General features: G+C 48.4%; 2 protein-coding genes across 3 annotated transcripts in view; one reads left to right on the forward strand and one right to left on the reverse strand.

Annotated features, from left to right (window-relative positions):
* Positions 1–10,798: 10,798 nt before the first annotated feature.
* Positions 10,799–98,031, forward strand: gypc (glycophorin C (Gerbich blood group)). Of its 2 annotated transcripts, none has more exons than XM_038790067.1 (4): positions 10,799–11,098; positions 30,712–30,870; positions 89,657–89,722; positions 97,416–98,031. In XM_038790067.1, the coding sequence occupies exons 2-4, from the start codon at positions 30,852–30,854 to the stop codon at positions 97,610–97,612; spliced, it is 282 nt and encodes a 93-aa protein (XP_038645995.1). In that variant the 5' UTR covers positions 10,799–11,098; positions 30,712–30,851; the 3' UTR covers positions 97,613–98,031. The 2 variants fall into 2 exon arrangements, with proteins under 2 accessions (XP_038645995.1, XP_038645994.1); XM_038790066.1 differs by having other exon boundaries at positions 10,802–11,098; positions 30,706–30,870.
* A 37,937-nt stretch (positions 98,032–135,968) lies between these two features.
* LOC119962143 (contactin-associated protein-like 5) overlaps positions 135,969–144,179 on the reverse strand; it is a 1,043,235-nt gene continuing 1,035,024 nt past the window's right edge. The window contains exons 23-24 of the mRNA XM_038790068.1: positions 140,748–140,819; positions 135,969–137,299 (exon numbers count right to left, since the gene is read on the reverse strand). Coding sequence (XP_038645996.1) covers positions 137,103–137,299; positions 140,748–140,819 — 269 coding nt within the window. The 3' untranslated portion in view covers positions 135,969–137,102. The remainder of the gene's footprint in view (positions 137,300–140,747; positions 140,820–144,179) is intronic.

Consider the following 144,179-nt stretch of genomic DNA (forward strand, 5'->3'; position numbering starts at 1 on the left):
ATTTATCGTACCATTCTGACCATTGAGACTGCACCGGCCCTTGGAAAGAGCACCCAACTTAAGCCCACGCCTCCACCGTATCCCCATAACCCAGTAACCCCACCTAACCTTTTGGATACTAAGGTGCAATTTAGCCAATCCACCTAACCTGCACATTTTCGGACTATGGGAGAAAATCGGAGCACCCGGAGGAAACCAACACAGATCCGTGGAGGAAGTGCAAACTCCACACAGCTGGTCACCCGAGGCCGGAATTGAACCCGGATCCCTGGAGCTGTGAGGCAGCAGTACTAACCATTATGCCACCATACCTTCAACATCTGCCGTGGTGAGATTTGAACTCATGTCCCCAGAGCATTACCCTTGCTGTCTGGAGTGATAGTCTAAAGACTATTGACAAGGCATATGGCTTTAGGCCCTGTAGTAGCTCAGTTATATTTCCGGCCACTACACCATTGACTACCCTGTGTTTTTGTTTCTTGCATATTCTTGGTGTAGGTGAAGTTTTCTGAGTCCAACATGCCTTGGTGATATGGCCCTCCCTGCTACACTACTTGAGTGTATTAGTTTTACTGCACCATTCCCCTGCTGAATGTATTATACCTGTGTATAATTGTGACAAGATTTCATCCTTGCTGCATTGTTCTTTATGGTATACGTTTTTTGGATCATCGCTACAGCCCTATTTGTGAAGCTTCCCTTGTTTCAAACTGCATGGATATAGCAACTTCCACAGTAGCCTTTAGAGTTAAATCACTTACAGTAAGAAGCTTCCTCTGAATAGTTTTATAGCGGAGTCCACAAACCAGCCTATCATGAAGAGTATCATCAAGTGTTGCACCAAATTCACAATATTTTTCTAACCTTCTTAAAATCACGGCGATCTGTACATTACTTTCACCTTCTTCCTAACTACAGAGGTGGAATTGAAACTTTTTTGCAAACAGTAATGGTCCAGGAGAGAAATGCCCTTCTAAGATTTTCATTAATTCAATGTCAGACTTATCTCCTGGTTTTGCAGGGTGAACTAGATTTGGTAGTTGCATAAACATTCTCTCCATGTCTGCGTGGGTCTCAATGCCATAATAATAATAATCGCTTATTGTCACAAGTAGGCTTCAATGAAGTTACTGTGAAAAGCCCCTAGTCGCCACATTCCGGCACCTGTTCGGGGAGGCCAGTACAGGAATTGAACCCGCGCTACTGGCATTGTTCTGCATTACAAGCCAGCTATTTAGCCCACTGTGCTGAACCAGCCCCTAACCCAAAGATGTGCAGGGTAGGTAGATTGGCCATGCTAAATTGCCCCTTAATTGGAAAAAATAAAGAAAAGTTTTATGCCCAACTGAGCTGAGAAATGTCTGATTTGCTATGAAAAATAATTGGAATAATTTCCCATATGAGATCTAAGTCTCACAGTCTTCATCAAACGCATTGATGGCACCTGCTTTTTATGCCATTTCAGATCCCGCTTTTCTTTTTTTAGAAATATAGTGTACCCAATAATTTTTTTTTCTAATTAAGGGGCAATTTAGTGTGGCCAATCCACCTAACCTGCACATCTTTGGGTTGTGGGGGTGAAATCCACGCAGACATGGGGAGAATGTGCAAACTCCACACGGACAGTGACCCAGGGCTGGGATTCAAACCGCTCCTTGTTATAATAATAATCTTTATTATCAAAAGTAGGCTCACATTGACACTGCAAAGAAGTTACTGTGATAATCCCCTAGTCACCACATTCCGGCGGCTGTTTGGGTACACAGAGGAAGAATTCAGAATGTCCAATTCACATAACACCCCACATCCCTTGAAACAATATAAAAGCAGTGCAGCTTCTAAAACATGGCCGTTTACAACAGATTCTATAAATTCTAAAGGTATTTGATAGGTTAAGCATTGGGACGATGTTTGTATGTCCAAAACTAGGGGTCATCCTTATAACATAATCACAAATAGATCCACTTGGTATTTCAAGGGAACCCTCTTTATACAGTGAGACTTTGGCAATCACATACTGACGATTACAATTGTCCACCAAGAAACTGTGTGTTACCGGCCATGGGTTCTGTGAGTCTTTGCCTGTCTGATGGACCCGATCCTAGAGCCGTATCTTCGACTGCACACTTGGCAGGTGTTTCCATGAGGTGGGATCGGTACCTGGAATCTAGATCTCTCATATTCCTTTCTCAGCTTCCTTTTCCAGGCCTCTTCTTGCCGTCGGGTGTCCTTGAACAATTCTGACCCTTCAATCGCAAGGTTCCTCCAAGTAGGTTCCTTCTGAGTAAAGGTCTCCCCGGAGTTGACATCTATGTGCCAGTTCTTGAGGTAAGCCTTCATGTTGTCTTTGAAGCGCTTCCTTTGTCCTCCTCTTATTCTGAAGCCTTCCGTGAGCTGGGCGAGGATGATTTGTTCTGGCCGTGGGGATGCTGACATCTGAGGCACATGGCTGGCTCAATGGAGTTGGTTCGGATGGTCATGGACTCGATGATTGGTGCTCTTGGCACCGTCAAGGACACCAATGTTAGAAGTCTACCCTTCCAGCTGATGCGGAGAATCCATCTCAGACAGCGTTGATGGTACCTCTACAGCACCTTGAGGTGTCATCTGTACATAGTACAAGTCTCTGAGCCATTTAGAAGAGCTGGGAGGACAACCGCCTTGTATACGAGGATCGTGCTGTCAACACGGATGTCAAGGTCATCAAAGACTCTCGCCCTTAGGTGTCCAAAGGAGGCGCTGGTAGATTGGATACGATGTTTGATCTCTGCATCGATGCCCGCCTTAGAGGAAAGGTGGCTCCTCGGGTATGGGTAATATTCCACGTTTGGTAGGGTTTCTCTGTTAATCTTGATGAAGGAAGATATAGTGAGTATTTAGAATGTGGAATTCATTACCACATGGAGAAGCTAAGATGAATAATGCCGGCACATCTAAAGGGAAGCTAAATAAATACATGAGAGTGAAAGGAGCGGGAGGAGATGCTGTTGGGCTCAATGAAGTAGGGTAGGAGGAGGTTTGTGTGGAACATAAACATGGATCAGCTGGGCTGAATGGCCTGTTTCTGTGCTATCATTTCCTTGACCAAATCCAAACCTCATTTAGCATTAATGACATCCTCGGAAGTAAGATCTAAGCAAGATGACATCAAAAATTTATCTTCCACTTTGAATTCAGTGGCAGGCTACAAGTGGCACTCTTAAAAATAGATTTCATATTGTTATGAAATGAAAATCGCTTATTGTTACAAGTAGGCTTCAAATGAAGTTACTGTGAAAAGCCCCTAGTCGCCACATTCCGGCGCCTGTTCGGGGAGGCTGGTACAGGAATTGAACCTGCGCTGCTGGCCTTGGTCTGCTTTACAAGCAAGCTATTTAGCCCACTGTGCTAAAATCCATTCTTGCTGGTTCTGCATCATGTGACGTCAGCAGAGTGTTTGCGCGGACTTTGGGCAGATCACCATTGTTGATTGTATTGAGCTACACCCCTTCATAAACATATCATTGTGCTTTACAAGAATCCAGAGTGTGGCCACCTCCAGACCCATTCTCTTTGCGGCAACAAATAAATGTGACTTTGGTGAAGCCAGGATTATGCTCCAAACTTTTAAGTACTGATGGATGAAATGCAACACAGAGTCACTATTCTTGAGCCTAATTCGTTCAAAGCAACTTAACTTTCAAGTCGTAAGCAAAATGCTGCGGATGCAGGAAATCTGAAATAAAAACAGAACGTGCCGGAAACACTCAACAGGCCAGGCAGCATCTGCAGAGAAACAAACAGAATTCACCTTTCGCATCCTAATGACTCTTCTTCAGAACAGCTGAGTATTTCCAGCACTTTCTGTTTTTATTATCCTTCAAGTCGTTCCTTTGCCGGAACAAGTGTTTGTCAACATCCGGAGACAAGTGGAACAGCAACAGGCCAGCAAAGTATCCTATTGCATGTACATGGCATTGTTTCCTTAAAGGGCCATACACACATGAGCCTGCAGGGCTGGACGTAGGCCAACGTGCTCTTTGGTCTTAACACCATGGAAACCTTTTCTAAACTACATCTTGTCTTCAACAAAGGAAAACATCTTAAGGCAGCTCACAACGTAATCAGTTGAAATTGGCACCATGCCAAAAGATGATACACAAGGAAGGCGGACTTCAGAACATGGTTAAGGAGGTAGTCAGTTTTAAGGAGAGTCAGAAAGGACAAAAGGGGGGTGGAGAGGCTGAGGGAATTCCAAAACTCAGGGGGCTGGCAGCTGGATTTTATTAAACCTCTGAAGAAGGACCGTGATGAGGCTTTCTGATAAATTGAAGCAGATGGGAGCCCACCCAAGGCCAGAGAAAATCATTATGGATGGGAACTGTGATGATATGCATCAATCAATTCTGTATATACTGTTGTATATAACCTCCGACCAGCAGGTGGCAATGTAACAGTGTAAGTCTACTATGCATACAAGATGATCAGAGGATTAGATAGGGTGGACATTGAGAGCCTTTTTCCTCAGATGGTGATGTCCAGCATGAGGGGACATAGCTTTAAATTGAGGGGAGATAGATATAGGACAGATGTCAGAGGTAGATTCTTTACTCAGAGAGTAGTAAGGGCGTGGAATGCCCTGCCTGCAACAGTAGTGGACTCGCCAACACTAAACGCATTTAAATGGTCATTGGATAGGCATATGGACGATAAGGGAATAGTGGAGATGGGCTTTAGAGTGGTTTTACAGGTCGGCGCAACATCGAGGGCCGAAGGGCCTGTACTGCGCTGTAATGTAGTATGTTCTATGTGGTTCTGTGCCTCCGGGCAGTTTGGAGTAAGTCGTGTTTGTGGATAGACATATTTTACAGTAGCTCTAAAAGAGTTAGTTAGTAGTTTGTTATTAATTTATTCCAGTTATCTTTACCACGCAGTTGTTTCACAATAAATTATTTAAACTAGATGTTCTGTGGTGCATCATTCATATCTACAGTACATGACAGGAACCTCGGTGGCTCGGCTATCTACTAGGTGGCTAACTAAGCTATGTAAGTGACCAATTAAGAGCCACCCCTGTCCCCTGTCAGCATTTTACTGGGTTTAGGAGGTGCTCCTGCATGCTGATAGCTCTGGGAGGTGGACCAATGTCCTGGCATTGGCTCTTCATTGGCTGCTGCTGGTAAAATGACACCCCAAGTCCTGCCACGCTTCCACACAGGATCAGATCCTGTTTTTGTTCCCAGAAATGGGACTAATTACTTATTGAGAAAATCCTGGGTCTAGATGTCTGAAAGAATTGCAGTTAGTGGTGGGGCCGGCGAGATGTGGGCGCACACAAGAGGGGGAATTGTCAAAGGGCTCGAGAACTGGAGAAAGTTACAAAGATAGTAAAGGGAGGGGTCGTGGGGGTAGTGAATATAAAATAGAGGTTTTAAACTTTGGAGAATTGGGGGAATCAACGTAGGTCAGCGAGGACAAGGTGATGATAGGAGCTGTGACAGGAGGAGGCACGGATAAGCATGGTGTTCGTAAGATGGTACAATAACTATTCTCTTAGATTGAACAAATCCATGATGCAGAAACTAGTTACAGACTTGTGAAAAAGTCAATCTTTCCCATGAAGATTTCAGATGTGGACATTGAAATAATCACTAACTACAAGTTTCTAGGTATCAAAATAGATGATAAGTGGAATTAGACGTGACGACTAATAAGGGGCATACACGATTATACTACCTCAGAAAATTAGATCCTTTTGCATAGATCCCACAATCACAAAACTCTTCTACATGATAGTAGTTGGGAGTTCTATCCTTTTTGGGTGTCTCTCCTGATCCAGGGAAGTAGGGGACGGGATTCTCCAATAACAGGGATATGTCAGCACGGTAGCATAGTGTTTAGCACAATTGTTTCACAGCTCCAGGGATCCAGGTTCGATTCCCGGCTTGGGTCACTGTCTGTGCGGAGTCTGCACATTTTGCCCATGTGTGCGTGGGTTTCCTCCGGGTGCTCCGGTTTCCTCCCACAGTCCAAAGATGTGCAGGTTAGGTGGATTGGTCATGCTAAAATTGCCCTTAGTGTCCAAAATTGCCCTTAGTGTTGGGTGGGGTTACTGGGTTATGGGGATAGAGAGGACGTGTAGGCTTGGGTAGGATGCTCTTTCCAAGAGCCGGTGCAGACCCGATGGGCCGAATAGCCTCCTTCTGCTTGTAAATTCTATGGTCTATGGTCTCCACGCCGGCGTGAGAAGCGGCGCCAACCACCCCAGCGTCACGTTCCCTGATAATGGGGAATGTTTCCTTTCCTAGGAGAAGAGGCCAGCGCTGGAGTGGTCCCGCAACTCCAGCCAGTGCGGAATGGACCCCGTGAGTTTGCGCATGCGCAGAACGGCCGACGGATTTCCGAGCATGCGCGCTACGGCCGGAGTGATGCCGCGCATGTGCGGGGGTTCCATTCTCCGTGCTGGCCTCAGGGCAATATGGCGGAGCCCTACAGGGGCCCGGCATGGAGTAAAATAGCCCCCCACAAAACCAGCCCGCTAGATCGGTAGACCCTGATTGCGGGCAAGGCCACCATGGGGGCACCCCTCGGGGTCAGATCCCCCCCCGCCCCTCCTCCAGGACGGCCCCCGCAGACTCAAGTTCCAGGTCCTGCTGTGTGGAACCTGAGTAACCCATGGCGGCGGGTCTCGGCCAAACTCGTCGACCACTCTGCACATCGGGCCCGAAGAAACGGCGGGGGGGGTGGGGGGCTGCTGTCACTGGCTCCCGACTGGCGCAGCAGGAATCCCACAGGTGTCCAAGTACCGGCAGGGAAGAATGGGGAAGCCGGCATCGGGGCGGCGGGGCGCGATTCTCGCTTCTCCCCGGGGATTCTCCGACCCCCGGGGGTGGACCGGAGAATACCAGCCTGGGTCTTTCAGGGTACAGTGATTTTGTAACAAGACAGGAAGGGTATTTGAAGAGCCGATCTTTCTTGACAAAATCTGTTCTCGAAGAATATCGACGAAGGGAAGAGTCTCAAGAACAATGAAAATCGTTCCTTGCCTCACTATTACCGCTGGTTACCGTCAAGGCAAGGGCAGCACGGTAGCATGGTAGCTAGCACAATTGCTTCACAGCTCCAGGGTCCCAGGTTAGATTCCCGGCTTGGGTCACTATCTGTGTGGGGTCTGCACGTTCTCCCCGTGTGTGCGTGGGTTTCCTCCGGGTGCTCCAGTTTCCACAGTCCAAAGATGTGCAGGTTAGGTGGATTGGCCATGCTAAATTGCCCTTAGTGTCCAAAATTGCCCTTAGTGTTGGGTGGGGTTACCGGGTTATGGGGATAGGGTGGAGATGTGAGCTTGGGTAGGGTGCTCTTTCAAAGAGCTGGTGCAGACCTGATGGGCCAAATGGCCTCCTTCTGCACTGTAAATTCTATGATTCTAAGGAGAAGGTTACAATCCCTTAGATGCAGGAAGAATTAGTTCCTGAACGTTTTCTGGAAGAGCTTTTAACGTGAGGTCGATGTAAAAATGAGAATATGTGCTGAAGATCGGACTCACTGACTGAGTATTTTAATATATCGGATGGGTTTTTTAATATATATTTTAATTGAGGTTAGGTCTCTGGGATAGAGTAATTATCTATTTTATTGAGATTATTCATTTATACTTTTTTTTAGCAAATGAGCAATGCTTTTCTGTATGGACAACAAAGTGAAATTAAATTGAATTGATTTGAAGCACGGACCCTTACACGGAGAACATGTAGAAGAGTCTACAGTTCCCTGCTCCCCTTCCATCGCTAACTTTTTGCCTCTAGGTGGCAGTATCAAGCACTCGAAGGTTAGAAGTCATACAACCAGATGCAGAATAAAACTTTAGCTGCCCTCCCCATGACAATATGCCTCAGCACCAACCTCAGATTCAGGAAGAATGTTCCTGATGGCAGTGAATTGCAGAACTAGGAGTCATACATTGACGATAAGGAATAAACCTTTCAGGACTGAGGTGAGGAGAAATTTCTTCACCCAGAGAGTGGTGAATCTGTGGAATTCGCTACCACAGAAAGTAGTTGAGGTCAAAATGTTATGCAATTTCAAGAAAGAATTAGATATAGCTCTTGGGGCTAAAGGAATCGGGGAGATGGGGGAAGGCAGGGTCAGGGTATTGAACTTGATGATCAGCCATGACATGATCATAATGACGAGGGAACAGGCTCAAAGGGTCGAATGGCCTCCTCCTGCTTTTAGTTTCTATGTATAGGATTGGATTTGTTTATTGTCACGTGTACTGAGGTACAGTGAAAAGTATTTTTCTGCGAGCAGCTCAACAGATCATTAAGTACATGGGAAGTAAAGGAAATAAAAGAAAATACATAATAGGGCAACACAAGATATACAATGTAACTACATAAGCACCGGCATCGGATGAAGCATACAGGGTGTAGGGGCAGCATGGTGGCGCAGTGGGTCAGCCCTGCAGCCTCACGGTGCCGAGGTCCCAGGTTCGATCCCGGCTCTGGGTCACTGTCTGTGTGGAGTTTGCACATTCTCCCCGTGTTTGCGTGGGTTTCGCCCCCACAACCCAAAGATGTGCAGGCTAGGTGGATTGAACACGCTAAATTGCCCCTTAATTGGAAAAAATGAATTGGATACTCTAAATTTAAAAAAAAGCATACAGGGTGTCGTGTTAATGAAGTTAGTCTATAAGAGGCTCATTTAGGACCCAATGATGGGTGAATGATCATCATCCATGCTGTGAATGTCTATGATTCTATTTCTATACATGTGTGGTTTAAAAGTGTAATTATCCATTTTTCCGTGAGGAACATAATTGACCATCAACCACAAAGTGTCAATGATGTTGGGACAGGGTAGGATGGTGGAGCAGGCTCAAGGCATTGCTTGGGCTGAATTCTCTAGCACCACCCCACCGTGGTGGGTTTCCCACGACAGGGGCATCCTGCCATTGGCTGCCACTGAGATCTTCAAGCCCCGCTGATGTCAATGGCGATTTGCATCCCTTATCTTTCCCCGTCGGCGTACGTCGACTTCAACAGCCTGGAAGATTGGCAGGTGGAAAGGGCTGGAGAATTCCACTCTCCCATGTCAGCATGATTCAGATGTCTGCCCAGTCTGAAGGTTGTGGGTTTAAGTCCCATTCCAGACACTTGAGCGCAAAAATCAAGGCGTGTGCTCCAAGTGCAGTACCGAGGGAATGCTGCATTCCCTGGCGTGCTGCCTTTCTGTTTGATGAGATGTTAGACTGGGGCCCCGGGTGTGGTTTTCCTGGCATGTTTTTCACGTGCTTGCCGGAGGTGGCCGGTGGCGGGATGGTCTCGTCTCCCCATGTCAATGGGGGTTTCCCATTTAATGCCCACGGTGGGGCTTCTCCATTGGCAGGACCGCAAGATCCGCCGCTGTGAAAGGCCGGAAAATTTCGGCCCCAGTCTCTCCTTTCAGGGTGATATGAAAGGTCGTTGGGGACTGCTCTGAAGAAGGGCAGGGGGGTTATCTTTGGTTTCCTGAACCAATATTTGTCACCCAATCAACATCATTAATTGTTAATGATCTGGTTGGCATCATGTTGCAGATTGTAGGATGTTGCTGTGCATAAACTGGTGGCTGTTCTTTCTCAATTATAACGGCGATTACGCTTCAAATCACTAGCTTTGGGATATCCTTTGGTCAGGAAAGGCGCTGTATAAACTCACGTCTCTATTTCTGTGGGAGACGACCCCAAATCCCACAGCCTACATTATTTAACTGCGCAGTGTGTACACTGCTTTCGTAAATTGGCATCTTACTTCACATTGCAAGAATTCAGCAATTCAGGCGTTAAGTTTATAATCGGCAATGCAACTTTTCTCTGTTTACAAGGCTACTGGTGGCCTGCTGAAGCTAATTGTAATACAGAGACCGAAGTTAACATCAGAAATGCCACGAGGCCAGAGACTGGATGATTGGGACCTTTGGTGAAAAGAAAATTCCGGATCTTTGTGATAAGAGGATGTCACATTAATGCGACTCTGTGTTGTGATCCAGAATAACTTATGTTTGTGGGGCTGGTTTAGCACAGTGGGCTAAACAGCTGGCTTGTAATGCAGAATGAGGACACCAGCGCAGGTTCAATTCCTGTACTGGCCTCCCCAAACAGGTGCTGGAATGTGGCGACTAGGCGCTTTTCACAGTAACTTAATTGAGCACAGTAAGAAGTCTTGATTCAAACACGAGCTTTCGGAGCGCGGCTCCTTCCTCAGGTGAATGGCCCTTCGCCTGAGGAAGGAGCCGTGCTCCGAAAGCTCGTGTTTGAATCAAATCTGTTGGACTTTAACCTGGTGTTGTAAGACTTCTTACTGTGCTTACCCCAGTCCAACGCCGGCATCTCCACATCACAACTTAATTGAAGCCTACTTGTGACAATAAGCTATTATTTTTATTATTGTATCCAAACGAAACCTAACAATGCTGGCCGGATACTTTTTAAATAAACCCTTTAAAATTGGGGGCTGCTGGCTCCAAAACCAGTATTTCCTGTATTTCAAGAGAGGGGATGAGTGACATATATCACATAAATAAAGATTTAGTTGCAGCATTTGTAAAGGTCATTGAGGGCCACTATTGTGGGCAGAACACTCACATGTAAAGGAGCTAAGCTGCAGACTGCACAATCTGACTTGTTTTTTAAATAGGGGGAGTGGGGGCAGGAATTGTGCCCTTACTTTAACCTTTCAGCTCCTAATCTGCCTGGAGCACGTTGGAACATTGCCAAGCTCCCAACCAAAAGCAAACTAGCCTCTTGTCACACAGCAGCCCCGGGGCAATCAGAAAGCAGCTGTTTCTAATTTGCATGGGAGGGGTTTGAGTCAACAGTTGGGCCTGGTCTCAAAAACCCACAGCAAATAGTGCAACAGGAACTCTCAAGTGGCAGAACGGAGGCCCTCCCAGCGTTTGAGCTCAGAGGAGCCGGCAGTCAGGTTCAAAGACAAGAGGGCTCCTTCCCTTCTCGCTCTTTGTAAGTAGGAAGGTCTCTTTAAAAGAAACTATTCACGGCGAAGGACAGCAAGTTGGCAGCTGTGAGATTTATTCTTTCTCCTTCAGGGGAAGGGACCGTACCCTCACGTGGCAGCACCCAGGGGTGAGTTTTTTAAGTGTCTTTTCTCAATTTCCCCACATCATTCTCATGGAACATGTTCCGCGCACAGTTAGCGTACGTTCAGCTTTCCACGGAGCAGATGGGCAGTTTCTTCAGCTCCCCCATCCCCCCCCCCCCCCCCCCCGGGACGAGACTCTTTACTTTATAAAATATTCACTGCAGCACCGAGCATTGGAGGTTGTGAGTTAACTTTTTGGTATGTTGTGTGTCAGGTTACAAACATAAATTGAGTTCTTCCTTGTACCGTCGGCAGCCTGTGTTAAACAAGTTAGACGAGGACACTTTTGTGTTAATCGATCGGCTAGCTGGGACTGTTGTGGCTTTTTTTTTTGTATTAAATGTACAGCCGGATAGTTGTCACATCTTTGCCATGGAGTTTTACGAGCTTTTGGCCTCTCCTAGCATAGTTTGGTTCCTTTCAATTCACGGCTGTTTACGGCTAAGAACTCTATTTCTCACAGTAGGCTATTAATATCATTCCTGTGCACCGGTTCCCTTGACCCCTTATCTATTTTCCTGCAACTGGCCCCACTCCTCACGAAAGGACAATCTTTGCAATAGCAGTTTCTGTTTGTATATCAGCTGACTTTTCCTTCCTATCCAGATTTGTGTTGAGTGGTTGTTTAATACTCTAGATTAATTTTTACCTTGTTTCAAATCATAAAATAGGACAGTACAAATGAGGCCATTCAGCCCTGAGTCTGAGGCGCTTCTTTTTGAAGAGGGATTTGCACCCTGGCTATTCACCCTCCACGAAACCCACCCGTCCCAATATTTATCCAATTTCCTTTCGAACTTTACCTTTTGACCCTGTTTTCAGTGCCATATCAGCCACAGCATCCCAACAATGTTGAGGACCGATTGTGTAAGCGCGCTTTCCCCCGTGCCGCCCCGCACGGGCCTTGCCTCATTTGGTTCTCAATGTGCACAGTTTCTCTTCTACCTACTCTGTCTGGACTCCTCATGATTTTAAAAACCTTACTTCCCTCATCCTTCTCTGCTCCAAGATGAAAAATCACAGCTTCTCTATCCATGCACCTTAATCCTTGAGTTTAAGTTTTCGTCTCCGTTAGGTCGAGTGTGGCCCCTTCCAGCAGTCGTTGTCGGATGGGGTCCGACGCAATCCCCGTTACGAATGCGTCACGCATGAGGAGATTGGAATATTCAGTGGCCGTAACGGCCTGACGGTCACAGTCCCGTACGAGTGGGATTAGAGCCCGTCAGACATCTTCGATAGACTCACCAGGGAGTTGAGCGTGAGTGGCGAGTACGTGCCTGGTGAAGAGCGTGTTTGCTTTCTGTGCGTAGTTCTCTTTTAGGAGTGCCATCGCTTCTGCGTAACTGTCTTGGATCAATGGGAACACATTGGAGCTCAACCTGGAGTATAAAACCTGAATCTTCTGAGCTTCCATCGGCGTGGGGGTCGTAGCGTTGATGTAGGCCTAAAAACAAGCTAACCAATGATTAAAGTCCTTTCTGGCATCGGGCGAGTGCGGATCCAGCTGCAGGCGATCTGGTTTGATTCTGATATCCATCTCTTAGTAAATCTGACTGTAATAAATTGATGCACGATCAATTGCACGAAAGACTCAGATTGGTACAACTGTGGCTTTAGTACAGTCAGATGCGTGGCCTCCTGCTGCAGCTGGTGAAATGGCTGATCAGAAGGAGGACCCTTGTGGGCGGAGCTAGCTGGCAGGGGCTACCAGTGAACCTGTAGTGCATCCCCTAATACAGGTGCACACAGTGGTTCACCACAATCCTCGGTACCATTCTCGCAAATTTCTTCTTTGCAGTCTCCAAAGCTTTCACAACCTTTCTAAAGCCCCTCCTCCACCTGGCATCAGTGTAGGTGTTTTACAAAGATTTAACATGATATATCCTGGCTTTTGAGTCCTCCTCCTTATGTAATAAACCCAAGAATACCAAAATTCCTGTTCATTCCTGATGGAATATTATTTGCAATGCTTTGATCTTGGCAAGTCTTTCATTTACATTGCAATTTCCAAGTCTTGGTGAGCAGGCCCAATTGAATGTGTTGGCGATTAAGGTGTAGACATTTGAATGGTGAGTGTAGAGACACCCCAAAATCTGTCTGCTTTCAAGTTGTTTTTGAGGGTACAAAGAGAAGGTAGTGGTGAGGGTTAGGAGTGACTTGGAGAGGTCTCACAAGCGGTGTCTGAAATGATTTAATGGGGGATGTGATGGAGGTGTCTGAAATTATTTAAGGGATTGTTTCCAGTGGTGAGTTGTAGGAATGGATTTGGGGGCCAAAAAAGATGAGTGGAGATTTTAACCCCACATTACCAGTAAGAATAAAACATGGATTTAAGGGTGGTTATGATGTGGGGCTTGGCCTAGTGGTTGCGGAGGGAGCGTGTTAACTATAAATAAATAGTGTGTGCAACTCCTAATCACATGTCATTTTTAGCAGACACACTTTGGCCAGCCTTAAGATCCTCAATCAGGTAAGTAACGGTCATAGTTGCTATTCAAATGACCAGTTCTGATCAAAAACAAAAGCTGTTTATCATCCATTGGAAAGTTTGTGATGTGTTAAGTGAGTTAGTTCAACTTTGACTGCAACTGGATGCAGTGAAACTAGAAACAGGCTTCCAACACAGGAGATGGTCCAACACTGTTTTATTGAATTTTCTGATTGCTGTACATAATCTGCTGTGGGTTGACACTCTATTAACCTAACTGATAACCTGCTACTGGCTTGACCAGACTAGCTCTCTACCACATGGTGATGATGCTCACTGGCTTGTGCACTGAGACTATCCCTCGCCGTGTCCTGTGAGAGAGGAAGAGCCTTAATGCCCTGTGGGCTTTATAGTGGTGGTGTCCTGTCTGGTGATTGGTTGTTCTGTGTCATGTGTGTTCATTGGTTATCTTGTGTGTCAATCATTGCCTGTCTGCATCTCATTACACACATGAGTGGATATTATGACAGTTTGTACCTGTTGTCATCAGGGAAACTCGGAGTTGATCCAGAATTAGACGATAAATAGAGTGTGAAGGCCAGGAAGAGTGCGAAGTCTTCTCTGCAAGCTGATCTGGACTACTTGTGTGCCACACTGCACACACTCGCTCCACACCCACCATAAATTACTTGATTGCCTGGAACCACCCAAGGCAAAAAACAGTGCAGAGCAATATTCTTATTGCCTCATTTACTGTGGGGCTTGTTTCCTTCTGGCCAGACTGAGGACCCCTTGGCTGGCTTCCTACTTCTCACTCACCTGATCTGTCTTTATTAGTATCGAGTTTGATTGAGAGCCAGGCCTGGTGTTCATATGTGATGTCTGGTGTTCACATAGCCCCATTCCATAATCAAAAACAACAACTAGCATTTAGCTATTGGTAAAATGTCCCAAGGCCCTTCATGGAAGTGTCCATCAAAGCTTGGCAGCAAGCTGAATCATAGAACCATAGAATTTACAATGCAGAAGGAGGCCATTCAGCCCATCGAGTCTGCACCGGCCCTTGGGAATAGCACCCTACTTAAGCCCCACGCCTCCACCCTATCCCCTTTATCCTGGTAACCCAGTAACCCCACCTAACCATGTTGGACACTAAGGGGAATTTAGAATGGCCAATCCACCTAACCCGCACATCTTTGGACTGTGGGAGGAAACCAGAGCACCCGGAGGAAACCCACGCACACACGGGGAGAACGTGCAGACTCCACACAAGACAGTAACCCAAGCCGGGAATTGAACCAGGAACCCTGGAGCTGTGAAGCACCTGTGCTAACCACTGTGCTACCGTGCTGCCCCAAATGAGGAGATATTCGGACACGCGAGTTGGGAGAACATACTAAAGATATGAGAGGTTTAAAAAGAGAATACCAGAGATTGTGGCCAAGAAAGCTGGTGGCAAGTCTGCCTGCCAATGGTTGGATGAGTTGAGAAGTTCCAGAATTGAACACTGAAAACTGAGAGCTGTAAGGCTGAAGGATGTTACATGGGTGGGGGGGGGAGGGGGGGGGGGCAGTGCCACACAGTCTGTTTGTACCTCACTCGTGTCTCATGCACATTGAAAATAGGGCTTCAGTGCTGGAGATTTAAGCCAGAGTCCTGGGGACTTTACTCCAACTGATGGCTGTTAAGTGCCTTATCAAAGGATGAAGTGCAGTTCCTTAAACTTAATGTTGAGGTTCAATTGAATAGTGTAGGAGCATGGTCAGAAAGGTTGAGGTTCAATTGAATAGTGTAGGAGCATGGTCAGAAAGGTTGAGGTTCAATTGAATAGTGTAGGAGCATGGTCAGAAAGGTAAGTGTAGAAGTGGAGCAGAGAACTAAAACAATAACTGGAAGCCTTGTGAGCTGAATGGAGATGTCCCACAATGTAGTCCTTTGGTCCTCTCAGTGTACAGAAGACCAGATCATGAGCAGTGAGTACAGGATACGTTTTAGGGTGTCACAGTGGTTAGCACTGCTGCCTCAGTGCCAGGGTCCCAGGTTCAATTCTGGCCTTGGGTCACTGTGTGTGTAGAATTTGCACTTTCTCCCCGTGTCTGCGTGGGTTTCCTCCAGATGCTCCGTTTCCTCCCACAGTCCAAAGATGTGCAGGCTAGATGAATTGGCCATGCTAAATTTGACCCTTGGGGCGCGGTTCTCTGCACCCCACGCCGGGTGGTAGAATCGTGGGAGGGCCAGGCGAATCACACCACGCCGCCCTGGCACCCCCCCCCCCCCCCCCCGCGATTCTCCCATCCCCCCCCCCCCAAAAATGACGTGTCGCATTTTTTGACCGGCCGCTCGGAGAATCGCCGCTCGCCGTTTCTCATGGCGACCGGCGATTCTCCGGCCCGGATGGGCCGAGCGGCCTGCCGAACCCAACCGGTTCACGCTGGCGCCAACCACACCTGGTTGCTGCCGGCCTGAACAACATGCGACAGGTGAGTGTGGGGCCTGTGGGGGGCGGAGGGAGGATCGAGCACCACGGGCGTGCTGAGAAGATGTCTGGCCCGCGATCGGTGCATTCCTTTCCCTCCGCCGCCCCGCAAGATCAAGCCGCCATGTCTTGCGGGGCAGCGGAGGGGAAGACAGCAACCGCGCATGTGCGGGTTGGAGCCGGCCAACCTGCGCATGCGCGGCTGACGTCACTTCGGCGCCGCCGGCTGCGTCATCCCCGGCGCGCCGCTTTGACGCCAGCGTCAAGGCCGGGCACTCGGGATTCACGCACCGCCGCTCCTAGCCCCCTGTGGGGGGAGGGGGAGAATAGGGGGCGAGGAGCGGCCTCCGACGCCCGAGTGAAACACTCCAGGTTTCACTCCGGCGTCGGCACTCAGTTTCCCTTTGGGAGAATCGCGCCCTTAGTGTGCAGATTAAGTGTGTTTTGGTGTTGCAGGGATAGCGTGGGAGCCTGGTTAGGGTGTTCTTTCAGCGGGCTGGTGCAGTCTCGATGGGTTGAATGGCCTCCTTCTGCACTGTAGGAATTATATGAACGATGTAGGCAGTTTTTTTTGTCGTGATGACTGTTTTCTGTAGTTAGTTTGGAGGCCATGAAGATTACTGGTGCCTTTTGTAGTATTGCACATTGTTTAGTGTTCGGAAGTTGTATCCTTGGTACTGTATTGTTGTTGTTTCTTGTTCATTGTCTGGGGCTTGTTTGCTGCAGCCGCTTTCGCTTTTCCTTCTGTGGAGAAGTGGGAGTTTTTTTTATTGTTGGTGGTTTTCTGTCTGGAAGCCCCATGTCTTTTAGCTGCAGCCCCTTTTTGTCGGTGATCTTGAATCCGGAAAGGGGTGTTCACTCGCTCTTCCGCCAGCCTCTGCGGCTGGGTCCTGCGGGAAGGGGAGAATGGGCGAGCTGGCTCGGATGCTGGTAGATTTGTTACAGTATTACCTTTTTATTGTTTGATGCCTGAAGGCCGTGTATTTGTTAGCAGTTGACCCCTTTTGTCTGAGGCGGGAGTCCGGAAAGGGGTGTTCACTTCTTCCGCCATGCCTTGCACTGGGCACTGCGGGAAGGGGGGAGTGGCCGAGTTGGCTCGGATGCTAGTAAATTTGTTATATTGCTAGCTGTTTCATGATAAATGTCCACAGGCCGTGTGTTTGTTAGCTGCAGCCCCTTTGTTTGGGCAAGATTCCGAAAAGGGGCCATCCCTCGTTCCTCCGCCATGCCCTGCAGCTGGGAGCTTCTGCTACGGAGAGAGCGGGAGTTGGCTCAGATGTTGGTAACTTCACTAAGCTGTTTCCTCTTTGGAGGCCATGTATTTGTCAGCCGCAGCCCCTTTTTGTCTGATGCGGCAGTCTGGAATGGGGTGTTCTCCCTCTCTACCGCCATGCTTTGCGTCAGTGTGACTTTCCGGCTAGTCTGCTGCTGGGAGTCATGATGTAGATGAGTATGATCTAACATTCCAATCAGGCTGTGAGGCCTGGTCACTTTGCCTCAACACCGGGGGCATTAGTACCACAGAGGCAGCGGCCAGCATCTGAACACACAGCAGCTGGCCCTCAGCACTGCCGAGGGGGAGAGGGGGAGGGAGCGGCGTGTTGATTCGGATGCTGGTACCTTTGTACAGTTCTTTTGTTCTTGTTTAAAGTGAATTTGTTTCTTCTTGTGTCATTACACTGTTGAGGTTTTGCATTTGTACTGGTGTTTTGTGATGCTTGGGTGCCTGTGTGTATCGCACAATAGCATTTCCTTGAACCTTTTACAGTTATTGTGATATGTGAACTGTTATTAAACTAAAATATACCAAAGTGAATTCCCCTGGGTAGACATGCCATGATGTAGACGAGTGTTACTGTCTAGCATTCCAATCAGGCTGTGAGGCCTGGTCACTTTGCCTAAACACCGGAGGCATCAATACCACAGAGGCAGCGACCAGCAGCACCCAGGAGCTGGCCATCAGTACCATCCCCGTGACTCGAGGGTGGGTGTATGGACCGGGGAGGGACCAGTGCCCAGCATCTGCAACCCTATCAGCAGGTGTCTGGGGTACAGAATCCAGAATCTGGTGTGCAGGGGCCATTGCTGCGGCTGGGGGTCCATGTGCTGGGCATGTTGTATGGCATCCTGAGGGATGGTAGGGAATGTGAGGGTGGGGGGGTTGGGTAGCTTGGGAGATCCGAGAGTGCAGGGGTGGAAGCCTTAACCGATTATCTGTGTCTCGCCTTGTCCAATTCCTTCCAGATATTACAATTTAGATGATATCTTGGACCCCGCGGAACTGCCCTCGCGGTGGCATTGGCCGGCCGTCCGACCAGGTGCCAGAGAAGGCAGTGCCAGCAGCTCGAGGGAGCTGCCCTGCCCCACATCCTGAGGACCCTGCCCATCGGGTCGGGGAGGGATCCAGAGTGGGGAGGCCAGTGATTGGTCCAGGCCAGTGATGTGTTCAGACGTTGCTGGTCCTTCAAACAGATGACCGACCGCATGTGCTGCAGGAGGCTCCACCTCAACAAGGAGACGGTGCAGCACCAGGTTGTGGAAGGCACAGCAGCGAGACAACATGCTGGACGTGGAAGAGAAGGAACACGTGGCCAGACCAGGAGGGGCTGGAAGATGAGCCAGGGAAGGACCCGGGGGATCAACTAGAGGATGGAGGACAGGCAGAGGCGCCCCAAATGCCCTGCTCTGCCCTCTCCGGTTTTGTGAGCCTGTGCACCGTCAGTGGGTCATCATACAAGGGTGATGATAACCCACTGAGCTGGTGCTCCTCAATTTATGCAATAGTCTGACTCCTGTCTGCTGAGTGCGCGCTCGTACCCATCACCTGCATGTGAATGTGGCGTGTCTTATTGGCCGGTGAAGGGGGGCGTGGAGTCTTGGAGCTGGAGGTCCCTGCCTGACTTGGCAGTGGCACATGCCCTGTCATCCCACTGTTCCGCACACTGACCCCACGACATGGTGTTGTCAGGGCAGCTGGACTCAGGAGAGCTGGTGACTGCTGTCATCACCCCATAGGGAGGCACCGGGTCGGCCTCCAGCACTCCCTCCTCAAATCGGTGCCCGGTGGACCTTCAGAACGGAAGGGCAACTGGATTGAGCACCAGATGGCCCTGCCGTGCTCTGGCAACTCGCCAATGTCTGCACCACGGTAACAATGTCCTCAGCGATGACCCTCTGGCCATGCTCTGAAGTGCCTCGCCAATGTCCACCTGCATCTGGGACATGGTCCTCAACGATCCCTGCGCAATACTGGGACAGTCTCCGCAGCGCCACGGAAAAGTCTACCTGGGTCAGGGACATGCACCCCAGCGACTGGGACATGCTGTCAAGGTGCTCAGCAATGGCTGTCACTGACCGAGCAACACATTGGACACCACCACTCATGGTGTGACATCGTGCTCCAGGCTCTCCACTGCAGTCGCCACCCTAGCAATGTTGGCCTCAGTGCCATGCATTGCTGGCACTATCCACCCTCTGTGGCCTTTGGGACTTGTCCAATCGGCTATGGACCCGCTAGTGTCACTGACATCCCCCTCTGAATTTCACGGCCGCACCCTATCGACTGCATCAGCTCCGGGACAGACTGGTCCAGAGGCTCAGCATCTGACTGGGACCTAGCTGGTTCCTGGGATCCAGCAGACATCTGACTGCTGTCTCCCCTGGACATTGCTGCCTCCATCTGATGTACAGCAGCAACCGTGTCCACCTGATTGTGCCCCAGAAGCCCACTGAGGTGTGTGTCACTGTGCTGTTGAAGGGTGGGGATGACAGCCACCATACATTGATCTGATGGCGATCATGCGGAGGAGTGGACATCATTCTGGCATGAACAACTCGCGTGTGACAAGTCATCTGGGTGGGGGCTGGCGGATGCTCACCCCTGCGACTCCAACCAAGCTCAACATCTGACCGATCTGTCATTGGCCATCCCTGCAATCTCCAGAGTCCATTCCTCGTAGAGAGTGGAGGTCTGGCACCCCGATGCCCTCTGCGGGCTAACTTCTCCTGCGAGCCACAGGGGGCATCATGAGCTGCACACTTCAAGCACTGGGGGTGGGGGCTATGGTGGGGAACAGGTGTGGGCACCACTGGGCATGGGTTGGATGTGCTGGTGAGTGCCAAGGTGTCCTGGAGAAAGCAATGGATCGATTGCAACAACAACCACATTTGCAACTCTGTGGTTTTGGCTTTGGACCCGAGTGAAAGAATCCTGTATGAAAGCACTGCTGCTCTACCTGGGCAGATGGGGAACTCTGTCAATGCATGACCAGATTAAAATGATGACTTCTATTTAACGACAATGCAGTTTACTTTATCACTTGTAGTGATCTGGAAGCAGGGCATGGAAACCTCCATTGAAGACCTCGAGGCACTTAGCCCGGCCATGTGATGTCCCTGAGGGCCACACTAATTTAAATGGAACACTGTCCATACACAATAACCCGTCTTTAGCAAAAGTACCTTAGTCAGTTTTGCTCCGCTGGTGATGTTCACCCTTCTGGGTCAGCTGGATGTGGGTTTTGCATGAACCAAGATTTGCGCTCCAGACAATGCACTGTCCCCTCAGTACTTTGAAGTGCTGTCAGCAACAACAACTGCTTGCACTCATCCAGTGTCGTAACTTAGAAATGTGTCCCAAGGTGCTTTTCTGTGATCTCACTTAAAAAGCCCAGAAACCATTCTGAGGTTTGTGTTGCTTCCAAGCTCTGTCAACACAATATCAATGTCATTGCTGGTGAAAATATATTCCTCCTCCCTCACCCCCTCCCCCCCCGACACACACCCTGATTTTCTGTTAATGCAACATTCACTGTGTAAATCAGGTAGCAGCAACTTCCAGCAAATATATACACACTGTTAAACATGGAAATCAGGAAATGGCTGTTCAGAGTTGTCCTGTGGCACATTTACATTGCTGTGGAGATGCCGGCGTTAGACTGGGGTGAGCACAATAAGTAGTCTTACAACACCAGGTTAAAGTCCAACAGGTTTGTTTTGAATCGCTAGCTTTCGGAGCACTGCTCCTCCCTTGGGTGAATGAAGAGATAGGTTCCAGGAACATATAGACAAAGATGCAAGACGATACTTTGAATGCGAGCACCTCACGGCTAACTCACTACACTGAGGGCTCTACATTGAAACACTTGGGAAGGAATGACCTTTACAACAGATAGATGCCTAATAAACTCACCAGAAAAAGTTAGGACTTGGGTCACTTCAGTGTAAGTAAATTTAAATGGTGGGATCGTGCATTTGCCTCCTCAAGCTTGCTTACCATTTAACAAGATCATGGTTGATATTTTTTTACCTCAACTCAAGTTTTTACAATATCCCAAAAAACATGAATATCTGCCTTGAACACGCTCCATGACTGAGGGTGAACGGCCTAATAATTCTGAACCTGAATATCTACAGCTGAGGTACAGAAATCCTAGATTAATCTCCCATTGAGCATGGACAAGGTTCATGTAAGGCTATTTGTGGCAATAATAAAGATTATTATTATGATTATTGATCCTTCATGCCAAATACTTTTCTACAGGTATGATGGGCCAAATAGGCTCTTCTCGACTCCACCTAATACACTTCCAACCCCACCACAGCTATTTGCAACCCTAAGTTTCCTCTAATTTTGCACCTGTCTGCGCAGCCAGTTTGTTGCACGTTTTGGTCCCTTAAAGTTTGCTGCACAGCCACGTATGTGCACATCTTAACAAAAACATTGTTTGTGTGCCAGTTTGCATTGTATAGTACATTCCGGAGCACCTGGCTAGCTCAGAAGGAACATTGGGCGGGATTCTCCAATCCCACGGCAGAGTGTCCACGCTGTCGTAAACACTGTTGCATTTTACGACGGCGTGAACAGGCCGCTCCCAGTACTAATTCTGGCCCCTACAGGGGGCCAGCAGAGCACTGGAGCGGTTTGCGCTGCTCCAGCTGCTGATCCCGGCACTAACTGTGCGCCGCGGGATCCGCGCATTCGCAGTTACGCCGGCGCCAACAAGGACACGCGCAGTGGCCCCCGCGCTAACGCGCGCATGCGCAGTGGCTTCCTTCAACGCGCTGGCCCCGATGCAACGTGGCGCAGGACTACAGGGGCCGGCGCGTAGGAAAGGAGGCCCCCAGCCACAGATGCCGGCCTACTGATCGGTGGACCCCAATCGGGGGCCAGACCACATTGGAGACCCCCCCACCCCACAGGCCGCCACCTGACCCTTCCACGCCGAGATCCCGCTGGCTCAGAGCGGCGCCGGTGGAACTCGGCTCTTTTCCTATGGCCGCTTGGCCCATCCAGGCAGGAGAATCAGCGAGCCAGCCGCGAAGAGCGGCCCGCGACCTGTGCCACGCCAACCATGCCAGTGCCAATGGCGCCGATTCTCCTCTCTGCACGTAATTGCGTGCCGGCGTCGGGGTGGCATGGCCCATTCGCGGGGATTCTCCGGCCCGGCCCAGGGCTCAGAGAATCCTGCCCATTATTTATAACTAAATAACTTTTACAACACGTTATGCAGACTTTATTTAGGCATCACCGATGGGGCCCACAAACACACCTGCAGCCGCGTGCTTCAATCACTCAGTGTAGCTTCAAAGTACAGTTCCCACTGCTTTTACGTACAGCATCGCTAATACACTCCGAAGGGCCAACTGCAGTGTCCTGGATTTTCTGTGGAAATCTAGTAGTTAAGGCTAATGTTGTGAAAGGTTTTTTTTTTGACTGCAAACACAACCTCTCCTGATGGGAATGCAGATTCAAGAGCTGGTCAGCACGTTTCAAGTGCACGTCCACAGAGCAAGACTTTGAGCCGCCCTGGAAGCAGAACCTTGCAAAGTTTAACCCGCACTGTTTGTTTTAGCGGCTTTTTCTGGTAAATTATTACACAATGTGTTGTTCAATCTACGAAAGGATCATAAAGAAATATTCTGGGTACAGGACGAGTTTTGTGCGGAATTCTCCGCTCCCCACGCCGGGTGGGAGAATCGCGGGAGGGCCGGGCGACTCACTACACGCCCCCCTGGCCCCCCCGCGATTCTCCCACCCCCCGCTCGGAAGAATCGCCGCTCGCCGTTTTTCACGGCGACCGACGATTCTCTGGCCCGAATGGGCCGAGCGGCCTGCCATTCGCGACCGGTTCACGATGGTGGCAACCACACCTGGTCGCTGCCGTCGTGACCATGGCGCCAAAAGCTGGTTTGAAGCTTGTGGGGGGGGGCGGAGAGGGGAGTGAGCACCACGGCCATGTTCGGGAGGGGACTGGCCCGCGATCGGTTCGGGCCGGCATCTCAAAGGGACGCACTCTTTCCCCTCCGCCACCCCGCAAGATCAAGCCGCCACGTCTTGCGGGGCAGCGGAGGGGAAGACGGCAATGGCGCATGTGCAGATTTGAGCCATCAGCCGTCGTGACATCAGCCGCGCATGCGTGGGTTGGAGCCGGCCAACCTGCGCATGCACGGCTGACGTCACTTGGGCGCGCCGGCCGCGTCATTCTCGGCGCGCCGTCCTGACGCAAGCGTCAAGGCCCGGCGGCCGAGAGTTACGGAGGGCTGCTTCTAGCCCCCCCGGGTGGGGGTGAATAAGGTGAGAGGAGTGGCCTCTGAGGCCGTCGTGAAACTCAGCCGAGTTCACGACGGCCTTCCCGATTTTTCGCGGGAGTGGAGAATTCCACCCATTGTGTGCCGTGGCGTGGCTAAACCCTGCATATTCAGTTTGGATGTATGCAGAACAGCTGTCATGGAGTGCAAGTATAAACATTTGAAAATGAAATAAAATGAAAATCGCTTATTGTCACAAGTAGGCTTCAAATGAAGTTGATTGGCCGAATGGCCTCCTGCTGCTCTGTAAATTTTATGATTCTAAATGGCCCCTGAATTGAAAAAAAAATAATTGTGTACTCTACATTTAAAAAAAAAATTGGATTACTCTGAATAAGATATACAGCAGAGAAATAGGCCACTCAAGCAACCCGTCTGGTGTTTGTCATAAAACCAAAGGAACAGGAGTAGGCCCTTTGGCCCCTCGAGCCTGCGCTGACATTCAATAGGATTATGATTGATTCATGTCCGCTTTCCTGCCCTTTTCCCCGTAATCCTTGATTCTCTTTCTAGTCAAGAATAAAGATAATGGGCGGGATTGTCCGCTCCTGGGACTAAGTGCCCACGCCGTCGTGAACGGCGTCACGTTTCAGGGCCTGGGCATGATCTATTCTGGCCCCCATGGGGCCAGTACGGCGCTGGAGCAGTTCACGCCACTCCAGCGTCCTTGCGCCGCGCCAACCCTCGCATGCGCAGTTGGGGCAGCCCAACCCTGCGCATGCGCAGTTGGGTCGCGCCATCATGCGCATGTGTGGGGAACTTCGTACGCGCGCCGGCCCCTCACCAACATGGCGCCGGTGTTCTCGGGCCACCCGCGCAAGGAGCTAGGCCTGGGGGGGGGGGGGAAGAGGCCGGCCCGTCGATCGGTGGGCCCCGATTGCGGGTCAGACCCCATCAGAGCCCCCCCCCCCGATGAAGGAGGCCTATCCGGCCCGGGTAATTGTCGCTCGCCGTTTGTGGTGGTTCTCTGAGCAGCCCGGCATGAATCGCGTGGCGCTGGTTTCGGGGTGGGTGGAAGAATCGCATGCGGGTATCGGGGCGACGTGGTGCAATTCACGCGGTGCCTAACCGATTCTCCAACCCGCCGTGGGGGTGGGGGGGGGGGGGGAAGAATCTCTCCCAAAGCCGCAATTGTCCCAGAAGACCATAGGCTGCTGCCCCCTTTTGAAGGGGAGAGCTGACTAGTGGTGATTCAATCTGAGGAACACCACACCTCGGGTGAGGGGTGAAGCTGAGAAGGCTGATCAAGAATATATCTTAACTCGACATTAATTACATGCCACAACTCTGTTTTTCTCCCCCCCCCCCCCCCCTCAGAACTGCAAGAGTTAATGAAATGTCTAGAGTAGCCACTAGAGGGAGCTACAGAGACAAGTATATAAGGCATTGATGCTAAGCCTTGTGGGGGAGAGAGCAGTCCAGGAGTTAGCTAGAGACGGACAGAAGTATTGATAGTGTGAGTACAGCAGATCATGGTGTATAACAGTATTTCTACAATCAATTGTGTATTATTTAGAAGTACGTGTTGAATCCAAATTAGTAGTGTTAATGAATTTATAACTTTGTCAACGGCCCCCGACTGGCGTGGCGGCGATCCCGCTGGCGCCCGAAAATCGGCGCCAGAGAATGTGGAAGACGGCGTCGGTGCGGCGGGCACGAATCTCGCGCCCCCCCTCCACCCCGGGGATTCTCCGAACCGCCGCTGGGTCGGAGAATCCAGGCCCTGATATCCAGGAGCGCTATGGAGAAATGAAGCTTGTATTTCTTAATTTTTTCACTAATTAATTTCTTTTCAAAATGCATTTTCAGTCCACATAATCTGAAACAAACTTTACTGCCTTTAATAATTGTGGGAGTTTCTGTGTATTATTTTCTTGTTTAAAAACATCTGACTAAATAAATTTGGCCTGTTATCCTTGGTTACTTATGTTTCCTGGACCTTCCAGGGAACACTAGAAAACAATATACACCCTGTATATCCCTGATCTCTGGTGAACTATTTACCACAATTACAGGCTGATTGGTGATCTTGAGTGTCCAATCATAATGGAGACCATCTGCAAATGGAACTATAGTTTTGTGGTGAAGTATTGTGAAGGAAATAACTTTGTCCAAAGCAATTTTATGATCCTGTTCGACTTGTCATGTGAGAGTACCTTTAAGAAATAAATGTTTAAGGAATGTACCTTTTAAGAAATGGAGCAGCTCATGTTACTGAAGTGATGTCAGAGAGTGGGGGGAGCTGAGCTGAGCTCACTTCTGTTTTTGGTTTCAGTTTTGAGAAAAAGAGATTGGGTGTGTCTGTATTTGCAGTGAGCTGGATTTGCTGTGATCTCTGCCATGAAAGACTATCTCTGAATCACTTGGGTGATTTAAACTCATAATAGTAATGTCTTTAACCTGATGCATTTCTGTTTAAAGGTGTTAAGTGTCTTGGATGTTTAAAGGAACAACTGAAGGATTATTTAGTGTTGTATTATTTTTGGGGTTATCTTTGAAGTAAGGGGTGTTGAGTGATCCAATGTTTATTTAAAAGGATAAGTTGAATTCATGGAATAACATTGTTTTGTGTTTAAAAACCCACGTGTCCATAATTGTAATACCACACCTGGAGAACAAGCCGTGTGCTTCAAAAGCAACAATCCATTAAAGGGAGAGGTTGGTTGAACTCCATGATACATTTTGAGGCTCTGAAAACGCCGCTCCCATAACAGACTGAAGTTCCGATCCTTAGAATTATGTGAACGGGATAAAGGGGAAACTTATCACATGTCTCGAAAGTATTTCAAAACACTTCACGCAATGATTTTTTAAAAAATGATCACTGCCATCATGCAAGAGAATGTGGCAAAGTGATTTTTGTGTAGTAAGATCCTACAATGCGATAAATAACCTGCGATGCAGTTGGTTGTAATTATTCTTAAATAAGTCATTATTTTATTTAAGGGACCACAATTAAAACCTTGCACGTCTCGGCAGTGTTAATTAAATTCAGGGAAGTGGCTTGTCTTAATTACACTACACTAAATTGTACACAATAATACACTGCATTGAACCTACAAAATAATTGCTTTGTGGCTCTTTAGCAATGTGTTCTGTAGATTTCTTATTCATTGAGACACTTTGGACGGGATTCTCTCATCATCCCGGGCCGGGTCAGAGAATCAGTGCGGAGAATTGGCACCGGCGTGGCCGGCGCAGCGCTGGTCGAGCCCCCCACACCCCCCCCCCCCCCGCCCACCCAGCCAATTCTCAGGCCGTAGCAAAAATCCCGAGTGCTGCCGGCGCCGTTCTAACCTGCTCTCAGCCGGTGGTACCTCGGCGTGGGGAAGGGTCGGGGGTGGCCTGTGCGGGTGGAGGGGTGTCCGACCCCGGGGAGGCCTTCGCTGTGTCCTGGCCTGTGATTGGGGCCCACCGATCGGCGGGCCGGACTCTCATACTGGGGGCCTCCTTTCATCCGCGCCTACCCCTGTAGCCCTACGCTATGTTGTGTCGGGGCTGGTACGGAAAAGCGAGCCACTGCGTATGCGCGCATTGGCGCCGGTGCCACTGTTGATGCCGGAATGAGCAGCTGGAGCGGCGTGGGTCACTCCAGTGCCATGTCGGCCCCCTGTAGGGGCCAGAATTGCTGATCCTGAGGCCATGTTGACGCCATTGGGAAACACAAGGATGACGGAGTCCCGCCCCTTGTTTTCCCTCTTGTCACGTGTCTTGACACAAACTCAAGTGGATTGTGATTCGATGGATACCCAACAAAGACTCCACTTCATGCACACACAAAGAAACAAAAATGAAAAATGAGCTGTTATGTCCTTTATTTAAAAGTCGCAATTTGTGAGCAAATGAGACGTGTACTTGATCAGTTAGCATAAAAGCAGTCCAACTATTCTCTTTACTGCATCTATCTCCAAGTGGATATGAGACAATTAATTGCATTTCCATGTTAATGTTTTTCAGAAACGTGTGGTGGCTTATGTCCACAATGCATTAGGAAACCCACTAGAAAATAAAATGTCAGTTATTTTCTTTGTTAGTTGTTGACTGAGAACTGAATAGTGATGGTCAGAACACTGGGCAAAATCCTAATACATTGACTTGGGATATTTTGTATGCCCATGTGCCTCAGTTTGACATTTCATGCAAAAGACAGCACCTCAAGAATTCAGGACAGAGCTGTTAGTGTGAACTTTGATTGGGTGCGTGGGTTCATTTGCACTTGAACCAACAATCTTCCAGCTGAATTAAATATTTATTCTCTCAACCAAACTGGGTCTTGAGGTTCAGCCTTGCTCACATGGCTCAAGGACATTATTGATATTGCTGTCAACGTTTGCAAGGGTAAGAAAGTATATCCAAATGGAATCTCCTTCACTCTTAACGCCAAACCACACCTCCCCATCCAATAAACATGGAATGAAGAATAATTACGATTTAGAAGGAAAGTTAACTGGATACAAATCCTCAATTCCAACCCAGCAAAGCCTTCAGTGATACAAGCCTTTAAAATATTTGAATGAGATTTAATGAGATCAGGATGTTGTATTGTGAGAAAAGAATATTGTTGGAGAAGTTGTCTTAATCCTTGATTTATGAGCTTAAAATGAGCTTAAAACGACCTATCACTTGCTATGGGAAAGTTAAATTAAGAAAAATATACATTTATAGTTTGGTCAACTGAAGAGATTAGTTGCATTTATATAGGGTACGATTCAGTGTTCCTGGTGTGGCGCCAGATGCAATGGTTAAATGGTGCATGAGCCTAAAATAGGTTCCACGACTCGCTCCTCCCGATTAGGGCAAGATCCAGATCAGAATATTTAAATCATGTAAATACTTGGACACCCCATTCACCCAGTGCCCGGGACAATGGCTGAGCCCATGAGACCTCACCAGAGCATCGTTTAGCGTTGGTCCGCACAAACATGGGCCAGGCATTACGGCACTGGTGGAGGGTCTCTTAGGCAATTGGAGACTCCCTGGTGGCTGGGGACAAGGCAGTGTGGCACTCTGGCATGCACCTGGTCAGTGCCCCCTGGCACCTGTCAGTGCTCCCTGGCACTGCCAGGGTTCCCAGGTGCCAGGTTGGCACTGACCAGGATTGGGCTTGAGGGGCCTTTGCCAGATAAAGAGCTGGTGAGGGGGGCTTCCCAGAGACCTCGCTGGGGTGGCAGAGGGTAAAAGGGGGGCCACAGAAATGTGGGGTGAGGCCTGAAAATGGGGGGGGGGGGGAGATCCGGCCAGCCAGTCAAAATTGGGCCCCGATCTGAGAGGAACCTTTTTCTGCTGAAATCCCTCTAAGTGTGGCCTTGGCGGAGAGAATCTCCCCGAGGCCATAATAAATGGCAAAGTACCATAAGTAGCAGGGTGTTTCTCTAAGCGGCAGGCCCCGAGAAACACCCTGCTGATCGATTCCATGGTGCTCTGGGAAAACCTCATGTTATAGGCAATGAAGTACTTTTAGTTGCAGGAAATGTGCAGGGGAATCTTGTAGCCGCATCAGGCCAGATGAAAAGCTAGTGAGAGACCCACTGTGAATTTTTATGAAGTAGGAAGGCATGGCAAACCATATGCCAATCGGGCAGTGGCGAGACCATCGGTGGATTTTCCTTCAGAATCCAGATCCTTGCAGTGGAAGTTTTGCCTACTGAGAGCTTCTGACCAGTGAAAGACGAGCAGTTCTCGTGCTCAGCAGCACCACCAGGTAGGCTGTGGCTGCTGCCAGTATGACGGGCACTGGAATGAGGATGCGGTACTTGCTTTCAGTAGGCACCCTCTTCCTGGGGTCCAGAGCATTGATTAGGCACAGTTTTACTTGTCATGCACGCTGCATGGTGACAGACCCACCTATAGCTGGGTTAATACCAGTGGTCATTAATTGGCCACTTAAGGGCCTCAATTGGTGGCTGGGCTGGAAAGAACTCTAGTCTATTGGAGGTGGAAAGGTCACACTGTTCAATGTGCCACTTTCTAAATAAATGCCCTTTCTGCCTCCTTTACATCAGTGGGAGCACAATTTTTTTTATTGTTCATGTGGGCGTCGTTGGCTGGGCCAGCAGTTATTGCCCATGTCTGAGGGGCAGTTAAGAGTCAACCACATTGCTGTGGATCTGGAGTCACATGTAGGCCAGACCAGGTAAGGATGACAGATTTTTCCTTCCCTAAAAGACAATGGTGAATTTGATGGGTTTTTATGACCATCAACAATGGTTTCATGATCATAATTAAACATTTAAATCCAGATTTTTATTGATTTCAAATTTCGCCACTTGTCATACATAGATAGATAGAATTTACAGTGCAGGAGGAGGCCACTCAGCCCATCGAGTCCGCACCGGCTCTTGGAAAGAGCATCCTACCCAAGGTCAACACCTCCACCCTATCCCCATAACCCAGTAACCCCACCCAACACTAAGGGCAATTTTGGACACTAAGGGCACTTTAACATGGCCAATCCACCTAACCTGCACATCTTTGGACTGTGGGAGGAAACCAGAGCACCCGGAGGAAACCCACGCACACACGGGGAGGATGTGCAGACTCCGCACAGACAGTGACCCAAGCCGGAATCGAACCTAGGACCCTGGAGCTGTGAAGCGATTGTGCTATCCGGGATTGAACCGGGTCCGCAAAGCATGATTCTGGGATTACTAGTCCGGCAACAGTACCACTACACCACTGCCTCCCCACTGACTATGGCAACCAGTTTACAAGCAGCATGTTCTGCCAACCAGTGATGTGATATTGACCAGGTAATCCGTTTGACTGATGTTGGGAGATGGATCACTGATGGCACGGGAAGAATTCTCCTTCTTCTCCTGGATACCCTTTTAAGAGGACAAGTGTAACCTGTTTTAATGTCCCATCCAAAATGGCGTCAATGTGACCATCCAAAATGGCTTCAATGCGACCATCCATTCACTGCTGAACTGGCCCAATAGTCTTTTTGATGTGCTCAAATCCCTGGGGTGGGATTGGATGCAGATGTGTTAGTGGGGCACAGGACAGGATTGTTAATTGGAAGAATTGATTTAATGCCCCATCACATGGCCAAGAAGTTGCTGAAGCAAAATTAATGACAATCTGCTGTTTCCTTCCAGTTGTAGAATGCTGCGGACCTGAAGGCACATTCATCAGCTTCCCCTCTCCAGCTACTTTTATCAGACCTCCTCGTTGACAGCGACAGCTACATTTACTCTGAGCTCAGCACTTCTCCAAGGAAGGCCAAATCTGCTCGAGTTGGATTATGGCTACCCCTCCTGCAGGTAACCATGCCGTCTTGTTAGAATTTCATTTCAAATATATTCAAATTTGAGGGGAACATGTTGTACTTCAGGAACAAAATTGATTGCTCTGTTTTCAAGTTGACTGGAGTTAAATTACTCTATTCATTGTCAATGTGTCTTCCTGCATTGTGGTAGCAATATCCCTTCTGGCACCAGGACAGTCTGCCTCCATGTCTAATATTGTCTCTATCCTCCCTCGGTTTGTTTTGCAGCTGAAGGTTTCACCCATGACTTTGTTACCTCGGTCGGTGCCCACCGATCCGCGGGCGGGCCTGTGCCGTGGGGGGCACTCTATTTTTCTGCACTGGAGGCAGTGGTCCTCTGCCATTCCCGGTGCAGAAGCGAATCCCTCTGCGTATGCGCGGGTATGAAGCCAGCACGCGCTGGCACTCCCGCGCATGTGCCGACTCGCGCCGGCTGGCAGAGGCCCTTCGGCGCCGGTTGGCGTGGTGCCAAGCCCCTTTCCCGCTGGCCGGCAGGGCGCCACCCCTCCGGGGCGGGCCTAACCCCTGAAGGTGCGGAGGATTCCACACCTTTGGGACGGCCCAACGCTGGAGTGGTTCACGCCGTTACGCCCCGCCCGGTAGGGGAGAATCCCGCCCCTGGTTTTTGGTCACCTTCTGACAGAAAATCCTGGAAATACTCAGCAGGGCATCTGCAGAGAGAAGAACAGCGCTAAGTGGCTTTCACGAAGGCGGTTGACCTGAAACGTTAACTCTGTCTCTCGCTCAGCTGCAGCCAGACCTGCTGAGCATTTTTAGCTATTTTTGTTTATTTTTCAGATTTCCGGGTTTCTCTGAGTCCCTGTGCCGCAATCGCGCTCGGGGCGGGGGCGGAGAATGGGGCGTGGACCCGTGATCAGGTCCAACAACGGGACACGAGTCTCCAGCGACCGGAGAATCGCTGCCAGGCGCGCACGTTCGGCCAATACGGTGCCAGTTGGGGGCCGTTGAAAGAGGCCCCCGCGGCGATTCTCCGCGGTCGACTGGTCGAGTTCCCACCAATTTCCTGCCGGCATGGTTCCCATATAGTTTCACCCAGCGGGTGCTCGATGCTGCGGTGGCCGTCCTGGTGTGGGGGGCGGAGGGATCAGACTCCGGGGGGGGGACTCCACGATGACCAGGCTCGTGATCAGGGGCTACCAATCGGCGGGTGCGCGCAATCCGGGGTGGCCTATCTTCTTCCACACCGGCCAGCTTTGTGGCTCCGCCATGTGCGGACCCACGGTTGGAGGTGCAGGGCCCACGTATCGGCAGCAGGAGCTGCGGGTGCGTATGCCGGGGCCCTGCTAACCCCCTTAACACTGGAGAATCATTCCGGACGTTTTGAAAAAATTCTGGAGTGATTCACGCCCGTTTTCCGACGGGCGGTGGTCACATAGCCCCATTTTCGGAGAATCCTGGCCCAGTATCTGCAGCATTTTATGCTTTGCATTAACATCGTCCCATGCCACATGGGAAGATGTTACCCAACGAAGAGTAAAGGAAACTCCAGTGATGGTTTGGTTCAAGTGTTAGGACGCAATTGGCAAAGCAGTTCATGATGCGCTGACATGGTCGACAGTTAACTTGGAGACACCTCAAAATAAGAATTGCTGTGATGAGAAATAAGATCGAAATGTTAGCAGCAGACCGGATAATTGCATGTCAAAGAAAATCATGTTTAATTATAAAAGTGTTTCCTTTTCGTTAAAAATTGTTTTGTTTCTGGAGGTAATGATCATTGTTCTACAAATTATTTAATCTGTGCTGAAAATTTCATCCTTTCCCAGTAAGCCTTTTGTTTAAAAAAAAAATATATTTTCTATATTTAAAAAAAAAACCTTTTCCACCTCCTTCCCTTTCCATTCCTCGTCTGAAGAAGCTGAATTTCCCTGCATTGGCGTACTCTACAATGGTCAGGTATCCCTGGATTGTCCAACATGCTATCCCTCTTCTACTAATGACACACAAGTTATTGTTCAACATTTTTGCCATTTCCTTATTTCGCTTTGATATCTCCATTGCCAGATTTCCAGGCTCCTGCATGGTCAATCTTCTTTTTCCTCTTGTAGCTGTGAATGTTTTCCGTGTTATTTTTGTTTTCCATGTTATCCTTTCTCCCTTTTGTTTTTTGCAGCTTTTTATCTGCCTCATCGCCTGTTTGCCATTGTGTTCTGGGTAACCAGGTCACCAGTAGTTTGCCTTCCACGGCTGTTTTTCTTGCCGTGCACAGAAGAGAAAAACAGTAAAATGAGGAAATAAGAGTACCAGACTGGTATGCGATAAATTGAAACAAAAGTAAAATGGGGAAATAAGAATACTGGTCCGAATTGTGTTTTTTTTTCTATCTGGCTTGCTGATTCTTTCAAATTCCTTTTTGGATGTTGCATTCCGCCCACTGATTATCTGCCATTTTCCCCATTAATAGATTTGTCAGAATTTGTTTTAACCCAGACTATTGCATCCTGTGATTTAAACGGGGTTTACATCTCTGTTTTATTTTGAAGGATTGGTAGCCCATGGTGAGGAATATAAAAGAACTTTGGGTTTAAACCTGTCATTGCCATCACAGCTACAATAGTCATTCTGCAACTCTAATTCTTCCAAGTTCTGATGTACATGTGATAGAAGTAAGCTAATGGGCGCGATATGGAACCATAATTTATAATGCTAAGACAATACAGTTTATGTTTCTAGTCTTCAATGTACAAACATATGAATTAGGAGCAGGGGGTAGGCCACTCGGCCCCTTGAGCCTGCTCCGCTATTCAATAGGATTGTGGCTGATCTGATTGTGGCCTCAACTCCACATTCCTGCCGACCCTCGATAGCCTTTCATCCCCTTGCTGATCAAACATCTATGCAGCTCAGTCTTAAATATGTACCCTACACTGTCCCTAACCATCCAGGGGTCCCCCGATGGCCCGGGAGACACACCCAAGTGCCGCTCCGCCTGGTTCATGTTTGTATGGACCAGTACTGAACGGCACCGAACTGAGGACTCCTAGGGAGGCCGTTAGATCCCCGGTCAGTATGCGTTAGTAGGTTTAAAACCTACTTAGGTGCATGTGGCGTGGGTCACGCCATTGTGGGCAGGATCCTGATTGTGTTCCCTTGCAAGGTCCGAGTAGATGTAGCGAAACATACTGGCTGCCATGAAGCTTCACCTGGTCATGTCACACTCCTTGTTGAACGCAATGCACTGGTAGATCGCGCCCAATATTTAAGTATTAGCTCAGTTGGCTGGACAGCTGGTTTATGATGCAGAGCAAGGCCAACAGCATGGGTGCAATCCCCGTACCGGCTGAGTTTATTTACCAAGGCCCCGCTTTCACAACCTTGTTCTTTACCTGAGGTGTGGTGATCCTCAGATTAAACCACCACCGGTTAACTCTTTCCCACCCTTCTCCCCCAAAGGCAGCACGGTAGTATTGTAGGGCAGCACAGTAGCATTGTGGATAGCACAATCGCTTCACAGCTCCAGGGTCCCAGGTTCGATTCCGGCTTGGGTCACTGTCTGTGCAGAGTCTGCACATCCTCCCCGTGTGTGCGTGGGTTTCCTCCGGGTGCTCCGGTTTCCTCCCACAGTCCAAAGATGTGCACGTTAGGTGGATTGGCCATGCTAAATTGCCCTTAGAGTCCAAAATTGCCCTTAGTGTTGGGTGGGGTTACTGGGTTATGGGGTTACTGGGTTATGGGGATAGGGTAGAGTTGTTGACCTTGGGTAGGGTGCTCGTTCCAAGAGCCGGTGCAGACTCGATGGGCTGAATGACCTCCTTCTGCACTGTAAATTCTATGAAAGCGGAAAGCAACCTGCATTCGTCTGGGACTGTGGCGACTTTTATGAGTATCCAAAGGTCCAGGGCAAGGCTTTGGGGATTAGGGTTTGAATTCCACCATGGCAGATGATGATCTGCTCCACTAATGTGGAAAGAGAACAAAGAAAAGAACAGCACAGGAACAGGTCCTTCAGCCCTCCAAGCCTGTACCGATCATGATGCCCGAACTCAAAACAAAACCTTCTGCCCTTACTCGGTCGGTACCCCTCTGAAGAACAAAGGAAAGTACTAAACTTGACACCCTTTACAGTTGGCTTACATGTGACTCCAGTTGCACAGCTTAACTTCCCTCCTCAAACAGCCCAACAAGACACTTCGTTCAACATCACCATTCATCATTTTAAAGATTAACTTCTACCACGGGCACAAGGTGCCAGATTGAGTACCATCTATAAGATGCATGGTAGCATGGTGGTTAGCATCAATGCTTCACAGCTCCAGGGTCCCAGGTTCGATTCCGGCTGGGTCACTGTCTGTGTGGAGTCTGCACGTCCTCCCTGTGTGTGCGTGGGTTTCCTCCGGGTGCTCCGGTTTCCTCCCACAGTCCAAAGATGTGCGGGTTAGGTGGATTGGCCATGCTAAATTGCCCGTAGTGTAAGGTTAATGGGGGGATTGTTGGGTTACGGGTATACGGGTTACGTGGGTTTAAGTAGGGTGATCATTGCTCGGCACAACATCGAGGGCCGAAGGGCCTGTTCTGTGCTGTACTGTTCTAAAAAGCTCTTTTTCACCAGTACCATCCAAACCCACAACCTTTCTCACCTAGAAGGCAAGGACATTAGGTGCATGGCAACATCATCCCTCCCAGCTGCTTATCATCCTGACTTAGAACAATATCACCCTTTCTGGTTCATTGCTGGCTAAAAATCCTGTAACCCCTCCCTGGCAGCACTTTGGGTGTACCTACACCAGATAGATTGCAGCAGTTCAAGAAGGCGACTTGCCACCACTTTCTTAAGGGCAATAAGGAATGGACAATAAATGCTGGCCCAGCCAGTGACATTCAAATCCCACGAACAAATTTAAACAAAATACAGTGTGCATTTGCGTACAGTTTATGTAAATCCAAGCTGTTGGGAGTGATCTAACTGAATTGCAACAGAGTCCCCGTGTCGAATGTTTTTGGGCGGGATTTCCTGGTGTTCACAGCTAGCTAACAGGACTCTGTTGCAATACAAGGTCTCAGTGGGTAATGCCCTGCCAAGGCCCCACATAATCCCGTTTCCAGCACTGAGGTACTCCGCTCACCGGAACTCCTCAGATCCCAGAGGTTTGGCGAGGCGGGGTAGATGCCAGAAGCGGGATTTCCGGGCTGGCTGTGCTTCCGTTTCCTCGAATGGGTGTGTGGTGCAGCCAGTAGACCGCACCTGTTAAAGTATCCTGAATGGTGTATCAGTGCTTCAAGATGACATGACTATTTTTAAAAGCAAATTATGTCACCAGCCATTGCATCACCAACCAAATGTTTCAGATATGATCTGTCCTTGTTTTGCATGTATGTTAAGTTACTGATTATATTCGACGGGGCCTGAGCAGCAGCTGTGGAGACTGGCTCCAATAAGCTTTCAGTTCAACAAAGTTTCATTGGTGGCTGTGTGAACAATGCTGTAACCATTCGTGGGGTTTGAGCTCAGCCAAGCATTCATTAGGGAATTCCATTGCACAGCTGTGTCAACAAAGACTCTAAAGCTGAATAAACTGAAGCCTTTAAAGCAGATTGACCAAATGGCTGCACTGTCAATGGAATAAGTCAGCCAAACAGGTTTTGACTCCATTGCCTGAATTTCTAGGATGGCAGGGGCCAAGTTCCAGAGAATTAGTGGGGAACACATCTCCGCCGACTCAGATATGCCCACTGCCATTTTGCATGCTAATAATTTTTTATTAGCAGCAGGCGTGAATTTTAACACCACTTTGATAGGGGGTCCTGCAAATCAGAACTCTCCATTCCCTCCAAGCGCAGTGCTGCAGTGGCCTAAAGAAATACTGCAGCAACATGCCTGAAACTGTCTCAGGGAATGGAGGCAAGGTATGAGGTCGGGGCCGTAGTGAGGGGAGGGTGGAGGAGTCCTGGGGGGCCACAAGAGGGTTGATTTGAGTATTGGGGCATAGGCCAGTGGAGTAGGAGGAATAGAGGTGGCCTGTCCTTGAGGGGAGGGCGACCCCAGTCAGAAACAGACTTCTGATGGAGGCACTCAACCTTCCACCTGAAACGTGGGATTTTTTCACAAACCCCACCCTGACCCCCGCTGGTGTATCCGGCATCAGCTGGCCTAAAAATTGAGGCCGGATGTAAAACATCCTAATTGGGACAGTGTCTTGCTTCTTGCCCACCCCAGTGTAAAATTGAATCCGATCTTAACGATGGGAGGCCAGGAGGGAGTCACGTCAATGCAATTTAATGCTCCCCCCCCCACCACATCATATCCTGTTTGGGGGGGGGGGGGTGTTGTAGTGTCAGACCCATGAAATTAATATGGGGTCTAAAATGTTCACTCCCATAATGGGGTAAGCAAGGTAGGTTTCTCAGTGCACGCTTGCAACCTCAAACCTGATCCGAGAGTGCTGTGTGCAGTTTTGGCCCCCTTATTTGGGGAGGGATGTTCAGAGGAGAGGCAGTTCAGAGGAGGTTCACTCGTGGGCAGCACTGTAGCATAGTGGTTAGCACAATTGCTTCACAGCTCCAGGGTCACAGGTTCGATTCCCAGCTTGGGTTACTATCTGTGCGGAGTCTGCATGTTCTCCCCGTGTGTGCGTGGGTTTCCTCCGGGTGCTCCAGTTTCCTCCCACAGTCCAAAGATGTGCAGGTTAGGTGGATTGGCCATGCTAAATTGCCCTTCGTGTCCAAAATTGCCCTTAGTGTTGGGTGATGTTACTGGGTTATGAGAATAGGATGGAGGTGTGGGCTTGGGTAGGGTGCTCTTTCCAAGAGCCGGTGCAGACTCGATGGGCCGAGTGGCCTCCTTCTGCACTGCAAATTCTATGATTTATTCCAGAGATGAGGGGGTTGTCTTGTGAAGAGAGATTGAGCAGTTTAGCCTATACTCTTCAGTGTTCAGAAGCATAAGAGGAGATCTAATTGAGGTACCTAAGATGATAAAAGGCATTGACAAGTAGACGTGGGGTGATCTGGAACGAGAGGACATAGTTTTAGGACAAGCGGCAGCGGATTTGAAACAGAGATGAGAATAAATTACTTCTCTCAAAGGGTCATGAACTTGTGGAATTCACTACCCCAGTGTGGTGGAAGCAGGGACACTGAGAAAATTTAAAGGGGAGATAGGCAGATAGTGGGTTGAAGGGTTATGGAGAACGGGCAGCAAAGTAGAGTTGAGGCCGAGAGGGGATCAGCCACAATCGTATTGAATGGGAGAGCAGGGTGGCTCGAGGGACTGCAATGACCTCTCCTGCTCCGAGTTCTTATGTTCTTATAATACCCCATGCCAGGAATGGAGTCTCACTTGCCATTTTTAAATCCCTGCCTTTGTTCCAATACTGAGTGAAGGCATGATAAATCCAGGCCATTGGCTTAAACCTTAATGTAAATGTACTGATCTGAACTGCATTAGGAAACTAATTTCTGCCAACAATTTCTCCTTCTCCGTAGCTTTGCACCAGTTTTAACTCAACCTACTGCTGAAACCAATATCTTCGTGCTTCTCGACTCAACAAGCCCAATGCAGTCCTGGCTCGTCTCATACATTTCACCCTTTGCAAACTTGAGATCATCCAAAACTCTGCTGCCTGTGTCTTGCCTCGCAGCAAGTCCCGTTGCCCCATCACTCTGCTCCACTGGGAGCCAATGTAGGCCAACATTTTCAAATTCTCACCCTTGTTGTCCAGTCCCTCCGTGGCCTTGTCCCCACCATATTTCCATAATCTCCTCTCACCCCACAAACCTGAGAGCTATGACACTCGTTTAATTCTGGCCTCTTCTGAAGCCTAATTGCTCCATCATTGGTGGCTCTGTCTGTTGTTCCCTAGTTCTTAAACTCTCCACCTCTGTCTTCCGCCTTTAAATCACTTCTTTGAACTATTCTTTCACTTGGTTATCTGACCCAATATTTCCTTATATGGCTCAGTGGCGGACTTTATTTATAATGCTCCTGTAAAGCATCTTGGACAGTTCATTACATTAATGGTACTGTGTGAATATAAGTTGGAAATTAGTTGGACTGATGAAATTTAACACACAGCCGGGGACTGGAGAATCCGAACCATAAAGTATTAAACTGAAGATTAGGTCGATTTTTTTTTTTTTTTTTAAGAGCTTTGTTCAACCTAATAACTTGGAAGCTCCGGTTGACTTGATCAATTTATTTAACCTTCTGTGGAAAATTCCCAAGATCCTATAGAAGAGAGTGATCTTCCTCAATAGTGTGAATATTGGGGAAATTAAAGCATACAAAAGACCGTTTTTTTCTTTCATAGTCTTTGGAAAACGCAACTGCCAATGTCAGCTCGAACCCCATGGAAGTGCCAATAAATTAACTTTCCTTCTTTATGTTCTCGATAGTCACTCTGTATTCAAATCCAATTTGCTGTTCAATGAGTCAGTCGTGATCTAATGTTCAGAGACACAGATGTGCCCGAATGCTTTGGAGAATTTGCCAGAGATACAATCAACAGGGCCTTTATCTTCCTTTCTTGCCATTCTCTTCATGTCCTGCCAACGCCTGCCAAGCTAATATTTCTTCTCGTCCATATCGTCTCTCTCTGTCTCTCTCTGTCCTCTCTCTGTCTCTGTGTCTGTGTCACTCTCTGTCTGCATGTGTGTCTGCCTCTCTCTCTCTGTCTGCCTCTTTCTCTCTCTCTCTGCACACTGGGCTAAATCGCTGGCTTTTAAAGCAGACCAAGGCAGGCCAACAGCACGGTTCAGTTCTCGTATCAGCCTCCCCGAACAGGCGCCGGAATGTGGCGACTGGGGGCTTTTCACAGTAATTTCATTTGAAGCCTACTTCAAAGTGACAATAAGCGATTTTTCATTTCATTTCTCTGTCTAGTCTGTCTCTCTCTCTGTCTCCCCCTCTCTCTGTCTGTCTGCCTTTCTCTCTCTCTCTCTCTCCCCGTGTCTGCCTCTCTGTCTCTCTCTCCCTCTCTGTTGTCTCTCTCTCTCTCTCTGTCTGCCTCTCTGTATCTCTCTCTCTGTCTGCCTCTCTGTATCTCTCTCTCTGTCTGCCTCTCTGTAACTCTCTCTCTCTCTCTGTCTGCCTCTCTGTGTCTCTCTGCCTCTCTCTCTGTCTGCCTCTCTGCCTCTCTCTCTCTGTCTGCCTCTCTGTGTGTGTCTCTCTCTCTCGCTCTCTACCTGCCTCTCTTGTGGTGTTCTTTATGTTGCTAATTCTAGGATTGTGGCATAGTCTTCACAAAAAACAAATAGCTGTTCTATTGAACAAAGCTATAGATTTATTAACACTACTCAATTGGATTCGACATTTACTCTTGTATAACATACAGTTGATAATAAACATATAATCTACACTCATCTACTACTATTTTCGACACTAATACAATAACTATTATCTGCTCTCACTCATTCTACCTTTCCTTCAGTCTGTACTCTCGCTTTCTCCTCAACCTATTGTCATGTGAGTGTACCATCAAGAAATGGGTCCTGTATCAGTGATGTCAGAGTGCGGGTGGAGCTGGGCTGTCCTGTCAGCTTTTTACTTTCGTTTAGGCTGTTTGCTGCAGGGGTGTGTTTTAGTTTTGTTTTCAGAGCTGGATAGCTGCAGTCACAGCCAGAAGGTGTCTGAGTCTCTCTCTCTCTGTAATCTAAAGAATGTAAGTCGATCCTTTGGTGATTTTAAAACTAATAACTGCTTTCAGTAGTGACTTTAACCTGATGTGCTTCTGTTAAAGGTTTTGTTTTTTAAGTCTTCTGGATGTTAAAAGGAAAGTTAAAGGATTACTTAGTGTTGTCGTCTTTGGGGGTTGCATTTGAATTAGTGGTTGCTAAGATGTTCACTATGTTTAAAAAGGTTAACTTGAGTTCATAGAATAAACATTGTTTTGTTTTAAAATATTTCTGCTGTATCACACCTGCAGAGTGGGCCGTGGACTCCCCATACCACAATCTAGTAAAAGTTGTGGGTCAGGTGAACACTTTGGGGTTCTCTAACCTGGCCCACAACAAATTGTAGGCTCAAGGGGGATAACAGTCCATCTATTGGATTGGCTTAGTGAATTTAAAGACAGTGAGGGTGGTTGCTTTTCAGGTGTGGTATTCTGGTTTAAGTAGGGAGTGTGTTGTGGACAATGGCTTTTTCAAGAGGCTCAGAAGTTTTTGGGGGTGGAGACGGTCACATGCAGTATCTTACGGACAGAGACTAAAAGCAGACTGTTAGATCTGGCAAAAAAATTGCAGTTAACATTACCTGACAAAATGCGAAAGATGAGGTATTTATAGCAGTGGCTGAGCATTTAAAGTTGCCTGAGATACAGTTTGACTCATTGGAAATGGCAAAAAATTCAGTTACAAATTAAAAGAATGGAACATGAGAAAGAATTAAAGCGGCTTGAATACGAAAGAGATAGAGAGGAGAAAAAAAAGAGGAAGGGAGATACAGATCAGGGAAAAAGATAAAGAGAGAGTTTGAACTACAGAAAATGGCCATGAACATGACAGTCAGTTAAAATTGGCAGGCGTAGAGGGAAACGTACAGTTGGATGATAGTGAGAAGAGCATCAAAATCGAAGGCTTGGTGGGAAACTATTTAAATATGTCCAAGCATTACCAAGGTTTGATGAGAAAGAGGTAGAAGCCTTTTCATTTCATTTGAGAAGGTAGCTAAATAAATGAAATGGCCACAGGGCATGTGGGTATTACTAATTCAAACAAATCTGGTAGGTAGGGCTAGTGAAGTGTTTGCATCACTATCAGAGGAGGTACCTGGGTCCTATGAGGAGGTGAAAAAATCCATCTTGGGTGCATATGAACTAGTGTCTGAAGCCTACAGACAAAAGTTTAGAAATTAAGGAAAGGACCTGGTCAACATACATGGAGTTTGAAAGGTCAACAAAGTCATTTTGATAGGTGGAGGATGAGGCGGATATTTTTAGTTCAGGAAAATTGGTGGAGTTACAACAGAAAGATGTAGAAGTAAACCGGATGTATCAGAACGCATACACAGAAGAGGAACCTGCGTGTATACCAGATTGTTATTACCGTAAAAGTGATGTCTTGATGAGAAAATGGAGGCCTTACATATGCAGGCAGATGAAAAGTGGGCAGAAGTCATCAAGTAGTATTGCCGGTAGGGTATAGAAAGGAGGTGTTGCAGGTTGCACATGTGGTACCAGTGGGAGGTCATTTGGGAATAAGGAAAACTCAAGCTAAAATCCAGAAACATTTTTATTGGCCTGGACTGCATAAAGATGTAGTTAAATTTCATCAATCATGTTGCACATGTCAAGTGATCAGGATATCTCAAGCAGTGATAAAAACCAGTGCCCTTAATAGCCATTCCAGCATTTGAAGAACCTTTTACAAGGGTCCTATTGATTGCGGAGGACCTCTTCCTCAAACGAAAAATGGGAATCAATATCTTTTGACTATAATGGATGTGTCTACTAAGTTTCCAGCGGCCATTCCAGTACGTAATATTACAGCTACAAAGATTGTGGAGGAATTACTTAAATTCTTTACTAGATATGGGGCAGGATTCTTTCGAAAACCGCGCGGCAGGCAACTCCGGCATGAAGATGTGGCGTGAACCACTCTGGCGTCGGGCTTCCCCGAAGGTGCGGAATCCTCCGCACCTTCAGGGGCTGGCCGGTGCCAGAGCTAGCCGGCGTAGAAGGGGCTTGACGCCGCGCCGGCCCGCGCGAAAGGGGCTTGCGCCACACCAACCGGCGCCGAGGGGCCCTCCACCAGCTGCCGCGATTGCCACATGCGCGGGAGCGCCAGCGTGTGCTGGCATCATCCCAGCGCATGCGTTGGGGGGTTCATCTCCGCATCAGCCATCGCGGACTGTTACCATCGGCCGACACGGAGGAATAGAGTGCCCCCACGGCACAGGCCCTCCCGCAGATCGTTGGCTCCAATCGCAGGATAGGCCACCATGGGGGCACCCACCTGGGCCAGATCCCCCCTAAGGACCCCGGAGGCCAACCGCGGAGCCAGGCCCTGCCGGTAAGTAGCTGTTGTAACATACGCCGGCAGGACCAGCTGAAAATGGGCGGCTACTAGGCCATCGCGCCGGAGTATCGCCGGCATTGGCCCCCGACTGGCATGGCGCGATTCCCACCCCCGCAAACTCCCTGGCGCCGGAGATTTTGGGCAGCCGACAGGGGCGGGATTCACGCCCCCCCCCCCCCGGCAATTCTCCGACCCAGCCGGGGGGGGGGGGGGGGGGGGGGGGGGGGGGGGGGGGGAGGGTGGTCGGAGAATCCCGCTCATGGGCTACCCACAGAAATGCAATTGGATCAAGGATTACATTTTTACTCTAGGTTATTCAAATAAGTTATGGATTGCTTAGGAATAAAACATTTAAATCAACTGCGTATCATCCATATCGCAGGAAGCATTAGAAAGGTGGCACAGACACTAAAGACGATGTTGAGGGCTTCTTGTCATTATTATCCAGAGGATTGGGAATAAAGGATTCCATTTGTACTGGTTGCAATTAGGGTTGCACCTAATGAGTCAACCAAATTCAGTCCTTTTGCACTAATTTTTGGTCATGAGGTAAGAGGACCACTTGAATTGATTAAGGAAAAGTTGGTGGGTGAGAAATCGGAAATTATATTATTGGATTATTTGTCAAATTTTAGGGAACGATCAAATAGAGCGTGCGAATTGGCAAGACAACATTTGAAAGTTGCACAAAATGTGATGAAACGGGTAGCGGACGAGAAATCGATAGTTCGTAGTTTTCCCATTGGAGATAACGTCTCCAATGTTACCAGTGGTAGGTGAATCTCTAAAAGCAAGGTTTTGTGGAATTGATCAGATTGAAAGTAAATTAAGTGAGGTGAATTATGTGGTAAAAACGCCAGATAGAAGGAATGCTTCTATGTTTGAAAGGGAAGAGGTTTTAATGATTCTAACTCAAAGTGACAAACCAAATCCAGATGACTGTAAATTTGACATACCTCAAATTAAATTATAAAACCAGGATGTTCTTAAAAAATTGGGATAAATTGTTGAGTTACCTTCCAGAGGAAAAACAAACTGACCTCAAAGAGTCATTGATATCACAGGGGCAAGTTTGTGGAGATAAATTGGGAAGTACTAAAATGGCTATACATGATGTAGATGTGGGAAATGCTGTTCCAATCAAACAACATCCATTTGGACTTAATCCTTTAAAATTGGCACAGGTTAACAAAGAGATTGAGAGTATGTTCAAAATCGCATAATTGAAGTGGGTTGCAGACAATGGAGCTCACTCACGGTGATGGTGCCAAAACCAGATGGTACCCAACAGTTGTGTGTGGACTATAGAAAGGTTAATGCAGTTACAAGAATGGTTACTGGCAGGTACCTTTCAACCAAAAGGGCAAAGGAGATTTCAGCTTTTGTGACTCCAGATGCTATATACCTATTCAAAGTTATGCCATTTGGCATGAAAAACGCCCTAGCCACATCTCAACGGTTAACTAACAAAGTCATTTTAGGGTTACCCAATTGTGCGATTATACATCGACGATCTGGTAATTTTCAACCAGAAATGGACAGAACATTTGAAACATCTGATGGAGTTATTCGATCGACTTCAGGAGGCGGGTTTGGTAATAAACCTCGCCAAAAGTGAATTTGGAAAAGCCCAAGTCACTTTCCTTGGCCATGCAATCGGACAGGGTCGAATGGTCACACGGGATGTGAAACCAACAGTTATTGAGGAATTTCCAATACCCTCAAGACGAAGGGAAATAATGCGATTTCTTGGCATGAGTGGATTTGATCGAACATTTGTGCAAACATTTTGTAGTGTGGTTGCTCCACTGATGGACTTGCTGAAGAAACGTCGAAAATTTCAGTGGACGCCGGAGTTTCAACATGCATTTGACTGCCTGAAAGCTGTGATGACTAATGCTCCTGTGTTGGAGAATTACAAGGGACTCTGTGATCAGATTGAACTAAAGTATCTGACTTTAAGAGACATGCCGAGACATAGAGAAATGGACGGATCATGCAAAGACCTTCTTGTTCAAAGAGACTGACAATCGAGAAGGATTCCAGTTGGAGGAAGAAGAACAAAAATGGACTATATAATTATCTCTGTTTGCGTGTGTTGTTTTTTTTAAACGAAAAAGTATATTTACTGTGTGCATTTCTTAAAGGATAGTGAAAAATGAAACCATCTTGAAGTTGATTTTTTTTTCCTTAGGGGAGGTGTCATGCGAGAATACCTTTAAGAAATGGATGTTTAAGAAATGGGTGTTTATCAGTGATGTCAGAGTGTGGGTGGAGCTGGGCTGTCTGTCAGCTTTTTACTTTTGTTTTAGGCTGTTTGCTGCAGGGTGTGTTTTAGTTTCATTTTCAGAGCCGGATAGCTGCAGTCACAGCCAGAAGATGTATGAGTCTCTCTCTGTAATCTAAAGAATGCAAATCGATCCTTTGGTGATTTAAAAATGAATAACTGCTCTCAGTTGTGATTTTAACCTGATGTGCTTTTGTTAAAGGTTTTGGTTTTTAAGTCTTATGGATGTTAAAAGGAAAGCTTGAAGGATTACTTAGTGTTGTAATCTTTGGGGGTTGTATTTGAATTAATGGTTGCTAAGATGTTCACTGTATGTTTTAAAGGGTTAATTTGAGTTCATGGAATAAACATTGTTTTGCTTTAAAAAATATTTTTCTGTTTCTGCTGTACCACACCTGTAGAGTGGACCGTGTGCTCCCCATACCACAATCTATTAAAAGTTGTGGGTCAGGTGAACTCCATGATACACTTGGGGTTCTCTAAACTCTGGCCCATAACACTATAACCCACAAGACTTAGCATCATGCCTTACATAGTTTTCCATCTAGCTCTATCTAGTGGTTGATTTGGACATAACATTAACCCTTACAGTTCTTTACATTTATGATAATGTCACGTCTCTCTCTCTCTGTCTTTGTCTCTCTCTCTCTCTGTCTTTGTCTCTCTCTCTCTGTCTTTGTCTCTCTCTCTCTGTCTTTGTCTCTCTCTCTCTGTCTTTGTCTCTCTCTCTGTCTTTGTCTCTCTCTCTGTCTTTGTCTCTCTCTCTCTTTGCCTCTGTCTCTCCTCGCTGCCTCTCTCTCTCTGCTGCCTCTCTCTCTCTTGCTGCCTCTCTCTCTCTTGCTGCCTCTCTCTCTCTCTCTCGCTGACCCTCTCTCTCTCTCTCTCGCTGCCTCTCTCTCTCTCTCGCTGCCTCTCTCTCTCTCTCTCGCTGCCTCTCTCTCTCTCTCTCGCTGCCTCTCTCTCTCTCTCTCTCTCTCGCTGCCTCTCTCTCTCTCTCGCTGCTCTCTCTCTCTCTCTCGCTGCTCTCTCTCTCTCTCTCGCTGCTCTCTCTCTCTCTCTCTCTCCCCCCTCCCTCTCCTCCCTCTCTCGCTGCCCTCTCTCTCTCTCTCGCTGCTCTCTCTCTCTCTCTCGCTGCTCTCTCTCTCTCTCTCGCTGCCTCTCTCTCTCTCTCCCTCTCTCTCTCTCTTCGCTGCTCTCTCTCTCTCTCTCTCTCCCTCGCTGCTCTCTCTCTCTCTCTCGCTGCCCTCTCTCTCTCTCTCTCCTCCTCTCGCTGCTCTCTCTCTCTCCTCTCCCTCTCTCCTCTCTCGCTGCCTCTCTCTCTCTCTCTCTCTCTCGCTCCTCTCTCCTCCTCCTCTCTCTCCCTCTCTCCTCTCTCCTCTCCTCTCTCCTCCCTCTCTCTCTCTCTCTCTGCCTCTCCTCTCTCTCCCTTCCTCCTCCCTCCTTCTCTCTCTCTCCTCTCTCCTCTCTCTCTCCCTCCTTTCTCTCTCCCTCGCTGCCTCTCTCTCTCTCTCCCTCCTCTCTCTCTCTCTCTTCTCTCGCTGCTCTCTCTCCCTCTCGCTGCCCCTCTCTCTCGCTCTCTCTCTCTCTCTCTCGCTCCTCTCTCTTTCTCTTCTTGCCCTCTCGCTCTCTCCTCTCTCTCCTCTCCTGCCCTCCTCTCTCTCTCTCTCTCTCTCTCTCCCTCCTCTCGCTGTCTCTCTCCTCTCCTCCCTCACGCCTCTCTCTCTCTCTGCTGCCTCTCTCTCACCTATCTCTCTCTCTCTCGCTGCCTCTCTCTCTCTCTCTCTCTCGCTGCCTCTCTCTCTCTTGCTGCCTATCTCTCTCTCTCTCGCTGCCTCTCTCTGTCTCTCTCCCTCGCTGCCTCTCTCTCTCTTGCTGCCTCTCTCTTTGCTGCCTCTCTCTCTCTCGCTGCCTATCTCTCTCTCTCTCTTTCTCTCGCTCTCGCTCTCTCTCTTTTTTTACTCTATGCACCTACTTCCCTCCCCAAAAAGAATCTCCTATTTTGTCTAGACTGTGGAGCATGACCTTCTCTAATCTAAGGCTCATGATAACCTTAAATGCCATGACACCGAGCGTTTTTTCATTTGGTTCCCCTCACCAGAGTTCTTAGACATGTGTTTTCAGCCAGAGTTTTCTGTTTTCTAAACAAGGGGCGATCACAGTTGAAAAGATTGAATGATAATGTTTTTGGACTGCGTTAAGTAGCTTTGGCTCAGGGCTAGTAAATGAAAAGTATCTTTAAAAGACTGAATCATTGTCTGAAAGAAATGTGCCAGAGATGGGTCCGTCTCTAATCTCTCGCTTGTGGAACCAGACAGACAAGGAGCGTTTCCTGTTTTATTTCGTATTTTATAGTCTGTGATACAAAGACTTTGCTGTCGTGTAGGCAGACATGCAGACTGAATGTTTTGGAAATGTGTTTACACAGAAAGCATTTACCTCACAAAATAATGCAAAACAATTATTTAAAAGAAGAATCAGTAATTAACTCCCATACTGCTTGTATGCTTCCTCTTGTCAGGGTCCTCCATAAAATATTTTAATATTTGGTCTCAGGGACTCGCCCTGTTGAATTGGGAAATATTGTAATCTGTGGGTGAGCTTCAGCTGTTGACGTTGATTCTGTCGAAGTGAATGATGTTTTTCAGATCATTAATAGGAATCTTGAACAGCTTGCTACATTGCAAGAATGGAGCAGATTTAAACAAAATAAATCTGTTTTCTTTTCATCAAATTGTGTAAAATATTGCTGACTTTTAATCTTGTCTCTTTCGCATATCTAGCAGTTCACTCCTATTGGTTGAGTTACCTGGTAACTCATCAGTTAGCACTCACAGCTCCAGGGTCCCAGGTTCAATTCCGGCCTCGGGTGACTGTGTGCAGTTTGCACGTTTCTCCCCGTGTCTGCGTGGGGTTTCCTGTGGGTGCTCCGGTTTCCTCACGCAAGTCCCGAAAGATGTGCTGTTAGATAATATGGACATTGTGAATTCTCCCCTCCGTGTACCCGACAGGTGCCGGAAAGTGGCAACTAGGGCTTTTCACAGTAACTTCATTGCAGTGTTAATGTAGGCCTACTTGTGATAATAATGAAGATTATTATTATTAATGGGCTGTTCACCAGAGGCACTGGAGCTCACACCAGCACTGCTTTGTCCTGTTGTGGATCTTTCCTTCCTTCCTTCCTTCCTTCCTTCCTTCTTTCCTTCTTTCTTTCTTTCTCGCACTGACTTCCAGAGGAGGCAGTGGGGGGGGGGGGGGGGGGGGTGCGTACCCTCACCAGCCGCTCGAGACCACCTGGCGGGTCGCGACCCTGAGTTTGAAAAGTACTGATCTAGAAAGCAATCAAGCTCCTCAACCATGACCGGACTTCCAAGATTCTCTTATCATCGAATCATAGAATTTGCAGTGCAGGAGGCCATGCAGCCCATCGAGTCTGCACCAGACCTTACAAAGAGCACCCTACTGAAGCCCACATATCTACCCTACCCTGCAACCCCCACTTAACCTTTTTGGAGACTAAGGGCAATTTAGCATAGCCAATCCACCTAACTCACACATCTTTGTACTGAGAGGAAGCCAGGGCACCCGGCGGAAACCCACACAGACACGGGGAGAATGTGCAGACTCCACACAGACAGTGACCCAGCCAGGAGTCGAACTTGGGACCCTGGAGCTTGTGAAGAAACTGTGCTAACCACTGTGCTACTGTGATGCCCTTTCTTCAAGTCTCTATCTAATCTTCTTCGTTATTGTACTTGCTGTGCATCTGCATTGATCTCCGTTCCATAGCACCATAGGATTCTACAGTGTAGAAGGAGGCCATTTGGCCCATCAAGTCTGCACGGCCCCACTGAAAGAGTACCCAACCTAGGCCCACTCCCTCGCTCTATCACGTAACCCCATCTAACCTAAACATCTTTGGACATTAAGGGGCAATTTAGCATGGCCAATCTACCGAACCTACACTTCTTTGGACTGTGGGAGGAAAGCAGAATACCTGAAGGCCCAGGCAGAAACGGGGGAAGAGTGCAAACTCCAAGTAGACTCGTGGCTGGAATTGAACCTGGGTAAGGGCACTGCGAGGCAGCAGTGCTAACAACTGTGCCACCATGCTGCCCCTGCACTCGGTGGTTGAAGGCTGATTCATCCTCCATATCTCTTCTCTCAAAACTTCTCAACACTAAATCCACTTCACATCTCATGGGGGTCCGGATTCTATGCTCCCAATCTGCCCCACTACCGCTGCTAGCGAGGACAAAGAATTTGGCGCTCTGCACATCTTCCATAGATGCAGCAGGACCAGTGATCGCACTGACATGAACGGACGAGAATCCTGCCTGTGATCTTTTACTAAAGAAAGTAAATACTTTTTGATCACGCCTTTTCACTCTTCCACCAGCACCTCTCTTTTTTTTTTAACCTGCTATGTTCACTCCACCTGTTAATGGTCAGCCATTACCCAGGCAGTTTCTGGATAAATAAAAGCAGAATAATACAAGACTGGAATCTGAGGCAAAACAGAAAATGCTGGGAAAACTCAGCAGGTCTGGCAGCATCTGTGGAGCGAGGAAAATAAGAGTTTTGGTTTTGAGTCTGTATGATTTGTGCATTCATATGACGCTGGTTGAAGAAAACATCTACATGGAAAGTAATTTTACCCATGGATATTTACACACGCTCCAGAACAACAGTCACAAATGCTCCCTTTAAACATGCTGCAAAATATGCTTCTCCTGTTTGTACAATATGTTGTGTGCGCAGTTTAACTTGTGGTGTGCAAACGTTTAATGAGTCATAGAAATACCTGACATACCTATTGATTATTTGGACCCACCACTGCTAAACAGGCTTCCCCTAAGCCTCAGTCAGTATGTTCAGGGCAGTGAGAGGAAAGAGCCATATTATTTTGTCGTCTCCATTATCCAAGGACTTTTATTTATTCATTGAAGTACCTTCTTTCCTTTCAGTGAGTAAGAATTGGGCTTTGCCAACTGGGCGAAGGGAATTCATAGAATCTTTTGTGACACACGAGGAAGACATTCAGCACAGTGGGTGGGATTATCCGACCCTGCGCCGGGTCGGAGAATCGCCGGGGGAGCGCGAATCATGAGACGCCGCTCCGATGCTGGTCGCCGATTCACTGGCAACCAAGTGCCCACCGAGTTAGGCCGTGATTACGCCGTTGTAAAACACTCCAGCGTTTACGATGGCGTCAACACTTAGCGCCTGGATCGGCGAATCCCGCCCAAATTGTGCCTGCACCAACTCTCCAAATGAAATAAATGAATGAAAATGAAAATCGCTTATTGTCACAAGTCGGCTTCAAGTTAGCAGAGCCCCGGCTGTGCCGCCACGCAGCTCCTGCTGCTGATACAGAGCCCTGCACCTCCGGCCGCAGGTCCGTGCATGCGGGCGGCCGGCCGAGGGTCCGCGCAAGCACGGCGGCCATTTACGCGGCGGCCCCCATGCAACATGGCGGAGCCACACAGCGGGCCGGTGCGGAAGAAGATAGGAATCCCATGTCTGGCACGCGCCTGCCCATCGATATCCCCCTCCATCACAGGCCTAGCCGTTGTGGAGCCCCCCCCCCCCCCCCCCCCCCCCCCCCCCCCCCCGGAATCTGGTCCCCAAATCCCCCACCCCCGTCCCCGTCCCCCGTCCCCCGCACCAGGACAGCCATCATGGCCGTGAGTCCCAGTTCCTGGCGAGTGAAATCGTACGGGAACCACGCTGGCGGAACTCGGCCATTCGACCGCGGAGAATTGCGCGCGGGCCTCTTTCAATGGCCCCGACCGGCGCGGCATCGACTGCGCGACTGCCGCTGATTCTCCGATCACCGGAGAATCGCATCCCGGCTCATAGCCGATTGCGCGTCTGAGACCCCATTCTTCGCCCCTGCGCTGAGTGCGATTTCGGCATGGAGGCTCAGATAATCCCGGCCAAGAATTCTCTTAAAAGTAGGAACTCGTGGTTGAGGTCTTTGTTCCTGAATTCTTGAAACATCTAACTGTTTGTGTTAAAGTGATTTCTTTATGCTTTATGCTTTTTGCCATCTAGGGGTCAGAATTGCGGCTCCTGAGGCCATGTTGACGCTGTTCAGAAACGCAACGGCGTTTACGATGGCGTCAACACTTAGCTTCAGGGTCAGCGAATCTCGCCCCATATTCCATTTGCCAGACCTTTGCCTGCTCACCTGTCCATCTGTGTCCCTTTGTTGCATTTTGTAAGGAGATAGTGGACCAAAAGCTTGGACAAAAGTGTTTGGAACATCTTTAAAGGACATGGCAAGATAGAGGCAGAAAGGATGCATGAGGCTACTCCGCAGCTTTGAGCCGAAGCAGCTGATGATGGTATAGGGACCAATGGTGGGGTGATCTTAAAAACTGGGAATGCTGCTGCTTTTGAAGTTCTCTGCCCAAAGTGATGTCTCACACATCGCACCACCACATGAGGTTGGAATAGGGGTTGAACCCTAAGCTGTTGGTGCCAATCTGATGCACGACAGCCAACTGAGCCAACCACCAAAGTAGTCTGTGCTGGGGATATTTAAGATGCCAGAAGTAGCTGAGTATCGATGTCTCTGAGAATTGAGAGGCTGAAGGGAGATTATGGAGTTTCAGTGGGGACAATACCACGGGCGGGATTCCCCAAAACCTGCTCCCCCCACGGCGTGTATTCCGGCAGCAGAGGTAGCCAGCCATTGGCCAGTGGTTAGTGTGTAGTGATCCTCACTTGTGTGTACAGAAGGAGCTGATGGGAAGAATGGAAACACCACTAGTGGGCAGCACGGGGACGTATAAGAGTGACGCCGAAAAGACCTCCCCCTCACTTTGGCTGAAGAGACAGTGAGGAGAACAGGGACGGAAGTTGAGCTCAGGGCTGCTAGTGTGGTCAGGCCTAGTTGCAGAGCATAGAGAAGTGTAACCTTTACAAGTGCAGTTCTGTAAGTAAGAGCTCACGCAATCATTTAAATTGTGTAGCACAATAAACCTTCCTTCAACTATTGGACGACTTCTAGCATTCTTTCCAGTAACAAAACAGTTAGATCTTCCTGTTCCACTGATGTTAGTCTATAGTGTTTAGTGGCGTTCCCTGGCCAGGCCGCCAGAGAGCCTGTCTTGGGGGGGGGGGGGGGGGGGGTTCACCATCGGCGGAACCTTCTGGCCCCGCCGGTAGGATGGGCCACAAAAATCAGGCCCACGGAACAATTTCAGAAGAAGGATGAGAATTTTAAAAGTCACAGTAAACTTTATTAAAGGAAATAGGATACAGGTAGGATTGGAAGTCATGAGGCAAAGGTGAGATGATCGGATATTCGGGCCCTTCTTGAAATGAAATGAAAATGAAAATCGCTTATTGTCACAAGCAAGGCTTCAATGAAGTTACTGTTGAAAGCCCCTAGTCGCCACATTCCGGCGCCTGTCCGGGGAGGCTGGTACGGGAATCAACCGTTGCTGCTGGTCCTGCCTTGGTCCTGCTTTCAAAGCCAGCGATTTAGCCCAGTGAGCTAAACCATCCCCTAACCTTAACCTTTGTTTGAGTTTCTGTCTCAACTGGATTGGATTCTGGTGGTCATTTGAAATTCAGTGTATAGTAAGGGCAAAAAATAAATCATTAAGTGGATTTCAGTTCCAAAAATGAGCGTAGTTTTCAGGGTTGCTCTTGTATGGAGGACACTGAATAGGGGACGCCTGCCTTTGCCACAGATTCCGAGCTGGTTTATGTGTGGGTGGGGGGTGGGGGGTGGGGGACGAGTTTGAATGGGCAAGGATCCTTGATGGAGCAAATAGGTAGAAGTTGATTCCATCGGCAGGAGGTTCGTTCTCCAAAGGACCCAGATTTTAAGATGTGCTGCAAAAGAATTGGGGGTATTAGGTGGGAGGAATGAGATGAGAAAATAACACAGTCAAAGTTATTCTGATTTGGAATCTGGAATAAGCTGCCTGAAAGAGCAATGGACTCGATAGTAACTTTTACCAGGGAACTTGACAGATATTGGAAAAGGAAACTTTTAAAGGGGCTATTGAGAAAAGCGAGGGAACTGATTTGCTTGCTCTTTGAAAATAGTCATGATGGGCTAAATGGTCTCCTTGTGCAAGTTCTCTCCCAGTTCTGTGAAATGAACCACTCTTATCCGTAAATATTGAAGAGAGCTGTGGAGGCATCAATTCCCCCTGGCTCATTGATTAACATATTTGTTAAATTTGTGTTTCTCCCACTGAAACCCATTGAAAATAAGTTGCCCAATGACCATGTTGGAACTTGAACTTGATGTGAACAGAAGGAAAAATGTGAATTGATAGAAATGGAGCACTTGAGGAGTTAGATCCCTCGATGTTTCTTATAAACGGGTGACTTATTTTACTTCGTCCCTTTCCGACAGGGAGGACATCTAACTCTGTTCTGGGCAAAACATGCATCAAAAGTGAGAATCCCTCTAGATTAAATCGCCAGTGCCCATAAACAATTGTTTCTTTCATAAAACACCAAACGTATTTATGGGGTTCATTTAAAGCCCATGCTCAATGTCGTCGACAAGGTAAAATTTTACGTCTGTGTGCTGAGGCCGTGTGCTGAGGTAGACTGTGTAAAGGGGCATTCTCCTGTCCCAGAGAGATAACAGGACATCCTAAGCGAACCTGATCTTAAACTATGTATAACCCCCATCTGGTTACCTAACTAATCAAATCCACTTCCAAGCACTAGACATTAATGCTGGCTGGAATAAAAGGACTACTTTATTTCCCCTGAAATTGTGTCTGGCTATTCATCTGCGTCATGTACTTCAAGCATTTCTCTCTTTAGGCATTTAAGGTATTTGGCAAGGAACATCGAGAATGTGATTTTCTGCGGCAAATTGTTAGGATATGGAATGTCCAGCCCAAAAGAGCAGTAAAAGCAGGTCCTTTAAATAATGTTTTGAAGGGAATTAGATAAATACTTGAAAGACGGGAATTTTGCAGAGTAATGTGTCGGAGAAAGAGGGAGGAGGACTGATTGGATCGCTCCCTGCATGATGGGCCGAATGGCGTCCTTTCAAGCCAGAAAATTCTTGCGATCTGATAACTTAATAACGTGAGGAATTCACAGAATAAGCTAGATGCAAAGCTAAACCTGACTTCTGCTGGCTTGTCGGAGGCGTAGAACTGGATTCCTTCCGAGTATGTGATTTCATGGCACATGTAAAAAATTAAATTTAATTTAGTTATGAATTAGGATGGTGCTCGGCAGATGTCGACAACAACCAATGTTCTATGCTTCAATTCGATGCAATAGCCTTCTCCTTGATTCACTCTGAGATCATTTGGCTGAATGTTAACATTATGGGTGTAACGTTTAGTGGCCTTTCTAAAAGAGGAAGCTGCAGTTACCGACTCTTGAATTGTAAAGGTGGGAATAAGAAGTATCAAAACATGAAAATGCTTTAATTCTGCTCAGCAGGTCCCTGTTTTAGGTGAGTTATGTGTTTACATTAAATGTTTTTTCTGACCAGGTTCACTGGAACACATTTGTATCAGTGGGCTGCACACACTTTGTTCATGTGCATAGGTTTTATTTACTGATTAACTCCACCACCAGCAGCTGGAAGGAATCCAGAGAGCGAAACTTTGTTTCAAACAAAGCACTTCCTCTCGTGGTTTCAGCTGTGCCTCTGTTGGCAATGCACTCCCCTCTTTGAGTCGAGAGTTCCCAGTCCCACTTCAGGGGCTTCAGTATGCAACCCCAAGGTTGACCCATCTGTGCAGTTGTGAGGGGGTGCTGCATTTCAGCAGGTGCAGTGTTACTGGTGAGATGTTAAACCGAGGCCCCCACTGGTAGATGTAACAACCCAGGGGCACTCTCTGAAGAAGGGGATTCTCCCCCAAGTGTCCTGGCCTTCATGCAACATCACTAAAACAGGATTGGCACATTGTGACATTGCTGTTTTTTGGAACGCTGGCGTATGCTATGTTTCCTACATTACCGTTCATGGACAAGATCTTTTTTGATGGTGGCGTTTCCTACCCGTCACCCAAAGGGCCGTCAGGGAATGCCTCCCTGTTAATACTGGCTGCCCTGCAGCGCACGGAACTTCGGCCCCTCTTTTGGGAGGAGGTCCTGCTTCAGAATCTGTTTGGCTGGCATCTCAAGCCGTCCTGGCAGTGCCAGAAGTGAAGTGGTCAGGACTGGAACTGGACACAGTCTCCAGATTCTAAGTCCTGGAGTCCAGGACCGAGTAACTTTAAAAAAATTCATTCATGGTACGTGGGCATCGCTAGCTCGGCCAGCATTTATTGCCCTTCCCTAATTGCTTTTGAGGGGGCAGTTAAGAGTCAACCATATTGCTGTGGGTCTGGAGTCGCATATAGGCCAGACCAGCTAAGCATGCCAGATTTCCTTCCCTGGAGGACATTGGTGAACTGCAGGTGGGCTCCCACTGGGGAGGGGAACGGAGGCCCAAGGGGTTGGCGGTCTTGATTGAGAAGATGGAAGCAAGGGACCTGGCAGGTGAGGGTGGTGCGCAGACCTTGTTTGAGGGAGGTGAGGGAATGCCCATTGTGGGAACGAGGCTGTCGAAGGAGGCACTGCAGCCTCTTCCTGCCCAAGAAGGGTGGCATTCCAGTCATCCATGTTAAGATACCGGACTAGACCCCTATTTTTGTCAGGATACTGGATGCGAAACCCCAAACAATTTGTAAGTCATAAAACTGAGAAAAGGATACTTCACCCCAGGTGTAATGACTCTGACCAATAGGTCTCTTTTATGTTAAAACAAACTTGAACTTAAACACAGAAATAACCACATTAACATCAAAGAAATAGCTTTATGTTTAACAACTCAAAGGAAAATCTTCACCTTACGCCCTGTACCTTCACTATATATATTCCAACCAAGCAACTCTATACAGTTCAAAGTTAGCAATCGGGGTGACTTGCTGTTCTCTGTGCAAACTTTTGGAGAGAGACCCTTTCAGGATCAACATAAAAATCCTTCTGTGAAAAACTGCAAAAAACTACAGACCGACCTGCCGCCTCCCATTAATTATGTAATCTGTATCTCCACCATACGATATGCTCCCATTTAAGATGTGATCTGCTTAGCTAGGACTAAACATCACTCTCTCAAATGCACCCCAGGGAACCTCCAAAAATGTAAACAATTAGCCATCTCGCTGTAAACAAGAAAATGGCCAAAATCAATGAAGACTTCACTTTTCTACTTAGAACATAGAATATAGAACAGTACAGCACAGAACAGGCCCTTCGGCCCTCGATGTTGTGCCGAGCCATGATCACCCTACTCAAACCCACGTATCCACCCTATACCCGTAACCCAACAACCCCCCCCGCCTTAACCTTACTTTTTAGGACACTACGGGCAATTTAGCATGGCCAATCCACCTAACCCGCACATCTTTGGACTGTGGGAGGAAACCGGGGCACCCGGAGGAAACCCACGCACACACGGGGGAGGACGTGCAGACTCCGCACAGACAGTGACCCAGCCGGGAATCGAACCTGGGACCCTGGAGCTGTGAAGCATTTATGCTAACCACCATGCTACCGTGCTGCCCAATCACAGTTTTAGCAGATATACTGCATGTGGATATATTGGAACCCAGGGGTTTTAATCACTACTACAAAATATAAAATATACAACAATACTTACTTTCATCACACCCGATGTTCCTGAACTCCTCCCACCAGCTTGGAAATTTGGACAAGGTGGAAAACTGCCCTTAAGTGGTCTTTATTGCCCAAATAAGGGTCTCCATTAGGATGCAGAGGGGGCGGCCTTGACCCCGCCCGTCCCATCGCAAAATTGTAGATAGGTCAGGGGTTGAGTGGGGGGGGGGGGTGCCTCCTTCAGTGGCTTCCTTTCCACTACCCTGGCTCCTCCATCAAGAACACCGAGCCATCGCTCTCAGACCTGCTCATGGGGATGGCAGTGGGAATTTAAGAGATTCCCTCCCCCGTCCCGTCCCCCGCCTCCAACTCTCCTCCCCATTTGCAAACTCGATGGTTGGGGCTAGTAAAATGTAGCTACATAAGTACTTCAAGGGCTGCAAAGCTCTTTGGGATTCTGGGTTGTGAAAGGCGCGAGAGATTAAAATCCTTTATTCTTTCCTTTGCAACGCGAGCTCTATTCCTTTCCTCTGCAACATAATCTCTATTCGTGCCATGCAATGTATTCACAAACCCCACTTCAACCATGTCTTTATATCCTACTGATGTTAACCTGCAGCGTGACATACTGCATACTCATGAAATAGTATCTTGTGCTAAATATTGACTCTCTTCTGGAGGAACATTGGTGGCACAGTGAGTAGCACTGCTGCCTCACAGTGCCAGGGTTCAATTCCAACCTTGGATGGCTCTTGTGTGTGAAGTTTGCACCTTCTTCTTGTGTAAGCGTGGATTTCCTCCGGGTGCTCCGTTTCCTCCCACAAGTTCCGAAAGACGTGCGGTTATCTGAATTGGACATTCTGAATTCTCCCTCGGTGTACCTGAACAGGCGCCGGAATGTGGCGGCTAGGGGCATTTCACAGTAACTTCATTGCAGTGTTAATGTAAGCCTACTTGTGACAATAAAGATTATTATTATTACATGTTCAATCAAGGCGCTTGAGACGGAATTCAATTATTGGGAATTTGATTATTATCTGAAGAGATAGAGGCTAGGATTCTCCCCCAACCGGCGGGCGACCGTACCGGTGCCAAAGAGTGGCATGAACCACTCCGGCGTCGGGCCATCCAGGAGGTGCGGAACCCTCCGCACTTCTGGGTGCTAGGCCGGCGCCAGAGTGGTTGGCGCCGTGCCAACCAGCGGCGAACGGCCTCTGCCGGCCAGCGTGAGTTGGCGCATGTGCGGGAGCGCCAGTGTGTTCTGGCGCATGCACAGAACCGCTGGCGTGATCCCTGCGCATACGCAGGGGGTTTCTTCTCCGCGCCAGCCATGGCGGAGCTTTACAGAGGCCGGCGCGGAGGGAAAGAGTGCCCCAACAGCACAGGCCCGCCCGCAGATCGGTGGGCCCCAATCGTGGGCCCCGATCGTGGGCCAGGCCACCGTGGGGGGGCCCCCCCGGGGCCGGATTCCGGATTCCCCGGCTCCCCCCCCCCCTCCCCCCCGCGAGGACTCCATTGGCTGCCCTCAGAGCCAGGTCCTGCCGGTATGGACCTTGTCCATTTCACACTGTCGGGACCAGCCGAAAACATGCGACCGCACGGACCATCGGGGTCCGGAGAATTGCCGGGGGGGGGGGGGCACTGCCAACGGTCCCCGACCGGCATGACATGATCCCCGCCCCTGCCAAAAAAATGACGCCAGAGAATTCGGCAGCCAGCGTCGGAGAATCCCACCCAGAATGTGCAGGGTCACTGGGAGAAGGCAGGGGAGTGGCATTCAGTGCACTGTTGATTTGGAGAGTTGGCACAGTGTTGTAACCATTCTGTGATTGGGGTTTATATCTCGAAAGAATCACATTTCCCTGCTGGTAAATGTATTGCTCCTATCCATAGCAGCACCACTTTTTCAACAACAAAAAATGTTTGTTCTGTTTTCCCTTCAACAGAGGTCCTGTTAATGCTATGTTGCTCTTGCTATTTGGCTGTGTTTCCAACTTTCTTTTCCAGTCCGAAGTGTACAGTAGCCTCATTGTAGCAGCCAACAGACAGCCTTCTGTCTCCAAATCTGCACTCGGACACTGTTTGATCCGCTGACTTGCAGGAGGGGGAAAAATCATGGTGACCGTCTTCGCAAGTGTGGTGAATGTAACTTAGTAATTCACACGGTATTTATCAATACCATTGTAAGCGCAGTAGCGCTAGGGGGAGTAGCTCTGGGAATGCTCAGGAGTTTGTACAGGGCTCCACCCTTGGCTCCGCCCACGAATCCTCCCCCTAGACTGCTGTATAAATAACCGTGTCCAGAGCCAGCCTGCAGTTCATCGGGAGTTCACGGGTAACAGGCTGGCTCTGTAGTAAGTAGATTAAAACCACTGTTCATATCTTAAAGCACGTGTCTCGTGAATTGATGGTTCCATCAGCAAGTTTTCCCAGATTGACCTCCTATTCGGAAACATGTAGAAATATTTTTCACAAAATTATGCGGGTGACATAATTTCAATAAAAATAGAGCCAGATCTATCGGGACTGTTGACTGGAAATCCGTGAAGCATCCGTGAAGAGCAAACAGTTAGTTTTCCATGTGTGTGACCTGCCATCAAAACTTGGAAAAGTTAGAGACGTAACTGGTTTTAAGCAGATACAGAGGCTTTTGTTTCCAGTACTGAAGTTACGAAACCCTGCTACCTACAAAGGGTGGGAGGAGTATGGAAGCCTCCTCATCAAATGGATTTAATGCAAGACCAATCGTTAATTTTAAATCTGCGATTGATAGATTTTTGTTAGCCATAAGTATTTATGAAGGAAAGACCATAGATATGAAGTTAGGTCACAGATCAGCGACAATCTCATTCAACCGATGAACAGGCTCAATGGGATGAAAAGGCCTCCGGCCTTTTCTCATGAGGCTCGGTCCTACAGGAAAGAAAAGGAAAGATTTTATCAAGCAAACTGGGTTTCAATGTTTTTCGGGGCAATTGTTACCACCCTTTGATGTTCAACTTCACGGGCGGCACAGTGGTTAGCACGGCTGCCTCACAGCGCCAGGGACCCAGGTTCAGTTCCAGGCTTGGGTGACTACCTGTGTGGAGTTTTTACATTCTCCTCGCGTCTGCGTGGGTTTCCTCCCACAGCCCAAAGATGTGCAGGTTAGGTGGATTGGCCACAGTAAATTACCAGGGTCCAAGGATATGAAGGTGAGGTTATGGGGTTACAGGGATCGGGTGGGGGGGTGGGCCTTGGTAGGGTGCCCGTTCAAAGGGTTGGTTTAGACTCGATGAGCCGAATGGCCTCCTTCTGCACTGTCTGGATTGTGTGAACCCAAGCATTTTAGGTTGTCAGCAATTACCTGCTCCAACATACATTGCCCCTGCTTTGCCTTCTACACATCGAATTTCCTGACTGTACCACCTCCAGCCACACTCCAATTATAACCCCCAAAGCAAAATACTGTACTGAGGATGCTGGAAATCTGAAAACAAAACAGAAATTGTGAAAAACCTCAGTAGGTCTGGCAGCATCTGTGAAGAAAGTAAACAAGGTTTTGAGCACATTTGACTCTTCCGAGCTAAGTTATAACCTGCTGCTCACCCTCTTACGCTATCTGATCTTACAACAGGTATCGGTTCCAACTGGTAGAACTCTGTTTATCTGATCCCTGTAAACAAAATCGACAGATTAATTAAATTGCAAAGTTTACGTTGGCGTGAACATTTAATGGTACTTGTAAAATAAGTAATGTTAAGTAGGGAAAATTATTTTCATACAGTCCCTACAGCGTGGTGACCCTCTACGAGCTCTCCCCTGCATATCCTCTTCCAATATCTCTTATGACAGTCATACTTTTTTAAATGTAAATTTACAGTGCCCAATTATCTCTTTTTCCAATTAAGGGGCAATTTAGCGTGGCCAATCCACCTACCCTGCAAAACTTTGGGTTGTGGGGGTGAAACTCATGCAGACATGGGGAGAATGTGCAAACTCCACATATACAGGGACCCAGAGCCGGGATCGAACACGGGTCCTCAACACCTTAGGCAGCAGTGCTAACCACTGCACCACCATGCCGCCCGTCATCATGTTCTATAATTATTATTATAGTATGTTCTCTGTATTTATGTGTGGCGCGATCTGCCAAGACTGTAAGCAAACCAATACTTTTCACTGTACCTCAGTACACGTGACAATAAATAAATAAATCTGTGCAGTAGGAGACCATTCGGCCCATCAAACAGGTACATGCAGACACATTTATACGAGGGTTGTCATCAAGAATGAGTTATGTAGCTTTATCCTCTTCCCTAATGTAGTTCTTGCATTCTACGTATAGCTGTGTGCTGTATCAATCATACTAGGGGCTGGTTTAGCACAGTGGCTAAATCGCTGGCTTGCAATGCAGAACAAGGCCAGCAGCGCGGGTTCAATTCCTGTACCAGCCTCCCCGAACAGGTGCCGGAATGTGGTGACTAGGGGCTTTCATTGAAGCCTACTTGTGACGATAAGCGATTATTATTATTATTACTAAATTGTGATGCTGGTTTCAAGCTATGCTCGACTAAACTAGATCCGTTGAAGCTGGAGCACATTTTTAAAAATGACTATCTCAAAAAAAACCAATCCTGTCAATTAACTATAACCAGGGAATTTATTCAAACCGACATCACCTCTTTTCAGTGACTGAAACACATGAAGTTCTCAGGATTCATTTTGGTTTGGACAGCGGATGAAAAGCTCCAAGGTTCATTCCCAACTTGCTGCTCCACTTTATAAAAAAAAAAGCCTGTTATCAAAAAAGACATCACTTTGCAGATGTTCTGAATCGCACTTGATATTAGAGTGTATTGAATTCCGTTCATTTCCACCGTGGGACCTCTATCTGTGTCAGACACAGATGAATGAGTTAGCTTTGAACATTTAAGGGCTCGAAATGAAACGAGTTTGGATGTTTTCAACCAGTACCCAGCTGACACTTGACTTCAAATTGTTCTCTGCACTGACACCTTGGTACTGATATAAGTGTTGCTCCGAGAAACAGGGGAAAGTAAGATGTGGATATAATGCTATTCTTCTGAGAGTAAAACTGAGGCAGACTAACTGGGTAATGTATAGAGGGCTATAAAATTATATTTGATCTGCGTACTCTAACACAACCTGATGTTGTCATTCATGTTAGATGGTTCCTTTGCCAATATTTATGTAAGCTCTCCTTACACAAAACACGTGCTACTTGTTTCAAAGAAAATAAAACACGAGATGATCTGAAGCCTTTGTTTATTAGCCCAGGTCGAAGTGTACTATACTTGCAATAAGAGTGTAGCGATTATTGGAGCGAAGTCCCAGGCCAATGGAAAGAGAACAGAAGAATAATATTTGGAATGACTTGTGGAAATTCTGAGTTGTGTTTTGCCTGAGTGGAAGTTTCAGATGGTCGTTATTTCCTGACTGGATAGGAAGCTTTCACTGTTATAAACCTTTTTTTAAATACATTTTGTGTACCCAGTTCATTTTTTCCAATTAAGCGGCAATTTAGCGTGGCCAATCCACCTAGCCTGCACATCTTTGGGTTGTGGGGGTGAAATCCACACAGACACGGGGAGAATGTGCCGGAATTGGGCCAGGTGCCGGATTGACGCCAGTACGCAATTCTTCGCCCCCTCCAGTCAGCGTCATCGGACCTCGCGCAGTTGCAACGCCATTAGTGCATCATCAACCAGCCCATCCGTGACCCTCCGCCTCCGATGGGCCGACGCGACGTGCCAAGTGTGATCCCAGCAGTTGTGAGCCTGGCGTGCCGGCGTGTGGGCAGTATCTAGCGCCTCCACACTTGACCGGGATCCGTGACGCTGGCCTGGGGGCTTCTGCGAAGGCTGGGGGGTGTGGTTGGGGTGGGCTGTGGGGTCGGGGTGGGCGGGTATGTGGTCCAGCAGGGCCAGTGCCATGTTTTGCGACACGACCGGTGCATGTGTCGGGGGTGTAGATGTGCACGGCTGCAGCCTATGCATGTGCAGCTCGGAACCCGGCAATTCTCCGACCATTGTCCGCATGATCCGCGAGTGTTTCACATGGCGCCGTTTTAGCTCCTCACCGGTACCGGAATCGTTGAGAGTATTGCGCCAATTTCCCCATTGTGAAACAACATGTGCGAGATTCTCAAACCCCCCCCCCCCCCCCCGGCCGGGTCAGAGACTCTCCGGAGGGCGGCGTGAATCCCGCCCCGATGCCGGCTGCCGTATTCTCTGACGCCATTTTTCGGGCGGGGATGGGATTCACACCACACCGGTCGGGGGCCGTTGGTAGCGGCCCCTCCGGCAATTCTCCGGGCCCCGGTGGGCCGAGCGGCCATCCGTTTTTGGCCAGTCCTGCAGGCGTGGGCAACGCATGGTCCCACATGGCGGGACCTGGCAGGTAGGTTGGCGGAAGCGGTCCTCGGGGGGGGCAGGGCGGCGCAGGGGGATTCGACCTGGGGTGGGTGGGGGGAGGGGGTGGCCTGGCCCATGATGCCCGCGATCTGGTCGTACCGATTTGCGGGCGGGCCTGTTCCATGCGGTTGCTTCTTCCTTCCGCGCTGGCTACTGTGGGGCTCCGCCATGGCGCATGCGCCAAAATACGCCGGCAGGTCTGCGCATGCACAAGATCACACCGGCACTTCGGCGCATGCACAAAGTCATGCCGTCCCTTCGGCGCCAACCCCTCTGCTGTCCACCTAGCCCCCAAAAGTGCAGAGAATTCCACACAGTTGACGCCGGAGTGGTTGGCATCGGTTCTCCCGCCGGGAAGGACTTAGTCCCCAGAAGGGAGAATCCCGCTGCATGGATCCTCCGTTGGCGTTGGTACTTAGCCTCCGGAACGGAGAATCCAGCCTCCAATGTTTCACGTCTGTGTCACTTTGACATGTAGCTGAAAGCAATGATGATAATAAATTATTTTGGCCGGGATTCTCCCAGAATTGGCGGGGCGGCCCGTTCGGCGCTAAGGAGCAGCGTGAACCACTCTGGCGTCAGGCCGCCAAGAAGGTGCAAATCCTCCGCACTTCCGGAGGCTCGGCCGGCGCTGGATGGGTTGGCGCCACGCCGAAGGGCCTCCCCTGGCCGGCGCTAGTTGGCGCATGCGCAGGACCGGCAGCATGTTCTGGCGCATGTGCAGAACCTCTGGCGCGTTCTCTGCGCATGCGCAGGGGGTTCCTTCTCCGTGCCGGCCATGCCAGAGCCTTATGCAGGTCAATCGCGGGCCAGGCCACCGTGATCCCCCCCGCATCCTCTGCCCCCCCCCCCCCCCCCCCGAGGACCCCGCTAACCGCCCTCCAAGCCAGGTCTCGCCGGTATGGACCTTGTCAAACCCACGCCGGCGGGACTGGCCGAAAACGGGCAGCCACTCGGCCCATCGGGGCCCAGAGAATCGTCGGGCGGGGCCGCCGGCCGCCGGTGGAGGGTTGGTGAATCACGCCCTTTGGATAGAATGATCTCTTGGTTGCGATTTGTTTTCAGTTAACTTTACTCGACCAGAACAATTTGAAACATAATCCAATTTTCAGACTTGATGAATAATGCACTCACCGACCTGAGTTTCGTGTGGAGTAAGGTTTTGTACCAGGTGATGTAATATAAACAAAGTCATGTCAGACGTATGTGCATCATTGGACAACCCACAGAATTTGCATCAAATAGCACAGCTAGCCTGTGTGTGCTCCAGGCCCCATTAGTAGAATGAAGCTACCTCCGGGTGCTCTGGTTTCGTTCCACAAGTCTGAAAGACTTGCCTGTTAAATGACTTGGACATTCTGAATTCTCCCTCCGTATACCCGAACAGGCGTAATAGTGTGGCGACTAGGGGATTTTCACAGTAACTTCATTGCAGTGTTCATGTAAGCCTACTTCTGACACTAATAAAGATTACTATTATTATGGGTGTGGCAAAGAGTCAAGGATCCAAGTTAAACCGGTTATAGACGGGGTTTGGAAAGTGGTGGGCGTGCTGTGTTACAGATCACTCAGGTGACCAATATTGCTGATGCAATAGGCACTTTACTACTGACGTAACCTTGAGCTATCAATATTGATGGTAGAGGCTCTGAGTTTCCTTCCATCACCTGGCTGACCAGAAATCGCTCCTTCTCTTGTCGCCTGTCATTGCCATGTGTTGGAAGGATTTTCAGATTGATGAATCTTTGGTGGCCACATTCTGAGCGCATCTTCCGTGGCCACATAATCTATCCCCTTTGAAACTCAGCCCCTCCAAAAAGTCCACCATATCCAACTCAACCCCCCCTTGCCTTACCCACGTGCTCGAACCTGAACAATTTCACAGGATGCAGCCTGCCACCTCAGCTGGCATGCCAAAGGACGGCTTGTCTTCTCTCCGTACTCCATAAACTATCCCCTTTGGCTCTACTCGTCTCAACTGCTCCTCCGCTTTATCCATGGACACCAGGTCAAAGTGCCCGAGCAGCAGCTTCCTGCTGGTCAAAAACTCCGGAGTCGGGTCCTCTGAATATTTCCCATCCACTTCCAATATCTTAATCACCAGCTTCTGCTGCTCCTCCCTTGCTTCCCTTTCCACCTGCACCCTGTAAGCAATTGCTTCCCCACCCCCAGGCCTCACCATCGCCTTCAGACCCACCAATAGCACTGAGGGCGAGACCTTCCCATTCTTATTAAACTCTACGTTCTCATCCATATTCCCTTATCTGCTTCCGAGTTCTCTTATTTATCAAGAACCCCCCACCCCAGCCCTGCTATCTCAGCCTGAGTTGAACACCTGACTTACCCAACCTTTTACAGAGCCTTACCTGGTCATTCACACACAAATGAGTCTTGTGCATCAGCACCACGGTGGCTCACAACCCTTTAATTGCGCAAAAGCTGTCACCCACTTCACTGAAACTTCCAATGTCATCGGCCGGATTGGGGTGTGACTGTCGCCCTTCTTTTCCCTCCAGCACCTTGCTCTCCGCCATTGCCCCTCTAGGGGATGCTCCCGTCCCACTCCCAAGACCCACGCCCTGAATCCATCCCAAGATGGCGCCTAGCCCCACTCACAAGGTGGTCCAATCCCTCACCTCCAGTCACCATCAGCCAACCCTTCCCTCCCCCCTTCCCTTCCCTTTCCTAGAAACACCCTAACCACTTCCTCTCAACTACCTCATTCCTCACTAACCACCATCACCCTCCCCACACACATCCGAGGCACACCAGAATCAGCCAAAACAGGTTCAGCATAGTCCCTCTTCCCCCCCCCCCCCCCCCCCCCCCCCCGCCACCTCACTCCTGTTCATTAGCGAACTGCAGCTTGCTAGCTAGAGAACTCCTCCACCACAGTTCCTCCCCCATTTCCAATCAACAAACAAAATCAAAACCTCTCCAACCCCCCCCCCAACTACCCTGCCCCTTCAAAATCCCCCACCAGACCCCCAACCTCTTACACCCCCCAACAACTCTATACATTCAGAGACTTGTAAGAGCGTCAAAATACACCAATGAACAGAAAAGTAAAAACTTTAGTGTAGCACGGTAGCATTGTGGATAGCGCAATTGCTTCACAGCTCCAGGGTCCCAGGTTCGATTCTGGCTTGGGTCACTGTCTGTGCGGAGTCTGCACATCCTCCCCGTGTGTGTGTGGGTTTCTTCCGGGTGCTCTGGTTTCCTCCCACAGTCCAAAGATGTGCAGGTTAGGTGGATTGTCCATGATAAATTGCCCTGAGTGTCCAAGATTGCCCTTGGTGTTGGGTGGGGTTACTGGGTTATGGGGACAGTGTGGAGGTGTTGACCTTGGGTAGGGTGCTCTTTCAAAGAGCCGTTGCAGACTCGATGGGCCGAATGGCCTCCTTCTGCACTATAAATTCTATCTATAACATTCGTCTCCACCAACCAACCAATGCCAAACCACCTACAGCAGCAAAGCATCTCTTCCACCATGCTCAATCCATTTCCAGTCCTTCTGCCTTCACAAACGCCTTCACCTCCTCGGCCATCTCGAAGATATGGCCCCTCGAATTGTGCATAATTCTTAGCTTCGCCGGGGAAACCATTCTGAAGAGCAATCCACTCTTGTACAGTGCCGCCTTTACCTTGTTAAAGGCCGCCTGCATCATCGCCAAGTCCACCCTGAGATCCTCATATATCTGAATCCAAGCACCTGCCAAAGACTAGAAATCTCACTCCAACATGTGTTGAAAATAGAAATGTTTTTAAAAGGAGGTAGACGTTCAGCTTGGAAAGATCCAAACTGAAAAGCAGGAGTCTTAATTCTTTTTTTTTTCTTTATATGAGAACACATTGCTTATTGTGTCAGCATTGTAAAGCAATGCATCAATTTTACCTGCTCTGGGTCGCGCCATACACCCAGGTTGTCATAATAGTGTCAAACTATTTATTTTCAAAAGTGATGAAGTTGGGCGTTTTCTAGGGCTGATCTGGCACAGGAGATTTGCAAACACCTTGGCAACCTACCCATGTGTCCTCACCAACAGCAACTACATTTTAATTGCCCTCTGGCTGGTATTTATTTACAGCAGTAGGTCTTGTGGGTCAGATCAGCTTCAGAATTGCTCCACATTTTACAACGCAATGTGCTATATGCTGTCATTATAAAACTGTATAATGTCTGGCTGTAAACAGTACGATGGATTCTTGTGCTGGGATTTTAAATTTGTTTGGAGATATTCTTGGTCTCTGGCTCCAAAATCCACCATATTTGAAATTGGAACCAAAGGAAAATAAAAATGTTTTTATTAGGACAAGAGGTAGGTGGAATGGGAGAGAAAAGGATAGGAAGAAATCAATTCTCGCAGTGTATTTTAAGAACACAATCTAATAATAATAAGAAGAATCTTATATTGTCACAAGTATGAAGATACTGTGAAAAGCCCCTAGTCGCCACATTCTGGTGCCTGTTTGGGTAAGCTGGTATGGGAATTGAACCCGCGCTGCTGGCCTTGTTCTGCATCACAAACAGCTTTCTAGCCCACTGAGCTAAACCAGCCCTTACTGAGGGGAAATTTCTACCCGTGGGATAGTATGCCACCGAAGAAACCATTCAGCTCGTTTACGCCTGTGTCGTCTTGTTAAAACAGTTATCCAATTATCCCCACTTCACTCCTCCACCCTCACACCCCCACCATTCTCTCCTCATAGCTATTCAATTGGTCCTTTGCAGCTTCGTATCCAATGTTCTTTCAAAAGTCACTTCCACCCATCCCTTCAGACAGTGTATTCCAAATCATCGCCCAATGTTTCTAAAACTTCTCATTTCCCTCCTGTATTTATTTTCCATTGTTCTAAATCTGCGTCCTCTGTTTAATGAGCTTTATACCAGTGGAAAAGGCTTCTCTCCATTCACCCTTTCAACGCCCCTCACGACTTTGAGTACCTCTTTTAAACCTCCCAGAAACCTTTCTCCCCTTGGGCCTTTCCTACATTGTGGACAACAGCAGCAATTTATAGAAGGTGCGCCGGTCTGGCGCACTAAGAAAGTTAGTGGGCGGGATTCTCCGACCCAGCAGGGGGTCGGAGAATCCCCGTGAGGGGGCGGCGTGAAACCCGCCCTGCTGCTCCAACACCAGCTGCCTTATTCTCCGGCACCGGTTTTCGGGCGGGGGCGGGGCTTACGCCACGCTGGTCGGGGGCCATTCGGGGGGTCGGGGGTTATTCTCAGGGCCCCGATGGGCCGAGCGTCCCTCAGTTCCTGGCCAGTCCCGCCGGCGTGAAATGGATATCTATTTTCCTCTCTCTTTTGTTCATGGAGTCACAAGGATAAAGCAATCCTTTCAGTGACGTGGCAAAGCTCCTGACAAAAGGACGGTCTTGCATTGTCTTAATTAATTGAGCTTCATTCATACATCAGTGCAATATCTTTCTTAATTTCACCATTTTATTTCCAGTCAGGATGAAAGTAGAAAGTGATTGATGGATTATCTTTGTCTTTCTGGGCTCCAGCCGTCCGTTGCTACACTTTTATATTAAATAATTTTTGGATACATTTCAATGTTCGTTTGGGTTTTAAATGACCCAGATAGAAACAACACTTCCACACCCCATCCATCCCACCTCCCATGGGAGCAAGCTCGTATTCAGATTTCCTGAGATGAGCAACGTCCGGGCCAATGCGTGATCAACCCTTTGCCGATTTGAAAGCATTTTAGTGATGTGACAGCACTTGTATTGCTTGGGTCAACTTTCATGTATGAAGATGTCACTCTTCGTGCAGTGAAGCAGCATAATCCTAGTCACAGAGCGGCTAGCTGAAAATTGATAGCAATGCGATGCAAATTTGACCCATGGTTGCTTTCAAGCCGTGATTCCTATATAACACAGTTGCATTGCATCGGGCAGCACGGTAGCACAGTTGCTTCACAGTTCCAGGGTCCCAGGTTCAATTCCCGGCTTGGGTCACTGTCTGTGCAGAGTCTGCACGTTCTCCCCGTGTCTGCGTGGGTTTCCTTCGGGTGCTCCGGTTTCCTCCCACAATGCAACGATGTGCAGGTTAGGTGAATTGGCCATGCTAAATTGCCCTTAGTGTCCAAGTGGGTTGGGTGGGGTTATTGGGTTCCAGGTATAGGGTGTGGGCTTGGTGGAGTACTCTTTCCAAGGGCCAAATGGCCTTCTTCTGCACTGTAAATTCTATGATTGCAACTTGCATTGCCATGATTTTGGTTGTCCATCCTCCAGCATTGCGCTGGTTAGGTGGGTAGCCAAAGGTGAGGTGGAGCTATGGGGATGGGGCGGGGGAGCAGGCCTAGGTAGGGTTGCATTTTCGGAGGGTCGTTGCTGACTCGATGGGCCGAATGGCCTCCTGCACTGTAGGGATTCTATATAAAGTCTTGGAGTCTGTAGGAATGGAAATTAATCACAAGGACACTGCTGCAAGAAAAGCCTGGTGCTTTCCCTCATTTTCTTTGAGCAGCTCTGGAAATTAATTTTTTTTTAAAGTAACTTAGAGTTCCCAATTCATTTTTTCCAATTAAGGGGCAATTTAGCATGGCCAATCCACCTATCCTGCACATCTTTGGGTTGTGGGAGTGAAACCCACATGGGGAGAATGTGCAAACTTCACACGGACAGTGACCCAGAGACAAGGTCGAACCTGGGACCTCGGCACCATGAGGCAGCGGTTCTAACCTCTGTGCCACCATGCTGCCCTTGCTCTGGAAATTCGTTAAAGAAGTATTGAACCTGGGGTGAGGGAAGGCTGTTTGGAGTCATTGGAGGTGGGAGGTCATGTGATGAGCCCTCCAGCAAGGTGTCCAGCTCCAGTTGGCAATGCTAGCCGTAACGGGTGAGCTTGGTGAACGAATGTCTTCATGATTTGATATTGAGGAAGTGCACACAATGGAGAGGTGAGTGCTGAATTATAAATCTTATGTCAATAAAGTGGTCTTCAATTACTCTGGAGCATGTAAGGGACAGAGAAATGGCTGAGCAATTGAATACATAGTTTGATTCTGTCTTCACAAAAGAGGGCACAAATCAGATACCAGAAATGTTGAACAATGAAAGGTTTTGTGAGGGGGAAGAACTTGGGGAGATCAATATTAGTAGAGAAATGGTGCTGGGAAAATTGCTGGGATTGAAGGCGGATAAACCCCCAGGGCCTGATAATCTGCATACCAGAGTACATAAGGAGGTGGCTCTGGAAATAGTGGCTGCATTGGTGGTCACCTTCCAGTTTCTATGGACTCTGAAACAGTCCCTGCAGATTGGAGGGTAGCTAATGTCACTCCAATATTCAAAAAGGGAGTTAGAAAGAAAACAGGGAATTATAGACCAGTAAGCCTAACATCGGTATAGGGGAAAATACTTGAATTAATTATCAAGGGCTTTACAGCGGAACATGTAGAAAGAAGTGGCAGGATCAGTCAGTCAGCATGGATTTATGAAGGTGGGGCGGGCAACTTCGGCAGGACAGAGTGGCGTGAACAACTCCGGGTTCGGCCTGCCCCAAAGGTGCGGAATCCTCCGCACCTTCAGGGGCTAGAGCCTCCCTGGAGTGGTTTGCGCCCCACCCGCACTGAAGGGCCTCCACCAGCCGGCGCATGCTGGCACCATCCCTGCGTGTGCACAGAGGGCTTTGTTTCCGCACCGGCAATGGCAGACTGCTACAGCCGCCGGTGCGGAACAATAGAGTGCCCCCACGGCACAGGCCCGCCCGCGGATCGGTGGGCCCCGATTGCGGGGCAGGCCACCTGATCCCGGAGCCAGATCCCCCCGCGCCTCCCCAAGAACCCTGGATGCCGCCCGCACCGCCAGGTCCCGCCGTTAAAGACCTACTCCAATTTACGCTGGCGGGACGGGCAAAAGATGGGTGGGACTTCGGCCCATCGCGGGCTGGAGAATTCATTGAGTCGCGCCGGTCCCTACCATTCTCTGCGGCAGGAGGCGCGATTCAAGGCGGGACGATTTTTGGGGGGCAGGAGACTATGTGGGTCGGAGAATCCCGCCCGTGAAATCATACTTGACAAATCTGTTGGAATTCTTTGAAGTTGTAACCAGTACAGTTGACCAGGGGGAGCCAGTCGATGTGGTATGTTTGGACTTTCAGAAGGCGTTTGACAAAATCCCGTTTAAGAGATTATTATGCAAGATTAAAGCGGATGGGATTGGGGAAAGTGTATTGACGTGGATAGAAAACTGGTTGGCAGAGAGGAATTGGCAGGCAGTAATTAGTGGGGTGCCACAGGGATCGGTTATTGGTTATCATCAATTCACAATATATATTAATGATTTGGATGAGGGAACAAAATGTAACATCACAAAATTTGCAGATGATATCAATTTGGTGGGAAGGTGAAATGTGACGAGGATGCAGAGATGCTACAGCATGATCTGGACAGGTTGGGCGAGTGGGCAAATCAATGTCCGATGCAGTATAATTTGGATAAGTGTGAAGTTATTCACTCTGGAAGCAAAAACAGGAAGGCAGATTACTACCTGAATAGTTTCAAATTGGGAGAGGGGAGTGTGCAGTGCGACCTGGGTGTCCTTGTGCACCAGTCGCTGAAAGTAAGCATGCAGGTGCAGCAGGCGGTAAAGAAGGCTAATGGTATGTTGGCCTTCATTGCGAGAGGTTTTGAGTACAGAAGCTGGGATGTGTTTCTGCAATTGTACAGGGCCTTGGTGAGGCCACACCTGCAGTATTATGTGTAGTTTTGGTCTCCTTTTCTGAGGAAGGATGTTCTTGCTGTCGAGGGAGTGCAGCGAAGGTTTACCAGACTGATTCCAGGGATGACGGGACTGTCATATGAGGAGAGATTGACTAGGTTAGGATTGCTCTCCCTGGAGTTCACAAGAATGAGGAGGGATCTCACAGAGACTTATACAATTAGAACATAGAACATAGAACAGTACAGCACAGAACAGGCCCTTCGGCCCTCGATGTTGTGCCGAGCAATGATCACCCTACTCAAACCCACGTATCCACCCTATACCCGTAACCCAACAACCCCCCCCTTAACCTTACTTTTTAGGACACTACGGGCAATTTAGCATGGCCAATCCACCTAACCCGCACATCTTTGGACTGTGGGAGGAAACCGGAGCACCCGGAGGAAACCCACGCACACACGGGAAGGACGTGCAGACTCCGCCCAGACAGTGACCCAGCCGGGAATCGAACCTGGGACCCTGGAGCTGTGAAGCATTTATACTAACCACCATGCTACCGTGCTGCCCTTTCTAACAGGACTAGACAGGGTAGATACAGGGAAGATGTTCCCAATGGTGGGTGTGACCAGAACCAGGCGTCATAGTCTGAGGATTCAGGGTGAACCATTTCGGACAGAGATGAGGAGACATTTCTTCACCCAAAGACTAAGCCTGTGGAATTAATTACTACAGGAAATAGTTAATGCTAAAACATTGAATATATTCAAGAGGCGATGAGATATAGCACTTGAGGTTAATGGGATCAAATGCTATGGGGAGAAAGCAGGATTAGGTTATTGAATTGGATGATCAGCCATAATGGTGATGAATGGTGGAGCAGGCTCGAAGGGCCAAAAGACCTCCTCCTGCTCCTATGTTCTGTGTATGACTATGCTTAGCCCTCCAGCATGTGCAGTCTTGTAAAGGTTGAGGAGTTAGAACACCTTACATAGAACATAGAACATAGAACAGTACAGCACAGAACAGGCCCTTCGGCCCTCGATGTTGTGCCGAGCAATGATCACCCTACTCAAACCCACGCATCCACCCTATACCCGTAACCCAACAACGCCCCCCCCTTAACCTTACTTTTTAGGACACTACGGGCAATTTAGCATGGCCAATCCACCTAACCCGCACATCTTTGGACTGTGGGAGGAAACCGGAGCACCCGGAGGAAACCCACGCACACACGGGGAGGACGTGCAGACTCCGCACAGACAGTGACCCAGCCGGGAACCGAACCTGGGACCCTGGAGCTGTAAAGCATTGATGCTAACCACCATGCTACCGTGCTGCCCCTAAACCTTGTGAAGGGGTAATTGTGGTGCACCTTTGATAGATCTCTCAGCAAATCTGGTGTTTAACATAGAAGACAGTCTTTCTTGCTTTGTTTTTATCCCTTGGATCCTAACTTAAAGGATCAAATTTGCGATGTTAGGCTGTGCTCCAGAGCATGTGTGCTTTCAGCTTTTGTGACATGGGTGGGTAAATAAGCGAGTAAGCATCTGTGATGGAAATGTCTCCCCTGAATATGTATGGGATAAAGTAAATCGGCAGTAAGTCTTTATTACTTGTTCATCTCTTTCCCACAAAAGCAAAAGATCATTACTCAGCCAACAAATACCACGTCCTAAATTTTACAGCCACTATGACTGTGCAGTCAATGGTGATATGTGGTGACATTATATCTCACCCCCCCGGGGACCAAATGTCCAGAACCAAACTTGCTCACATTTTCATTCGTCACAGCTCTAAGGTAACAGTAACTTGGACAAAAGATTTTTTATTTACACTATCATGAGTAGAGGTCAAGGTGGTACATAATCCAACAAATAGGCCTTTGGTCATACTGTGGAAAGACAAATTGCTTTGTGATCTATCGTACTAATGTCAGTTGGGACTGGTAATAAAAAAAAAGAGGTTCAGATGGTTTCAGTTTTTTCCGAGGCGTTTAGATGTGCGCGTGATTGATAATGTCTTTATTGGTTTTGACAGAAACAAAACTAGGTATTGAATATTTTACACAGTGAATGTTTGAGCAACCTGGGACTTCCATCTGTCAGACCACAGTTTATCAACTATCTCCCTCCTCTTGGGTCAGTATCATTTATGCAGGCAGCCAGCCAATATGACAGGGTTATTTTTCATCACTATGTATGAAAAAAAAAACAGCAATGATTCCTTGCTGATGGTTTCATAAAATTGTTGTTTTTGTTGGGCAGGTGGCAACCAGTAAGGTTTTCAAATGGAACCCTAAAAGGTTACAGCACAGAACAAGGCCATTCAGCCTGTTGTTGCTGGCCCAGCATTCTTCCAGAGCATAGAACTCTCATACAAACATGTACTCACCTCGGGCCTGCTCAGTAAGGTCATGGTTGATCTGATTGTAACTTGAGCTTCTCATTGCTGTCCAGTCCCGATATTCTCTTTCTTTCCCGCCCTCCCACCTTGCTTGTCAAGAATCTATCTCTGTCGTAAAAATATTCAAAGACTCTGCTTCCACCGGGTTTTGAGGAAGAGAGTTCCAGAGACTCACGACCCTCAGAGGAAAATAAATTCACCTCACCTCTAATTCTCCTAATCTCTGTTTTAAATGGCTGACCCCATATGCTTTAAGTGGTGATCCCAGTTCTCAATTATCCCACAAGAGGAAACATCTCCCCTGTTGAGATCCCCGAGATCGCATGTTTCAATCAAGTCACCTCTTACTCTTCTAAAGTCAGTGGATACCAGCCAAGCTTGTCCAACTTTTCCTCATAAGAACATTGGCCAATTTCAGGTATTAGTCTAGCAAACCTTCTCTGAACTACTTCCAATGCATTTCCATCCTTCCTTTATATAAGATGGCCAATACTGTACACAATACCCTTTTTGAAAGGCAACTAGGGGTGGGCAATAAATGCTGGCCTAACCAGCAACGCCCACGTCCCGTATATGAAATTTTAAAAAAACATTGTGGTCTCACTAGTCTCTTGTACAGCTGAAGCACAACTTCCTGACTTCTGTATTCAACTGCCCTCGCAATAACTAATAACATTCTATTAGCTTTCCTAATTAGTTTGATTGATTTGGGTTTGTTGTCATGTGTACCGAGGTACAGTGAAAAGTATTGTTCTGCGCACAGTCCAAACAGATCGTTCCAAATATAGGACATGCATAAATACATATTGCTGTCCCTGCAGACTAGCCTTTTGAGATTCATGCACAAGGGCACCCAGATCCATCTGCATCTTGGAGCTCTGCAATTTCCTCACCAATTCAGATAAAATTGACTTTTTCTTAATTCTTCCTGTTAAATTGAAGAATTTAACATTTTCCCACATCAAAACTAGATTTGCCAGATTTTTGCCATGGACATCATCTATCTATTTATCCATTTGTAGCCTCTTTATGTCCTCTTCACAACTTACTTTCCTACCTATCTTTGTGTCATCAGCAAACTTGGCAACTATACCTTTGGTCCCTTCATCCAAGTCATTTATATAAATTGCAAAATGTTGAGGCCCCAGCACTGATCCCTGTGTCACACAACTTGTTACATCTTGCTTACCGCAAAGTTGCCCATTTACACCTACTGTTTCCCATTAGCTAGTCAATCTTCTCTCCATGCCAATTTGTGACCCCCTACACCATGAGCTTTTACTTTCCACAATAACCTTTGATGTGGCATCTTACCAAATGCTTATCAGAAATCTAAATACTGTACATCCACCTACAGTAAATCCATGTGATTTTTGTTTATAAATGTTTTTATTCAGTTTTCGTATTTTATATTGAACAAATTACAAATTGTTAGGAGAGAGAAACAAAAAAAAAAACAAACAAAAACAAACACGCAAAAATTAACACACATATTTACAGGTAAGCATCTTCGTAGTAGTAACTGCGCCCCCCCCTATCCATGTGATTTTAACGCACAGCATATGTTCCTTCTTGAAAGAGCTTCACTATCTGGGTTAAACATGATTTCCCTTTCACAAAACCAAGTTGACTCTGCCCGATTACCTCGCATTTTTCCAAGTGGCCCGCTGTAATGAATTTAATAAGAGCTCCTAACATTTTTCCCGATGATAGTTAAGCTAACTAGCCTGTCGTTGCCATCAAAACCCGAGAGTGAAGTCCATCAGGACCCAGGGACTTGTCTGGCTGCAGCTCCAACAATGTTCTCAGTACCATTTACTGGTGATTGTAATTTTCCTGAGCTCCTCTTTCTGGGTTGTTAATTGCACCCTCTATGATGAAGAGAAATACAAAATACCTGTTCAATCCATCCACCACTTATTATTTTTCATTATTCATTTCCCAGATTTGCTCTCTATATTTGTTTTGTATTCATTCATGGGATGAGGGACAGAATTTATTGACTGTCTGCAAATCCCATTTCAGAGGGCATTTTTAAGAGTCAACCACTGGATCTGGAGTCACATGTAGGCCAGACCAAATAAGGGTGGCAGATTTCTTTCCCTAAAGGACATGAGTCAACCGGGTGGGTTTTTACAGCAACCAACAAATGGATTCATGGTCATCAGACTTTTAATTCTAGATAGGGTGGCACGGTGGTACAGTGGTTAGCACAGTTGCTTCACAGTTCCAGGGTCTCGGGTTCAATTCCCGGCTTGGATCTCTGTGCGGATTCTGCACATTCTCTCCGTGTCTGCGTGGGTTTCCTCCGGGTACTCCGGTTTCCTCCTACCATCCAAAGATGTGCAGGTTAGGTGGATTGGCCATGATAAATTGCCCTTAGTGTCCAAAAAGGTGAATTGAGGTTATGAGGATAGGCTGGAGGCGTGAGCTTAAATAGTGGTGTTCTTTCTAAGAGCCGGTGCAGACTCGATGGGCCCAATGGCCTCCTTCTGCACTGTAAATTCTATGATTCTATGATCTTCATTGAATTCAAATTTCACCATCTAGCTTACTAGTCCAGTATAATACCACTAGGCCATTGCCTCCCTACAGTATGCCAACACTTGTTAACTCTTTTTTACTTTTTGAAATAATATTAATTTTATATATATAATATACATATATATCTAATTTAAAATTTCTAGGTAGTTTTCTCTCATACTCTAATTTTTCCTCTCTGTATTAAGCTTTCAGTTAGTCTTTGACTTTTTTAATTCAGTCCAATCTTCAGACCTGCCATCAATCCTTGCGCGATTATATGCTTTTTCTTTAAGTTTGATATTATCTTTAGTTTTTGAAATTAATTTGCAGGATGTGGGCATTGCTGGCTAGGCCAGCATTTATTGCCCATCCCTAATTGGCCTGGCAAAGGTGTTGGTGAGCTGCCTTCTTGAATTATGGCAGTCAAACATAATTGGTGGGTCCTCCCCTTGGAATATTACTTTCTCATTGGAATGTATCTATTATGTGTATTTTGAAATATCCCCTCAAATGTCTGCCACAGCATCACTATTGACTATCCTTTCGCCTAATTCGGCAGTTCGCTAGTCATAATTTCAAGCCCTCGTAATTGTTCTTATTAAGTTTAAAATGCTAGTCTTGGACCCACTCTCCTCTCTCTCTCTCTCTCTCACACTATATTGTGACCATTTCTACGTAGGCGTACCTCCACCTAGTGGGCAGCACGGTAGCATGGTGGTTAGCATAAATGCTTCACAGCTCCAGGGTCCCAGGTTCGATTCCCAGCTGGGTCGCTGTCTGTGCGGAGTCTGCACGTCCTTCCCGTGTGTGCATGGGTTTCCTCCGAGTACTCTGGTTTCCTCTGGTTCTTGATCAGTACGTACCAGTCAGACAGGGAGGAAAGGGTAGAGCGAGGGAACCGTGGTTTACCAAAGAAGTGGAATCTCTTGTTAAGAGGAAAAAGGAGGCCTATGTGAAGATGAGGCGTGAAGTTTCAGTTGGGGCGCTTAATAGTTACAGGGAAGCGAGGAAGGATCTAAAGAGAGAGCTAAGACGAGCAAGGAGGGGACACGAGAAGTCTTTGGCAGGTAGGATCAAGGAAAACCCAAAAGCTTTCTATAGGTATGTCAGGAATAAAAGAATGACTAGGGTAAGAGTAGGGCCAGTCAAGGACAGTGGTGGGAAGTTGTGTGTGGAGGCTGAGGAGATAAGCAAGATACTAAATGAATACTTTTTGTCAGTATTCACTCAGGAAAAAGATAATATTGTGGAGGAGAATGCTGAGACCCAGGCTATTAGAATAGATGGCATTGAGGTGCGTAGGGAAGAAGTGTTGGCAATTCTGGACAAGGTGAAAATAGATAAGTCCCCGGGGCCTGATGGGATTTATCCTAGGATTCTCTGGGAAGCCAGGGAAGAGATTGCTGAGCCTTTGGCTTTGATTTTTAGGTCATCATTGGCTACAGGAATAGTGCCAGAGGACTGGAGGATAGCAAATGTGGTCCCTTTGTTCAAGAAGGGGAGTAGAGATAACCCTGGTAACTATAGGCCGGTGAGCCTAACGTCTGTGGTGGGTAAAGTCTTGGAGAGGATTATAAAAGATACGATTTATAATCATCTAGATAGGAATAATATGATTAGGGATAGTCAGCATGGTTTTGTGAAGGGTAGGTCATGCCTCACAAACCTTATCGAGTTCTTTGAGAAGGTGACTGAACAGGTGGACGAGGGTAAAGCAGTTGATGTGGTGTATATGGATTTCAGTAAAGCGTTTGATAAGGTTCCCCACGGTCGGCTATTGCAGAAAATACGGAGGCTGGGGATTGAGGGTGATTTAGAGATGTGGATCAGAAATTGGCTAGTTGAAAGAAGACAGAGAGTGGTGGTTGATGGGAAATGTTCAGAATGGAGTTCAGTTACGAGTGGCGTACCACAAGGATCTGTTCTGGGGCCGTTGCTGTTTGTCATTTTTATAAATGACCTAGAGGAGGGCGCAGAAGGATGGGTAAGTAAATTTGCAGACGACACTAAAGTCGGTGGAGTTGTAGACAGTGCGGAAGGATGTTGCAGGTTACAGAGGGACATAGATAAGCTGCAAAGCTGGGCTGAGAGGTGGCAAATGGAGTTTAATGTGGAGAAGTGTGAGGTGATTCACTTTGGAAAGAATAACAGGAATGCGGAATATTTGGCTAATGGTAAAATTCTTGGTAGTGTGGATGAGCAGAGGGATCTCGGTGTCCATGTACATAGATCCCTGAAAGTTGCCACCCAGGTTGATAGGGTTGTGAAGAAGGCCTATGGTGTCATGGCCTTTATTGGTAGAGGGATTGAGTTCCGGAGCCATGAGGTCATGTTGCAGTTGTACAAAACTCTAGTACGGCCGCATTTGGAGTATTGCGTACAGTTCTGGTCACCTCATTATAGGAAGGACGTGGATGCTTTGGAACGGGTACAGAGGAGATTTACCAGGATGTTGCCTGGTATGGAGGGAAAATCTTATGAGGAAAGGCTGATGGACTTGAGGTTGTTTTCGTTAGAGAGAAGAAGGTTAAGAGGTGACCTAATAGAGGCATACAAAATGATCAGAGGGTTAGATAGGGTGGACAGCGAGAGCCTTCTCCCGCGGATGGAGATGGCTAGCACGAGGGGACATAGCCTTAAACTGAGGGGTAATAGATATAGGACAGAGGTCAGAGGTGGGTTTTTTACGCAAAGAGTGGTGAGGCCGTGGAATGCCCTACCTGCAACAGTAGTGAACTCGCCAACATTGAGGGCATTTAAAAGTTTATTGGATAAGCATATGGATGATAAGGGCATAGTGTAGGTTAGATGGCCTTTCGTTTTTTTTCCATGTCGGTGCAACATTGAGGGCCGAAGGGCCTGTACTGCGCTGTATCGTACTATGTTCTATGTTCTCCCACAGTCCAAAGATGTGCGGGTTAGGTGGATTGGCCATGCTAAATTGCCCGTAGTGTCCTGAAAAGTAAGGTTAAGGGGGCGGGGGGGGGTTGTTGGGTTACGGGTATAGGGTGGATACATGGATTTGAGTAGGGTGATCATTGCTCGGCACAACATCGAGGGCCGAAGGGCCTGTTCTGTGCAGTACTGTTCTATGTCCACAATGGGGTTATCAATAAATCCTATCTCGTAGCACAATGCCAAGTCTAGTATAACCTACTCTCAGGTTGGCTCTAACATGTGCTATCCTAAAACAATCTGAACATATTGTATAAACTCCGAGCTCCTCTTCACTCTCCTCTTCACTCTCTTAAGTTCTTAAATAGCCCCCTGAACTTTCTATATAATAGTAATCTCTATTATTGTCACAAGTAGGCTTACATTAACACTGCAATGAAGTTACTGTGAAAAAAACCCTAGTCGCCACATTCCGCTGCCTGTTCTGGTACACAGAAGGAGAATTCAGAATGTCCAAGTCACCTAACAGCACGTCTTTTGGGACTTCTGGGAGGAAACCTGAGCACCTGGAGGAAACCCATAGACTCCACACAGACAGGGACCCAGCCGAGAATCGAACCTGGGACCCTGGTGCTGTGAAGCAACAGTGCTACCGTGCTCTAGGCCTTCCATTGTTTTGAGACCGCCATATCTGCCTTATTTTCCTTGGCCAACCCTGGATATCCCTTGACTTCCAGGGTTCTCTGAACTTATTGATCCCACCCTTCACATGTTGGCCCTGTACACTCTTTATTTCCTTTTTAAATGAATGAATCACACAATCTGATGTAGATTTTCCGACAAGGAGCTGCTCCCAGTTAACTTTGGATGGGTCCTTATTTTACTCAAATTGGCCCACCCCAAATAAAAATCCCCAAATAAAAAATTTAATTTCCGAACTGTCTTTGTCCCTTTCCATAACTAATTTAAATTCTGCGGTTATGTTCACTGTTTCCAAAATGTTTCCCCACTGAAATTTCAACCACTTCAGAGTCAGAGGCTGACAGCATGGGAACAGACCCTTCAGCCTAACTCGTCCATGCCACCCTGTTTTACCACTAAGCTAGTTCCAATTGCCCGCATTTGGCCCATATCCCTCTATACCCATCTTTCTCCTATAACTGTTTAAATTCTTTTTAAAAGTCAAAGTTGTGCCCGATGCTACCACTACTTCTGGCAGTTAGTTCAAGATACTCCCCACTCTCTGTGTGAATAAATTTGCCTCTCTGGACATTTTTTGTACCTTGCCCGGTTTCAATCCCGAAAACAGTATCCAGCACATTGCCCTCCCTCATACCACTTTCTGCGTATACGTACCAGCATTACAAAGTTGTTCTGGATGCATTTTAAGAATTCTGCCCCCCTCTAAACCTTTCACACTTTGACTATCCCAGTTGTGGAAGCAGATATATTAATGGCGTTCAAAAGGCATCTTGACAAACACATGGATAGGATGGGTATAGAGGGATATGGCACAAGGAAGTGCTGAGGGTTTTGGCCAAGGTTAGTATCATGACCGATCAGACTTGGAGGGCCGAAGGGCCTGTTCCTGTGCTGTATTGTTCTTTGTCCTTTGTTAATATTGGGGAAGTTGACATCCCCTACTATTATTACCCAATTTTTCCTGCAATTCTCAGAGATGTGCCTACATATCTGTCTTACTATCTCTTCCTGACTGGGGGCCTATAATACACTCCCAGCAATGTGATCACCTTTTTGTTACCAAGTTTGACCCATTTGGCTTAATTTGGGGAACCTACTAAGATATTATCTCTGAGTACTACCATGATGTTCTCCATAATCAATAATGCAATTCCTCCTCTTCTTTTACCTCCCTCTCTATCATGCCTGAAACTTCTACACCCTGGGACATTCAGCTGACCATCCTGCCCTTCTTCTGTGGTTCTGTGATTGCCATAATGTCACAATTCCACATGCTGATCAATACGCTGAGTTCATCAGACTTATCCGTCAGCTGCCTTGCACTGAAATGAATGCAGTTTAGCCTACCGATCCTTCTTATCATACCCCTCTCTGCTCTGCCCACTGGACTTGCCCGGTTTATGCTCTATATTTGATTCCATCTTTTTACCCCGTGTACTGTTACTTTGGATCCCATTCCCCTTCCAAATTTTTTTCAACCCTGCCCAGTAGCATGAACAAACATTCCCTGCTAGGATATTTGTCCCACTCCAATTCAGATGCAACTTGCACAGTTCCAATCTGCCCCAGAAGTGATTTCAATGATCCAAGTACGTAAAGCCCTCGCTCCTCCACCATCCCTCTAGCCACAGGTTTATCTAACCTATCCACTTATTTCTAAACTCACTCATCCATGGCACAGTCCTGTTTTTTAACCTTCTGCCCAACTCCCTCAATTCATCCCTCTGGCTTCACAGCACCAGGGTCCCAGGTTAGATTCACTGCCGGATCACTGTCCGTGAGGAGTCTGCACGTTATCCCCGTGTGTGCGTGTGTTTCCTCTGGGTGCTCCGGTTTCACCCCGCAGTCCAAAGATATGCAGGTTAGGTGGATTGGCTATGCTAAATTGTCCTTGGTGTCCAAAACGGTTAGGAGGGGTTATTGGGTTACGGGGATCGGGGATATGGGCTTAAATAGGGTGCTCTTTCCAAGGGCCAGTGCAGACTCGATGGGCCGAATGGCCTCCTGCATTGTAGATTCTATGATTCAAGCTTTTGATTATCTGATCTAATAACTCCTTGCATGGTTTGAACATAGGACATACAGTGCAGAAGGAGGCTATTCAGCCCATCGAGTCAGCACTGACCCATTTAAGCCCTCACTTCCACCCTATCCCCGTAACCCAATAACCTGTCCTACCCTTTTTGGTCACTAAAGGCAATTTATCATGGCCAATCCACTTAACCTGCACGTCTTTGGACTGTGGAAGGAAACCGGAGCAGCCGGAGGAAATCCACGGAGACACGGGAGAACGGGCCGGGGGGGGCGGGGCGGGAGGGGGGGCGGGGCTGGGGGGGGCCTGGGGGGGGGTGGGTGGGGGGGGCGGAGTGAGCCCGAGGGGGGTAGGGGCCGGAGTGAGCACCGGCGAGCCTGGATCCATCTGCCATGTTTGTGCGGGGCGGCCTGAGCGAGGGCGGCCACCGCGCATGCGCTGGTTGGCACCGGCCCAACTGCGCATGCGCGGGACCCGAGTCTTTTACGCAGCGCCCCTAGCTCATGGCGCCCCGGGCGACTGCCCGAGTTGCCGGTACCTTGAGCCGGCCCTGCTATCAAAACTGTGGCTACAGGAGCATGTCAGAGGCTGGGGATTCTGAGTAACTCACCCCCTATTGGCCAACACTCCTCCACTGCCTTATCACAATGTTAGAATTGCAAGTACCTTTAAGAGAAACCAGGGGCGGGATTCTCTTAGCCCACGCCAGGCCGGAGAATCGCCGGGCTGTGCGCGAATTGCGCAACGCCGATTCTCCGGAGAGCGGAGAATCGGCGCCGGCTTGGTTGGCGTGGCGCCGGTCGGGGTCTGCTCTATGCCCCACACCCGGCGATTCTCCGCCTGGGATGGGCCGAGCGGCTGCATAAAAAAAATCTGAGTTCCGCCGGCGCCATCCACGTGTGATCTTTCGTGGCGGGACCTCGGCGTGCGTCCATCCGGGGGCGGCCTGGTGGGGGTCAGGGGGGTCGAACCCCGGGGAGGGGCCTCCGCTGTGTCCTGGCACACAATCGGGCCTACCGATAGGCCTCTCGGGCTGGGGGCCTCTTTTGCTCCGCGCCTGCCCCTGTAGCCCTAAGCCATGTTGCGTCGGGGCCGGCGCGGAGAAGGGAGCCACCGTGCATGCGCGCAATTTTGCCGGTCGCACTGCGCGCATTGACGCCGGTCGCACTGCGCATGTGCAGACCCACAGCGCCCATTTGACGTCGGTATCGGCAGCTGAAGCGGTATGGGTTGCTCCAGTGCCGTGCTGGCCCCTGTAGGGGTCAGAATCAGATGTTGACGCCATCGTGAAACGCGATGGCGTTTATGATGGGGTCAACACAGCCTCAGGATCAGAGAATCCCGCCCCAGTTCTTGCTTCAGAGTGAACAGAGGACAGGCGATGCTGATTGAAACTTGTATTTAGGAGTTGGGCTTTTCCCCAGTTGGATGAGCTTCTAGGCAGGAGAGCAACTGGAAGGGAAGAGTGGAAACTAGGTTTTGCACTGAATTATACTATCACAATGAAACAGTTGTAAATCGTCAGAATGTCGTCTGCTGCCTAATTCGGTAAATGGATATTCACCCAGCATCTTGATCGCTTACTCTCTTTATCTTCAGTGAACATTGGCAGCCATATGCACTGATACAATGCAACAACTCACCAAGGCTCCTCTTATATTTGCCTTTCTTTTTTTTGTATTTTTCTCTTCCTGTATCTGATCCTACTCGCCTACAGGAATGAAGAAATGCTCCCTCTCAGTATAATTTCATAGAATTTACAGTGCAGAAGGAGGCCATTCGGCACCGGCTCTTGGACAGAGCACCCTACCCAAGGTCAACACCACCACCCCATAACCCAGTAACCCCACCCAACACTAAGGGCAATTTATCATGGCCAATCCACCTAACCTGCACATCTTTGGACTGTGGGAGGAAACCGGAGCACCCGGAGGAAACCCACGCACACACGGGGAGGATGTGCAGACTCCGCACAGACAGTGACCCAAGCCGGAATCGAACCTGGGACCCTGGATCTGTGAAGCGATTGTGCTATCCACAATGCTACCGTGCTGCCCCCAGTACATCCAAGATGCGGGGTGGTCAATTAAAACAGGTTGCTTGGTCCTTTGTTCAAAATCCTAGAAGCTTGCATAACCCGCAAAAAGTTAAAGCTAAAATATGCACAAACAATTCTTAACTGTTGGGGTAGGTTGTGAGATGGCCGAATCTAGCCAAAGCTGAGTCGGTGGGTTGTGTAACTAATAATAATAATTGCTTACTGTCACAAATAGACTTCAATTAAATTACTGTGAAAAGCCCCTAGTCGCCACATTCCAGCGCCTGTTCGGGGAGGCCAGTACGGGAATTGAACCTGCATTGCTGGTCTTGTTCTGCGTTACAAGCCAGCTATTTAGCCCACTGTGCTAAACCAGTCCCGACAGCTAGAACTTGCAAAATCAAATTATTCAGACATTTCCTTTTTACAGTGTTGACCATAATGGTCTGAGCACATTGAATTGGACATTACCCACTGATCTGGAATTCCCTTGGTTACTTTCCCACTGTCTCTTCCTGTCAGTAGAGAGTGAGGGGGGTGGCCGATTTAGAGTGAGGGGGTAGAGGAGGCTGATTCAGAGGAAGAGGGTCCCCTTTTATTCGCCCCTCGCCCAAACTTTCCACCTCGTTCTTCCAGAACATTTGTTCAGCGGGTGTGGCCATTTGTGCATATGCATTCAATTAACATTGCAAACTTATTAGATAGTGTTCTCTGTTGTCCATGCAAGTGACTAGGATTGTTTTATGCTGGCAGTCAAGCCCATTGTTGTCTACATTTACCAAACTGCTGGCCAAAAATAACACACTCCAAACTGCAGTTTCTGAACTCTTGGATTTTTTTTTTTATCCCATTAATGTCTTTTCAAAATATTTTTTATATTAAAAAAAAATTCATCTTCGCCCTTCCTAGCTAAAGGCTGGAGAAAATTTAGTGACTGGCATTTGTACTACAAAATATATCTGCAGTGCGGGCTGCCCTACTGTCTCTGGTTGCTGATAGTCGTTCCACAGTGTGGAAGTAATTGAGCTATGCTGTGGCAGCCAGTAGCTGAGCTATACTGAACACGACCAAGGGACCTGGGTGCTTCTCAGAAAGGTGGGTGCAACCCCATTTATACGGTAAATGAAAAAGCCCTGGGGAAAATTGATGTCGAGAGAGATCTGGGTGTTCAGGTCCATTGTACCCTGAAGGTGGCTGCGCAGGTCGATAGAGTGGTCAAGAAGGCATACGGCATGCTTTCCTTCATCAGAAGGGGTATTGAGTACAAGTGTTGGCAGGTCATGTTACAGTTGTATAAGACTTTGGTTCAGCCAAATTTGGAATACTGCGTACAGTTCTGGTCGCCGCATTACCAAAAGGATGTCGATGCTTTGGAGAGGGTGCAGAGGAGGTTCACCAGGATGTTGTCATAATATATACCAATATATCATGGTGCAGACACACACTGATGGACACACACAGGGACCAATCAACATGTACAAACACCGCAGCCAATCACCAGTTAGAATACACACACTATAAAGGCAGAGGGCACCACGGTTCCCGCTCATTCTGGGTGCTGCCTCTGAGTGTAACAGGAACTTATTCAGCCCAGCACAGACTCTCAACACGTGCTGAGAGAATCAACTGGTTCGGACAAGGCTTAGGTCTCTAGTTCAAGTTAGCATTATTTAGACCCACAGTCATTGTGTGTTAGTTAGTTAGAAGTAGTTAATAAAATTGAGTTGAACCTTCATCTGTGTTGGAAGTGTCTGTTCATCTCTTAAGCCTACACAAGCCAACACATCAGATGTTGCCTGGAATGGAGGGCGCTAGCTTTGAAGAGAGGTTCAGTAGATTAGGATTATTTTCATTAGAAAGACGGAAGTTTGAGGGGGGACCTCATTGAGGTCTACAAAATCATGAGAGGTATAGACAGGGTGGATAACAAGAAGCTTTTTCCCAGAGTGGGGGATTCAGTTACTAGGGGTCACGAGTTCAAGGTGAGAGGGGAAAGGTTTAAGGGAGATATGCGTGGAAAGCTCTTTACGCTGAGGGTGGTGGGTGCCTGAAACACATTGCCGGCGGAGGTGGTAGAAGCGGGCACGATAGCGTCAGTTAAGATGTATCTAGACAGATACATAAATGGGAGGGAGCAGAGGGATACAGATCCTTAGAAAATAGGCGGCAGTTTTAGATAAAGGATCTGGATCGGCGCAGGTTTGGAGGGCCGAAGGGCCTGTTCCTGTGCTGTAATTTTTCTTCTTTTGTTCTTTGAAATTCCTGTCCTGAAAGCACTGACTCTTTTGGTCAGCTGGTTTTGCCGAAAAGCATCCAGCCAAGTAACCATTTAAAAGCTCAGAAAGGATTAGTGTTTATAAAGTGCTTATCGCCGCTTTCGTGGTCCCAAAATGTCTTGCGGACACCAAAGTATTTGTGAAGTTTGGTCGTCATTATTCTGTATGAATATGTGGCAACCATGGGTGGCATGGTGCCATGGGTTTGATGCTGAGCTTCGGTGACTGTCTGTTCATGTGGTGTTTGCACATTTCCCCCCCCCCGCCACAGTCCAAAGACGTGGAGGTCAGGGGGATTGGCCATGCTAAATTACCCCTTTGTGTCGAAAGATTGAGTGGGGTTACGGGTACAGGGCAGGAGAGTGTGCCTGGGTGGGGTGCTCTTTCGGAGGGTCAGTGCGATGGGCCAAATGGCCTCCTGCATTGTAGAGATTCTGTACAAATTGTTTTATTAATCATCCATGGGTACCGCTGGCAAGGCCAGCATTTGTTTTTCACCTCAAATTGCCTTTGGAAAGTGGCAATGAGCTGCCGCATTGAACCGTGCAGCCTGTATGGTGCAAGTATCGCCACTGTTAGGGAGAGAGTCCCGGGATTTTGACCCAGCTACCTTGAAGGATGATTCATTCGTGAACCGCAAATCGGGCAGGGTGCCGGGCCAATCGCGAGTCACCCGACTCTGTCTGCACATCAAGATCTGGATCTCATCCTCTCTGGTTGAGATCCAGATGTAGATATTTAATCGTGCCGAATGGCTTATTTAAAATATCTGGATGCTGGATTCTACCAGCGCTCAGGACTCATCGGCCGTACCAGGGAGACACACAAACACGGAACAGTGACAAAGGCACCTGGGGCGATCTCCCAAGCCCATCAAGATGCCTGGTGGTCGGGAGCAGAGCAGGCTAGCAACCTGGCAGCGCCAGGGTGCCCAGGTGTCAGGATGGGGGGGGGGGGGGGAGCCTTACCAGGTAGAGAGGGTTTCCTGGGGGCTTCCCCGAGGTTGGGTGTGTGTGTGTGGGGGGGGGTCACAGAAGCAGGTGAGAGGCCCGAAAGGTGGAGGGATGAAAGATCTGGGCTGTAGGACAAAATGCTGCCCCGAGGAGCAAATCCCTCTTAAATGCGGCCTCGGCACGGAGAAACTTCCAGAGGCCAAAGGTTTGGAGTAGCTTCTTCTGCACTGTAGGGATTCTATGATTCAATGATTAGTGACCGTGCCTGCATCTGCATGGGCCCAAGCTCTCGAATTCCATTCACCTCTCTCCGCTCTTTCTCGCTCGCTCTCTCTCTTCTTGCTCGCTCTCTCTCTTCTTGCTCGCTCTCTCCGTTCTCGCTCGCTCTTTCCGTTCTCGCTCGCTCTCTCCGTTCTCGCTCGCTCTCTCCGTTCTCGCTCGCTCTCTCCGTTCTCGCTCGCTCTCTCCGTTCTCGCTCGCTCTCTCTCTTCTCGCTCGCTCTCTCCATTCTCGCTCGCTCTCTCTGTTCTCGCTCGCTCTCTCCGTTCTCGCTCGCTCTCTCCGTTTTCGCTCGCTCTCTCCGTTGTCGCTCGCTCTCTCCGTTCACGCTCGCTCTCTCCGTTCTCGCTCGCTCTCTCCGTTCTCGCTCGCTCTCTCCGCTCTCTCTCCCGCTCTCCGCTCCCGCTCTCGCTCCCCGCTCTCGCTCCCGCTCCCGCTCTCGCTCCCGCTCTCGCTCCCGCTCTCGCTCCCGCTCTCCGCTCTCGCTCCCGCTCTCCGCTCTCGCTCGTGCTCTCCGCTCTCGCACGTGCTCTCCGCTCTCGCTCGTGCTCTCCGCTCTCGCTCGTGCTCTCCGCTCTCGCTCGTGCTCTCCGCTCTCGCTCGTGCTCTCCGCTCTCGCTCATGCTCTCCGCTCATGCTCTCGCCCGCTCTCCCCCCTCTTGCTCGCTCCATCCCCTCTTGCTCACTCTCCTACTTTCGTTCAAGCTCCCCACACTCGCTCTTCACTCTTGCTCGCGCTCTCCGCTCTCGCTCGCTCTCCCCACCCTTGCTCGCGCTTTCCACTCTCGCACACTCACTCCGCTCTTGCACGCACTCCTCACTCTCGCATGCTCTCCCTGCTCTCGCTCACTCTCCCCGCTCTCATTCGCTCTCCCCGCTCTCGTTCGCTCTCCCTGCTCTTGCTCGCTCTCCCCGCTCTCGCTCGCTCTCCCCGCTCTCGCTCGCTCTCCCCGCTCTCGCTCGCTCTCCCCGCTCTCGTTCGCTCTCCCCTCTCTCGCTCGCTCTCTCCGCTCTCGCTCACTCTCTCCTCTCTTCACTCGCTCTCTCCTCTCTTCACTCGCTCTCTCCTCTTCACTCGCTCTCTCCTCTTCACTCGCTCTCTCCTCTTCACTCGCTCTCTCCTCTTCACTCGCTCTCTCCTCTTCACTCGCTCTTGCCTCTCGCTCTTGCCACTCATTCTCGCCACTCATCTTGCCACTCTCTTACTTACTTTAAGTTGCTCCTTAAAACTGATCACCTCAACTGTATAATATCTCTATCAAGTGGCTTAGTGTCATTTATTTGGTGCTCCTGTGAGTGATCGGGAATGTTTTAACTCTGTTAAAAGTGCTGTTTAAATGGAAGTTATTGCTGCTGTTATACAATCTTACATGTGCGTGCCTTCCCTGTCAACTTTTATCAATGCTCAACATATGATGGGAACTGTCACCCCACCCATATTGGAGATGGGCAATAAAGATTCTGGCCCAGCCAGTGAGCTCTACATTCTGTGGAAGAATAAAAAGAAACTATCCCCATTATACAGCCGCCACCACAGATTTTCCTCATGATAATATTGATTTAGGGGAGAATGTTGACCAGGGCACAAGGATCTCTCCCCTTTAATGATGACCTAAACTTTCTACCCAGGCAAATTGGAAAGCCGTTTAATATCTCGTCAACAACTCGCAATCTGCAGCCCAGCTTGCACTCTGAAAATGATTCTCTTTTGTGCTTCATTGCAGAGATCCCTCGAGCAGGAGACACACCTGTGAGTAACGGTGGTGGAATGGATTCTGCACTCGTTGGAGGTAAGGCGTTCATCTTCATCGTTCGTTAGCCAACGAGAAGTCAGATAGGGCAGATAGGCCCGGAATATTTTCGGAATTACTCTGGGACACTCCGCTTTATTATGGTTCCCATGCTCCATTGTGGTTATCCTGGGGGAACTGCAAAGGGGTGGATTTGGAACCCTTGACTGGGAGAGGGAAGAAAAAACGAGGCCAATTTGGGAAAGGGCAACTGGAAGTCTCCCCTCTGACCCCTGAAGCTAATCCACCCAGTCCCAGGAAAACACAGGAAATGGAGACACAACGCCCAGCGCTCAGTAATCTCCAAGTGGTGTCCACACCTGGACCTTATCCACCTGTAATATGAAAAGGTATGATGAATACATAGCCTCATGAGGGATGGTCACATCGGGGGAGGGGGACTGAGAATTAGCAGTAATGTCCAATATGAACCTCATGTCTTGAGGGAACAAAAACAATAATTCTGTCTGCAGGAGTGAAAAGATAATACAGAAACCATTCTACTATTTCCATTATGGGGCGGGATTCTCTCAGCCCACGCCGGGTCGGAGAATTGATGGGCCGGGCGCGATTTGCGCGCCGCCGCCCCGACGCCGGTCCGCCGATTCTACGGAGAGTGGAGCATCGGCGCCGGGGTGGTGAGTGCGGCGCTGGTCGGGGGCCCTCTATGCGGCGATTCTCCGCCCGGGATTGGCCGAGTGGCCGCCCAAAAAAGCCCGAGTCCCGCCGGCGCCATTCGCATCTGGTCTTACCCGGCGGGACCTCAGCATCCATCCTGTCTGGGGCGCCCTGGTGGGGGACCGAGCCCAGGGGGGGGAACCTTCACCGTGGCCTGGCCCACGATCGGGGCCTACCGGTCGGGGCCTACCGGTCGGCGGGCCGGCCTCTCGTGGTGGGGGCTTCTTTTGCTCCACGCCGGCCCCTGTAGTCCTACACCATGTTGCGTCGGGGCCGGCGCGGACAAAGGAGCTAGTGCGCATGCGCCAGTTCGTGCCGGTCCCAGCGCACATGCGCAGACCCGCGGCACCCATTTGATGCCGGTATCCGCAGCTTGAGCGGCGTGGGTCGTTCCAGTGCCTTGCTGGCCTCCTGTAGGGCAGAGGATCGTTACAATTAGCGGTCCGATGACGCTGTCGTTAAACTCTCCAGTTTTTACGACGGCGTCAACACACTGCCTTCAGAAAATCCCACCCATGGGGCGAAATTCTCCCAAAACGGGAAAAATCGTCAAACCGCCGTAAAACCCGGGCGGGTTTTACGGCATCGCGCCCCTTCCCGACGGGGGACCGATTCTGGTCCCCCGTCGGGGCTAGCAGCCCGACGTCGGAGGCCCCGACAAGTCGGGCTTAACGAAAATCGTTAAACCCGCTTGTCGGATTTAGCGCCGGCTGACGCGTCATATGACGTCAGCCGCGCATGCGCAGGTGGGAAGACGCCACCCGCGCATGCGCGGGTGACGTCATCGCGTTTTTGCGCGAAACCCGCGCATGCGCGGTCCGGGTTGCCCCTCAGCCGCCCCGCGTATTGATACTGCGGGGCGGCGGAAGGACAAATAGTGCGCGGGCATCGGGCCCGCTGCCCGCGATCGGTGGGCACCGATCGCGGGCCCATGGCACCCTTGGCACGGCCGTGGTACTGCCGTGCCAATCGGTGCCATGGTTATTTTTTTCCAGGTGGTCACGACGTTTTTACGAACGGCAGGACCAGGTGTGTTTGCCGTTCGTAAAAAGGTCGTAAAGGGCTGGGACTTCGGCCCTTCTAACAGCTGTGAATCGCTGCCGGCCGTAAAAAAACGGCGGCAGCGATTCGTGTCGGGATTTCGGCGGGGGTTGGGAGAATAGCGGGAGGGCGTCAAAAAAGTCGGGAAGGCCCTCCCGCTATTCTCCCACCCGTCGTGGGGGGCGGAGAATTTCGCCCATGATCTTTTAAACAAACCTGCACAGGCAACAAAATTATTTCCGCATTGAGCAGAATTTTGAGATTGTGCTGTGATTAACACATAAGAGAATGATGGCTCTGAAAACCAGTCTGATCTCAGAGGAGGGAGAAGGATTGGACAGAGCGCAGGACAGCAGCAGGCAGCCAGTTAGGCAGAGGCTCGTAGTTGTAATTCTGGCTTTGTAAATCACCAGAGCAATGCAGTTACAGAACTGAATTTACAGCCTTGGGTTATCTGCCAGCTGGATGCTTGGTGCGAAGCCCGACAGGCTTCAAGACTTCATTGTTCTTGTTTCTGCACAGTCGGTAAGCAGATGCTGGCTGGTGGCAGTGTGATGTAAATGGATTGGTGATGAATCCAACAGTCACTTCATGCAACCACCTGTGCTCTCAGGAATATGGCTCTTTTTGTTAAACTGGAACTAATGCCATGGATTTGCAGATTTCTGTGACTGGAGTGAATTTCCACTAATGTCAGTCTCTCTCTCTCTGTCTCTCTTGCCAAAATCAGTGAGATCCTGCATAACTCCTGATCCACTTAACTGTTCAAGTCTCTGATATTATAATAGAGTGAATACATTTCATAAAAGTCCTGGACTAAACTTCTCTCTCTCACCTTTGTGTGTCTCTCCTATCTAAATTAGGGTGTGCCTCTGTATCAGAGTCTCTCTGTCTGGCTCTCTCACTCACTCACTCTCTCCCTCCCCTCTGTCTGTCTGTCTCTCTCTCACTCACTCACGCTCTCTTATACCCCCGCCCCCACCCCCGGCCACACGCTGTGTCTCGCCCGCGCTCGGTCTCTTTTTTTTTCCACACAATCCGTTGGTTTCTTGCAGGGTTTTAATTTGTATTTAAAGGCTGCCCCACACTGTCACTGAAATGTAACCCATAGCAGCGAAGGCCCAGACCACCAACTTCACAGTTGTCACTTGTGGGCTGGTAACTGGTCATATGAGGGGGAAAGGGACTGGAGAGGGGGCAGAGAGGGTAAAGGCTCCCTGTATCCATCAGAGGCAAAACTGTCCTATCCCAACCCTGGTTCCCTGCCCCCTTCACCAGCACTTGTCAGCCTGCAAGACTTAGCTTAGAGTTTGGGCTCCATTGCTGCATCAATTTTTTTTTTAAATTTAGGATTGGTTGCAAGTAGTGGCCCAGTGACACTGGCCAAAGAGAGAGAGAGGGCCAGAGGGAGGGAGAGAGGGAGGCAGAGAGGGAGAGATGCAGGGAAGAGAGAGAGAGACAGACAGAGACAGAGAGAGAGCAACAAGGGGAGAGAGAGAGAGAGCGACAGAGGGAGAGAGAAAGAGGGCCGGAGGGGGTGAGAGAGAGAAAGGGGGAGAGAGAAAGAGAAAGAGGGGGTGTATTGTTACATGTACCGAAGTACAGTGAAAAGTATTTTTCTGCGGCCAAGGGAGTGTACACAGTACGTACATAGTAGACAAAAGAATATTCAACAGAGAACATTGACAAATGGTACATCGACAAAACAGTGATTGGTTACAGTGCGGAACAAGGGGCCAAACAAAGCAAATACATGAGCAAGAGCAGCATAGGGCATCATGAATTGTGTTCTGACAGGGAACAGATCAGTCCAAGGGGGAGTCGTTGAGGAGTCTTGTAGCTGTGGGGAAGAAGCTGAACCTACGTCTGGATGTGCAGATCTTCAGATTTCTGTACCTTCTGCCTGATGGAAGGGTCTGGAAGAAGGCAATGCCTGGGTGGGAGGGTCTCTGATAATCTGCCTTCCTGAGGCAGCGGGAGGTGTAGACAGAATCAATGGGAGGGTGGCAAGCTTCTGTGATGCATTGGGCTGAGTTCACCACACTCTGCAGTTTCTTGCGATCTTGGCCCGAGCAGTTGCCATATCAAGTTGTAATGCAGCCGGATAGGATGTTTTCTATGCACATCAGTACAGGTTTGTGAGAGTCGATGCAGACGTGCCAAATTTCTTTAGCTTCCATAGAAGTAGAGACATTGGTGGGCTTTCTTGGCTGTTGCATCAACGTGAGTGGACCCTTATCCATTAAATCAAATCCTGTCTTTCACCCGAGTGTCCTCACGCACACCATTCCACTGGATAGAAATTGAGTCAATCATTCCAAGAGGGAATGGTATTTGTGACAAAACTGCGTTGATTTACAAGGAAAATCTTTAATCATTGGGAGAAGCTGATCATTTAGAATTTTAGCAATTGAATCGTTCCAGCTTACACACTTCTTTTCAGTTCTGCTTGTGAGGTTGATCTTGCAAACAGTTTGCCAGCGTTACCATCGTGCTTTAGAACCTTCTCAGTCATCAATGCTTTAACTTGCTTGCTTTAATGCCTAATTCAGCTTGCTGCTTATTTGGACCTGCACCCTGACCTCCGGACCAACCAGTTGAAATAGTGTGCAAAGGTCGTTGTTCCATCAAATGGTTTCAAGCAACACGTAAAATCCAATGTAGTGATCTGCAGTCAATGAGGAGTCAGAGGTTGAAAGTTGGCGGAAAGTAAATTTAAGCTGACAAAGGAGGGGCGGGGGGGGGGGGGGAGTACTCCCTCAAGTTCCACATTTTGGGGAGAATCAGTCAGGAATGAAAAATAGGTGAGAAATATTGAGGTTGTCGCAGCAATGGAAAGTTGAAGTACCATTGTGGCAAGAGCAATGTATCCTCACACTGAAGCTTCAGCCTCATTGTAGTTTATAAGGGGGATAACAATTTTTGTGGGTTGAGACAAATTTGTTTGTACTAAGCAAGTCTGATACTGATTAAGTCCCGAATTCAATCAAGTGATTTCAAAGAACATCACCCGTGGCCCCGATGAAGCCCAGATCATACCTAGCGCACCAGTGGGACCCTGGAATTAAATTAACAATTTATGATCACTGTTAGATAATTGTTGTTTTTCTTCACTTTTCATCAATTAGAGCACTGGGGCCAACAGTAGTGCTTTCCCCAAAAGGAGATTTCACGAATCAGTTGCTAATTGCAAGATTTTTATTCAGGCCCTGAATTATTTTTCATTCCTTTATTTCCACCCCCCACTTTCAGGACCTTAAACAAGTTTAACTTTAGACACTTCCAACAGCAAAGAATCAAGTTTTTAATCCTACCCCATCTTTTTCAGTTTTATTTGCGAACGTAGCAACAGGTTCGCTCAGTGCATCTTGAAAATGAGAGTTACTTATTGCTGCTGTTGGTTGTATCGCTCAAACTGCCAAGTTGCTGGAGGTTTTTATTATCGTGGCACCTGTTTAACAGAACAGTAAGAAGTCTTACAACACCAGGTTAAAGTGCAACAGGTTTGTTTCGAATCACTAGCTTTCGGAGCACTGCTCCTTCCTCGGGTGAATGAAGAGGTGGGTTCCAGAAACATTTATATGGACAAAAGTCAAAGATGCAATACGACACTTTGAATGCAGAGTACCCTTCGTCATCCAGTACTTCCCTGGAGCGGAGCAACTACGACATCTTCTTTGCAGCCTTCAATGAAGACGAACATCTTGTCAAGGTCATTCCCACACCCCCACTACTTGCCTTCAAACAACCACTCAACCTCAAACAAACCATTGTTTGCAGCAAACTACGCAGCCTTCAGAACAGCGACCACGACACCACACAACCCTGCCATGGCAATCTCTGCAAGACGTGCCAGATCATCGACATGGGTACCACCATTACGCGTGAGAACACCACCCACCAGCCACCCACTCTAGCTACTCGGCCAACGTTGTCTACCTCATATGCTGCAGGAAAGGATGTCCCGAAGGATGGTGGATTGGCGAGACTATGCAGATGCTGCGACAATGGATGAACGGACATTGCGCGACAATCGCCAGGCAGGAATGTTCCCTTCCTCAGGGAACACTTCAGCAGTCAAGGACATTCAGCCTCTGATCTTCGGGTAAGCATTCTCCAAGGCAGCCTTCAGGACGCGCGACAACGCAGAATTACCGAGCAGAAACTTATAGCCAAGTTCCGCACACATGAGTACGGCCTCAACCGGGACCTTGGATTCATGTCGCTTTACATTCATCCCCACCATCTGGCCTGGGCTTATGAAATCCTACCAACTGTCCTGGCTTGAGACAATTCACACCACTTTAACCTATGATTATCCCTGTCTCCAGTTGCTTCGGCTGGACCTGTAGGCTTAATTACCTGCAAATGCTCGGATTCAAAGTATTGTCTTACATCTTTGACTGTGTCTAAAAAATGTTTCTGGAACCCACCTCTCCATTCACCTGAGGAAGGAGAAGTGCTCCGAAAACTAGTGATTCGAAACAAACCTTTTGGACTTTAACCTGGTTTAAAACTTCTTACTATGCTCACCCCAGTCCAACGCCGGCATCTCCACATCATGTTTAATAGAGGCAGCGGCAATATGATTTTTCTTCTGCTGCAACACACTTCAAGAAGCAATTCAGTTGTTTGCACTGTTCATCAGGTGCCAAGTAATAATAATCTATTAATGATAATCTTTATTATTGTCACAAGTAGGCTTGCATAATGCTGCAATGAAGTTATTATAAAAAGCCCCACATTCCGGCGCCTGTTCGGGTGCACGGAGGGAAAATTCAGAATGTGCAATTCACCAAACAAGCATGTCTTTCGGGACCTGTGGGAGGAAACCTGAGCACCCGGAGGAAAGCCATGCAGACGCTGTGGGAATGTGCAGACTCCACACAGACAGTGACCCATGCCAGGGATCAAACCTGGGACCCCGGCGCTGCGAAGCAACAGTGCTAACCACTGTGCTACCATGCTGCCCTAAGTATTGGCTGAGTTTAAATTTCCATTCAGTCGCACGTTGGGAAGACCAATTGCACTCCTGGATTTTGAGTCTTCGCCAGGCCAGAGACAGAGGTGGGTAGGTACTAAAATTAACATTGGTCACTGGCATGCCCATTCCCTGGATCCATCCCATCCGAAGGCCTATTTTCCAGGGGTGAGATGTGGGGGGGGGGGGGGGGGGGGGGGGGGGGGGGGGGGGGGAGGGGGAGGGAGGCAGTGGCAGGTCAACCCACCTGCATGCAAAGGGTAGAGAATTAAGCTTTTAATGGCAAATTAAGGCTAATTGAAGGAGACCAACTGAGATTTTTCAGTCCACTTCCAAGGTGCAGGCAGCAGACTGGAGTGCAACTCTCTCAGCAAACCAATAGACCCTCCCCTTCAAATATTTATTTCCAAAGATATGCAGGTTAGGTGGATTGGCAATGCTAAAATTACCCCTTCACATCCAAAGATCTGCAGGGGAGTGGGCCTCGGTAGGATGCTCTTTCAGAGGGTTGGTGCAGACTCAATGGGCCGAATGGCGGCCTCCTGCACTGTAGGGATTCTATGATTCATTCCTTTTTTTAAATTACCATTGAACCTGCTTTCACCGGCTTTTCGGGTAATGCATTCCAGATCATAATAATAATAATCATAACTAGCTGTGTTAAATTAATTCCTTCCCCTTTCATTCTACTGTTAGTTTTATATTGGATTGGATTTGTTTATTGTCACATGTACCGAGGCACAGTGAAAAGTTTTTTTTCTGTGAGCAGCTCAACAGATCATTAAGTACCTGTTGAGCTGCTCGCAGAAAAATACTTTTCACTTCATAAAATATTTATAAATAGTATTTATAATAGCATTTATAAAAATACTTTATATGTTATTCCAACACCTTCCAATGTGTACTATGTTGTAACTATTCAGTGCTGACCCAGTTAAGAATGTTCTTCTTCATCTGTTTTCGAGATATCTAAAGTTTCCACTTTACCAACAGGTATTATAGCTGCGGTGATATTTGTGGTTATTTGCCTTCTTGTGGTTCTAATCCGCTACCTGTATCGGCACAAAGGCACATATCACACCAACGAGGCCAAGGGCACAGAGTTTGCAGAAAATGCCGATGCTGCTTTGAAAAGTGACCCCAACTTCCAAGATGCAATGGATGAAAGCAAGAAGGAATACTTTATCTGACAGCTGGCAGTCCTGTTTGTTAGCGGCTGAACGTTAACACTACAACTAGGACTAGCCGTTCACAGGCAGAGCCCCATGGCGGGGGAAGAATTTTATATTTAACTCCTCTCTATCTGAGAGAAAGTCATGAAGTTGGTGCTTTATTTGCTAGTAAGATCGCACGTCAGTGGAAATGACAATTGTATACACGCCTTTGACATTATTTTTTACATTGCGTTTCCAAAGTACCACTGAAGTGCCTGCATACAGATATTATACCAGTGTAACCTGTTAACATTTAACAACCTGCTTTATGGATCTGTGAGAAAAACCTAAATATCGACGTTACAAAACCACTAACAAAGTAACTTTCTTTTTTAGCCCTCAAAACTTTATATATCTGGAGCCATGTGGGTGCAATACACATTTTTAAACACCAATCTTAGTAAATACTTTCACCATGTATTCCACACTTCGGCCAGAGGTATCCTAAAAGATTGATCACACTTATATAACATTTCGCCAATAAAAGTACTCTGGTTCAGTGTGAGCATGCACTACAGGCTGTGATACTGAGTAATGCAGGACAGGTAGTAAGGCTTGCGTTTCCATCCTTGATCTATGGTGGGTTATTGAGTAGTCAGCAGCACCCAATGATCACCCTCCGTTTGTGCAATGATGGAGGGGGTGAAATCAGCTGTTCTTGATCGACACCCAACGCCAAACCTCACGTTAGGTGCATTTAAGCCAGTGTTTCAGTCAGGTTGCAATTTGAAGTCCATGTGTGACAGAGTCTTGAAAGCCTTCATTGCTCATTGTCTCGGTTTGTGTTTATGAAGTATAGTCATTTTAACCAGTCATGTTGACACATGGCGTGAACTAAGACGAGGTATAAGGAGAGGAGGGATGGGCTATCCCCAACATGGAAGTTTCTAACTGGTTACAATGAGAATTACTAACATTGGATCACTACTGTGGGGTGGCATTGATTCACAATGAAGTGTGAAGCACGGGCAGCACGGTGGCATGGTGGTTAGCATAAATGCTTCACAGCTCCAGGGTCCCAGGTTCGATTCCCGGCTGGGTCACTGTCTGTGCGGAGTCGGCATGTCCTCCCCGTGTGTGCGTGGGTTTCCTCCGGGTGCTCCGGTTTCCTCCCACAGTCCAAAGATGTGCGGGTTAGGTGGATTGGCCATGCTAAATTGCCCGTAGTGTCCTAAAAAGTAAGGGGGGGGGGTTGTTGGGTTACGGGTATAGGGTGGATACGTGGGTTTGAGTAGGGTGATCATTGCTCGGCACAACATCGAGGGCCGAAGGGCCTGTTCTGTGCTGTACTGTTCTATAAGTGATGTCTCGTCACTTTATTTTACATTGCATAGCCTTGATATAATAGAATGGATCTCTTTTTAGACTCTTTCGTGTGGATGTGCATTGAACCTTGGTATGGTGAAGTGCTGTAACATTTGGAAAGTGAAATTACCTATTTTTCAATCAATATTTTTTATCTTTTTTTTAAATTTGAATACTGCACAAGTGTTTTAAGCCTTGGATTTTTATTAGAGCTTTCAGCGTTTTACTGTGAATCTCGTGCTTTTCCTTTTTTGCATTTTAATATTATGAAGGATATTGGATAATGGGATAATTTTAGTTTTCAATTTTTGCATATAGTTCTTGAGTCTGATATATTCCTGCAGGTTTGATCACTTAACCCCCTGCCTCCAAGCATCCCGCCTAATCAAACTGGCTTTCTCTTCCTCATCTCCCAATAGACGCTAGTGCTCAAGGGCAATGATTTTCTTCTTATTTTTCTCCTGCAGTGTCCAAAAGATACGTATCAGTTTGTGGAAGTTCCCACCCGGAAAGCAGAAACACTGAATCTAACTCTTCACTGTTCCGTCCCCCTTTCTTCCCTGAGAAAGCGCGCTGGAAACCAGGACAATGGAATCTCCAACTCGGGGACCCCACACCTGTATGTGCTAACACATTGCATCAGCAAAGTTATATCCGTGACAACAGATTTTGAAATGCGCTTTATTCCAGAGAATGGTTTCCCTCCTGTCAGGAATAAAGTCACCTCTTTTTCCTCTTCTCTTTCATTAAAAAAAAAATCTAGCTGCTCTGGGACAGATTAGATGCCATGGAGCACATGCAGGATAGGCTGTGTGCATATTAATATTAAACATAAGCATGATTTTTTTTCTCTCAACCACTAGAAATGAGCCCTGTGGCCATTGCTGAGTAGTGTATGTCCTTGACAGTAATCATGTAATAATAAGATGTTAGAAACAATATACACTTATATGGAAACTGCAATAATTTTGTTGTGTACTTCCAACTGGAACCAATTGAAATAAGACAATAAAATCTCTCCAAAATGAACCTGGATTTGGTCTGATCATTTTCACTCTGGTTCTTGGTGGTAAATAAAACTGAGAATTGACCACCATTTCTGTTTCATCACCAAATATTGATGACCCTCGTGTAGAGAAGGAGAACTTGTATTTAAATAGCGCCTTTCATGACATCCCAAAGCACTTTACAACCAATGAAGTATTTTTTCAATTTTTTTTTAATTCACTCGCAGGATGTGGGTCAACATTTATTGTCCATCTCCCATTGCCCTCGAGAAGATAATGGTGAACTTGCTCCTTGATTGCAGCACAATGGTTTGCCAGGCCATTGCAGAGGACAATTGCTGTAAGTCAATAACATTTCTGTGGCTCTGGCGACACATATAGGCCAGAGCTGGTAAGGACAGCAGGTTTAGGGTATGAGTGAACCAGATGGGTTTTTACAAGAAGCCAATATTTCCGTGATCACCATTGCTGAGATTAGCTTTTCATTCTGGATTTATTAAATTAACTGAATTGCTCTGACCAGAATGGAGGAGAAAGTGGATGCCCAAGGGAAGATACTGGAAGCCCAAGGGAAGATACTGGAAGCCCAAGGGGCAACCATTAAAGAGCTGGAGAAGGCAGCGACTGACGTGAGCGACCGGGTCATGTCCCTGGAGAGGGAAATGGCGAAACTGAGTGCAACACAGGGGAGCCTGAAGGGCAGGGTAGACGACCAGGAGATCAACTCGAGAAGGCAAAACATTAAGATAGTGGGCCTGCCAGAGGGGATAGAGGGTAGAAATCCCACAACATTCGTGGCTGCGATGCTGGGCTCCTTAGTGGGGCGGGAAACTTTTCCCACCCCACCGGAAATGGACAGAGCTCATCGGTCACTGCGCCCGAAGCCCAAGGAAGGGGAAAAACCGAGAGCAGTTATAGCCAGACTGCACCGGTACCGGGATAGGGAGACAATCCTGCGCTGGGCCAAGGAGAATAGAGCCTGCAATTGGGACGGGCACGCCATCAGAATCTACGAGGATTTTGGAGCGGACATAGCTAAGAGACGGGCGGAGTTCAACAGAGCGAAAGCAGCTCTCTATAAGAACAAAGTACGTTTTGGTATGCTGTACCCAGCAAAACTCTGGGTCACATACCAACACAAGGAATATTTCTTTACAGCCCCTGCCGAGGCGAATAGATTCGTTGAGGAGCACGGGCTGGAAAAACGCCATGGGAAGTAGGGACGAGGGGCCCATGGCAAGGAGATACGTCATGCCGACGGGGGGGTGGGGAGGGGCGAGGCAAAGCCAGCCCCCTCCCCCCTGGCAGGAGCACCCAGGAAAAACAACCCAATGCCCAAGGGCCCGCTCCAGGTGGGAGGCCAGGCCCCGGCACGAGGGAACGGGAGTACTGGAGAGGGGAAGGGGGACAGCAACCTCCGAGCGGGGAGCCACCGTGCTAGCAGGAAAGCTAGCGAAAGGGGCGCGCAACAGAGCAGGGCCGCAGCGCACCCCCAACAGGGGGGAAGGCGCCAGGCAGGGGAGGGGGGGGATCACCCATCAAAGGTGGGAGAGCAAATGGGGACAGGAATGGGGGAGAGAGGGGCAATGGAGGGGTACACAGGGGTATCCCCGAAAGGGATAGAGCGGGGGGGGGGGCACTCGGGGGGCGAGAGACCAGGGAGGGGAAATGCAGGGACGAAGGGACAAAAGAGGCCAGAAAGGGAATAGGGCCACAAAGTGCCACAGACAAGGGCTCGAAACAGGGAACTGCTGCAAACACCCACCCAGTACGGTCTGTGGGTGAAGGGGCCCCCCGGAGTGCAGGGGGCTACCCGCGTGGCGGACACACAGTGGACGGCCATGGCGGGTGTCCCCGGGACAAGGGGGAACCCCGGAGCGCAGGGACCCGACCGCATGGGGAGAGCAGTGATAGTGGACATCCTGGACGGCCCCCTAACAAAGGGAAACCCCAGAGGGCAGGGGCGCGTCCACCGGACAAATATGGTTAACCCCACAGGAGCAAGGGGGCAGAAGCCCCCCACCAGAATAGTCACCTGGAACGTAAGGGGACTTAATGGCCCAGTGAAGAGATCTAGAGTCCTCACCCACCTTAGAAACATGAGGGCCGACATAGTCTTCCTCCAAGAGACGCACTTGAGGGAGCAGGACCAACTGCGGGTAAGAAAGGGCTGGGTGGGACAAACCTATCATTCCTGTTATGGGGCAAGGGCCAGGGGGGTGGCGATCCTGATTGGCAAGAGGACAATGTTTAGGGCGACAAAGACGGTTACGGACCCAGGGGGACGGTATGTCATGGTCAGCGGGGCCCTGGATGGGGCGCCGGTAGTCCTAGTTAACGTGTATGCGCCCAACTGGGACGACACGAGCTTCATCCAAAAGACCATGGCAGAAATCCCGGACATAGCGACGCACCGACTAATCATGGGGGGGGACTTCAACTGTGTACAGGACCCAACGACGGACAGATCAAACCCCAGAACGGGGAAAACCTCAAACATGGCAAGGGAACTCAGTCACTATATGGAGCAGATGGGAGCAGTAGACCCCTGGAGATTCGCCCACCCGGGGGAGAAAGAATTCTCTTTCTTCTCCCCAGTACACAACGTGTACACCAGAATTGACTTCTTTGTGGTGGGGAAAACGGTGCTTCCAGAGATAGACAAGGTGGAATACTCCGCAATTGTGATATCAGACCACGCTCCACACTACATGGATGTGCGGCTAGAGACGGGAAGGGCCCAGCGCCCCAAATGGAGGTTGGACGGTGCCTTACTAGCTGACAAGGCCTTCAGCGAAAGGATAGCGCAGGCCATAGCGGAGTACACTGCGATCAACCAAAACGGGGAGGTCTCACCCTCCACGTTCTGGGAAGCGCTTAAGGCCGTACTAAGAGGGGAAATCATAGCCTACAAAGCGCAAAGAGATAGGGAGGAAAGGGTGGCTAGGCAGAAGCTGGTCGACTCCATACTGGAGGTAGACCATAAATACTCCGAGGCCCCGACCGTAGAACTCCTGGCGGAGAGGAAAGAATTACAAAGGAACTTTGACCTGCTCTCCACCAGGAAAGCAGTACACCAACTCCGCCAGGCACGCGGGGCCCTATACGAACACGGAGACAAAGCCAGCCGCCTGTTGGCCCACCAGCTGAGAAAGCAGGCAGCCAGCAGAGAAATTGCGCAAATCAGAGATACCAGAGGCACGTTGGAAACAGAACCAGAGAGGATTAACAAAACCTTCAAGGCCTTCTACCAAGAGCTGTACACCTCAGAGCCCCCAACGGGGAAGGCTGGGATGAACCGGTTTCTTGACGGACTGGACATACCAGTTGTGGGAGAGGGCAGAAAACGGGATCTGGAAGCACCACTAGCACTGGGAGAGATCATGGACAGCATTAGCTCCATGCAGGCGGGGAAGGCGCCGGGACCGGACGGATTCCCGGCGGACTTCTACAAAAAATTTGCGACAGCGCTGGCCCCGCACCTGCGGGAGATGTTCACAGACTCGCTAGCTAGGGGCACATTGCCACCCACGTTAGCACAGGCCTCAATCTCGCTGATACCTAAGAAAGACAAAGACCCAACGGAATGTGGGTCATACAGACCCATATCTCTGCTGAATGCAGACGCCAAAATACTGGCCAAAATCCTAGCCAAGAGGCTAGAAGACTGTGTACCTGAGGTGGTCACAGAGGACCAGACGGGCTTTGTCAAAGGTAGACAGCTTACCGCGAACATCAGGCGCCTGCTGAACGTGATAATGACCCCCTCCGGGGAGAGAACACAAGAGGTGATCGTCTCCCTGGACGCAGAAAAGGCCTTCGACAGAGTCGAGTGGAAATACCTCATAGAGGTACTGGAGCGGTTCGGGCTTGGAACAGGGTTCACCGCTTGGGTAAAGCTCCTGTACAACGCTCCCATGGCGAGTGTACAGACCAACAATACCAACTCCCAATACTTCCAGCTGCACAGGGGCACCAGACAAGGATGCCCACTGTCCCCGCTGCTGTTCGCACTAGCAATTGAACCGCTAGCAATCGCGCTCAGGGCAGCAAAAAATTGGAGGGGGATCCGAAGGGGAGGTAGAGAGCACAGAGTCTCACTCTATGCGGATGATCTGCTCCTCTATATCTCGGACCCACAAAGCAGCATGGACGGAATCATCGCGCTCCTGAAAGAGTTTGGAGCCTTCTCGGGCTACAAACTCAACATGAGCAAAAGTGAGATCTTCCCAGTACACCCGCAAGGGGGGGGGGGGGGGGGGGCAGCACTAAAGGGGCTGCCGTTCAATCAAGCCCGACATAAATTCCGCTACCTGGGGATCCAAATAGCCCATGACTGGAAAGGGATCCACAAATGGAACCTCACCAGCCTGACGGAGGAAGTTAAAAAGGACCTGCAAAGATGGAACACACTCCCGCTCTCCCTCGCGGGGAGAGTTCAGACGATCAAAATGAACGTACTGCCCAGGTTCCTCTTCCTGTTTAGATCCATTCCGATCTACATCCCCAAGGCCTTTTTCAAAGCGCTGGACAAACTCATCATGGCGTTCGTATGGGGGGGTAAAAATGCTAGGATCCCAAAGAAGGTCTTACAAAAAACAAAAACCAGGGGAGGGCTAGCCCTCCCGAATCTACAATTCTACCACTGGGCAGCAACAGCCGAGCGAGTAAGGGGATGGATCCAGGAGCCAGAGGCTGAGTGGGTGCGTGCGGAGGAGGCCTCCTGCATGGGAACCTCCCTCCGGGCCCTCGCCACGGCAGCACTCCCATCCCCACCCAAAAAACACTCCAGCAGCCCAGTGGTGACAGCCACCCTCCAATCCTGGAACCAACTGCGGCAGCAACTTGGCCTGACCAAAATGTCGAACAGGGCTCCCATCTGCAACAACCATAGGTTCACACCAGCACTGACTGACGCCACCTTCAAAAGGTGGAGGCAGGACGGGGGGACACTGACAGTCAGGGACCTATACACGGACGACAGGATCGCAACACTGGGCGAACTGACAGAGAAGTTTCAGCTAGCTGGGGGGAACGAGCTACGGTACCTGCAGCTCAAAAACTTCCTACGAAAGGAGACAAGGACGTACCCACAACCGCCACGACAGACACTACTGGAAGACCTACTGGACGCAAGTATCCTAGAGAAAGGGAACTGTAGTGACATGTATGACCGACTGGTAGATAGGGACGACACCGTACTGGACGCAACAAGAAGGAAATGGGAGGACGACCTGGGGATGGAGATAGGGTGGGGACTCTGGAGCGAAGCACTGCATAGGGTCAACTCCACCTCCACGTGCGCAAGGCTCAGCCTGACGCAACTAAAAGTGGTACATAGAGCCCACTTAACAAGAACCCGTATGAATAGGTTCTTCCCGGAGGTGGAAGACAGATGTGAACGGTGCCAAAGAGGCCCGGCCAACCACGCCCACATGTTCTGGTCTTGCCCCAGACTCGTGGAGTACTGGACAGCCTTCTTCGAGGTTATGTCCAAAGTGGTGGGAGTGAGGGTGGAGCCATGCCCGATAGTGGCGGTCTTCGGGGTTTCAGAACAGCCAGATCTATTCCTGGGGAGGAGGGCGGACGCCCTTGCCTTTGCCTCCCTGATCGCCCGCCGTAGAATCCTGTTTGGCTGGCGGTCAGCAGCACCGCCCAGAGCTGCGGACTGGCTGTCCGACCTCTCGGAATCTCTCCAAATGGAGAAAATCAAATTTGCCATCCGAGGGTCGGACGACGGCTTCCACAGAACGTGGGAGCCATTCATGCAACTGTTCCGGGACCTATTTGTGGCCAATGTACAAGAGGAAGAATAGTCGGGGGAAGGTAGCGGGAGGGGGGGGGGGCTACAGGTTCGGTACGGGGGTTCGATGGCTAGCTAAGGCCCAAAACCAAACTAAATAAACATGTTGAGGGGGGGGGGGGGGGGGGCGGGCGCAGTTACTACTACGAAGATGCTTACCTGTAAATATGTATGTTAATTTTTGCGTGTTTGTTTGTTGTTTTTTTTTTTGTTCTTTTTCTCTCCTAACAATTTGTAATTTGTTCAACATAAAATATGAAAACTGAATAAAAACATTTATAAAAAAAAAAAAATTAACTGAATTGAAATTTCACCAGCTACTGTTAAGATACTAGACCAGACCTCAATTTGTGTTAGGCCACCAGATGAGAAACCACAAACCATTTTTGCAATTTATTGTGAAAAAAGGGTACTTTGGCTGAGAAGTGATGACTCTGACCAATAGGTATCTTTTATATTAAAACAAACTTTAATTAGAACACAGAATTAACCACATTAACATCAAATAAATAGCTTTACAATTAACAGTTAAACAAACCATTCTTAAATGAAAGGAAAAAAACTTCTAGCTACATCTGCCACTTTATATATTCCGACAAAGTAATCCAGTACGGTTCAAACTCCACACATAAATAAAGTTAGCAACCTGAATTGCATGCTGTTCTCTATACAGATCTTTGGAGAGAGATCCTTTTCAGGAACACCCTGGAAATCCTTCTATTTTGTCAGACTCGAAGCGTATTGCAATCTGCTGTTCAACTTAAAATCTTCTGGAAGACTGCAAAACTACAGACAGACCTGGGGCAGAATTCTCCGCTCCCCACGCCGGGTGGGAGAATCGCGGGAGTGCCGGGCGACTCACGACACGCCGCCCTAGCACCCCCTGCGATTCTCCCACTCCCGGCTCGGATGAATCGCCGGTCGCCGTTTTTCACGGCCACCGGCGATTCTCCGGCGCGGCCTTACGTTCCCGACCGGTTCACGACAGCGGCAACCACATCTGGTCGCTGCCGTCGTGAACATGGTGCCAAAATTTTGTTTGTGGCTTGTGGGGGGTGGAGAGGGGAGTGAGCACCACGGCCGTGCTTGGGAGGGGACTGGCCCACGATCGGTGCCCACCGATCATCGGACCGGCGTCTCCAATAGGCGCACTCTTTCCCCTCCGCCGCCCCGCAAGATCAAGCTGCCACGTCTTGTGGGGCAGCGGAGGGGAAGACAGCAACCGCACATGCGCGGGTTGGAGCCGGCAGCCGTCGTGACGTCAGCAGCGCATGCACGGATTGGAGCCGGCCACCCTGGGGCCTCCGAGGCCGCGCAGGAGCGGAGAATTCCGCCCCTGGTGTCTCCAATTAATTACATAATCTGTATCCAACTAAGATGTCCCATGACTGGCATAGCTAGGACTAGACACCATCCCTCAGTAATTATCTACATCCCAGGGAACCTCAAAACATAAACAATATTCCATTAGCCTTCTCTCTAAATAAGTAAATGGATAAAATCAATGATTAACTCACTTTAATGACACCTTCATTACAGTTTTAGGAGTCATACTTTCTGCATGAATTTGAACCCAGGGTTTGTATAGCATTTGGTTTGGATTTATGAACTATAAACAAAATATAAAATATAGCAATATAATATGTACAATTTCCGACATTGATCACACTGCCATGCTGGGATTTGAACATGTGTTCCTGGGTTATTTGTCCAGGGATCTGGGTTACTAACCCAATAACAACCACTGTACTACAATCTCAGTGTAGTGTTCTAACTGTTGTGTTGTAGAAAATGCAGCAGTTGTCCAGGACAAGCTGCCCCCATAAACGGCCGTCTTGGACATGTTAAAATTACCAGATTATCTGTAGCAGTTATGTTGGTATATTGACTAGAACACCAGGTACAAGTCACCTGTTCTCCTCTAAAATAATCTTGTGGGATCTTTTAGCCTCAGAGGGGCCTCACCTTAACATCTCATCTGAGACATCTCCCACAATTGAGGGAATGCTGTGCTTCTACAATTGTGTGTCAGTATACGTTTTGTTCTCAAGTCCCTGGAATAGGACTTGAACATTGACCTTCCGCCTCAGGTGCAAATGATATGAACTGAGCTGCAGTTGACGCTCAAGCTCTCAATTTTAGAATTTGGTAATGTTAAGTGCGCAGCTTCTATTTTGTTAATACTTTTCTGGCTCTCACACGATTGAAAATATTGAGGTTTCTCCCTCGAGTCAGTTGAATCCTGGTTTTCACTTTCCCAATAATATTATCCAACTGTTGGTGAGATTTTATATCTGATAGATTTTTGAAATGGCAGAAATGCTTGGCCCGTGTGAGAAAGGTGGGATGATTCCAGAATTTGAAGTGAAAAGAGAGATCAGACTCATTTATCGATTAGGTGGAGGCCATTCAGCCCATTTGAGTTCATGCAGGCTCAGCTTGGAGCAATCCGTCCAGTCAAGTCCCATTCCCTGCTTTATCTCCGTAGCCCTGCAAGTTCACCTCTCTCTTGTGCCCAGCTAATTTCCTCAAAGGTCATTTCCTAGAGCAAACGCAAAATGTTAGGGTTGAGGGAGCAATAAGCTCTTCCCTCCTGTCAGGGTTGCATCAATGCCTCAGTAAGTCCACACTGGGCGAGAGGATGCATGGAGGATTCTGGCAATGGCTGAATGGCAGAGAGGCGGAGGAATTGAACATTATTGGGTTGGCACAGTAGCACAGTGGTTAGCACTGTTAGTTCACAGCGCCAGACACCCGGGTTTGATTCCTGGCTTGGGTGACTGACGGAGTCTGCGCATTCTCCCTGTGTCTGCGTGGGTTTCCTTCGGGTGCTCCGGTTTCCTCCCACAGTCCAAAAATGTGCGGGTTAGATGGATTGGCCAGGCTAAATTGCCCTGCAGTGCCCGTGTTTTAGGTGGGGTTACGGGGATAGGGAGTAGGTGTGGGTTTAAGTAGGGTGCTCTTTCAAGGCCCGGTGTAGACTCGATGGGCCAAGTAGCCTCCTTGTGCACTGTATGATTATAATCATTACTGTTTTTCAAATTAAACCTTCAAACTGAAACTTTGTTTGCATAGGCCAAAAACACTTGGGGTTTGACAGACAAAAATGACCAAAGGATCACTCTTGCTAATCGCATAAATCAATGGTAATGGTGGTGTTGACTAAACATGGCAATAAATCACTATCAATTCGTCAGACATGAGAAGAAGACATTTCCAGTGGTAGACAGCTTGGGTAACAATGGGAGGGATTCTCCCGTACCCGGCGGGGCGTGGGGTCCCGGCGGGACGGAGTGGCGTGAACCACTCCGGCATCGGCTCACCCCAAAGGTGCGGAATCCTCTGCACCTTCAGGGGCTAGGCCGGTGCCGGAGTGGTTTGCGGCCCGCCGCCCATCGTGGAAGGCCTTTGGCGCCGCGCCAGCCAGGCCGAAGGGACTCCACCCGCCGGCGTGGGTCCGAGCATGCGTGGGAGCATCAGCGGCTGCTGAAGTCATCCCTGCGCATGCCCAGGGGGTGGGTTCACCTATACGTCAGCCATCGCGGAAGACCACACGGCTGCCGCGTAGGAAAAGAGTGCCCCCATGGCACAGGCCTGCCCACGGTTCGGTGGGCTAGGCCACCGTAGGGGCACCCCATGGGGCCAGATAGCCCCGCGCCCCTCCCAGGACACCGGAGCCTTCCCGTGCCGCCAGGTCCCGCCGGTAAGGGACCTAGTCTACTTTACACCGGCGGGACTGGCAAAGAACGGGCGTGACTTCGGCCCATCGCGGGTCGGAGAATCGCCAGGGTGGGCCGCTGTGAGCGGCTGTCGACCGACGCGGTGCGATTCCCACCCCCGCCGAATCTCTGGTGCCGGAGAATTTGGAGGCCGGCGGCGCGGGATTCACGCCACCCCCCCGCCGATTCTTCGACCCGGCAGGGGGTTGGAGAATCCCGCTCAACTTCTTCTTGCTAAGCATGCTACACTTGCCTCAAACCATGTCTCAAGTTACTCATATATTCTATATTTTCCAAGTGAAATGTATCCGGGGAGATATTGATGGAACTTGAGCTCCAGTTAGATGACTGAGCTAGTGTTGACTCTGGTCAGTGGAGATCTATTTGGTTACTCAGAGCTTTAGTTAGTATCGGTGATATGATTAGGGACACCCAGGATGTCCTTAGAATGTAGGATATGTGGAGCAGTGTCAGGATATTCTTTAAGAAAGGTTGTTTAGCTATTTTGGTAATTACCAATTTGCAGAAACTGTTACTGCTGAAGTAAGACAGGTAAGTGAGATGAGTTGGTCGAAATCCAGAAACTGGACCTAAAAGTCATTCACCATGGGTTCGCTGTACTCTTTTTAAGCTGAACACAGTTAAGTCATACAATGACATAAAGTAAATTAAAGTGGAACTAATTCAGGGATTGTTCATCTAAAAATCATGAAACAAGAACAATTTGCTTATTTGTACTTGTCACCTTGAACATGGAAGTGGATCCTAGAAATCCAGAAGACCTGGTCAATTATTATAATGTTCAATTGTTCAACCTCTCTGCCATTCAGCCATTGCCAGTGGCCTCCATGCATGAGATAACTCCCATTGCTACTTCACGCACATACATTTGTGTGTGTATTTTATATAGATCTAGTTGGATCATGCGAGGCGTTCCGAGTGCCGCAAATCTCCCAAGAGGCCTCTCGCGAGATTCAACGGCCTCATCGCGTCACCAAGTCAGGCGTGAGGGAGAATTCAGAACATCCAAATTGCCTAATAGCACGTTTTCCGGGACTTGTGGGAGGGAACCAGAGCACCCGGAGGAAACCAACGCAGACACAGGGAGAGCGTGCAGCTTACTCACAGACGGTGACCAAAGTGGGAATCGAACCTGCGACCCTAGCGCTGTTAAGCAACAGTGCTAACCACTGTGCTACTGTGCAGCCCAAAGTAGTGTATTAAATTCATAGCCAAAGTAGTTAAACTCCAAAACATCACTGTGGAAAAATATTTCTAAAGTTGAAACACAAAAGGTAAATGAAACACGATCAAGATGGCAGGGCAGGTGATTTGTTGCAGTTTATAGCATGTGGAACTGGGGGGGGGGGGGGGTGCGTGCTAAAGTCTGATCCACAGCAAACACATCTTCAATGAGTGTCTTGATCTCGAGGTACTTTGGTTCGTGGGTGCATGAAAGCTCGGTGCTGTAAGTCCATCCTTGGCCTGATGCAATGCACCAGTAAAGCTGGCACAAGCTGAAGGTACAGCATCTCATCTTCCGACTGGCACATTGCAGGCCTCGGAATTCAACCTCCAGTTTGGCAGCTTTAGATTCTAACCTTCCTCCTCCACCTTAAACCTTTATTTTAATATCCCATACATGTACTGCCTCAATGAATGCACAGCACTCCTGCCTTACACCAGGCCATCCGTCCTTTGATCTTTTGTTCTGAAAGTTGCTACTTTTTTTTTGCAGTTTCTACAATTCTAACACGTACTCTCTCCCCTCAGTTCTGATGAAGAGTCTAAGGACATGAAACGTTATCTCCTAATAGACATTGGCAGACCAGCTGGAGTTTTTCTAGTGACCTCTGTTCTTGTTTCAGATTCCAGCATCTGCAGTATTTTGCTTATTTGAGTTGCAGCTGGTGGCCTGGCCAGTATTTATACCTCAATTGATTAACGTCGCAAAGTATTATTATTTTGTAACAAAACTGGTTTGAAGTTGGCTGCTGCAATCCTTGCATTATAACAGTGACAACACTTGTTTTAATCCTTTCATGTGATGTATGTGCTGTTGGTATGGCCAGAATTTGTTGCTTATCCTTAGTTGCTCAAGGGCACCAAGGTTAGCACTTTTGCTTCACAGCGGCAGGGTCCCAGGTTCGATTGCCGGCTTGGGTCACTGTCTGTGCGGAGTCTGCACGTTCTTCCCGCGTCTGTGTGGGTTTCCTCCGGGCGACTAGGGGCTTTTCACAGTAACTTCATTGCATTGTTAATATAATTGTGACAATAAAGATTATTATTATCTTGAGGAGGTGGAATAAACTCCTTGAAATGCTACATCTTCAAAGGTACTTCATTGGGTGTGTGGCACCTTGCGACATCCACTGACCTTTAAAAGTGTGATATAAATGCAAATCTTTCTCGTTTTTATGCAAGGATTCTGTTTTTAACCCTGCTACATGAAAGTATCAAACCCAATTTTGTTCTTATTTCCATGTCTACGTATGCTCTTTCTGGTAGGGGAAGTGACTGAATATCAGTTCCCGTAGGATCTTGGACTGATTTTTCCAGCCTTGCCTCTGGCCCAGCTCATGGGAAACAGAGGGTTAGCTACATTCCCCATAACCCACTGAGTTGAGAGCAGCAAATATGGTACCAGGAGGGGGCTGGTGTACTTCAGTTGGCTGGTGTTACAACTCTCCAGGAGGTCACGGGGTATGGCCCATCAGGTTCCTCGTGACCTCAGCTGAGTACAACCTTCCCCGATAATAGGGTGAGGCCTCCCCTCAACAAGGGGAGCCTGCACAGTATAAAAACCCCGGCCTCAAGATCGGAGTGGGAGAACCCTTCGGGGAGAGGAGTAGAGAAATTGCGTATGTCTTGAACCCAGTTTTGCATACTACCTACCGTTTCCTTTTGGCCACTCTATGTGGATTCTACAGCTGGACAGCTGGTTCACGATGCAGAGCGAGGCCAACAGCGCAGGTTCAATTCCCGTACCGGCTGAGGTTATGCAAGAAGGCCCCGCCTCCTCAACCTTGCCCCTCGCCTGAGGTGTGCTGCTCCTCAGGGTAAATCACCACCAGTCAGCTCATTCCCTCAAAGGGGAAAGCAGCCTATGGCCATCTGGGACTATGGCAACTTTATAGCACCAGGTCAGGGATTGAACTTGGAACCTTTCATGGTCAGAACTCCTTCATGAAACTCAGCTTTCCCGCATGAATAAGCTTTGATAAAGAGTCTGCTTTTGGTTATTGTACGTAAATGTACTGGTGAGCTGGTATATATGTTGTGTATAGTACCGCGTTAGCAGTCATTTCATTGATCAGACTCCCAATTTACAGAGCCAATCATGGGAATCCCAGTTTTGATTCGGGTACATTCCATCAGAGGACATGCATGAGGCAATTATCTGCTGGGTGGTCTTTTGTTATGAGTGCTTGAGCACCACGTTTCTGGCAGTATTATTTCAAGGCAGGTAATAACTAGTTTAGTGAAAATGGGTTGTTGAATGATCTCATGCAGGGCCTTTGTCAGATGAACTGCTCCCACTCAAGGTGTTGCTCGTCGAAATACTCTCCTTTGACCCCCCCCCCCCCCCCCCCCTCTGCATGCTAGAGCACTTTTGCTGTCCTCCTCTTGCCTTCGGCAGGGGGTTCATTTGAAATCTGGCTGGTATTTGAAGGATTCAGGTCTCAGCCTTGTGCCCAAGCACCGTATGTGGGCTGAGAGAGTTGAAGCCTTCGATCAGAACAAAACTAACCACGGCTGTAAGTTAGGCAGGGGGCGGGGTGGGGTGGGGTGCAAGGAGTTCCCATCTGGGCAATTAAATGGAAATGCTACGTAATTGTTAAACTAATCAGGCCTTCCCTATCACTTGGTTGAGTAGACTGGGACTGTACTCGTTGGAATTTAGAAGGATGAGGGGGGATCTTATAGAAACATTTAAAATTATGAAGGGAATAGATAGGATAGATGCGGGCAGGTTGTTTCCACTGGCGGGTGACAGCAGAACTAGGGGACATAGCCTCAAAATAAGGGGAAGTAGATTTAGGACTGAGTTTAGGAGGAACTTCTTCACCCAAAGGGTTGTGAATCTATGGAATTCCTTGCCCAGTGAAGCAGTTGAGGCTCCTTCATTACATGTTTTTAAGGTAAAGATAGATAGTTTTTTGAATAAAGGGATTAAGGGTTATGGTGTTCGGGCCGGAAAGTGTAGCTGAGTCCACAAAAGATCAGCCATGATCTAATTGAATGGCGGAGCAGGCTCGAGGGGCCAGATGGCCTACTCCTGCTCCTAGTTCTTATGTTCTTATGTACTTGCAGAAGTGGGTATCTATGACACTGCTCTATGACTAGGAAACATAGCAACATAAGATCAGCATTGACCCATTCATCCTAGCAAGCCTGTTCTGGGGGCTGGTTTAGCACAGGGCTAAATTGCTGGCTTTGAAAGCAGACGGTTCAATTCCCGTACCAGCCTCCCCGAACAGGCGCCGGAATGTGGCGACTCGGGGCTTTTCACAGTAACTTAATTTGAAGCCTACTTGTGACAATAAGCGATTTTCATTTCATTTCTGTCATTCAAACAGATCATTGCTGCTCATTTACCTTTATGCCATTTTCCCCAACTATCCAAAGATCCCTTGATGTCTATCAATTTCTGTCTTCAACATATTCAATGGCTGACCTTCCACAATCCTCCGAGTAGAGAATTCCAAAGCTTTACCAACCTTTGAGTGAAGAAATTCCCCCTCGTGGTAGCACAGTGGTTAGCACAGTTGCTTCACAGTTCCAGGGTCCCAGCATTCTCCCCGTGTCTACGTGGGTTTCCTCCAATTGCTCCAATTTCCTCCTACAAGCCCCGAAAGACGTGCTTGTTGAACTGGACATTCTGAATTCTCCCTCTGTGTACCCGAACAGGCACCGGTGTGTGGCAACTAGGGGATTTTCACAGTAACTTCATTGCAGTGTTAACGTAAGCCTCCTTGTGACAATAATTATGATTTTTACTGTCATTATTATTTCAGTCTTAAATAGCCGGCCCTTATTGTGAAATTGTTCTTGCCTTGTTATAGGGGAAACATTTTACCCACATTTACCCTGTTAAGCCCTGTAACAATTTTATAAGTTTCAAATAGATCACCTCTAATTCTTTAAAACACATGAGAACACAGGCCCAGTATCCTCAATTTCTCCTCACAAGATAATCCTATGTATCCCAGCGGAAATAGACTGGTGAAGCTCTGTTGCACTCCCTCTATGGCAAGCATGTTCGTCCTTGGATAAGAAGACCAAAACTGGAAACAATACTCCAGATGCAGTCTCATCAGGGCTCCATATAATTGCAACAAGACATCTTTACTTCTGTACTCAAAGCCTCTTATGATAAAAGCTAACATACCATTTTGCCTTCCTAATGTCTTGCCCGGCCTGCATGTCATCTTTTAGTGATGCTCATATCCCTTTGGACACCCATACTTCCCAATCTCTCACCATTTAATAAATACTCTGGACTGGATTCTCTGCACCCCCATGCCAAAATCACGTTCGGCGACGGGGTGGAGAATCCAGTTTCACGCATGAAATCGGGACCTGCGTCGGTTCCACGATTCTCCGCCCGCCGGAAAGTACGCCACGTATCCACCACCTAAGGCCGTTGCTTGAGGCCCGCCCTGCTATTCTCCGCCTCCAACCGGCCGAAATCCCGACGGTGAATTTCTAATGTGGTCCTGCCATTTGGGATACTCGCGAGGCGGCTGCAGGCTAATCGGTGGGTGGGGGGTGGGGGGGGGGGGGGGGGCCTTCAGTCGGGACTGGGATTTTATTGTGCGGGCAGTCCGGGTGAGGCGCGCGGCCAATTGGGGGTACTATTTCCGCAGCCCAAGTCCGCGGTCTGAATCCGCCTTGGAGAACGGTGCGGCAGCTAGAGGTCCCGATTTCGTGCAGGAAAAAAGATACTCCATCACCGAACGCGATTTCGGTGTCGGGGTGCGGTGAATCCAGCCCAATATATTTAATTCTGTCGTCCTTATCATTAAAGACTAATGTGAACAGTTGGGGTCCTGGCACAGACCTTGATGGAACCCCACTAGTCACTGCCTGCCAATCAGAAAAAGACGCATTTATTCCAACATTTTACTTCTTGTCTGCTAGCCAGCTTTCTATCCATCTCATGACACTACCCGTAATCCCATGCACTTTAACTTTACATATTAATTTGCTACGTGAGACTTTATTGAATATCTTCTGAAAGTCTAAATAAACCACATCCACCGGTTCTCCCTGGTCAACTTTACTAGTTACATCTTCAAAGAATTCTCATAGATTTGTCAAGCATGATTGTGTACCTTGTGTTGCCCTATTATGTATTTTTTTAAATTTCCTTTTCTTTTAATGTACCTAATGATCGGTTGAGCTGCTCACAGAAAAATACTTTTCACTGTACCTCGGTACACGTGACAATAAAAAAAATCTAAATCCAAATCCTTTCATAAATCCATGCTGACTTTGTCTGATTATATCACAGTCAGCTATTTTGGTACATAAGGGGTTATGGAGATTTGGAGATTCCCCCTGGGTTGCGACAAAGATATTTAAATATATATTTGTGAGCAGCATTAAACTGCTATTTGTTTGATTCTCGAACAAAGTTTGCTGATATGCTTGATTTAGAAATTTCACGTATTTAGACTACATTATTGCCCTGTTATAGTTAACTTTAGTTGCAATTTATAACTTCATGGATAAGCTGTAACCCATAATGGGCTTCAATGAAATGTATATATTTTGAAGCATATATGTCTTGCCTGAAGTATTTATTATCCCGATAATCCACACAAACACATTACTCTAAAAGTCTTAACAGGATTTCAAAGAGTGGATATTGATAATCTTTCAAAGTTAAACAGAGGGATACGGAGGAGCCTCCTGGGGGGTTCGTGGAAACTCAGGCACATTTGAAAAATTTGTAAAATGTTGTGCAGTATGGACTTCCGGTGGCAGCATGCAGAGGGGAAGTCGCATGCTAGAAGGCTCCTGCGTGCTTTTAGGAGTTTTAAAGGCCGGTCCTGAAAGATTATACAATGAAGGCAAAGTGGGCAGCACGGTAGCATGGTGGTTAGCATAAATGCTTCACAGCTCCAGGGTCCCAGGTTCGATTCCCGGCTGGGTCACTGTCTGTGTGGAGTCTGCACGTCCTCCCCGTATGTGCGTGGGTTTCCTCCGGGTGCTCCGGTTTCCTCCCACAGTCCAAAGATGTGCGGGTTAGGTGGATTGGCCATGCTAAATTGCCCGTAGTGTCCTGTAAGGTTAGGGGGTTGTTGGGTTACGGGTATAGGGTGGATATTTGGGTTTGAGTAGCGTGATCATTGCTCGGCACAACATCGAGGGCCGAAGGGCCTGTTCTGTGCTGTACTGTTCTATGTTCTATGTTCTATGTTCTATGACATCAAAAGGATTACAAAAAACAGCCGTGAAGAAGGGAAGGAGTGAGTGTTCACCATCGAGTGAGGGCCAGCCAGGGAGCTAGCATGATGGCGGAGGCTGGTCTTCCAGGTGGGGCTGCACTGTTCACAGCAGAGAGGGTGACTGAGGTGATGTCATTGGAGCTGAAGAAGCAGTTTGCGAAGCACATGGAGGAGTTGAGGAAGGAGATGGCCGTGGCTTTGAAGACATTACTGGAGGAGGTAGTGACCCCAGTGAGAGTAGTTGTGGCAAAGACATCGGCAGAGGTGAGGGAGCAGAGCGAGAGGATGAAGGGAGTGGAGGACGCCATGTCGCAGCACAGCGATCAGCTCACCTCGATGGGGGATGAGCTGTGGAGGGTGGTCGAGGCCAAGAAGGGGCTTTGAGCAAAACTGGAGGACTTGGCGAACCGCTCGAGGCAGCAAAATGTGAGGATTGTGGGCTTTTCCGAAGGGGTAGAGGGCTCGAGGCTGATGGAGTACTTCTCCAAGATGTTGGTGGAGTTGACAGGGGAGGGTAAGGAGCCCTCCCAGTATGAACTGGATCAAGCTCATTTTTGCTGAGGCCGAAGCCAAAGTTAAATGAGCCGCCATAGGGGCTGTTTAGCACAGGGCTAATTCGCTGGCTTTGAAAGCAGACCAAGGCAGGCCAGCAGCACGGTTCAATTCCCATAACAGCCTCCCCGAACAGGCGCAGGAGTGTGGCAACTAGGGGCTTTTCACAGTAACTTCATTTGAAGCCTACTTGTGACAATAAGCGATTTTCCTTTTATTTTCATCTTCAAGAGCAGTGATCATCTGCTTTCACAAGTACCACATGAAGGATAAGGTGTTGAACTGGGCGAAGCAGAAGCAAGAGGAGCAGTGGGCTGGTTCTGGAGTTCGCAGATACCAGGACTTGTCGGTGGAGCTGACAAAGAGGCCTGCAGCTTTTGGCCGAGTGAAGACTGCATTATACAACAGTGTGGTGCGATTTGGTCTGGTGTATCCAGCGAAGCTGAGGGTGAGCTACAATGCCAGAGATTTCTACTTCAAGACGGTGGAGGCGGCGGAGATGTTTGTGAAGGAAGAAGGCCTGGGACAGAAGTGAAGACTGGAATTGAAGAGAGGTTGTGGACTGTGAATGTGGAGTTGGGAGAGTGTGTAAATGTGTTATTATTTGACCTACATTGTTCTTTATTTACTTCACGAGTTTAAGTATTTTTTTGATTGTCATTCTTTGCTGCGACGGTTTAATGTTATTTTATTGAGATGTTTGGGTTTGATTGATTTACTTGGGCTGGGCAGGAGGGAAAGCCTTGGGTGGGGTGCGCTAGCTAACTTAAGTCGGCTAGTGAATGGTGAGGCGGGGGGGGGGGGGGCTGCAGACATTGGAGCATGGCGAGCAGGTTTCGATGGGCCTAAGAGGCGTGAAAGGGGTAGGGGAAGGGATCAATATTGGGTGAAGGTTTTTCGAGAGGAAGTGCCGGGGTGGATTCTGGGAGGGAAGGGGGTTTGATGTTAACAATGGATAGGGGTGGGTCAGGCTCATGGGGCAGGACCTGTTACGATGATGGTGGATAAGAAGGGAGGGGGGGATGAGAGACCCCCAGTTAGGATTGTTACGTGGAACGTGAGGGGGTTGGGTGGCCCAGTCACGAGATCAAGGGATTTAGCGCATCTGAAGGGTTTGAAGGCCGGTGTAGCGATGCTGCAGGAGACTCACCTGAGGGTGAATGACCAGGTGAGGCTCAGAAAGGGCTGGGTCAGCCAGCTGTTTCATTTGGGGTTTGATGGTAGGGCTTGAGGGGGCAGCGATCCATATTAGCAAAAGAGTACGGTTCCAGATGGAGAAAGTGGTTGCAGACCAGGGAGGCAGGTGTGTGATAGTGACAGGGGCATTAGAGGGGAGGCTGGTGGAGCTGGTAAGCATGTATGGTCCCAACAGGGATAGAACATAGAACAGTACAGCACAGAACAGGCCCTTCGGCCCTCAATGTTGTGCCGAGCCATGATCACCTTACTCAAACCCACATATCCACCCTATACCCGCAACCCAACAACCCCCCCCCCCCTTAACCTTACTTTTATTAGGACACTACGGGCAATTTAGCATGGCCAATCCACCTAACCTGCACATCTTTGGACTGTGGGAGGAAACCGGAGCACCCGGAGGAAACCCACGCACACAGGGGGAGGACGTGCAGACTCCACACAGACAGTGACCCAGCCGGGAATCGAACCTGGGACCCTGGAGCTGTGAAGCATTTATGCTAACCACCATGCTACCCTGCTGCCCCCCAAATGTAGGATGATGTAGGATTTGTGAAGAAGGTATGTCCGACTTGGATTCACACAAATTGGTAGTGGGTGGGGACTGGAACTTGGTGCAGGAGCCGAGATTGGACAGGTCACGGCCACGCTTGCTTGACCCGTCAGGGGGCGTTGGCTGGACTAATGATGGAATTGGAATGGGTGGACCCTTGGAGGTTTCAGCATCACGGGGGAGTGGGAGTATTCTTTTTTTCTCCTCAGTCCACAAGGTTTATTTGCGAATTGACTTCTTTGTGGTGGGCAAGGTGCTGTTGGCAGGGGTTAAGGGGTTGGAATACTCGGCAATCGCGATATCGGATTATGCACTGCATTGGGTGGATATGGTGTTGGAGAGGGGGTTATGCAGAGGCTGGGATGGAGATTAGATGTGGGGCTGTTGGGGGACCGAGGGTTCTGTGATAAGATTGGGAAAGTAATCGAGGAATTTGTGGGGTTCAATTGTACAGGGGAGGTGATCTCGTTTAAGGCAAAGGTGGATAAGGAGGAGAGGGTGGAGTGACAAAGAGTAATAGATGCTGGAGGTAGACAGAAGATGGGGATCCAGTGAAGTTGGAAAAGGGGAAGGAGCTACAGACAAGTTTTGACCGGCTGTCCACAAGGGAGGCGGTTTGCCAATTGAGGTTGGCGAGGGGAGTGGTTTACGAATATGGAAAGAAGGCAGGGCACATGTTGACAGGCCAGCTTCGGAAGGAGCCAGCAGCGAGGTAAATTGTTCAGGTGCGGGATAGGGCAGAGAAGTTGGTGGTGGCTCCGGATCAGGTTAATAGGGTGTTTGAGGAGTTTTACGAGAGACTGTATACGTCGGAGCCACTGGGAGAGGATTGGGAGATGCTGGATTTCCTGGATGGTTTGGAATACCTGAGGTTGCAGGACGGGGATAGGGACATATGGGGCGATAGCGGAGCAGGAAATTGAGAAGATGCCGTCGGGGAAGATAGCAGGGTCAGATGGGTTCCCGGTGGAGTATTACAAGAAATTTAAAGATACATTGGCATCACTAATGATGTTTGAGGAGGAAATAGGGAAGGGGGTGTTGTCACAGACTTTGGGGCAGGAATCGATCTCCCTGTTGCTCAAGAAGGATAAGGATCGGACAGAGTGTGGGTCGTATAGGCCCATATCACTTTTGAATGTGGACACAAAGGCGATGGCGAAGGTTTTTGGCAGGTAGGTTGGAGGAGTGCCACCCAAAGGTGATAGGTAAAGATGAGACAGGGTTTGTGAAGGGGAGGCAGCTCATTAGGAGGGTATTGAATGTGGTTACAGCACCGGCGGAGGGGAGGGAGACAGAGGTGGTTGTGGCACTGGACGCTGAGAAGGCGTTTGACTGAGTAGATTTTTAGAGCGGTTTGGGATTGGGCCACGATTTGTAGATTGGGTAAGGCTGTTGTATAGGGAGCTGAGGGCGAGTGTAATAATAATCTTCATTGTCACAAATAGGCTTACATTTCAAATGATGTTACTGTGAAAAGCCCCTTGTCGCCACATCCTGGCGCCTGTTCGGGTACACAGAGGGAGAATTCGGAATGTCCAAATTACCTAACAGTACGTGTTTCAGGACGAGTGGGAGGAAACCGGAGCACCCAGAGGAAACCCACACAGACACGGGGAGAGCGTGCAGACTCCGCACAGACAGTGACCCAGCCAGGAATCGAACCTGGGACCCTGGCGCTGTGAAGCCACAGAGCTAAGAACCGTGCTGCCCTGACATGAATGACATGAATTTTAGATATTTTGCTCTGCACCGTGGAACCAGGCAGATGCCCTATGTCCCCCCCCCCGTTGTTCGCGCTTGCGATTGAGCTGTTGGCATGAAGTTGAGGAGTTTGGAGGTGTGGAAAGGGATAGTGTGGGGTGGGTGGGGGAGCATAGGGTATCTTTAAACGCGGACGACTTGCTGTTGTATTTATCGGAACTGAGTGGGTCGATGGGGGGGCATATTGGAGCTGCTTCGAGTATTTGGGTCTTTTTCGGAACATAAACTTAATTTCGAAAAAAGTGAATATTTTGTGGTGTCTCAGCCAGGGCTGGGGGCAGGAGTTGGGGGGTGGGTGGGGGGTGGGTGGGGGCTACCATTCATTAGTGGGGGGGAGTCATTTTAGATATCTGGGGGTTCAGGTGGCACGGGATTGGGAGGGCTCCATAGGTGCAACATTATTAGTTTGGTGGGGAAGGTGAAAGCAGATCTGACAAGGTGGGATGGTCTCCCTCTGTCACTGGCAGGTTGGGTGCAGGCAATTAAAATGAACGTATTGCCGCAATTTTTGTTTATTTTTTAGTGCCTGCCAATCTTTCTGCCAAAGGCATTTTTCAAGGAGATTGAAAAGGTAATTACCAAGTTTATATGGGCGGGGTGAAGGTGACTAGGATTAGGAAGGTGCTGTTACAGAGAGGACAGCAGTCGGAAGGGTTGGGTCTTCCGAATTTACTATATTATTACTGGGCAGCGAACAAGGATAAAGTGAGGAGCTGGGTTAGAGGGAGCGTCTCCCAGTGGGTCAGGATGATGGAGAGTCTGTGCAGGGGGCCTGTGCTGAGGGCGTTGGCAACAGGGAGTCCGGTCGTAGTAACAACATAGGAAATCTGGAGGCAGGTGTGCCAGCACTTTAGGCCGGGGGCAGGGTCAAGGGCATTCTTGACCCTGGCTCTGAATTCTACAGAATGATGCAGAGAGCAGGATTTTCCACGAACCGACCATGTGCTTCATGGCGGTGGAAGGGCCTGCCATTGGCTGGCGGTGGGATCTTCTGTGGTGTATTCTATTGAATGCATCCCTTGCCGCCATGAATCCCGCAGCGGGGCTGTGCCGTTGGCAGGACCGAAAGATCCCACCGGCGTGAATGCCCGGTGAATTCCAGCCAAAACCTGACACACCTGTAACCTGTATTAAGCCTGCAATAATCGCTCTGTGAGAAAAATGGATAGCATGAGTATACTGTTTAGAGAACTCTGGTCTTCCCTATCGCTATAACCTCTTGCAGCACCGCACCCTTCTGAGACCCCTGCTGTGGTGATAAGCCTGTAGACTGTGTGTTATATAGTTGGTGGTGAAACCTCCCAGCCGGTGGCGGTACAGGTCCTCCATGTGGTCTCGAGACAGTGGTCATGTGACAAATTACTCAGATATAAGTCAGGGCAGATCCGGTGAGTATAACGAAATGCCACGATAACTTGCTCTGTATCTGACAGATCATTACCTTACCACGTGTGCTTTAATAAAAGTCCTGGTTTGGGAAAGTCACCAGCAGTTCTGTGGATTCCTTGCCCGACAACGAACACCGAACACAACACCTGCTGCCCTCTAATCCTGGCCTTTTGCCCCTGATCCTCTTTGCTTCACCATTGGCACCCTTTTCTTCAAGTGCCTTGGAATTTCCTCGCTAACACTCTGCCTTTCCACCTCTCTCTCCTCCTTCAAGACACTTCAAAACATATCCCATTCCTGTCCTCGCACCTCCTGTGGCTCGCTATTGATTACTGTTTAACAGTCACTCCTGTGAATTTTCCTGGTATGCTTTAAGTATTATGTAGATTTAGATTTAGATTTATTGTCACCTTTACTGAGGTAGAGTGAAATGTATTGTTCTGCGTACCGTCCAGGCAGATCATTCCATGCGGGAAAACATGCAATTGCAAGTTGAAATTGGTGTTGTAATCTAAATTCAAAAGAATATCCGTATTTCAGGGGATGATGTATTTGGTCAGAATGTCAACATTGTGTTGTGACCACACAGTTCCAGTCTAGTGCTTCGCTTCCTGACCCACTCTCAAGAAATAACGAGATGAGGGTTCAGCTCAATTTCTGTTTTCACTGATGCTGACAGCTCTAAACGGAAGCCAATCAGTTTCCTACAGGAAGCATGAGTGAGGCAAAAGGCCCTGCAGTTCAAATAAAGTTGTTTCATTTCCTTTCTGGATGAGCAGAGAATCTGTGTTCTTAACAGCATTCTGATATTATCCGTCAGTGGACACCAGTGTATTCCAACAGTGGCAACATCTGACAATGGAAAAATCATAACCCGAGCCTCATGAACAAAGAAAGAACAAAGAAAAATTACAGCACAGGAACAGGCCCTTCAGCCCTCCAAGCCTGTGCCGATCCAGATCCTCTATCTAAAACTGTCACCTATTTTCTAAGGATCTGTATTCCTCTGTTCCCTGCCCATTCATGTATCTGTCTAGATACATCTTAAATGACGCTATCGTGCCCGCCTCTATCACCTTCGCCGGCAATGCGTTCCAGGCACCCACCACCCTCTGCATAAAGAACTTTCCACGCATATCTCCCTCAAACTTTTCCCCTCTCATCTTGAACTCGTGACCCCAAGTAATTGAGTCCCCCACTCTGGGAAAAAGCTTCTTGCTATCCACCCTGTCTATATCTCTCTTGATTTTGGAGACCTCAATTAGGTCCCCCCTCAACCTCCGTCTTTCTAATGAAAATGATCCTAATCTACTCAACCTCTCTTCAGAGCTAGCGCCTTCCATACCAGGCAACATCCTGGTGAACCTCCTCTGCACCTTCTACAAAGCATCCACATCCATTTGGTAATGTGGCGACCAGAACTGTACGCGGTATTCCAAATGTGGCCGAACCAAAGTCTTATACAACTGTAACATGACCTGCCAACTCTTGTACTCAAATAAGCAACCAGCGGGCCATAGATACTTTGAGTAATTTAGGATTAAATGGTGGCATTTTCCAATGTTCCCATGGTACCTTGAAGATCTGGGTTCATCTTTCTTCATCAGCACCTCCCAAGCCCATGACCTACATCATGTCGAAGGACAAGGGCAGCAGGCACATTGGAACACAACCACCTTCATGTTCGCCTCCAATTCACACACCATCCTGATGTGAAAATATATTGTTGTTCCTTCATTGTCGTTGGGTGAAAATCCAGGAACTCTGACAGCACTGAGGGTGTACCTACACCTCATTGACTGCAGTGGTTCAAGAAGGTGGATCGCCACCAGCTTCTGAAGGGCAATTAGAGTTGAGAAATAAATGCTGGACTTATCAGTGACATCCACATCCTCGGAACGAATGAAAATGGCCAAGATAAGGTGTTTAAATTCAGTCAATATTCTGGTGCTGGGGAGATGAATTCAGTGCAGATCAAAATGTACAATGATATCTAGTCCATAACAAACTATGAAATTCACAGCTCCCCCCACTTTCAGAAACAGGACCTGAAAGAAAGGCAGGATTATGCTTTGATCAGGACTGTTACAGTCATCCAACAAAATGAAAAACAGGATGATGCTTGATTTATTTCATCAAATGCTTTGTATAACAAAAAGACTGACAACCAATCGCACAAATCCTCAATCTGGGTACTTTGTTGTTCAGTGAGAATCTATTATTTCTGTAGTAGATATATTACAACAGTGATTACACCTCAAAGGAAATAAAGAAGTCAAGTGGTTCTTCTTGTCAAAACTAGGTTTTAAAATTCCAGCTGTCGGTTGTTGGATTAAAATAAAAATAGAGATAGATGAAGATTTCAAAATGTTTAAGACCTTGCGAAAGATGGTGGTGTGTCTCTGAAGTTTAGTGCTCCAAAGTGGGCGGCACGGTGACACAGCTGTTAGCTCGACTGCCTCAGGGTCAGGCACCCGGGTTCGATACCAGCCTCGGGTGTCTGTGAGGAGTCTGCATGTTCTCCCCGTGTGTGTGTGGGTTTCCTCCGGGTGCTCCGGTTTCCTCCCACGGTCCAAAGATGCGCAGGTTAGGCGGTTTGGCCATGCTAAATTCTCCATTGCGCCCAAAAGGATAGGTGGGGTCACGGGGATAGAGCGTGGGCCTGGTTAGGAGAGTCGGTGCCGACTTGATGGGCCGAATGGCCTCCTGCTGCGCTGGAGGGATTCTAAGATTCACAGTAGTGCATTCTTTTTTTTTTAAGCATGCTTTTTATTGGGTTTTATACATGGTGTATTTACAGATGTACACACAGAGAAACCAAAAAGAAATAACAAAAACACTGCGTAACTAAGAAAACAAGTGGGAAAATAAGCACAGGGCAAGTGTGTATTCAGAGAACCAAGGAAGACAAAATGTCATTATACATGCCATTGGGGGGAGGGGAACTTTCTCCCCCACTTTTCTGTTTATTTTTAAAATACATACAGAACGTGCTCTCCTTCCAGTTTGTGTTCCCTCGTCTTTCCTCCACTCTGGCCCCCTCTATTATTCACCTACCCTGTCCTTGCTCCTTCCCTGCACAACCCTTACCTGCTCCCCTTTCCCCCTCCCCTCCCTCTCTGCAGCTCCCCTTTCTTTTCATCTTTTCAAGAGGGGTTTGGCTACCCCCTCTTGCACTGCTCCCCCCCCCCCCCCCCCCCCCCCCACCCCCCCACCCCAGGTCCTCACTCTCTTCCCTCTCTTTTCTCATGTCTTGGCTACTTTCCCCCGGCTCTTGACTATTTGATTATTTATTTGTTTGTTTGTTGGCCACAAACAGGTCCCGGAACAGTTGGGTGAATGGCTCCCATGTTCTTCCGATGTCTGGATGGCGAATTTGTTTTTCTCCATTTTGAGAAATTCTGATAGGTCGCACAGCCAGGCTGCAGCTTTAGGTGGTGCTGCTGACCGCCAGCCGAGCAGGATTCTATGGTGGACGATCAGGGAGGCAAAGTCAAGGGCGTCAGCCCTCCTCCCCATGAAGAGATATGACTGGTCTGATAACCAGAAGACTGCCACTTTTGGGCATGGCTTCACCTTCATCCCCATCACTTTGGACATTGCCTCAATGAAGGCTGTCCAGTACCCAGCATGTCTGGGGCAAGATCAGAACATGTGGGCATGGTTGGCCGGGCCTCCTTGGCACCATTTGCATCTGATCGCCACCTCCGCGAAGAACCTATTTATTTTGGTTCTCGTTAAGTGAGCTCTATTGTCATGGGACTGTCCCTTCCAGAAATGTTTTTGTCTTATCACATGGCTTCAGTGATGGCATTGCGTGGGTGGAGCTGGGCTGTGGCTCTGGGTTTTATGTTTGCTTTAAGTTTTGGACTGGTTTGAACTGCACAGGTTGAAAGAAGTGTTTCTCTATCTTCATTTTAAAAGCTGTTTCCCGACTGCTTGGTAACTTAAAAGAGATAATTGCTTTCTGGAAGGAATTCAAATCTGCTGTTTGGAAAGGGGAGCAAAAGTATCGATAACAAGTTTTATAACAGTAAGAATGTTGTGTGCTGGCCACATCTTTGAAAAGGGATTTCTGGTTTTAGTTGGATTTTGTTATTGAATTGGAACAGTTAAGGTGGAATTCATTAAGGATTATGCTTAGAAAATCAGAAGCACAAAGGGACTTGGGAGTTCTTGTTCATGATTCTCTCAAGGTTAACGTGCAGGTTCAGTTAGCAGTTAAGAAGGCAAATGCAATGTTAGCATTCATGCCAAGAGGGCTAGAATACAAGGCCAGGTAGGTACTTCTGAGGCTGTATAAGGCTCTGGTCAGACCCCATTTGGAGTATTGTGAACAGTTTTGGGTCCCGTACCTAAGGAAGGATGTGCTGGCCTTGGAAAGGGTCCAGAGGGAGTTCACAAGAATGATCCTTGGAATTATGAACTTGTCATATGAGGGACGGTTGAGGACTCTGGGTCTGTACTCGTTGGAGTTCAGAAGGATGAGGGGGGATCTTATTGAAACTTACAGGGCACTGCGAGGCCTGGATAGAGTGGACGTGGAGAGGATGCTTCCACTTGTGGGAGAAACTAGAACAAGAGGACATCATCTCAGACTAAATGGACGATCCTTTAAAACAGAGATGAGGAGGATTTTCTTCAGCCAGAGGGTGGTCAATCTGTGGAACTCTTTGCAGCAGAAGGCTGTGGAATCCAAATCACTGAGTGTCTTTAAGACAAAGATAGATAGGTTCTTCATCAATAGGGGGATCAGGGGTATGGGGAGAAGGCAGGAGAATGGGGATGAGAAAAATATCAGCCAGGATTGAATGGCAGAGCAGACTCGATGGGCCGAGTGGCCTAATTCTGCTCCTATGTCTTAAGGTCTTATACATAAATTACTGTAGCCATGTGGGGTCTTTATGATTGTAGTTGACAAAAATTCTTATTATGTGTATTTATACAAACGTAAACTAAATTAGTATAATAAAGCTTGTTTTTTGATTAAAAGTGCCTAAGAAGTCCATTGAATAACACCTGAAAGGCATGCTCTTGTGCTCATCCTCACCAAATTCAACTAAAAGTTATAGGTCAGGTGAACTCCAAAATATACCTTGGAGTTTTCTAAATCCTGGCCCATGACACTATGTACCACCTTTAGTTGTGTTCGGTTGAATCTTGCGCACATGGAGTTGACGTGATGTAGTGCTTCGCTCCAGAGTCCCCGCCCTATTTCAAGCCCCAAGTCTTCCTCCTGTTCCCTTATCATCGCATCTAGTACAGTGTTGTGCATTCTTGCTCATATAATGATTATTGCAGATTTAATAGAAGTCACTAGTGTGTTGCATGAGAACAGTTCAACATTCTGAGTGGGACTCTCTGGTCTTGACCGTCACGGCACCCATTGCCAGTGAGAATGGAAAATTTGGCATTCCAGCCAAAACTCCATTCTCTATCAGTGGCACGGGAAAATCTCAGCCGCAAATGGGGATGGAGGATTTTGGCCTATGTGTCTTTTTATAAAATTCAGAGCCATGGTCAATGATCCAGTCCAGCCTTTTCCCGCTTTACTCATGCTTGATGAAAATCGCTTATTGTCACAAGAAGGCTTCAAACGAACTTATTGTAAAAAGCCCCGAGTCGCCACATTCCGGTGTCTGTTCGGGGAGGCTGGTATGGGAATTGAACCATGCTGCTGGCCTGCCTCAGTATGCTTTCAAAGCCAGCTCTTTAGCCCTGTGCTAAACCAGCCCAACTAAGATCCACAAACATGATGGATGTGTACCCAGGCGAAATAATAGAATTCACAATGCAGAAGGAGGCCATTTGGCTCATCGCGTCTGCCCCAGCCCTTGGAAAGAGCGCCCTACCCAAACCCACACCTCCACCCTATCGCTGGAACCCAGTAACCCCACTCAACCTTTTTGGACACCAGGGGCAATTTAGCAGGGCCATTCCACCTAGCCTGCTCATCTTTGGACTGTGGGAGGAAACCGGAGCACCCGGAGGAAATCCACGCAGACACGAGGAGAACGTGCAGACTCCGCACAGACAGTGAACGAAGCCGGGAATCAAACCTGGGACCCTGGAGCTGTGAAGCAACTGTGCTAACCACTGTGCTACCATTGAGAGTGGTGCTTGATGGAACATGGAAGGGAACCCATAACCAAAGTTTGGTAGACAGTCCACACAAGGAAAACTACTATTGAATTGAAAAGATATCGCTGAGGGACCCAAAACATAACAAATGAATCAAAAGGAAATTCCAAAAAATTCACTGTTTATTAAATACACCTATTTGGGTACCAATGATCACGAGTCCCGGAGACATAGAAAATAAATTACAACCTACCAATTAATACTGCATTGTGTTTTATAAATATATTTTACTTGCACATGACTGTACAGAGTAACAGGAAAAAAAATACTTCATTACTTGATTGGTGGCAAACAAAATACTTTAAACATTGTGTAATAAAAAAATGAACAATAGCAAAATACCAAGTAACAATATTACTGCTACATCACACCGTTTTATAAATGTTCTACCCCATTAATCACCATTTAGAACAGCATAGAGTCTGAGAATACAGAATGAGAAACAGATATGCATTTTATTTCAATACAGAAAACGGTAACTTTGAAACATATTTCAGAGAGAGACAGACAAACGGATTCCAACATCATAACCCGCGGCCTGGTTTGTAACGAGGACGGAAAATAAGGACAGAGGAAGATTAGAACTGTTCTGCTTTGCTAACAAACAAAATTGTTTGAATGTACCTTGTTTGTTTAATGCCAGTTTTTGTTTTACTTAATGGACATTGGAATTGGAGCACAGGCCATAAATCCCATTGCAATAGCTCTTCCTATTCTATAATAATCTTTACTATTGTCACAGTAGGCTTACATTAACTCTGCAATGAAGTTACTGTGAAACGTCCCTAGTCGCCATATTCCGCCGCCTGTTCAGGTATACTGAGGGAGAATTCAGAATGTCCAATTCACTTACCAGCTCACCTTTTAGGACTTAAGGAATGAAACAGGAGCACAAGGAGGAATGCACGCAGACAAGGGGAGAACATGCAGACTCCGTACAGTGTTACCCATGCCGGGAATCGGACCTGGAACCCTGGCACTGTGAAGCAACAGTGCTAACCACTGTGCCGCCCCATTTCACTGCGTCATTCCATATTCATCTCTTTCAAATAATTATCCCGTTCCTCATTGAATGAGTATTATTTCTGGCCCAAAAACCATATTGAACTGTGTTGTTCATGGGACCTCTCCATTGCTCTAGTCTTGTGTGTCCTTTGCTGATTCTGGTGGGAAGTGGGGGGATGATTTGATTCAACCAGCCCTGGAAGCTGATCATGAACATCCGACCATGGATTAGTATTCTACCACCCCAATCCACCTCCTATCAAAATAGCCCCCCCCCCCCCCCCCCCCCCCCCCCCCCGCCCCATTACGATTAAAAAATGTAAAATTTATTTGTTTATTTCTCGGATAGACATGTTGACAATTCTTCAAACAGGGACATACATCTTTTAGGTTTCCCTTTCTCTTTCAAAATTATGAGTTCTCTTCTTCAAAGTTGCAAACACACAAAAAGACCGCTGCGAACTCTTGACCTTCCTGTCATATCTCTGCCCACTGAGCTGATGTAGAGTGAACGTGGTTCTTTCAGCATTCTATTATGTAAGAAATGGGGTTAATATTTGGTATTCGTTTCTTTAATTAATTTTTTAAAAATAAATTTAGTGTACCCAATTCATTTTTTCCAATTAAGGGACAATTTAGCTTGGCCAATCCACCTATCCTGCACATCTTTGGGTTGCGGGGGTGAAACCCACACAAACAGGGGGAGAATGTGCAAACTCCACACTGACAGTGACCCAGGGCCGGGAATCGAACCTGGGACCTCGACGCCGTGAGGCTGCAGGGCTAACCCACTGCACCACTGTGCTGCCCCGTTTCTTTAATTTATGACCTATGCCGGCAAAACAAGTTGCTGCTAGAAGATCAATAGTGTCGGTTTTCATTTCCAGCGAAACGTTCAGAGGGAATTTATAGTCACCAGAGAATGTGGCTGATGAGCAGTTGGCGGCAAGCTTTCTCTGTCCCAATCCTATAGCTACCTCGGCTCTCCTCCAGGACACCTCCGCTCAGGTTAACGGATAACTCGCCTATAAGAGAATCATGAGTCCCTGCAACAGTCACCAGTTGAGTGATTTGACTGGCAGCTCAGTCAACGCAAAGCCATGATGAAGCCGGGGGAATGATTCCTGTTAAGATCTGAGCATTGGCAGCTGAGTGGATGAGGTAAAGTAGAATAATGCAGATTCCCACATCACCAGAGTGAAAGAAAGGTTGGAAAGGTCGTGTTTAGAACAGAATTCAACAAAGCTCAGACAACCGTCCCTTCAAACCCTTTGACAAAATTGATTCTCTACCTGTTCAGTTTTGCTGAAATTATATGTGCATTATTATCAAAGTCATAGTTCTTATTGTGTACACGTGATTAGTAATAGTTATCAATGCATACCAATGGTTATCGATTTATATGTTGAAATGAGTATTGAATAAATATTTGATTTGCAGGCCCAAGAATAAGAGCAAAAAAATGGCACCGATTGGATAAATCTTTCGAATGACCAGCAAAGGTGGTCTGGCCTGAATGGTCTTATTCTTTGATGATTTTATGTGCAATTATTATTGATAATATTAGCTATCCTTGCACGCTTAAGAGTCAAGAAATGCTTTTGGACCCTATAATCTTGAGAAATTACTTATAAGCTTATTTATAAAGAAGAACATTCTTTCCCTAATATTTATCTCACACTCTGCCATCTAAGTTGCACAAAACAGCAATGCCAATTCTTGCCCCCTTTCAAAGTTTAATTTTGAAAATGTCCTTGATCTCGGTGGGTGTTCTGTGAGTTTTCATTGCTTTGTTGAAAACACAGGTAATATCCTTCAAGCTCTCTTTCTAAAGCCCACCTGGTAGTGCAGAGGTACTGCATTAAGAGGGGAGCTCAGATGGCTGAAGATTAAGTCAACTGTATGAACTGGAACCAGAGGTAGGTTACAAGGTCATCCAGGAATTGCAAAGAACCAACTTTAATATATTGTATATGATTGGTGTTTCCCCAATTCAGCATACCCAATGAACAAACCAAATCGATTTTCTCATATCATTGCACCACATGGGGACACTGGATTGTGAATCACTCTATACTATATTTCAGAGTGGAAACTGCAGTTATTATGATATAAAACAGTAAGGATAATATCACGGGACATATATCCATTTTAATCGGTCATGCATTAACAGGTGATATTACATTAGCTGTATGCTATATGTCCATCCTGCTTATGAAGTCAGTGGATATAAGTGGGAGACATAATTGTCAGCTGATACGATACCACCCATTCTGCGCTACCAACCAACAAATATTTTGAGGCCATAAAATCCACAGACTATCAAGGTAATGAGGCCTCACGGTAGCATGGTGGTTAGCATCAATGCTTCACAGCTCCAGGGTCCCAGGTTCGATTCCCGGCTGGGTCACTGTCTGTGTGGAGTCTGCACGTCCTCCCCGTGTGTGCGTGGGTTTCCTCCGGGTGCTCCGGTTTCCTCCCACAGTCCAAAGATGTGTGGGTTAGGTGGATTGGCCATGCTAAATTGCCCATAGTGTAAGGTTAATGGGGGGATTGTTGGGTTACGGGTATCCGGGTTACGTGGGTTTAAGTAGGGTGATCATTGCTCGGCACAACATCGAGGGCCGAAGGGCCTATTCTGTGCTGTACTGTTCTATGTCTATGTCTATGTAAAGTCACCTAAAATTTGCTGACCTTGCGGAAAATCAAGGCTTTTGAAGGAGAACCACATGGCTCTTTCTGAGTGATGTTGAATTAAAAAGTATCGACAGAGGAAAGGGGAGAAACTAAATGCTGAAACTAAGGCTGATGTCCTCCCAGCTTGGGATTAATGTTTGAAGATCAGACCAAGGAGATTGCTGTGCTCATGAAGGAAAACAAATCAATACATATACTTGCAAGACAGCAATAATGATTCAGCACATGTTTGTGTTCCCTTGGCAGGCGATTACATTTGCAGGAAATTATTCGAGAGCTCCATGCCCTTTCTACACGCCGATGGTCTATTTTGTTTATGTTCCATAGCATAATATTAAAGAGGATGTTTTCATTTTGTGAACAGGCTTAACACTTGTGTCAAGTACCGTCTTACATGGCATCCCGATGAGATGGGCTCCGATGAAGAAGGCATTTGATCGCAACCTTCCAGATTCCCATTGCATGATCCAACTGTTTCTTAAATGAGCCCAGTCCCATGCATTTGACCACCTTAGCTGCCTGGTAAATCCCACTCTGGCCACTAATCACTCACTGATGAAGATTAGGCATTGCTCCTTCTGGTTATGCTCTTCGTCCTAACAAAGGAGACAAAGAATCTTCTTCAATGAAAAGTGAGCCAATTTACAATAGGAATCTGGCAATAGATGCGGGGAGTCTTGGGAGTGTGTTAGTATTGACAAGGCGTTATGAGTAGGTTAACAATATTTGCATGGAATCACTGGGTCTGCGTCCAATATTTTGGCGGGGTTGGATCTAATTGTGCGTTAATGTTTATCATGCATTACTAATAGTGTGTGAATATTCGCAGGGCGTCATAGGAGTGTGACAAATATCAGTGTGTAGGAGTGATAGGGTTTTGTTTTTGGCTATGGATCAGCAGTTGTGTGTTAATAAGTTGAGGGAATCCTAGGAGTGTGGTCACATTGGCTCAGCATTACTTGAGAGTGTGTCACTATTTGGCTGGAAGAATAGGGAATTCCTAGACACGTATCAGTATTTCCAAGGATTCCCCAGGAATACGTCTGAATTTTGGACAGGTGGGGCGGGGGGGTGGGGGGTGGAGGGGTTATACGATTAACTATTATACAGTGGTAATGTCACAGGACTAGCAGCTAGAGGGATCTGAATTCAATTAACACATTTGGAATTTAAGGTTAGGCTCAAACTATTACTGAGTCACTCTGGGTCACTGTCCGTGTGGAGTTTGCACATTCTGCGTGGGTTTCGCCCCCACAACCCAAAAATGTGCAGAGTAGGTGGATTGGCCACGCTAAATTGCCCCTTAATTGGAAAAAATAATTGGGTAATCTAAATTTATTTAAAAAAAAATTTTTTTAATTGGATACCGTTCAGGTCGTGTTTTGCTTCAAATTGAGTCAGGTTCCCACTTCTGTTCAATATGAGGTATTTGGTTCTGAAATGTTTTTGTTGACTAGATTAGTGGGGCTGTGACTATAATACATTGTTCATAACACAATGGGGCTTTTGGAAAAAACATTCACTTCTTCCTCATGCACAATATGCTTTGCTCCCAAGGCGCTGTGTTGTAACAATGGTGATTTCTGTGGTCATGTAACTCAAAGCAATTATACTAAGAATATTCAGTAAGAAGTCTGACAACACCAGGTTAAAGACCAACAGGTTTGTTTCAAATCACTAGCTTTCGGAGCACTACTCCTTCCTCAGGTGAATGTAGAGGTAGAGACAAAGTCGCAAGACGGTATTTTGAATGTGAGCATTTGCAGGTAATTAAGTCTTTACAGGTCCATAGAGAGGGGTAACCCCAGGTTAAAGAGGGGTGAATTGTCTCAAGCCAGAACAGTTGGTAGGATTTCGCAAACCCAGGCCAGATGATGGGGGTGAATGTAATGCAACATGAATCCAAGGACCCGGTTGAGGCTGTACTCATGTGTGCGGAAGTTAGTTATAATTTTCTGCTCGGCGATTCTGCGTTGTCGCACGTCCTGAAGGCTGCCTTGGAGAATGCTTACCCGAAGATCAGAGGCTGAATGCCCTTGACTGCAGAAGTGTTCCCCGACTGGAAGAGAACATTCCTGCCTCGCAATTATTGCGTGATCTGGAAAGACTTAATTACCAGCAAATACTCGCATTCAAAGTATCGTCTTGCATCTTTGACTTTGTCTATATATATGTTTCTGGAACCTACCTCTTCGTTCACCTGAGGAAGGAGCAGTGCTCCGAAAGCTAGTGATTTGAAACAAACCTGTTGGACTTCAACCTGGTGTTGTAAGACCTTTTACTGTGATCACCCCAGTCCAACGCCGGCATCTCCACATTAAGAATATTCAATCAACGGCGACCCAGCATCTACTCAGTTACCAAAATAACTGGCAGCACTCAGAATATTTACTCAGAATTGTTGCACCTCAGAGGGAATCTTTCAGGCAAGGTGCTGGGAAAAGTCAGATTGGATTAAAGGATGCCAACTAGAAAGGCTCATTTACAGGTCCCCCACTGTTTTATGGTATCCCCTCGGAGGTTTGTGAGTGGCGGCGGGGGATGGGGGGAGTGGGTGGGGGGGGGGGGGGGTGACGGGGTATGAGCATACCTGACAGCACAATGGTCTTTTCTGTCCATGAATCATCCATGCTCATATGTTGCTACCAGCAACAAGCGAGGCAATGGGTACCGTGTCTCAATTTCCTGTGTACATGATGCTCTGGCATGTGAAATAGTTTGTGTTTGGAGTGGAGTTCTGCGTACATCACAAAAATAATTTACAAAGCACTTTTTAAATATATCTATATATATATATTTATTTATGTGTGTGTGTGTGTGACAGAGAGAGTGAGTGTACTGTTCTATGTGTCAAGCAATGGAATAAAGGATTCAACTCCATCTGGCACCACGCTATCTGATCTGAGAGATAACATCCCTCCTGTAATTAAGTTGCAAGATTAGGCATGGCTCCTTCCAGTTATGCTCTTCCTCTGCGCAAACCAAGTGGTTGTTTCATATTCCGGGTACAAACAGAACATTTATTATGTTTGCAGAAATATCACTGAGGTCAGGTCATAGGATTAGACCTAAGATTTTCATCAAATGGAATTAAATAAAAGCAGTGAAAAATTACCATTATGCAGGAAGCGACGACTGTAAACCCTGGAGCTGTTGTTTTTCGCTGATGGCAGGGGGCAGGGATATAGTTGCGGCAATCTTCCCGAGCCTAGATTCCAACCAATATACATAACTAATATATCACCGTACTTTAGCTCTGGGTCAGCACAACACTCAACCTTCCTTGAATACTGTTGACTTGAGCTCGTGACTGCTTGCCGCACAGGCACATTTTGTCTGTGTTCAATCAAATATGGATAGGTTGAATCTCGGCCTTTGCTGAGATTACAACAGAGTAATAGGGGCAATTAAACTTGGCTTTAGAAATCTTCAGCAAAAATGGGGATAATGTTGAGATCCCTGTACCTCATCACAAGTGTGTGAGCACTTGCCAGGTAACACCATTAGCTTGGCTGTGAAGTTTCATGTGGTTACATAGGAACAGGAGTGGGCCATTCAGCCCCTCAAACCTGTGCTGCCATTCAGATAGATCATGGATGATCTGAATCTGAACTCCACTTAACTACCTTGGACCCATAGCTCCTTACCTAACAAAAATCTATCAATCTCAATGCCGAAATATTCTATTGACCCCCCCCCCCCCCCCCCCCCCCCCCCTCCACCACCACCACCACCACCACCCTCCCCGGCCTCAATAACTTCTGGCGGAGACAGTTACAGATTTCCATGACCTCTTGTCAGAACAAATGTTTCCTGGCATCACATGTGAACCGCATAGCTCCAACTTTAAGGTCAAGGCCCTTTGTTCTGGATTCTTCCATCACAGAAAATTGTTCTCTTTTTACAATATCAAATCCATCTCAAACACTTCTGTCAGATTCCTGCTTCATCTTCTAAGGCCAAGGAATGCAAGCTTCACCTGTGCAATGTGTCCTCCGAATTTAACCCTTTCAACCCTGATGGTAAAATAGCCCTGTCCAAACACTTGGGGTGAAGAATGGCTTTGAATTCTAAAATTCTCACTTCTGTTTACAAATTCGCCCAAGGTTTCACCCCATCCCGATCTCTGTAATTCTGGATCACCCCCAACACTGGCCTCTTGCACATTCCCGATTTTAATCGCTGCATGATTGGCAGCGTGACTTCAGTTCCTTCGATCCTAAGTTCTGGAATCCCCTGCCTGGAACTTTCTGCCTCTTTAGATCTCACTCAAGGACCCTCGTTGAAACCTCCCCCTTTAACTAAGCCCTCGGTAACCTGACCTAATATCTCCTCATGTGGTTCAGGGTCAAATTATTGTTCAATAACACTCCTGTGCATCCAGACACTAGATTCCTTGGCATTTTATACTATGTTGAAGGGGCTATGTAATACAAGTTGGTGTCGGTGCTGTATCGAGAGTTGTCAGGAACTATCACCCAGTCTGAGTCAGCACTGAATTGGTGAGGAAGTGGGAGAAACAGCACCAGGGGTCAAATAGAAAATAAAACAATGAATGGCTGCTTATCTTTCATGCAGAACATATAATGGTAATTTTTTTTCTCTGCTGTCTTCATATAGAGTTTACAAAATTCTTATTTCTATTCCCCTGAGCTGACCTAGAGTTAGGAGGAAACAATAGGTTATATCCCTGTCCCGTCAAGGTGAACAGAAGTGTAAACCAGTCATTTGTCATGTGCCATGTACTTTGAGCATTACGTTTGGCCATTTAGTCTGCAGAGTCTGGAGCTAACTCATAGCACAGACAGCGAGTCCCAGCTGTTAGTATCATTAATCTGCTGCTGTAACTGTAGTAATGAGGAGAGTCTGTGTTGTCATCAGATGAAATACTCCTTCTTGCCTTCACTGACTGAGTCCCGGTAATTGGCATGGTTCTTCAGTGCCGGGTCGGTATTCTCAGCGTACTCTATCCCCTTTGTTTCGTTGGTACGGTACGTGCCTTTGTGTCTGTACAACAACCGTCCCATCACAGCAAGGACACAGAGGACAACAAAGATCACCAGGGCTATCACACCTGTAGATTTCACAGAGAGGGAGTGTTAGTAAAGAGGTGCCAGATACTTACACAACAGAAACTGTATGTTCAGAGGACTGTACCAACAATGACCTGCATTTAGACAACATCATTAACATGATAAACATCCCAAGGCACTTGACAAGAGTTTGGAATGGAGCCATATAAGGAGATATTGGGGCTGGTGACCAACTCTTTATGCAAAGAACATGGTGAGGGCGTGCCGCCGCGGAACACGCGGCTGTTGGACTGGAGAATCCCATCCGAGGTTTTCAGGAGTGTCTTAAAGGAGGAAACAGAGATAAGATAATGAAAAGGAGAGGAGTTTAGAAAGGAAATTCAAGAGCTTAGGGTCAAGGTAACTAAATTTCTATATTCCAACAGAGGGGTGCACAAGGTTTGAATTGGAGGAACACCAAGTTCTTGAAAGGATGTTGGGAACTGCTAGTGGGGTGAGCATGGTAGCATAGTGGTTAGCACAGTTGCTTCACAGCTCCAGGCACCCAGGTTAGATTCCCGGCTTGGGTCACAGTCTGTGCGGAGTCTGCACATTCTCCACGTGTCTGCGTGGGTTTCCTCCGGGTGCTCCGGTTTTCTCCAACAGTTCAAAAATGTGCACGTTAGGTGGATTGGCCATGTTGAATTGCCCTTAGTGTCCAAAAAGATTGGGTTTGGTTGGGTTACTGGAATGGTAGGGGTGTGGGCTTAGGTAAGGTGCTCTTTCCAGGGCCGGTGCAGACTTGATGGGCAGATTAGCCTCCTTCTGCAGTGCAAATTCTATGAAGCGGTTCCCGAGACAGAGGGAGGGCCAAACTGTGCAGGAGATTGAATAAACGAGATTTTTTATAAAAGTTGAGTTGTTGCCGGACTAGAAATCAATGTAGGCCAACAGACATAGGGATGATGGATGAGTGGGGCTTGTGTGAGCCAGGATATAGGCAACTGCATTTTAGATAAATCAGCACAGAGATACAATGCACACAGATGTCTGATGTGAAAAATAACATGAGGAGGAAAAATGTCCAGGGGTGAAGGCCCCTCTCACAGTGTATAGGTTAAAATAATATTTACAGGAAATCTGTTTAATGTTATTCGAAAACTGCCAATTCTACTATCTTCATGGAAAGCCTGGTGTGTGTCCTCCCTCCCATAGGTTTAAGGAATGGTTCAATGGAAAAGAAGCCAACAGTTGCAGATCAGCCCGAGAACTAAACTGAACCATACTAACATGGGAATAGTGAGGTGAAAGTAGACCAATGTTCATTGATTTCACCTTCTTGGTAGTCACACAATGAAGCAAGAATGGAGATGGTGACCAAACATCAATCAATCCCTTTCAATTAGCCCACAACCACCCAGACACTGGCATCACTGGTTGGCAAATTACTGGAGCTGTGAAGCAACTGTGCTAACCACTATGCTACCGTGCCGCCCATGGCAGATGGTGAAATTCGAATTATTTTAAAAAATAAATTTAGAGTATCCAATTTTTTTCATCCCAATTAAGGAGAAATTTAGCGTGGCCAATCCACCTACCCTGCACATCTTTGGGTTGTGGGGGTGAAACCCACGCAGATACAGGGAGATTGTGCCAACTCCACACGGACAGTGACCTCGGGGGCCGGGATCGAACCTGGGTCCTCAGCACCATAGGCAGCAGTGCTAATCACTGTGACACAGCCCCATCCCTGAATTCAATAAAAATTCAGAATTAAAAGTCTAATGATGACCATCAAACCATTGCCTATGTCGTAAAAACCCATCCGGTTCACCTTTAGGGAAGGTAATCTACCGTCCTTACCTGGTCTGGCCTACTCGTGACTCCAGACTCACAGCAATGTGGTTGACTCTTAAATGGCCCGGCAAGCCATTCAGTCCAAGGTACTGAGGCATCTAGGGATGGGCAGTAAATGCTGACTCTGCCAGTGACAGACACATTCAAAGTAAGAATAAAGGAAAATGGCCACTGAAGTGCCTTATCCCATCCTTGCTAATATTGTTCCTGCAGCGGGAAAGGCTTAGGCTAAGCAGGTGGCCTGACAGTTTTTATTGGGTGAGCTAATGTTGGGATATGCCCTTGGGTGTGCCCCCTTTGCCCATCAGAGGTAAATTCCTTTCATTCTGTCAAGATCATATCCCCCCCTCCCCTTTAACCCTCGGCCACAGTCTCTCAAATGCAACCCCCCCCCCCCCCCCACCTTCCTCTGCCCATCAACTGAGCCCCCAAACCCCAAACGGGGCCTGCCAGCCAGGTCCCACTGATAACCTGCACTGAGCTGAGGTCTGGACTCAATAACACATCACGGGCGAGATTCTCCGCACTCCCGACGGTGCGGAGAATAGCGTGGCTTGTAAAATTTTACGGCCACGCTGTTCCGACGCCCTCCCGCTATTCTCCCCCCCCCCCACGCCCGACTCCCGATACGAATCGCTGCCGCCGTTTTTTTACGGCCGGCAGCGATTCTCAGCTGATCGATGGGCCGAGTTCCCAGCCCTTTACGGCTGTTTTTACGAATGGAAAACACACCTGGTCTGGCCGTTCGTAAAAACGGCCGTAAACTCTCGATTTTTAAAACCATGGCACCGATTGGCACGGCAGTACCATGGCCGTGCCAAGGGTGCTATGGGCCCGCGATCGGTGGGCACCGATCGCGGGCAGCGGGCCGGCTGCCCGCGCACTCTTTGTCCTTCCGCCGCCCCGCAGTATCCATTCGCGGGGCGGCAGAGGGGCGTCCCGGCCCGCGCATGCGTGGGTTTCGCGCAAATGCGCGATGACGTCATCCGCGCATGCGCGGGTTGGAGTCTTCCAATCCGCGCATGCGCGGCTGACGTCATATGACGCGTCAGCCGGCGCTAACTCTGGCAAGCGGGCTTAACGAAATTCGTTAAGCCCGCGATGCCGGAGTTTACGCCGTCGGGGTGCTAGCCCCGACCGGGGACCAGAATCGGTTCCCGGTCGGGAAGGGGGGGGCTGGCGTCAAACCCGCCCGGATTTGACGCCAGCCTTACGATTTCTCCCCATATGGGAGAATCGCGCCCCACCTTTGTGGACTGCCCGTGGCCCCAGCACTGGCTCCACTCAAAGATGGCAACGCTGGAACTACAGAGCTGCCGGTCAGTTCGATTGGCCAGGACCTCTCTAAGGCAGGAATGAGAAGCGTAAGTCCCACCCTCACTTAATTAATGCCTCTCCGAGCGCAAAGCTGGGCAGCCAGCCTTTTCATGGGCAGCCTCCTGACCAACCTTCTAGTCGGGGGGAGGGTTGCTACAGGGCATCGCCGCAAAAGCATCCCTCCGATGTCAACTGTGTGACGTATGTTTAGCCGAGGAGTTGTCAACTCTGTCTTCCACCCATTGCTGTCTCTTTCTTTCACTCTCTGATGGAACAGACCTCGGCAACTGCGGGACCGGAGATTGAGGAACCCAGCAGAACCAAATATGATTTTACCTCCAATGACTGCTGAGTCACTCCTTATTGCATTTGTTCGCAGCTTGCCCTCCTCAATTGCCCCAGGGTGATCTGCAAAGCAAAGCAATGTTTCAATAACAGCAAGAAAGAATTGGAAATCTAACACAGAGAATAAGTCTCCACTTCAAACCTTCTAACGTGGTCATATTAGATTTTGTTGGTCAGGCCCAACTCTGGAGCACTGCATTCGTCCCTGGGCACGAAACCTCGGAAATTAAATATGGGGCACAAGCAAACGGAAAAGTTTCTAAGTGTGGTAGCGAGTGGGAATTGCCGGAAGTTTCCCGATAGCTGACCCGGTGAGGCCGTCTCCAATATCTAACGCTAAATAGGGCATGGACTTTACGCCAGAAAAGACTATCCCGCCAGCTGATTCTCCGGGACCGCGCACAGAAGCTCCCTGATGACGAGGGGGAGCAGCTCTTAAGCAGATCTGCAGAGCAAACCCCAGACAACACACAGCCATGCCACCGGGCAGACCAGCTCCACGATTCGGAGATGCCAACCTGGCCAGACTGATGGAGGCGGTGTATTCCAGACGGGATACCCTGTTCCCCCGAGGGGGTCAGAGGATCAGCCACAGGTCAGCCAGTGCCGCCTGTGAGGTAGTCGCTGTGGCCGTCAGCTCGGGAAATGCCGCCAGGAGGACTACAGTGCCGCAAAAAGCTCAACGACGTCCACCGGGCTGCATGAATGAGTTGGCATCGACCCCACCGGTCCCGTCTGCCGCCCCCGGAGGTCCCCCCGAAGATCCTGCAATTGGGGCCTCTCCCCCCAGCACAATGCCGCACCCGTGCCCCCAGCACACAGTGATGCCCACATCTGTCTCCTGCCATGCCCCCCACCTCCACCCCCCCCCCCCCCCAACTCCCCCCGCTTCGGCCGAAGTATGCAGCGTTTGGCTCACGATGCCCCCTTGTGTCCCCGCATGAGAAGGTAGCCCACAACAGACGGGGGAGCTGATCCCAGTCGGTGCCCCTAGGGCTCTTGGGTTCACCTTAGGACGGAGACGCCCCTGTATCATCTGACTCTGCCAGACCTTGCGTCACCCCATTGTCTGCACCATGGTGTCAATACCCGCAGCGATGCCCCTCTGTGAACGGCAATCCACTCTAATAAACAAATTGAACAGCCTTCAGCTGTGCAGCCAGCGGCTACCACGGTCAGAGGGGGTTCAAGTGACCATATTACCATGGACAGACTTTGTCCTGCTGGTGTTTGATGAGACAGACAGGCAGAAGCTGAAGTTGTCCCTGTTGTGGATATAATTGATTGAAGGGGGGTGGCATGCACTGGACCACTTGCCCCCCCCCAGCCCTGGGACGACTCCCCACCGATGGCGGCCCACCGCCCCGACCAGTCCCGCTCCCCAAACCCCTCCCCCCGAGCACTGAGGCAGCAACCCCGGTCCCCCAGTCTAGTTTCCCAAATCCGAAGATGGCTACTCATCTCCTCCGATCCCCACAGCAGTCATTGCGCTAGCTCCACGTTTTTAAATAGGATACTAAATCGCACCCGTGTGACTGCTCGCTGGGGAGCCGGTTAGATCACCTGTGGCCATTCGATAGGGGGTCCTTCCCGTTAATAGAATGGAGATTGGCCTTAATTGGTAATGATTGGTTTCTAATCACGCCGTGACGGGATCCAGATCTTGCCAGCGGGAGCGGCCGGGTTAGATCTGAAACCGATCGGCACATGCGTGGTTCCCATTTCTGTCATCTCTCACCATCTAACCGGCTCATGTGGATTCGCGCCCAGCGAGACACGGCCTTCAATTCGCACCCACTAGCTTCCAAAGGGGGTCATATACCAGGTTCACTGGAATGATAGCAGAGTTAAAAGAAGTTAAAGTTTGAGGACAGGTTGCTGAAACTCTCCAAAGCTCCTTCAATAGCATCTTCCGAACTTGCGACCTCTAACAGCTGGAAGGGTGAGCGCAGCAGACGTTTGGGAACAACACTGCTTGCACGTTTCCCTCCAAGTCACACAGCATCTTAACCTGGAGCTAATTCACCTTTCCTTCAGTGTCGTTGGGTCAAATGCTTGAACTCCATGCCTAACAGTGCTGCAGGTGTACCTGCCTTTGATGGACTGCAGCGCTTCATGAAGGCGGCTCATCACCATCACATTAAACACAATTAAGGATGCACAACAAATGCCCGAATTGCCAGTGTATAAAAACAAATATAAACAGAAAATGCTAGAGAAACTCAGAAGGTCCAGCAGCATCTGTGAAGAGAAAGAGAGTTAATGGGTGTGATTTAGCGGAAATGAAACAGAGTCCCGTGCGTTTAGCCAGGTGTTTCCTGGCGCTGGCAATGCCAAGAACGACCCCGCTATTAAATGGGACTCTGCTCCATTTTTGGGCCTCGCCAAGGCCGTACTTAGTCGTGTTTCCTGCACGGTAGCACTGAGTTGTTTCACAGCACCTGGGACCTGGTTCGATTCCCAGCTTGGGTCACTGTCTGTGCGGGGTCTGCACGTTCTCCCTGTGTCTGCGTGGGTTTCCTCCGGGTGCTCCGGTTTCCTCCACACAAGTCCTGAAAGACTTGCTTGTTAGGTGAATTGGACATTCTGATTTCTCCCTCACTGTACCCGAACAAGCGCCGGAAGGTGGCGACTAGGGGATTTTCGCAGTAACCTCATTGCAGTGTTAATGTAAGCCTACTTGTGACACTAATAAAGATTATTATTATTAAGAGCTCCCCTCGTCAGTGTAGGAAGAGATTGAGGGCACCCAGATGTCTAGACCCCCCACCACAGCCTCTGGACTCCCCCAACTCACCAATAAGTTGGACATTGTTACGGCACCTGGGGGGACGTCTCCCAGGTTGAGACCCCTGGGTGTTCAGGGATGGGGCAGGGTGGCATTGCCAAGTGTCAGGACCTAAGGGGGATCATGGTCATGAAAGGACAGGTAAGGGGGTGTGTGGTATAAAGGGACCTTTGGAAGGTTGGGGGTGAAGTGTGGGGATCCTGGACTGGGGTGGGTGGGGGGGGTGGGGCTGAAAGGGGGCGTGATAAAGCCTGAAGGGGGGCCCTCAGTGACCCCATAGCGGGGCATCCTCACTTGGGAGTGTGTAGGTTAATGCCCATCTGTGTGGGGTGATATTGCCCGTGGGAACCTCGTGATCGGGGAACCCTTTCAAAATGGTTTCTTGATCTCTGAGAAGCCAGTCTGACTAACCAGTTCAGCTCTCCAGTGATGGAAGAAATTCCAAGCGTGGGCTTGACCGGAGAAAAACTCCCCAAGGCCCGAAAAAGTGTGCTTGGATAGCAATGGGGCACTTGCTGAGAGAGCTGGGGAGAAACCCCCGGCCAAACCTGACTAAAATGTACCATTAGATCGCACCCACCATATTTGCCCAAATCGATGATGTTGCCATGGGATCCCCTCTTGGCCCAGTTCTC

Source organism: Scyliorhinus canicula, chromosome 2 (genome assembly GCF_902713615.1).
Source record: "Scyliorhinus canicula chromosome 2, sScyCan1.1, whole genome shotgun sequence".
NCBI classification, from domain to species: Eukaryota; Metazoa; Chordata; class Chondrichthyes; order Carcharhiniformes; family Scyliorhinidae; genus Scyliorhinus; species Scyliorhinus canicula.

What these genes read in the sequence shown, in the direction of transcription:
- gypc (XM_038790067.1), top strand. An exon ending in GGATTCTGCACTCGTTGGAG is followed by an intron (nt 89,723 to 97,415) that starts GTAAGGCGTTCA and finishes CTTTACCAACAG; the next exon opens with GTATTATAGCTGCGGTGATA.